Source organism: Ursus americanus, chromosome 11 (assembly GCF_024610735.1).
Source record: "Ursus americanus isolate L20-20 chromosome 11, mUrsAme1.1.p, whole genome shotgun sequence".
Taxonomy (NCBI): Eukaryota; Metazoa; Chordata; class Mammalia; order Carnivora; family Ursidae; genus Ursus; species Ursus americanus.
This window is the reverse complement of record NC_142137.1, coordinates 17,480,175-17,624,353: the sequence shown is the minus strand read 5'-3', so window position 1 is coordinate 17,624,353 and position 144,179 is coordinate 17,480,175. Positions and strand designations below refer to the sequence as shown.

Below are 144,179 nucleotides of genomic sequence, written 5' to 3'. Positions count from 1 at the left end.
AGGCGTCCCCAAAACCTAGTAGTCTTATCAGCAATCATTTAGTCTTTCTTTCTCTTCTTTCCTACACACAACTCTGGGCTCAGTGGCGTTAGGTTCGCCTTCCCACATCTTCTGGGACTCCACCAAATGGATCTTAGAGAGGCCAGGAAAGCCAACGCCCACTCAGTGTAGCCACCACCTCTTTGCCGACAGGGTCCCTTGCCGTTTGCTCAGGCTCCAGGTTCCTTCCTTTCTCTTCGTCTCTTCATCCATTCAGTAAAAATGTACAGACCGTGTGTCAGGCTGGGCTCAGTGCTGAAGACACAGTGATGAGCGGCGTAGGCTTGGTCACTACCCCCCAGAGTCAATGGTCTCGGCAGAGGCGGCTGCGCGAGCAGTTACAGCCCAGTCCAAGAGAGGCCGGAACAGAGCCGAAAGGGGAGCCCAACCCAAAGGCCTGGAGAGACTTCCTGGAGGCAGTGGCATTTCAGCAGATACCTGAAGACAAAAGGGAATGAGCCAGCGAAGGGGAGGAAGGTGTCCCTGGCAGAGAGTGCAGCATATGCCAACGCCCAGATGCAAGAGAATGTGAAGGACGTTCAGGATGGCTGGAATGTAGCGTACCTGGGAGGGGACGGCGGAGATGCCCGCGAAGCTGCACAGCTGGGCAGGGGTGAGGTCCTGTGGGGCCTTATAAACCCTGCCAAGCTAAGATTTCATCCTTAGAGGCTGGGGGGGGCATTGCAGGAGCATCTATTTGAACCCCATGTATGTTATCCATACTCCCCTTGTTATCAAGGGCAACGGAGGGAAAGAGGCCGTAATTCCTTTCTTTGACAAATACCCTATTGTCCTTTTTGGCTTATTATGCTCTTCCTCCTCCTCTGTCTCCTCTCTCTCTCCCCTCTTCCCCTTTCCTCCCCCCTCCTTTCTCTCTCTCCTCTGTCTGTATCCATGGGAAGAAAAGAGCTTTCCATCTTTTGGGAGTTCTCTCTCCTTGAAATGGCCTTCTAAAAATCTCTGTCTTCTTTAGTCCTCCAACACTCTTTTCTAAAGTGTGTCTTCCCTGACTCAAAAAAATTTTAAAGCACCTGCTATCGTCATTGGGCTTACTATGGGGGATATAATGGTGAGCAAAAAGAGACACACGGCTTGCTCTGTTAGAATTTACATCTTTGTTATAAATTCCTAAAGAAGATCCTAAATAAGTAAAAAATAGGGATTTTCCCAGTGATAAAGGAATAAAAGTTTGGAAGCACTGAGCAACTTTTTCCCCCAAGAACACTTCAGAGAATACAGATCCGGATTGAAATGAATTATTGGCTCATATTTAAGTGCGGTTGACACGGTGACAAATATTTAGGCAAGTTATAAACTGATGTGTGAAGGCCACAGCAGTATCTTAACTTCCCCATCTCCTCTCCCTGCTTCACTCAGAAGTGTTTTGGGAGAATGTTTCCAACTGCTGTGGTAGATTGTCACACCAAAGGCAGGTTTCCAGAAAAAAAAAGAAAAAGAAAAAGAAAAAGAAAAAGTGGCAGCAGCTTCTCTGCCACCACAGAGATGAATGTTGGCCTGTTATTTATACGCTAGAGCTCATGACTCTGTGGCGTGCCTGGGGGTGCGGCAGGGCAGGAAGGACGGGGAGGGCATGTGACAGGGGACGAGGGCACGTGGTTGGAGCAAGGAGGCCTGTAGGTGGGAGAAATAAAATGTATGCAGTTCTTCCTAGGATTCAGTGGGGAGGCAGATTCATTAAATCAGCTTTGCTGACTAAACTCACATCCCATAGGTGAGATGTATTGAGGGCTGCTGGAATGGGAGGCGGACGCCAAGACGACAATAATTAATTCGTGAGTATTTATTGACCACCTTTGTAATAGATGGCACAGAGAGAGACAGAAGAGCAGAAACCCACTGAGGAGGTAAGGGTGTGGGTTTTCTTTTAGCTGCTTGCCGCTTGTTTCTTCTCTGGGTGGGAGGAGCCGCTGTTGTCTGGCTTGGGGGCACTGACGTCTTGGAAAATGCTCCGGGTCAGGTCCCCTTCCCTGTGGTTTCTCTCATGCCACTCTGGGACTTCCTCTCATTGGCCGTACCTTTAGAGAGTTGAAAAAGTCATTTCTGGAATGAGGCTGCAGATGCCGTGATGTGGATATTTAACTAGAAAACCGTTGGGATCTGGTTTCCATTTATTGGGGGTTCAGCCTGCCAATGGAAGTACTGGGGATATTTTTTTTTTATTGAATTGAAGGTGTATTTGAGGCAATGGACCCCACCCTGACCACTGGAATCCCCGTAAGCGCTTTTAAAAATATGCATTTGTGGCCTAATATCACGCCTTCTGACTGAGTCTGAATTTTCAGTTACCAGAATCCAAAATTTTAAAAGCTTTTAGGGTGAGTCCTCTACAACCAGTCCTTGAACGTATCGAAAAAACTAAATAGCAACTCGCACTAAGACTACGTAGTTTGCCTCTAAACAGCTCACCTTCTGAATCTCAATTCAATTCCACGATAACTTGAACATGTACCAGGTGCTATGTGGGAGTCACTGATGGACTTGGCTGGAAGTTATTTTTCTACATGTAGGTTGACACTGTTCGGCCTCTCACAACCACAGTAGTCCCACCTCACACACAGCTTTAGCTGAGTAAGATCGGTGGCAGATGTCCCTTTTGAGGTATTCGGACAAGGTCAATCGTAGTCTAATGCTAAGTCACGATGCCTACGTCATTCTTTTTACTTCATCTCATCACGTAGGCATTGTATCATCTCACGTCATCACAGGAAGAAGGGCGGCTTAGTACGATGAGTTATTTAGAGCGAGAGAGCACATACACGCAACTCTTATTACAATATATTGTTATAATTGTTCTGTTTTTATTATTAGCCATTGCTGTTAATCTCATACTGTGCCTTAATTTATAAATTCAGCTTTATCATAGGAATGCATGTATAGGAAAAAGCAGAACATTTATAGGGTTCCATACTGTCTGCAATTTCAGGAATCCACTAGGGGCCCTGGAATGTATCCCCATGGATAAGGGGGACTGCTGTATTATCTTCTTTAAATATATTGTTTTAAGATTTATTTATTTGAGAGAGAGAGCACGTGCACAAGTGGGAGGGGCAGAGGGAAAGGGAAAGGAAGAAGCAGACTCCCTGTGGAGCAGGGAGCCCTATGCAACACGGGGCTCGATCCCAGGACACTAGGATCATGACCTGAGCAGAAGGCAGATGCTTAACCGCCTGAGCCACCCAGGTGCTCCGTATTATCTTCTTTAATGATTATAACAGCACTAGGGAGTAAATACTATTATTATCCCGTTTTGCAGATGGAAGTGCTAAGGATTATGCCACTTAAATATCTTGACTAAGTCATGTCAGGATTTAAATCCAGGTCAGCAGAACCCAGGAGCTCAGGCGCATCATCTAAACAACTAGAAAAAATCATTAGCTTTCTGGGTAAAATGCTTTAAGCGAACTACTTTCTAAAGTTTTTTGTTGTTGTTGTTTTTAAGTTAACTTAATCAGTGAGCAATGTGTGAGCTCCATTCAAAGGTAAGAGTGCAAAGATAAAATACTGCTGAATTCAATATCTGTGGGTATAGAATAGAAAGTTACTTATTTACATAGGTAGATGTAAACATAGCCAAATATAGACATCTACGATTTTTTTCCACAGTCAAGCTTTCTTAGAATTCCTACTCTGATATATATATATTTTTAAAGATTTATTTATTTATTTACTTGACAGAGATAGAGACAGCCAGCGAGAGAGGGAACACAAGCAGGGGGAGTGGGTGAGGAAGAAGCAGGCTCCCAGTGGAAGAGCCTGATGTGGGGCTCGATCCCATAACGCCGGGATCACGCCCTGAGCCGAAGGCAGACGCTTAACCGCTGTGCCACCCAGGTGCCCCCTTACTCTGATATATTTTAAGTGATTTACATTTACATCAATGCTGTGGTGATTATGCACTTCAAGGTTCGCAGATTTTAAGGTATCTTCTAAATTTGCATGTGTCCAATAAAACCAAATAACAAAATGACCTTGATGTAAATGACATATTTTATTGAATTATAAGAAATAAGAGATGTGACCACAGAGGAAGTTTCCTTGACTATTTGGCTTTTAAAAATGGTCTACTTTCAGGACCAAGCCATATCAAATAAACATTTTCATATAAGATGAGCTGTTTGCTAACAATATTGCTTTTCAGCCAGAGAAGAGGGTGCTAAAGAGAAAGAAACATTTACACCAAACCTGTCAGGAACCGATAATAGGTGTCATGATCCAAGATGCTCCTGAAACTGTTTTCACCAATTTAATCACAGTGCGACTCTGAGCAAGTCACTTAACCTCTTTGTACTTCAGCTTCCTTATGAGAAAAATAAGGTGGAGAGTAGTGCCCTTTTCTTAGGAGGGTTCGAAGGATGGAAAGACATGGTCAATGTAAAGCATTTCAATGGTACTTGGAAGTACCCAGTACTGTTGGCTCTTGTTAATTCAATTCAGCAAATACTACTGACTGTCCATCTTGCGGATAATAACTGTGTCAGGTACTAAGCCACACACTTTCTATGTATTCTCCCATTTTACCCTCACAGTAACCGATAGAGTCAAGATGCTTTTTAGCCCATTTTATAGATGAGGAGACTGAGGCCTAGAGAGGCAGCATGGGTAGAAGAGCTCCCAAGCCCAGAGCCGGCTCCCCTGGCCAGCAGGCCTGAGCTGGGCACTGGAAGGCCACAGTGAGCCGAAGCCCCAGGGTCCATCGCCCTTGGAAAGGTTACAATATAGAAGAGAAGACAACCATGAATCAAAAATGTCCAAGATAATTACGGTCTGGCACTTCTCTGAGGAATGGACATTCTACCTGATGGAAGAGTCCAGAGGAGTTAGCCAGACGAAGGAAGCGTGGTAGTCACTGGGAGAGCGTTCCAGGCCAGGAGTCATTCCAGGTCTTCTCCATGAGGGGAGGCCACCCTTCTCTACTGCACAGTGCCCTGACCTGGGCGGTCCACTCAGCTCAATCCCTTCCAACCCTTCCGTGTTCATCTCTAGCAATGGGGCCCCACTACCTCTTGCTTCCAGTGTCCTCTCGCTCCAGACCTCAGCCTAGCTACCTCTGCTGTATTTATTGATCCATGGGGAATTAGGCCATTTTGCCACAGCACATGGTGAAAAGTCCGGTGCTGTGCCTTCAGCGTTCTCTCCTCCCGCTGCCGTCTTACTAGGTCCACCCAGAGGGCTTCATTGCACGGGACACATTCAACCAGAGAGCGAGCACCCAGTCTCTTCTTACAGACTTCAGGCTCTGCAAGTCATTCTCTTCAAGCCTTCCTCCTAACTGGGCACAAGTGTTGAGGACGGGTAGGGAGGAGGGAAGATAAAGAAAACCCACATGCAGCACTCCCCGACGAGCTGATGACCTCTGACTCGGGCGTTCCCTCTGATCCCCATCCCTGCAGTAGTAGAACCAAATGGCCTAACTCTTAACAAGCTCTGAAGACGGCGCTTGTTCCTACTTGCTTTCTGTTTTCTTTATAATGGGGTGTCATCGATTCATCTTTACGTCAGTCTTGGGTCCTGGATGCCCGTCCAGGGCAATAAAAAACAATTCTAATCAATATCTTGCTATAGCCTACACATCTCTAGCAGTTTTCTGTTCACAGATTTATGCTACCACCTGATAATGGTGTGGGGGGTGTATTTCCTCAAACCCCAGCTTCTGGAATGCAGGCCTCCCTTGTGGTTCTACAAGTCATCTATCACATATGTTCATATATTCTTTCTGCTGATATTTTTATGTGCTTATTAGTGTCATGCTCTTTGGGGAGCAATTAACAAAACAGACAAATTGGCTGTCTCCTTGAAGCTTGCACTCTAGCAACGGAGCAAACATTCTACAGACAGGTAGATTATTACAGATAAGAATATGAGAGAAGTGAAGTCTCCCTAGATGGCTTGGGCTGTTCCAGATTCTGGTTCTTTTACAATGAGACTTCTGCCATTTTCTGTGTGTGTGTGTGTGTGTGTGTGTCTGTCTGTCTGTCTGTCTTTGTCTTTCTCTCTCTCATTGATTAATCCTTAGTCTGTTGAAGCTGTGTTTCTTTGGCCACCTACAAGACCTCTTTCTTTCTCAAACTATTCATTCCTCTTGACCTACTTCATGGAGTTCAATTTTGATCCCTTGTACCCTGATGCTAGAACCACTGGGCTCCTCTGTGTGATTCATACCTGTTCCCTATCTTCTAGAATACGTATCTCCCATCTCTTTGCTCCCACAGCCCTTAGCTTGCTTCCATCATAGCATTTCCGCACTGGCCGGCAGAGGCTAGGTCATTCCTCTTTGTAACTCTCTCCGCCTCACAGACACACACCCCCCCCACCTCCACCTCCGTCACCATCACTACCACCACCACTGTCCATGTCACAGCTGCCAACACTATTATCTTTGTGCCTTGTACAAAGTAAGAATTCAACAGAAATGGTTTGAGTTGAACTGTTTATCCATCAGCAATTAACCTTTTACAACGCCAGTGCAGTCTTTTAATAACTCTGGTGGGCAATATAAGGGCTCCTCCACTCCCAAGCTGGCAACAGGGACGATTCATCACAGATGATTCTACAGGAAGTGACCGACCCTTGCTGCCCAGCTGTCCATTAGCTGTGGCTATTGTAAGAATAACCAGAGGCCTTCAAATTCCATGTCCTCTCATGATCCATGAACTCCCAGAAAGACAGATACATAAAGGAGAGGTCTGTTTCAAAAAGCTTTGCAGTGTTAGCCAGACTTTAAAACCTTATTTATTGTGTTCATAATACGTCAATTTAGGACTCATGTTTGGTCAACTCTGCTGAAAAATGTTAGAACTGCAATCTGAGCTTTCTTTGTTGGTTTGAATTTTCCATAAAAGAATTTCTCCTATAATGAAAATAACCAAAAGGGCTTTCATTCATGAAAATATTTGAGGCATCTGAAATCCTAGTACAAGTAGGAGGACTTTTGTACTGGTCTTTTTGAAGAAAATGTCTTTTAACTCTTTTTTAACTGTGTCAAAAATGTTATGACAGATCTCTCAGCAAATGCCTCTTCACAAACGACTGTAAAATAGACACTAATTTTTAGAAAAGATATTTTCACTGGGTGTGGACAAAAGTGGAGGGTAGATCAAGGTTAGTCTTAGTAAAAGAAAATAAAGATAAAAAACCCTCCTGGGATAATGGGCTAAAAAAAATAAACAATGAATTTTCCAAGGCCAATTTGGGGCAAATTTTCTATGGTAAATTCTGACTAAACAAAGGAATAAAGAGGGAATTTGACATGTCATTTTTTCTCCATGTGACTTGGAGAAACTGTGACTCATGTTTTCCGTAATTTTATCCCTGTTACTTTGAAACTCAGCAGAAGGCTTGGTTATGGAGTTAGAACATTAGAAGCACAATCCCTTGACTCTGTGCTCAATAGTTTCTAGAAAGATGGTCTTTCAGGAGACGGCGCAAGAAAAGAAGTAGAATTTATCATAACAGAGAAGACTGTAAAGGAGGATTGCATTGGGGTTAGAAATAGGTAGAATTATAGTCATTAATTTGAATGGTTTAGAATAGACAGGATTTTCTTCAATTTAAAATGAGAAAACAGTAGATGATTCCCTCATTATTCCATTCAATCATCTAACAGATATTTATTTTGTATCTGCTAGGTGTCAAATATCCATAGTGAATGAGGGCATATGGAAAAATATAGCCAGGTATTAAAATTAAACTCACCTATTTTGAAGATCCCATTGTCCTATTACCAGCATATCATTTACCTGGAAGCATGCCATTATCCTCTGTATTAAGGATTCCTAGAAATGTCTCTAGGGCTAATTTAGACTTAAATTCCAGTTTCCATAAAACCTATAAAAATCCATGTTTCTTCAAAGAATCAAAAAATGTAAAGCAGTGAAGTTGTGTTAGAAGCTGCAGGACTGGTGACATCCTTGTGGTCTGCAAGTGGTAAAGGGTAGGTCATAAAACAAATGTCATATTGAAACATTAAGATTTTAGTAATAAAGTTGCTAATAATTATATTTAAGAGTGACATTCTTTCCTTGCTATCCTTAAAGAATAAATCCAAAATAAGTATAATTCATTAATTTAGGAATTAAGAATACAAATTAAAATAGCAGTGAGATACCTCTTTGGCTTCCAATCAACAAACACCATTTTCGATGATAGTGCCTCTTGTTGGCAGGAGTTCTTGATAATAGGAAACCTCAGATAACCGTCAGCAGGAGTATAAATTGATAACAATCTTTCTGGAGGACATTTTAATACATATATCAAAAACTTTTAAAATATTCATTCTTTTTGATTCAGCAGCTCTACTGCGAGGAATGAGAACTATGTAAAAAAGATAAATATCCAAGGATATTCATTACAACATTATTTATAATAACCAAAAATTGAAAATCATTAAAATGTCCAATAGGGATTATTAAAAATTAAGGTTGCATCTATATTTTGTCACATTTTAAAGCCATTAAAAATCACAGTGTAGAATAGTTAATGCACAGAGAAATGTTCATCATCTGCTGCTAAGCGAAAGAAACAAATGATAGAGCAGTGTATGATACTCATGCTTCAGTCTGCTCAGGCTATTATAACAGAACACCAGGGACGGGGGTGCTTAAGCAACAGAAATTTATTTCCCACAGTTCTGGAGGCTGGAAGTCCAAGATCAAGACACCTGGCAATTTGGTATCTGGTGAAAACTGTCCTCCTGGCTTGCAGAGGACCACTGCCTCCTTGCTGTGTCCTCACATGGTGGGGAGAGAGAAAGAGAAGGAGAGAGAGGAGAGGGGAGTGGGTGTGGAGGGAGGGGAGAGTCTCTCTGGTGCCTGTTTTTATCAGGATACTAATCCAGTTGGACGGGGGCTCCAACTTCAGGACACCATTTAACTTCAGTTACCTTCTAAAGGCCCTATTGCCAAATACAGTCCCATTGGGACTTCAGGCTGCAACGTAAGAGCGGGGAGAGGGGGAACATCTGGCCCATAACAACATGTATACTTCCAAATACACAACGTGTATTACATATATATGGAAAGAGGCCTGAAAGCTATACTTGATATGTATCAAAATATTAACAATGCTTATGTTTACGTAGTAGGATTGAAGGATTGATGTTTAGGTAGTAGGTAATTTGCATTCTTTCTTTCTTTGTGTGTTTCTGTCAATTCAAAATGTTCTATTAAAAATTTGTAAATATCTTCTCCCATTCCATAGCTTGTCTTTTTGTTTTGTTGGTGGTTTCTTTTGCCATGCAAAAGCTCTTTATTTTTATTTTGATGTAGTCCCCATCGTATATTTTTGCTTGTGTGTCCCTTGCCTTAAAACACTTATCTAGAAAAACATTGCCATGTCTGATGTCAGAGAAATTACTGCCTCTATTCTCTTCTGGGATTTTTATGGTTTTAGGTCTCACATTCAGGTCTTTAATCCATTTGGAGTTTATTTTAGTGTATGGTGTAGAAGGGTGGTCCAGTTTCATTCTTTTGCATGCAGCTGTCCAGTTTTCCCAATACCATTTGTTGAAGACACTCTTCCCCATTGCATAGTCTTGCCTCCTTTGTTGTAGATTGATTGATCATATAAGGGTATGCTTCTTTCTGGGCTCTTTATTCTGTTCTATCAACTTATGTGTCTATTCTGTGCCAGTGCCATACTGTTTTGATTACTGCAGCTTTGTGGTGTATCTTGAAATCTGGGATTGTGGTACCTTCAAGGCTGCTCTTCTTTCTCAAGACCCACACTACTTGCCCCAGCACATTTCTTGCAGAACCCCTGGGATATGGTAAAGTTGTGGAAAAATAGACCTCTGTAGTTAAGGATTTTAAGGGAACAAAAGAACATAAAAAACAAACAGCCACTACCAGGCCAGGAGATAGCCTAACCATATAAGAGACAGTAAATCAGTGGTAAAACTCCCAGGGCTGTTTCAGAAGTAAAGATTGACCTAACACAGATTCTCGAATCCTGTTGGTGGGACTGAAACCTCTTTGAGTACTTGAACACCAGACTAACTAGAGCCCGAGAACTGTTGATACCAACCTTTGAGGGCCCTCGAGACTTTAATCAACTAGGACCCTGGACTCTTAGGATGACTTAGGATGACTGTTGTCCCCATTCTGTACTGAATCGTCCTTTCCCGAGCCCCTTCATGAATGTGTGTTTCCTCAGCTTAAGACTTCCCCAATGCTGTTGTTCAAGGAGACGTTACCTTGGCCTGTTGTTCAAGGAGACGTTACCTTGGCCATTGTCCCTGGTTCTCCATGCTTGTTGCAAGTAAAATAAACCTTTCCTCCCCCCCGACACAAAAGTATGACTTTTGTAATCAGAAAAACACAATAAATAGCATATGTATTTTGAATCCCATCACCATAGCACTGATCCTCAATGAGCTGACCATGCGCAGAGCAGGCTGCCCGTTGTGGAGGCCGGCCCTGGAAGCGCTTTGGGCAATGTATGCACAGCACAGTAGGGAACAGCCAGACTTGCTGAACTTCCAAAGGAACCCGTAAGAGATAATACAAAGACAAAGCTTTCATGGGATTTCAAGAAACAGCTACTTCTCCAGGAGGGCCTTATTATAAATGGGGTTTCCGAAGAATATGAAAGCCAAATAAGAATAACTAATGCTTGAGTGGCACTTTTAACTTTTCCAAAGCACTCTCACATTTATTAATTCATTTGATCCTCAGAACAACTATGCAGGCAGGGCAGCTATTAGTATTCCTATTTTAACAATGAAGACATAAAGGTAGAGGGCGATTAAGAGACGAACCCAACGCACACATTTGCAGAGCAGGCTCGCGCTTGGGACCCAGGTCTCTGGCTCTCCTTCCAGAACACCTGCCCATGCGCCCTCATGCACAGGATCTCTTCCACAACAGAGCCTTGTGGAAACCCGAGGATCTTTTTTGCTCTTATTAAAAGAAAAAAGTCCCCTAGCTTTCTTGTGAAAAGAATGAAGGCAAGTAGGGCTGCAAGAAATAGATAATATAATTCAAAAGGCCAGCTACAGCCTGCTTTCACCAGGGCCAAAGGCTCTGCACCTCTGATGTAGTATAGGGTTGTTCTGGGCTGACAATGGTGTCACTTTTTCTACGGAGTCTATACTGTTGCTCATTTGCCCTGAGACCTAGACAGGTCACAGCTCTTTCCAAGTTACGTGCCGCAAATACTACCGTGGGGAAGTGCTTAGGGACCATACTTATTGAATCCTGGGTTGAGTGACTAGATGTGTAATATGAAATCACACTGTCCTAACCTCTATCCTAATTAAGAAAGGATTTCCTAAGTAAGGACGTTATTTTGAATCCTAGACAACTTCGCAGTTCTACCCAAATGCAGTGTAAGAATATGATTTAATCATTTTGTTTTAAATACGCAAATATGGCAGTTTGAGAGATAGTTTACAACTCTATTTTTAATGAACTGATTTAACTATAGATATTATAACTGCAAATAAAACACATTTACAAAAAGCTGTTGTCTTTAGAATTGTAAATCTGGCAAGGTTTTTAGCAGTAGAGTCTTAGATAAATAAAAAGTTGCATCTTTTTAAACTGCGGGTGTTAATTGGGCTTTTCTTATCGTCAAGAGAAGTAAAAGCAGATGTGGATGTGAAACAACCGCTGATCACGCGCAGTGGTCCCAAGAGATGGCGTTTGCTCTGATGCCCTCATTCGTTCTGATTTATTACCGACCAGATTTACCTGCTGGTCGCATACTTACTCGGACTTGGAAATATCATCCGACGATAAGTAATTCAGGAGGTAGCTATTACTAGAAAGGAAGTAGCCAACAAGAATGTCACAAATGTGTTTGTCAGTGGACTACAGCCGTGTCAAGGTGAGATAAACTAATCGCTTCACCTTGACGTGCTAAATTAAGTAGTGTGAAGAAATCAGAAGACAATGGTGAATAAAATGCGCTGAGTGAATAACTCGCTATTTCCTTGCATAAATAAATGTTTTGTGATGATTAAAGCCTAGTGAATAAGTTCAGGGGTGGGGGTGGGGGAGACAATTATTCCACATAACAGGAGAGAGCATCTATGATAACTATCATGATGACTATTTAGAGTCAAATGGGAAAAGTTATCGGAAGGCTCGTGGTGGTGTATTTATCTAGAAGCCAGGAAGGGCACAAGTTGTCATTCTAACTCTGAAAACTTGGATTTATCCCTTTCGAAGTGAAAAAAAGTGTTATGTACATGGTCATTTAGGAGAGTTCAGGTACAAACAGAGTGAATAAATGCAAACACCGGAGGCTTTTGGGTTGGAAGCAAGTCGTTGAGGAATGAACCAGAGCAAGAAAGCTTCCTCTCCGTTTCCTCTCGCTCTTGACTTTACTCTTTCTCTCTCCCTCACTCCGTTCATTCCACTTCAAGAACAATATTTACTGGGGACCCTGAGTGCCAGGCCCTGTGCCCATGGGCAGTGACGATGCCATGGACACAGTCCCTGTGCTCAGGGAACTTCAGGGTAAGGAGGTAGTTCTAGTAGTTGAATTTCTTGCTTGAGTGAAGTGCAATCAGAAGACTTTCCACATCAGATTGGAGATGAAAAGCAGTCCCAAAGCAGCTAAGGAAGGCTGAACAGGAAAAACACACGTTATTAGGTAAAGTGTTAATGAGAGACAGCTGCCTTCTGGGACTGTCCAGTTTGCTTCTCCTTTAAATGCATGTACGTGTGTGTGTATGTGTACATGCATGTGTATGTACAGGTGTGTAAGCAAGAGCATGTGAGTGTGCACAAATGCGTACACGTCCCTCTAGTAGACCAGCAGTCAGCACACATGGCATTTTGCAAGTCTGAGGGCCGAAATCCAGGACTTTAACCATCTTACTTTTACACTACTATTTATTCTATTTCTCAAGTTGGTGATTTTCCGTTGCATATGCCTTCTAACAACAGAACTTCCCCACATTTCTCTTTAACTTCTATTGTTCCCACTTATGGGTTGACATATGTCTTGCTTTACAAAACCTTTCGGTTGCAACTTTTCTTGCCTACCCTGACTCATTTTGCTTTTTACTTTTTAAACCAGTCCTCGTTAAGAAAATGTTTCATCAAAGCGAGTACAGGGCACAGATACTTGGAACTTTCTTGCTTTCCTTACAGAGACACAAGCCAACCATGCCACTGGGAGCTTTAACATAACACGCTTTTCTATTAAAACTGAGCAAGGCAGGGTCCTTGGCTCTTGCCCCCCAGAATCAACTCAGGTTTACTGCTTAGTGCCATGTGGTAAGTGTTGGGACAGCAACTGAACCCAAAGGAGGAACCCTGGACCAGGGCAGCACAGTGAAGGAAGTCTTCCTGGAGGAGATGTTAACCGAGCTTAGAACTGAAGGATAAGGAAGGAGTTAGCCAGGGAAAAGATGCGGAGGAAATGACTCAGGTAGAGGACTCCATTTTGGAAGTAAGAGAAAGTGATACATTCAAGGAGCTGGTATTCCTTTGTGAGAGCTGCCGTTCCAAAATACCAAGGACTGGGTAGCTTGAACAACGGTAACCGATTTTCAAGGTTCTGGAGGCTGGAAGTCCACGATCAAGGTGCTGGCAGGGTTGGCTCTGGAGCACGTGACCGTGTCAGCTTGTAATGAGAGAGGTCCTCACAAGCAAGGTTTGAGCCTCGGGGGCCTATCACTGTGGTCTAACTCCGAGAAGGACCTCCGCCTTCGCCGTCCAGAGACCTGGATTCAAGTACGAGTTCTGCTGCCCACTGTCATCTTGACGTCGCTCCTGGCACTAACATTCTGTGATTCTGTATCCCTCGTGTATCATGTCACGTTGCAGCTAAGGAGTGAAGGCTGCACGTATTTGTTGCCCACATCTCCAATCATAAACAAGGAGTCGATGTCAGAAAGCTCTCCTCACATGCCCTCAGCCCTGAGGACGGCACTATTAATGGTGGGACGCCCGCTTTTCTTCTCTGGGCCTCTGGGCACTAGGCAGTTGAAACCGTGCAAAACTTGGAAAGCTCTTGCCTGCATGATTTATGGGTAGAGCCAGTTCTTTATTCCCTCACTTTCATAAGCACCAAATTCCGCTAGAAAACTTAGGGGAAAATCTGCCAATCCTGGGCTATTTCGGGGTTTCTTCATCATCTCTTGACCTTTGATTTGACAAGCCAAATAACAAAATGAAAAATGGGCTCCATAGGCTTGACCATGATTACCAACCAGAGCAGGCAGCACGAGGAATGGGAAACAAAAAAAGCCACACCGTTTGGAGGCAAAGGTTCCGAGCTAGCGGCAAAGGAGAAACTCGAGGATTTGGACACAAAGTCCCGATAAAGTAAAGTAAATTATTTTAAGTATGACAAATTATGTTTCTAGTTTGCATCTCTCTTTGTGGGATAGAAATGGAAGCGTCAGGACTGGTATGCCATTTTAAGTGGCCGCCTATATCAAGCACATCTTGAAAGGGTAATTTTGATATCCTTGACTTCGAGGAGAGAGTGGCTATAGAGCCTATATAATCTACTTGGTATTATTAATATCCTTAAGCTACTCCTCAAAGTTAACATTTAAAAATTTTGCGTTCCAATGATCACGATTTTCTTGCATCGTGTGGTAATTTTGTAGGAACATCAAGGTATTTCAGTATTGTTGACGGTTTTCCATTCTTACTATATATAACATGTCTAAATTTGAAAGTGAAAGCAAAGTAATGAGGAAATTTGCAAAGCACAGAAATATATTCCATTCGTTCCCTTCCTGAATTTTTCCTTGCAGGTAAGGAAGAAGGTGCAATGTGCAAGTTAATCTATTTAAATGAAACCATAGCTTTTTAAGCTTCGAGGGAAAATATTTTTCAGACATTTACATGCATAAACAATTGCACTATGAAAGCTAAACTTAGTCATACAATCTACCTAGATCTTTAGAACATGCGCATACATTAAGCCAGCTCAAAATTAATAAAACTCTCTAAATTATGCATGGCGCAGAGGGTGAAAAAAGTTGATAACAGGAACTGCTGCCTGCCTGGTGCTATGAATTTGGTAATGCACTGAGAGCAACCCTATGGCTATGCACTAGAGAAGATCATAATAAGGTGTAATTGCTGCTTGCTCATTTGTTTGAACTCCAAAACTATATCAAATAACACTTAATTATACACATAGAATACCATTACGACGAAGAACTCGCACTTGAATAGCTTAGTATAAGTGAGGACATTTAATATTATTTGGCTCCACTAGGTGCAAAAAGATACAAAGTAGCAGCTGCTAATTAATCTGGAGTTCTAGGTTTGCAACTTCAAAAGAAAATCTAAAGAAAATTTCCTGGAGTTTGAATATGTAAAGTTTTAACAGCTCCATCTGGTACATGCCCTCTGATTACCCAGAATGTTGGCTGGCTGTTTGAGGGACGCATTTGATAGCTGGCCAAGTTTAAAGGTCTATTGGAGGTAAAACAATGCCCACCCTTTAACAAGAGAGCCATTGTTCTTTAACAATGAAGCTCTCTGGCTTATTTGAATGTCAACAATTCAGAAAAGTTGATGTTTGGAGCCATCAAATAAAATGTTTTTGTGAAACAGTTTATTATTTCAGTGGTAATTATTTGAATCATTCATGGTAAAGGATGTTTGCTAATGAGAGCTTGGCTGCTGTAAATTCCAGAGAGACTGAATGCTCTTTGTGCTGACAAAAAGACCCAAATCACTGGAGAGCGACTGACTGGACAAATCATTCATCTATGCAAATGCCAGCCGAAATGGTCAGATGCATTTATTACCCTCCTCATTATAGTAAACAAGGCAGGAATCGTGACTGGCAGTTATCAACTTGCCCTGAAGTATGATTTGTTCTCCTACTACTATTTAAATGAGAGGAAAAAAGGCATGCCACCAGGGACTTTGTTGGTTTATAAAAGAGTAAATGTCACATAGCCCAGTGCTTAAAGACTTTTGATTGACAAATGTTTTATTTGACATATCAAACAATGATGGTTTTCATATCAAATAGTCCATATTTGTTAGCAAAAATCTTAACCCCTTGAAGTTTGGCCAATGCTTTTAGCTCACTTCTGCCAATGCTTAGAAACTAGAACACAGATGGCAAGTTACATTAAAGGCAATACCAAATATCTCTACACATAATGTGCAAAGACCTAAAAATACTCCGCATCGGGTGACAGAAATGACACAGTGTTTTATCACAACACATATAGTGTAAAATGTTCTTCTGAACTGATAATGCAAATTAAAGTGATGTTGACCTACTTGCACTTACTAAGTATTCTTCTGCTGTTTAGTGCAAGATAAGCTAAACATTAAAGAATTTATACAGCATATGTCACAGTGAAATCTAAATTGTCTGGTGTAACTCTTCTTAAATGTCACAACAGTGTCACAACACGCTCAGGGTTTCAGGGCTTACAGTTAAAGCCACAGTACCCTCATATAACCTCTCGTTCTCATGGGCTCAAAACTTTTCCGTCCTTACTTCCTGTCACCGAAGTTCTGTATACTTCATTTCCGCCAGATTACTATTTACAAGCATGCCTCAAAACACAGAAGCGTGCCAGGCAGATATGTGAGCCTATGGAATTTGTCATCAAGGTTGTGACTTGCTAAACATCGGACGACAACCTGCCTTGCAGACACTTAGGATGATGTGTTCCCACACACGCTTTCCTTTCCCGTATTTTAGGCTGTCACCACTGCTGGGGTTTAAAGCCTCTTCTTCTTTCTTAGAACCAAGATGGAACTGTTCATTGTGAAAAGCCAGAAAGTAATCACTACAAGAGGTTCTAAACCAACCCCAAACTATGGTATGTTTTCCTAGCAAGGACAATGCGGAAGTTTCATAACCCTAAACCAGGGGTCCTCAGTCAGTGACCCCCTAGTTACATAGCCCATCGCTTAAAGACTTTTGATTAACTTTTGACCTGTTAGTTAAGCTGACATATTTTTAGGCATGTATGTTGTTACCCTAAACATAAAGATAAACGTAGTCCTTTTCATTGATGGAACTTGAGCATTCGAAGGAGCGGTTTTATCAGAAGAAATAGTGGTATTCCTCCTTTAAATGTAGGACTGTAAAAGTGGTAGTTCTCAAGTAAAACCATATCATCTGGGATCTAAACTCGCTCCGCAGCAACATTTCCACTTTTATAGTTGCCGTGACAGAAGAGAATGTGCTACTGGAGAACACCAACTCCCCACCCTGCTGTTTCTTTCTACGCAGAGGGCCATCCGTTAGGAAGCTCTTAGCCTCTCTCTGTCTGGTCGCTTGGTGGCTTCTCTGGCTGGGGCACCTGAGAAAAGCCCGAGCTCTATCCTCTGCCTATCACTTTAACATGCACCTGCCCGGCTGCCTGGACAAACTGCGAGCTCAGATCTGCCTCTGGAGTGGGGACGGTAGATCTCCAGCCCCTCCTGGGACCGAATGACCAAATGTGCCTAATTCTGGGCGCAGCGTGGGGGAGCCCGTTGTTGCCATGCACCAGTGCCTTAGGCTTCATACTTTTTTTCAGAAGCTTGATCACCTTCCTCTTGACTCCTTTGTCTGTATATTAATATGAATACACAGCGAAGTTTGTTTCATTGATAAGATTTGGGGAATACATTGCTTCTGAACAAAATAGCTCAAATGCATGAAGAGAGGCTGGACTCAGCTGGCTCTGGTAAGTTCAGAGATGCCAGGGTTGAACAAGTAGAGACAGGACCACAGTCACACCCAACCAGCTTTTCTGGGGAGTGCTTAGACAGGATGGCATGGCAGGGGAAGCCCCTTCCGGCAAGAGACCTTCCAGAAACAGCACCACGAGGCCACCACCCAAAAGAGGAATAGGGCTGAGGAAGTCCTAGAGAGGTAGGGGGAAATCAGAGTGGGGGCTCTGTGTTTAGGTGCTGTGGTTCGGCAGTAAGGGGGGGGGGGAGGTTCTGCGTCAGAGAACTCTGAAGGGCAAGAGGGGCTTGGTTTCTTTTATGGCCATGGGCTTTGTCTTATCTATGCTTAGCAGATATGGGGTCAGTTTCCCGGGGTATGTAAAACAGGTAGGCTCCAAATGGCTAAACATATGTTTGTTTGGATTCTATTTAAAGCAATTCGGTGTGTGAACATTTGAGGTTGGCACTGGCAGGCTTTGGGCTAAAGGTCTTAGCCTGTTGTGGAAGTAAATAGCAGTGGGGCCATTTTCGGCTAACAGGGGCTGTCTCCGGCTCATTTACATAACTCTAGCTCGTACATTTTGTTTCTTTTACATGTAAAAAAATCTCTCTGTAGGACTAAGGCACAAGCTTTGTTCTCTTACTGCACAGAAACGTCTCTGGGAGTGCGAGCTTCGGCCTTGAGGAGTAGGGCACATTAAAGGCCTGCAGTGAAGGCACTGCTCCTGTCAAATGAGGACGGAGTTCTGAAATGACTCTAAGCACTTCGCTGCTCATGTCCCTTCCCACCTGGGTCTCTAAAGCGCATTTCTCCATGGAAAGCTTCCTGAGGGCAGGGAAGCCTTAGGGATTAGAACAGGTCTTTCCTCTTCAAAGCGATGCCTTTTGCCTCAGCTGCAGCTAGAGACTTTGCAGGGTTTTGTTGTTGTTGTTTTGACGCTGAGATTTTCTGTGTGAACTTGTCAAATCAGACCTGGGTTGGACCAACCATGTTTCTGACGCTGCTTGTTGGTTCATGGCTTAGCTGCTCTCTCCTTGCAAGAAATAACCATCTCTGCTGCAGGGCTTTTGCCAAAAAACACTGTCCCATCTTGCATGGCAATTGCAGTCTACTGCTATTGATGATAAATATATGTGTTGCTGTTCTGGTTTGTTCCCCAAATATATCCCCCAGTTTCCAGCTACAAGCTTGTCTTCATGCAGGTGCCCGTCTACTGGAAGTCTGCCCTCTGGACATGTTTGCGAGGTCAGCTCTAGATGATAGGATTATGGGCAGTGGGTTATTTACTCCTTTAGCCTTGTTTATGTTACCTTTATGCTTCTCTATGTTCATTTTCTAACTGGGAAAAGGCTATACAGTTATAATTAGGAAAATACATTGAAACAATACCACCAGTTACTCTCTGGTTTCTCTCTCTTTACTGCTTGTGAGGTAACAGAAGTACATGTATTGGTCTCTATTCCCAGGTCCCGACACGAGCTCCTAAAACCCTCATAAATTCCTAAGTGATATGGACACTGGGAGGACATTTTGTCCTACTGAGGCGACTGTGGGTGGGCTCCTGGGTAAGGGCTCGTTCCTGGAAAGACCAAGCCTTGATTAGAAGCTGGGAAAAAGCCATGATTTTCAGCCCTGCCCCTCATTCTCCAAAGAGAGGGGTTGGGAATGGAGTTAATGAGTGATCATGCCTACAGGCGAAGCCTCCACAAAAGCCCAGTAATAGTGGGTTCAGAGAGCTTCCAGGCTGGCACACAGATTCATATCCAAGAAGGTGATGCACCCGCAACTCCACAGGGACCGAAGCCCCTGAGCTCCAGAGCCCCCCAGACCTCGCTCTCTGTATCTCTCCATCTGGCTGTCCATCTGTATCTTTTATCATATCTTTCAATAAACTGGTGATGGTAAGAAGTGCCTTCCCGAGTTTTGTTACCTGCTCAAATTAATTGACCCCAAGGAGGGGGATGTTGGACCCTACAACCTATAACCAGTTGGTCAGAAGCATGGGGATGGCCTGGACTTGCAAGTGGCATCTGAAGGGGCAGGGGTGGGGTTGGGGGTGGGGGAGGGGAGGAGAGGAGAGGACTGTCTTATGGGACTAAACCTTTAACCTGTGGGATCTGGGATCAGATACTAACTCCAGGTAGATAGTGTTGGCATTGAGTTAAATTGTAGGATGTCTAGCTGGTGTCACAGAGAATTGCTTGCTATTGTGGGGAGAAAATTCTATATATTTGATGACCAGAAGTGTCGGAAGTAAAGTGTCCTGTGTGAGTAGTAAAGGAGACTCACAAGGGAAGAAACTCACAGCAGGAAAGAGCTGGGTTTTTCTCTGCTTAAGAAGGTAGGATACCAAGTTTCTCCAGTGTACCGCTGAACTGTGTTTCATCTTTGTTGATCCTATTTCCTGGACTTGCTCTCTTCTTGTGGTTGCAAGCTGGCTGCCCGTTGCCCTTGGGGAGTAGTCTTTGTGGCTCACGCTGACCAGGAAGTAGGAGAATATTTGTTCAGCATTCTCATTAAAAGTCTTGACATTCACTCTGATTGGACGAGGCGAGGTCATGAGCCCCCCCTTTGAACCAATCACTGGAGTCATGAAATTTGACATATTGATTAGCTGAGGCTTGGGTTTACCCCCTAGGGCTAGGAGAGGTCTCATCTGACCTCTGATAATGAGAACTAAGAGTAGAGGAGAGATGCTTCATTAATCAAAAATTATCCAAGCAAGCAGTGGACAAATGTCTACTCTGTCTTTCTGGCTACCTTCATTTGAAATGACCAAGAGAATACTTACGGAAGCCGCAATGTTGACAGCAGTCTTATGACTCTCTCAGCATATGCCTGAATTACTTTTCCTGCGTTGGCTACTACGGTTTTTGTCATGGAGAGTTTTAAGTGTGATTTTATCTTCTAGAAATTTCCTATTGTTTAGTGTGTAGCACCTTGAATCTCAGTTGTAGATTTGTGGGTTTATTTATTTGTTTGTTTGTTTTCCTATAAGCCTTCAAAGAATAGAACACATATATGGTCAATCTAACTTTTTTGGAGGACTAATTAACAACGGTGACAATGGTAATTAACAATAGTAATAAACTCCTTACAATCTAACAGTGACTTTTCTATCCTACATATATCTTCTAATAAATCATGATAGAAATTTTAGGTCACATTTGGAATATTTAGCTCAAAGTTTTGACAAGAGAAGGAAATGCCCAAATTATTAATATATCAAATTTAATGACGTTAATGCTTAGAAAAATTAGCACATGTACTCTAGATACTTCTAGAACTAAGTTTTTAAAAACAGCAATTCATTAAAGTGCATAGAGAGTCCTACAAAACACAGAGACCTGCTAGATCAACTTTCGATAGACCTACACTGAGAGACTGAATGTACAAACAGGCAAAGGCCAAGCCATGTGCAGAAATAGAACTCTGACCCACAGTGTGCAGCAACCAGCCCAGGAAATGCATCCATTACCTACAGTAACTAGCCTAGGAAGTCAACCTGCTGTAAGTCAGACTTGTGGAAAGTCAGACCACTAACCCTAGCAACTAATCCAGGAAGCCAGACAATAACGTCCATAACAAAATGGCCAGGACTTGATCGATAACTGACAGCTTCCCTAATTCTTATCTCTGTTCCCAACTAAGGGCCAACCAGAAAAACCAGATATGTACTCTAAACCACTCCCTTAGGATGCCCCACTTCTAGTTAGCCCGTCTACAGCTTCGCCATGCCAACAGCCTCCAATTAGAGCACACCTAAAAGTTCCCTTCTTTCTACTATAAAATTTCCCCACTCCTCTGCTTGCCTTCAGGTCTCTGCCACAATGCAAGTGATGGTGGCTGACTCCCTTGTGATAGCAGGTTCTGAATATATAGCCCCTGTTTGTTCTCATTTGGGTGGTCTTAGTTTCTTTCCTTAACAGTTACTTGAGAAGTCACCTAATTGTCTAATACGCTAATGCGTGTATCCTGTAACATTTTCTATGAATGCAATGAAGGCTCTAAGTGTGCTTACTTCACTAGTATTTTTCAGTTGCATAGTATCAGATGTTCTTAAAATATTAATTAATTGCACCAGGATCCTCGCACTGATATCTCTATTTTACAAATGGAGCGACCTAAAACCACTGGATTGAGTAACCTGTGATAAATGAACGGCAGAGTTAGAACTCAAACTTGACATTTTCGTTTCACAACTGATCTTTAAACAAACATATAATAGGAATTGTAAGAGAAAAATATAGCTAGAACTGGATTTCATTTTTCTTAAATCAAAGTCTGAGGAGAGACAAGATTGAAGTTTATAAAATAAAGAAAAGTATGTTTACCATGGGCATCCTCTGATATTTGAAAAGCAACATAAGGACAAATGAAAGAAATTGCTATTTTATTTGACTGATATAAAACATATTTCTTAGTTGCTGTGTTCTTTGGACTGGTAAAGGATAATAGGTGAGTGGAAGAATTGTGTAGTTAAATGGAAATCAAAGGCCTAAATCCTGTCCCAGGACCAATCATATCTACCCGAGTAACCATGGTCAAGAAACTTCACCTCTCTGGGCCTCGTTTTCCTTATTTTCTAACATGAAGCTTCTAACCTCGATCTGCCAGACTATTGTAGCAATTAAATGAGATAATGTGTGGCATCTAATGCATGTTGGTTCCTCTTTTCCTCTCTGTTCAGGGTGCTCTGTCATTCTCAGAATCATGGCTGTATGTAGATCTTAGACTATCACTGTTACTGCTAGGCCAGCCGTTTTCTCTCCACATTGAACTCCTCCAGGATAGGGATAGAGTCTTACATCTGTATACCCAGTTATTTGTAACTGCAAAGGCTAGTTAAGTATAGATGAATGATTTCAGACTTCAGGAAGCACATACTCTACAAGAAAAGTGTAACATGCATGACGTAATAAAGGCATGACCCAGAGAGCAAATACTCAGTTATCAAATGTGTGGCACTGAGCGAACAAAAGAAAACGAGTGAGTGAATTTAAGGAAAACCTCACCGAGGGTGGAGGAACCATGAGGTAGACCTTAGCAAAGGAGAGGATTTGGCTACCAGGATAAAGGTCCAAAATGTGGTGCCGTGAGGAAAGTACAAAGGCATAGAGGTAGAAGTAGACAGGAACGGCTTGGAAGGATGGTAAAAATGTGAGCTTAAGAAGCAGAAAATTCATCTGGGGAATGGGGGAATAATGAAAGGGTTGCGTAGTTATGGCCAGATCAAAAGCCAGTTATGGTCTTGCGATTGTCAGGTATTGAGGAGTACCTATTCATGCCTATACTTGCAACAGATCTATGTCCTCTGCTAACCCCCCTAAAACCTGCCTACTTGCTGCTTCTGGAACATTCTAGGCAGCATCCTGCCTTAGGGTCTTTGCTTTTCCTATTCCCTCTGCCTGGAATGCTCTTTTCCCAGATATCTTTCTGGTTATTTCCCTCACCTCCTTCAGGCTTATGCTCCTATCTCACCTCTTCCACAAAGTCCCCCTTAATCTCTGTATTTAACATAGCAACTTCTCCACCCCACCATCTCTCCTAATTCCTCCCAAGCCTGCTCTACACTTTTCTTATTCTCAGAGAACTAATCACCTCCTCACATACTATAGATATACTTATTTATTAGGCTTATAATTTTATAGCCCCACTCAAGTATAAGCTTTATGAGCGGAAGGTCTTAGTTCTATTCACTGATGCACCCCAAGTACCCGGCACACAGCATGCCCTAAAAAGGAGTTACCGAATGAATACATGAAGCGGTGGAAAATAATTCGGTTTTACCCAAATGAGAACAATACTGAGGTCTCAAATTTAAGCAAACTTTTGCCAGCCCGTGTTCGGGTTATTGACATTTTAGCTTTCCAGTTTAAGACTCTGACCATTTTGGCAATACCTACTAAAATCTAAACACAATCTGGACTTGTATTTATTCACCTGAAAGTCAGTTTAACTTTACAGAGGTCAGAGGAAAAAAGAGAAAGTAATGGATAAAGAGTGACAGATTTCACACTGACACTGGGGGAAGCCAAGGAGCCAATTGCAGAACAGAAAGCTCCCAATCAATGAGCTTCGTTTCAAATGTGTATTAAGAAAGCCTGAAGTCTTAATTCCTTTTCTCAGAGATGTAGAAAGGTCAGGAAACTTGGTGACAGAATTTTGTTTGATCTCCCAGCTGAAGTTTCCAAATGTTTTTCAGATATTTAAATGTGGATAAAAGGTCAAACATCTCGGACCAGAAGTTACAATCAGGCTTTAAAACTTGGTGCATTAGGGGTGCCCGGGTGGCACAGCGGTTAAGCGTCTGCCTTCGGCTCCGGGCGTGATCCCGGCGTTATGGGATCGAGCCCCACATCAGGCTCCTCCGCTATGAGCCTGCTTCTTCCTCTCCCACTCCCCCTGCTGTGTTCCCTCTCTCTCTGGCTGTCGCTATCTCTGTCGAATAAATAAATAAAATCTTTAAAAAAAAACAAAACTTGGTGCATTAAATGGTTACACAAACTAAATCCCCGTTCATCAGGGAGCAAGAGTAACCTAGAGTCAAAACCTATGGCACTTAAACATCATCAGCACAAACAGGCATTTGGCAATCAGCTCAATTCTGGGCAAGAAAACTTCTTTTCCCAATGGGGGTAATGGTTGTAAGTATAATGAGACTTTTGTGCCAAATGAAGAGAAATAATTTAGCCATACAATAAAATTCAAATTGAAGTTTCTTATTGGAATTAATAATATTATTTATCCATGGGACTCCAGTCATGTAACTTTGGTACTTTGCCAGGAATTAAAAAGTTGGAAGTGTGACTTGTTTTTTCCCTCCTTCATACATTGTATTCTGCTAATCAAACATCACAACTTAGGGATCTTTCTTTTGAAAGTTCACTAGTGCTTATGCCTTTTCTGTTCTGTCACACCCTAATTAGGGTCTCTCAGGTTTTGGTCTCCCCTCTCTCTGGGGCCTATGACTTATTACTTTCAGAATAATCTTCCTAAAATTCCTCCTCCAGGGGCGCCTGGGTGGCTCAGTCGTTAAGCGTCTGCCTTCGGCTCAGGGCGTGATCCCAGAGTCCTGGGATCGAGCCCCACATCAAGTTCTTCCGCTAGGAGCCTGCTTCTTCCTCTCCCACTCCCCCTGCTTGTGTTCCCTCTCTCGCTGGCTGTCTCTCTCTCTGTCAAATAAATAAAATCTTAAAAAAAAAAAATTCCTCCTCCAACAGTCAACTTAATAAAGATGTTATTAACCCCTCCTATGTGTTGTCCACCATGCAGATGTTCACCTTCCCATGTATTCCCTGCTGGAAACCTGGGACTCATGCATTCTCTGTCTTTCTCTTATCTAACCCAGAATGTGGCCATCGTGCTAGATGCTTTCCTGCACATCAGTTTTACTCCCTGAGTATCTCTCATCCAAACTCCTCTCCACTCCTACGGTTACTGTCGTCGTTCAGTCCTCAGTGTTGGCATTAATTAATGCAGCAACCTCCAAAATCAGCATCCATTCCTGTCTCCCTCCATCCTCATTGTGTTCAGTGCAATATTTTAAAAATATAAACCTTCGTCTGCGGTGGCCCATGTAAATTGCTCCGATAACTTCTCATTAACTCCAGGATAAATCCAACTTCCTTAAAATGGTGTGCACTATTTTTCTTGGTCTGGCCTTGTCTAACCTGAAACACGGAGAGTGGGCCTTTAGGTGTCATGAAGAGTGGCATCATTATCAGCTTCACCCTCTGTGTCCCAAACTCAAATATGCTGGTTATGAGAGAGATGGGGCATTGCCAATCGAGAATCCACACTTCGTTCTGTAGGGTCGAATCCCAGCCTTGCGAAGGATTGTGTCTAAAGTAGTTTAGTTAAAGATTAGTACTTGGCCTAGTTCCAAAAAGGAATCAAGAGCAGGTTCGCTTTTTCTAACCAAATGATCTCTTCACAAGAGCTCCAACTCGCCAATTGCTGACCAAACCCAGGAAAGCTTCCCTCCAGCTTCCCCGGACCAAGCGGATGAGGAACGGTTGCATTTCTCGCCCAAAGGATAGTAGAGGGCTTCACTTCTCATCTCTCCAGGCAGGGTACAGTGCTAGGTAGAAGTGAGGGTGAGAAGTGGGAGTTGGAGTGATGTTACCCCAGGAAGGACGCAAACACCTAGTCTGAGCAGAGAAGGGTCAGCATTTCAGCCACTAGGTGTTTCCTGTTACTTCAGACTGCCCGGGAGAAAGTCAGCGTGCTCTTTTCTTTCTCAGACTAATGCATGGTGGATGTAGGCGTAGACCGGTACTTACGGAGAGCAGCTGGGTGGTCAGGGCTTGGGCTTGGGGGCAGAAAAGGGTTAACTCAGCAGACCTTTGTTGTTCAAACTCATCACATTCCAGAGAAAGGCCCATCTTCAGGGCTGGCCCTTGGCTAACTGCTAGGAGATAACCTCTGACACCTTGGAATATTCTGCCTGCTCAGAGTGTTTTTGTGTGCCCGAGGCCTGTTTGACCAAATGAGCTTACTCTAAAAGTGTGGTTCATACCTGGACCTACAGAAACTCTCATTCATTGCTGGTGAGAATGCCAAACAAAACAGCCATTTTGAAGACAAGCTTGGCAATTTCCTAGAAAACGAACGTCTTCTTACCATGCAATCCATCAGTTGTGCTCCTTGGTATTTACCCAAAGGAGTGGAACACATTTCCACAGAAGAACTTGTACGTGGATGTTTATAACTGCTTTGTTCATTATTGACACAACTTTGAAGTAACCAAGATGTCTATCAGTAGGTGATTGGGTAAATACGCTGTCACATATCCAGACGATGGAGTAGTATTCAGTGCTAAAAAGAAATGAACAAGCCATGAACAGGTATGGGGGAAAGTTAAATGCATATTATCAAGTGAAAGAAGCCAGTCTGGAAAGGATAAATCCAATTGATTCCAACTATATGACATTCTGGAAAAGGCAGAACTATGGACACAGTATAAAGATCAACAGTTTCTAGGGGTTAGGGGGACAGAGGGATGAATAGGCTGGATACAGAAAATATTTAAGGCAGTGAAACCATTCTGTACGATATTATAATGGTGAGCACTTGTTATTACAAATTTCTCCAAACCCATAGAATGTGCAACACCAAGAACACACCCTAGTGTAAACTATGGGCTCCTGGTGATAATGACACATCAATGGAGATGCGTCCATTGTCACAAAGGTACCAGGCTGCTAGGGGATGCAATGTACGTGTGGGGCAGGGGTATATGGGAACTATTTGTACCTTCTACTCAGTACTGCTGTGATTCTAAAATAGCTCTAAAAAAGCCTATTTAAAAAAATAAAATGTGATTTGTGGTGAACACCTGTTTTTTGTCTGGGCAGGTAGGTGGTTTCTGAGGAGCTGTAATCATGCAGCCCGCACGCCTACCTGCCTGACCTCCAGTAAAAACCCTGGACACCGAAACTCACGGAGTTGCTTCCTTGGGAACACTGTGTGTGTGCTGTCAAACATTGCTGCTGAGAGTAGTGTGTGTCCCTGTGCAGTTCGACCGGAAGGGGACGCTTGCAAGCTTGTGCCTGGTGTTTCTCAGACTTTACCCTATGCTGGTCTTCATCTGTATCTTCTCACGGTATAAACCACAGCCGCGAGTACGAAAGCTTTCTAGAGTCCTGTGTGTCCTTTCAACAAATTCTTCAGCCTGATGGTGGTCTTGGGACTCTTGAAATAGCCGCCTGTGCACGCAAACCACCAAAATATGTGTGTGTGTGTGTGTGTGTGTGTGTGTATGATTTATTTATTTATTTGAGAGAGAGAGTAGGGAGAGCAGCAGAGGGAGAGGGAGAAGCAGACTCCCTCCCCACTGAGCAGGGAGCCCACCGCAGGGCTGGATCCCAGGACGCTGAGATCATGACCTGAGCCAAAATCAAGAGTCGACCACTTAATTGACTGAGCCACCCAGGAGCCCTCTCAAAGTATATTTTTAAAAGGTAATCATGTGCTTAGATTTCAAACATCATCTTTTCACTTAAATTTCAATTTATTGCTTTATAAACAATTTTCATTATCTATTATTCGTTTAATGCCTGCAGGCTCCATGATCAGGCTGCTTTTGCTTCAAATACCAACCTCTTCCCCTATCAGCACGGGCTAGAGTGGCAGGTGGTTTTCACCTGAAGCTGGAGGTCCATCTCATCCCAGTGCTCAAAGAAAGACAAAAACCAAGCCAAACAAAGCAGCTCAGGAGACTGTCCTTAGAAAGCGGGAGTGTGCCTGCAGGCCCTGAGGTCTTCACGGCCTTGTGTAACACAGTCAGCACAGCCCTCTCTCTTTACCTTACAATTTGCAGGATGAACTTAATCCCAAACTACAGCACATACCCAGTGCGGTTCCAGGTGTGGCTAAGGTCATCGTTTTGGTCCTGCCCCAGTTTGGATGCTCCTCTTCTATTGAGCTGAATCAATGACTTTTTCTCCACTGTTCAAGTCCTCTCTCGCCTATGTGAGAGGGTCACCTTTCCACACCGGAGCTGTAATGTCTGTTCCAGAGAATGAACAGCTTTTGCATTGGCATTCGCTCTATCCGTTGTATTTCTCCCTGACAGCATGCTCATTAAAATGCCTGCCGTGGCTTCCTGCGCTGTCCCCCTGTCCTCTGTCTATACCCACTCTTCTTCCGGCAGTGCTGTGCGAGGGACTTGGCCTTTCAGTGCCCCTTTCTGGGAGGAGGGAGTAGATAGAATTGGACTGAAGCAGGCTCTTCCGCTGCACAGAATACGTGGAGTGTGTGATATCTTGTGACATCTCAGGATGTCTCGTTTAACTATTTCATACCCATCTTAAGAGCAGGTGATAATTATGCCAACCATGGAGTATCTGTGCATTTTTCTAGTTCAAGTTTGTAAAAAAATGCCGCCTCCTCCTCCACCTTTTTTTTTTTTGCAGGACAGAATAATAATATTATTTTCCTTTTGATCTATTAATACATTTCCCACTATTGAACTATCCTTGCATTTTTGAAATTAACTTTGCTGGGTCATTCTTTAACGTTTAAAAATATTTCAAGTAAATGGGTTTATCTTTTACTTGGGAGTTTCGTGTCAGTTCTTTCAAGGGCGATTGGTCTGAAGTTTGTGCTCTCCTTGCTAAATGGATGCTAACTTCATATAAGGAAGAGAAACAGTTTCTTTCTTTATCTGTGTTCTGGACCAGTTTATATAACATAGAAACAATTTGTTCCTGGAAAGTTTGAAATAATTCATCTGTAAAACCATCTGGGTCCTGCACATTTTTAAGTAGTAGTTCTGTGACAACTTTATTTTTTTCCATGAAAATTGATTTATTTAGATTTACTACCTCTTCAAGGGCCAATTTTGGAAATTTATATTTTCTTAGACTACTGTTCATTTCTTTTAGGTTTTATTATTATAGAGCTGTGCAAAGTATTTTCTTGGTGTTCTTTTAATAACTTCTTTGTTCTCTTTTTCATTTCTAACTTTGTGTATAGGGCACTTCTGACAGCATAATTGGTTCTTATGTGATTGTTAGAAGTCGAGTCATTCTTAGACAAATTCTTTTCATCTTATAGATATAATGTTACAAATCAGAATTCTGGTCCTATTCATACTATAAAAATACCAATGTTAATCATAGAAGTAAATGCCAGGGAAATACAAAATATAGTTGTTAACTAGAAGTGAATATTTATAAATTTAAAAAACAAATATTTAGAATAAAATATAGGTTGAAAACATACCCTTTGGAGGATTTTTTTTCCCTGTGGAATTATACTAGGTAAATTTTCTTTTTGTTCTGGAGCCCAATGCAAGGCTTGAACTCATGACCCTGAGATCAAGACATTAGCTGAGATCAAGAGTCGGATGCTTAATACTAGGTCAACTTTCTTAAAAAGAATTCAGAAAATGTTAATCGGGATAGCTTCTTTTCTGATTCTTGAAGCCAGTAGAGATGGTCTTTGTTGATCAGGTTAAAATCTTCTGTCTTTAAATTCCATCGTGCCATGTTTTTGAAGGGTAAATTCTGGGAGGAGGGGTTATTTTCATGATAAATCTGTATGACTGATCATGGCGTACAAGGGGTAAAGATGAATCTGGAGGAAGAAGCAGAGAACAGATCACAATATGACATATATGCTGTGTACCATCTATAGAATTTTGGGCTAGATCCTATAGACCACGAAAAGCCACTGAAGAGTCCTAACCATTTGTGCAATACGATCATATTGCATTTTATAAATATAACTGTGGTAGGAATAGGTTATACGGGAGGAAGCATGAAGGCAGAGAAACCAGTTCTGAAGGCAAGGAAATGAGTTAGGAGGCAGAAGGGACAGATTAAAATAATATTTACAAGGTAAAATGGCAAGTAAGACTTGTAAGGGTAAGGTAAGAGGAGACATTTGTATTGGTTTCTTCATCACCCATGGCCTGAATGATTGGGTAAATGATGGTATCATTAGTTAAGGTAATTTGGAAAAGGAACAGGTGTTAGTGGGAAGATGATAAATTATTTGGCACACATTGAATGTTCAATGAGTGTTCCGTGGAACATTTGAGAAGAAGTGTATTTGGGACCCAGCTGTATATACTAAAGTTCAGTAGAGAGATTTGAGCTGGATTATGAATTTTGACATGATTAGAATATGCTAACCAAAGCAATGAGATGAGTTTACATAGAGAGAGGGTTTGGGAAAGAAATGTTCAGGGCCCAGGACCAAATCCTGGGAAATACCAAAGTTTAAAAACCAATATATTTAAATAAAGCATTTTCATTATTCCCTTTCCAAATCAAGTTCTCTCATCCGATGAACTTATTTTAAATACTCAAGCTCAAACTTTGGGATCAGAGTCCTTGCTCTCCTTTTGTGTGCAAGCAATTTTCAGGTACCATAGAGTCTCCTTTTACCGAGTCTCTTAGCTCCCCTTTACTCTCCATTCTCCCTGCTCCTGCCATAGACTCCTAGCATCACCCACCTGGCAAGAGCCCTCCAGACAGAGAAAGATCTCTTATCTCAGATCATTGGAACCAATGGCTTGTCAGTGTTGTTTATAAGTCTATTTCAGCAGGGATTTATAAAAATAATGATACACATATACCTTGTGAACATATGAATGTATATTCACGCACTCATCTTTTAATGTAGCCACAGCATTTTCCTGAATTGATCCATTTATTGGTGTTCTGCATTGTCCTTTTATTTTTTAAATAGATTTTATTTATTTATGAGAGAGAGAGAGATAGAGAGAGCAGGAGCAGGGAGAGGGACAGAGGGAGAAGCAGACTCCCCAGTGAGCAGGGAGTCAGACACAGGGCTCAATCCAGGCTCCTGGGACCATGACCTGAGCTGAAGGCAGACACTTACTGACTAAACCAACCAGGAGCCCCTGCATTGTCCTTCTTTTAAAAACCATATCCACGGTGCATAATAATAATGAATAACTAATAATAGCTTTCTTTAATACTTTCTATGTAGCAGATACTCTTTTATGCACTTTATTAATTTTGACTCTATTAATCCTCATACAAACTATGAGGTAGGTACTATTAGTAACTCTATTTACAGATAAGGAAACTGAGGCACATAAAGGTTAAGTAAATTACACAAAGTCACATAGATAGCAAATGACAGAATTGGAACTGGTTTCATTAAATTTAGCTCTATGGGCTCTTAACCACCGTGCTACACTGTATTATCTACTCTGAAAGTACAAGACTGACTACAGAATCTTTCCAGATTTTCATTTTTTCCCCTAATCTTTTACCTTTGCTCCACCCACCCTTAATCCTACAGCAATTATTAGACCCCTTTTTAGTCTTTCCCAAAGCAGGTAGTTTGGTTTTCACAGAAACAAAAACCCTTTTTCCTTTTACGCTTATCATTACTTTTGTCTTAAAATATTTATTTTAATTGCGTAATTGCGACTAAGGCTCATAAGCAGATTTGGAAACAAACATCTTGCCTCTTGGTAAGCAAGCAACCCATCTGGAAGGAGTAGGAGTACAAGGGAGGGTTAGGATGTGTCTTACTGGCTCAGCATCCAGGGTGTCCTGCAAATCAGTCCATAGATTTTGGAGACGACATTGAGAGCTAGGATTAATGAAGCATTTCTGTTAAGAGGAAGTCAGTTAAGAAAATTTCTGTTTTATTTTGTGGTAGTCCCGACAGTTTAATTTTGCTTTTGTTTCACTTGCCAGAGGACACATATCTAGAAAAATGTTTCTACGGCCAATATCAAAGAAATTATTGCTTATGTTTTCTTCTAAGAATTTTATGGTTTCAGGTCTCACATTTAGATCTTTAATCCATTTTGAGGCATTTTTTTGTGTATGGTGTATGTAAGAAAGTGGTCCAGTTTTATTCTTTTGCATGTAGCTGTCCAGTTTTTCCAAAGAAGACATTCAGATGGCCAACAGACACATGAAAAGATGTTCAACATCACACATCACCAGGAAAGTGCAAATCAAAACCACAATGAGGTATCATCTCACACCTGTCAGAATGGCTAAAATCAACAACACAAGAAAGAACAGGTGTTGGTAAGGATGTGGAGAAAAAAGAACCTTTATGAACTGGTGGTGGAAAGACAAGCCAGTGCAGCCAGCATGGAAAACAGTATGGACGTTCCTCAGAAAATCAAAAATAGAATTACCATATATTCCAGTAATTCCACAACTGGGTATTTACCCAAAGGAAACAAAAACACAAATTTGAAAAGATATATGCACCCCTATGTTTATTGTAGCATTATTTAGCCAAAATATGGAAGCAAACCAAGTGTCCATCCACAGATGACCGGATAAAGAAGATGTAGTATATATACAATGGAATATTACTCAGCCATAAAAAAGAATGAAATCTTGCCATTTGCAACAACATGGATGGAGCTAGAGAGTATAACGCTAAGTGAAATAAGACAGTCAGAGGAAGACAAATACCATATGATCTCACTCATATGTGGAATTTAAGAAATAAAACAAATGGATAAAGAAAAAAAGAGACAAAAAGCCAGACTCTTAAATATAGAGAACAAATTGGTGGTTGCCAGAGGGGAGGTCGGGGGGGGGGGTGAAATAGGTGAAGAGGATTAAGAGTACACTTATTATGAAAAGCACTGAGTAATGTATAGAATTGTTGAATCACCATGTTGTGCAACTGAAACTAATATAACACTGTATATTAATTATACTTGAATAAAAAAAAAGATAGAACTGTTTTCTCTCAGTTTCTAATGTCTTGCTATCATGCCCAGGGCTTTAAGACTGTTTCATTTTCCTAAATTATTATGTCACTCACCTGATCAAAACTGCGCAGCCATTTCTGCACTGCCACAAAACAAAGTCCCAAGTCCAGCATAAAACCTAATTCTCAGCATGGCATTTAAAGTCCTCAGTGATTTATCCCAAGCCACCACTTTAAATACTTGTATCCTTCCCATGCTCCAGGTATATTAATCTATATTGAATTTGAATTCTGAAAACCTGCAATAAAGTTTACTAATAATTCTCCTAAGCAGAGTCCAGACTTTGTGTTAATCCTCTGCCTCCCTCTTCATTTAAGAAACCACAACAGTTACAAAAGGTATAGGAGAGGGAAAGACAGGGGGGCAACAGTGTTTGTTCTATGAGCTCTCTAGGGCACTGGGCAGATTATACTTTCCAACTATGAACTCTGCCGCCATATTGTGATGAAGTCAAACAAGCTTTTTTGCAGAGAGACCACAATGAGAAGCGCAGGTGGAGAGGAACGCTCCAGCCAACAGCCAGTGTTAACCGCAAGGTGTGTGAGAGAATGAGCCTTCAGATGACCCAGTCCTCTGCTTTCAAGCCTTCCAGCTGAGGCCCGGACAGTATAGAGCAGAGGCAAGCTGAGGCCACTGTGTTGTCAAAAACCTGACCCACAGAATCTGTGAACGTAATAGCTATTTTTCTCCATGAGGGTTTAGAGTCACTTGCTCTATAGTTATAGTAAGTGGAATAGGCCCTTTGGGTAAATAAGTAAATAAACAGTATGTTTGGGGGTTCCCTTCCAGAATTTTGAGTTAGAATGGTTGAAGAAACCAGCCCTTCCATTTCAGGGTTATTTGCTCAATGCCATCCCAAACTCCCCTTTACCACGGGGCTTCAACTGGAGTATGAAGTGATTCTTGGCGCCTGGACCTGCACCTCAGCTGACAGATGCTCACCCAGTGGCCTCTTAGGCTTTGCCGGCCATCCTGTCTGTGCACCGGGCCTGCCACATGGTTGCCAGCATTGTATTATCAGATGATTCTCCCTAGGCCCCCGTGAATGTTTACGGTGGTCGTTAATGCCATCCTCGGTCGTCTTTGGCAATTCCAAGCAGTGGAATTATTGTGTATGTTTTCCCTGGGAAATCACTTTCTGCTTTAGAATTTCTTTACATATCAATCTGTATTCAAAAACAGTTTTTCACAACATTGATGAAAAAGAGGTAAGATTGTCACAAAGTGTGTTGGGTAGAAACAAGTAGGAGATACTTTGATACTCTTTGCAACTCTCTCTCATCACCAATCCCAAAACACTTTCTGCCTTTTTTTTTCCCCCTGCAGGCTTTTTTCCATGTTGTTGCCTTTGCCTGGAAATCCCTCGAATTGTTATCTTTTTAGCTCAGTAAAACATGCCAACTCCTTCAAGCAGCCGTGCGTAGTGACAGTTTTATCCAACTTCATGCTCACACAGAATTTTGTTTATAATGCTTTTGAGCTCTCCTCTTGTGATTAAGGTATTTGTACACATGGGTATTTGTATGCCTAGATAGTGAGGTCCTTGTTCGTTTTTATTTCCTCCACGACATTTAGCAAAGTGCCTTTCATCTGATAGATCCTCAGTATGAGATTATTGGTTAATTTCTAAATGAACAGGAACAGCAAAATATTAGAATAAAGCTATATTATAATAGTGAAAAGCTTCAGAAAGTTAAAACTGATTAAAGGTCTCAACTTGAGTCCAGGGTGTATGCGTGTGTGTACATTTATACGTAAATATATATATACACACATGTGTGATATACATTTGTATCTCATTTCCTTCAGCATTTCTATAAATTATTGTTGGCATTACTTGGGTTTACTTTTGTACGTAAACTCGGAAAATGCACTGAGAGAACTAAGGGATTTTATTGATGGCAAACTATCACATACACCTAGTATTTTATCTGTATAGTTAGTGGAAGTGTACCTTAATTATCCAGTTCTGATTAAGAATTAATAAACCCTACAGTGACTGATGTGAAAATTTGAACATGGGAAGTGATAGAAAATACGAGAAGAAGGAGCAAAGAAGACATTTCAGTGTTTCAACATAGCTTTTACTTTAAGTTAAAAATGTGGTAGCATATTTCCATTTCAAAATATTTCCTCAATACATTGAATAGCTTGTATTTTAGAAGTGAGATAAACTACATAAAATAATTGTTTAGATGACAAGTACACATGAATGAATTATTTCTTACTGATAATACGATATACATCTTCCATTCAAAGATATTAATATTAATCCTTTCATTATGCAAGATTTTTTTCCAGCTACAGCATTCCATTTAACATACCCATCTATTTCCATATGAACAGGGATCTGTGCTAATTTTACACTAATTCTTAAGATGAATAATTGAGATATTGGATGCAATGCCTCAAAAAATTGAATCTTGTTTGGTGTTTGAAGTAACAAGTCCTGAGCCATGAGTTAATCAAGAAAACTATACATAGGTCTTCATTAACATACTAAGAATCAGGCTACCAATAAAGAAATCATTGAACATGCACATTTAATGGTGTAAAATTCAATCACACTTAACTTAGCCTGAAAATACCAGTATCTTAATAATTCCTTGTATTTATATAGACTAGAACCTTTCCTGTGGAGAGAGCAAAGTTCTTTTGCATATCTTCTTTGATTAACCACATTTAAGAGGAGATGCCATTATCCACACTTGACAAAATATCAAAAAGGTGAAGTAACTCAGCCAAGGTCATGCTGCCAGAGAGAAATCTAAATCAGCTCTAGACGTCTTGGCTGCAATTAGCACTCTCCTGAAGCTAGAAATAAACAGGACAAAATATATTTCTATACTTGGACACTTCCAAGATATTATAAGGTCTCCGTTGGTCTCACCAAACTCTGCCTCCCTCCCAGAGCTGTACATAGTGAATGAGGAAGTAGGAAAAGAGATAAAGACGGTACCTGATGGGAGTTTTTGATTCTGGAAAAGGAATTAACTGGAAACCAGAGCTTTATCTATGTGTCCAACTATTGTGAGCTGTGGCTTGGTCATAAACATTTTATGGTATGGTTCAAGGGTTGCTGTAACATGATCCTTCAGGCACAAAGCACCCATAGTAACATGGACTGCTCTGAAAATGCTAAAGGACAAAGGCTGCCGCGGAAGTGGTTCTGGGGAGCCCCAGGTTAATAATGGAATGAGTAGTAGAAGAAGTTTGAAGGGGAGGTGAAATTGATAGAGTCATCTTAGTCTCTTGATATGACCCTAATCCTTCCTCGGATCTAATTTTGAGGTTTGGTTGGTACTCGTATCGAGGTAGAGATTGCCAGATAATGAAGAAAGAAAGACAGAAAAGGGGGAAAAAAAAAGACCAAAGACGCAAGCATGGACTAGAAGTTAGGGTTGATACTAATTCTGAATCAGAAAATAAAAGGCGTATCTGCCCTCATTCCTCTGTCCTATGACACTGGTAGTGAAATCCAGTTGTTATACGGGACTAGATGTTCTTTAGAAATCCTTCTAGTTATAACATTATCTTATCCTGCTTAAGTAAAGAGCTTTAAAAAATTATAGAATGATAAAATTTATTTCCCACATGCTATATTCTATTAATTGCCCTCCCTGAATGCAAGGAAGTGTGGATTTTTTTAAGAGATAACTTAAAGCAAGTAAAGTCCTACAAAGTCATCTCAACAGCAACAGGTAAAAGGGCAAGATGTCCTCTATTTAGATATGTCAACAGCAAAGCTCACAGAGAACGTGAACTGACTGATTTAACGCGTTTCCAGAAGACGAAGGTATATTAGAGTACTGAAGAAAACAAGGCTGAGAAAACTTTGCCCATAAATCAGCAATTACTGGTAGTTAGTCAATATCACAGGTTTGATAAAGTGCCAGAGCCCACTAATGGTATGAGAACATTAAGTCTTTGGTCACAAAGTCACAGCAAGACCTTGCTCAGATTTACTTTGGAGCTGTCTGGGCTTGGAGCTGTTGCTGTGAATAACAAATCTGATGTTTTTCGTATGCCCTCATTTCCCTGCTGCACTTGAGCTGGGTGGAAACAAAGGCAGGATGGAGCAGAGCAGCGGCTGGAGATGTGACGTTACTGGTGGAGAACTTTGACGTATAGAAAGTTAAACTGGTCAAGCTCATGCCGTGTTGGCATATGCCAGAATTGTATCCCCCAAACTGTTCTAATATTGGCTACTGGCTTTCTCAATTACTTTGCAAGATGGGCTCGCCACAGTCTTCTGAGACTGAAGAGATGCCCACTTATGCCAACACTTCATAGATTTTTCTCTTGTACCTGCCTTTGCAGTAAAACAGAAAGAGAATATGGATTACCTGTTCCTATTCCCGAGGAAATCTAAAACCATCTAAAGGGATCAACACAAACGTTTAACAAGATTCTATCCATTTTCTGTATTTGAGTCTCCGGTTGAAGTTGAGGTCTTGCTTTGTAACATTAGTACCTGGTCATGGTAAGTCTTCACAGTTCAGATATAATACTCTGCAGGCGAAGTGGCCTAAAGGTTTCTACTGAAAGTGGGGTGCAGGGTTCAGGAACATCTGGATCATCTAGGAGCCTGTTATAAGTTCAGAACTCGGGTTCCACCCACAATGAGAATCATATTTGAACATGATTCCTAGGAGATTCATGTGCCCATTAAAGTTTTTTTTTTTTAACTGGATACATTGGACATGTAGCATTGTGTGAGTTTAAGGCGTACAACATGTTGCTTTGACACATTTATATATTGTAATATGATGGCGAATGTAGCGATCATAATTATGGCATAACATTATTATCTATATTCATGATACTGAGCATTAGATCTCTATGGTTTCTTTACTACCTATTACAAGTTTGCACCCTTAAACACCAGCATTTTAATCCTTCCCACCCCATCCCCTGGTAACCAATATTTTACTCTTTTTTTTTTGCAGGTTTAACTTTTTAAAATTTCACATATAAGTGAGATCATACAGTACTTGTCTTTCTCTGTCTGACTTATCTCACTAAGCATAATGTGCTTGAGGTCCTTTCATGTTGTCACAAATGAAAGAATACCTTCCTTTCTCAGGGCTGAATAATATTCCATTGAACATTAAAGTTTTCAAAGTATTGGCCTACAGGACTTCTACCATCTTAACCTAAATTGTATTTGTCAGGTATTCCACGTAAAAGAATGCCTGCCTGGATTCCTGTCTGTAGTTGGGGGCACAGACAACACTGGAATAGAAAAAAACACCAAACACAATTTGTATGTGAACTCCAACTCTCAGTCTAAACGAACATCAATTATTAGTGGAAGAATAAAATACTAACATTGCCCATAGAAATATTAAGGTGGCTCCTCCTATCCTCGAAATATGACCTTTAAAGAAAGGAGCTCAAAGACCCACTCTCTTGAATCTCAACTACTTGTGTTGGTTCTCTGAAGAGGTACTTTTGAGTGATTGCATTAAGTTTGTTTTCCAGCTACACTAAAGGCTATGGAAAAATATTCACTATTAGGGAAATAGGACATACAAATATGACATTAGCTCAAGACGTTTTATCCTATAAAATAGTCCAACACTGTATGAATAGCAATCTACTTAGTAAATAGTAAATAAAGTGCCCAGTTCCATAACAGATCAATCCTAGCTGACCATCGTTAAATCTTTTCTGGCCCATCTCCAAGTTGTTTGGGCTGTGCTGGCAGCCAGAGGCGTTCTCAGGGGGCAGGAGGCCAGGAGGCGGGCGGAAGGGGGAACGCTGCCAGCAGGCCATCCTGGTTTCTCACCCTCTTCTCTTAGTGATTTGCTTTATAAGTCTTTGATTTGGAGGAAAAGACCCCTACTCGAAAGCAATCAAATCTCTCACCATTAAAGGCTGAAATGATAAGCAGGAAAAAAAATAGCTAGAGAATAGTATATAATAGGGAGCTTTATCTTCAGTAACATTCTGAGAAATGTATTAAAGAAAAGTCAATTTCCCCTCAAAATTCTGGAAACTTTCTACCAGTTTATAACTGGGGGGTGGGGGAGGGACAAGTCTATTAGTAAATTTCTTTTCTGTGTTTCTTCTTAAATGACTTTGAAATAGAGGGATTTTCCCCAATAAGGCACTGAGGAATTGATCCAAGAAACAGAGTATCTCAAAGAATGATATTTATTTTTTTTAAAGATTCTATTTATTTATTCGAGAGAGAGACAGAGTGAGACAAATAGAGCAGGAATGCGGGTTGGGGGGGGAGAGGAAGAGGAAAAGGAGACTCCCCACTGAGCAGGGAGCCTAACATGGGACTGGAACCCAGGACCCTGGGATCATGACTTGAGCCGAAGGCAGCCACTTAACCGACTGAGCCACCCAGGCGCTCCTCAAAGAAGGATATGTAAAGCTGCGCTTTTATGGAGCTTTCTGCCAGATTACCTTTGTTCTTTCACATAATATCCATGAGAGATGCAGGATGGCTGGTTGAAAGAAGTGCATCAGCAAAGGGTACTGGGTTTGGGGGATGCTTTACAATAAAGTTTCAGCAATTGTAAAGATTTCATTTTAAATTATGCTTAATATATTATTCTTGAGTCATTGTCTTCACTGTTTACATTTCATTACTCATATTAACTAGATGGGGAACATATTTATGGCTCAATAGCAAAAATAGGATGTACTTGTTTGTATTCCAAAGGATTTGGGTTACCCAGAAAATGGTATTTTCAATTTTTTGTTTTAAATACACTGATTATATTATAATAGGGAAGGGACACTCACAGTTGTGCCAGGGCACAAATAAATAGGTGAATGATGAGTGTTTATCTGGATAATCCAGTCCCTTCGAATCTTCCATTGAAGACTGAATTATATGGAACATCCATATTGAAACTCTCAGGTATTTGTTTTACCTGTATGGACAGAAAACCTTTGCTTTTTTTCTGTTGATTGCCATGTCACTCTGTGAATAGACCACAGCGTTCTGTCTAACGCAAATACACAGGAACTCTTTCAAAAGCATCTTCGCTTAAAAAAAGAAAAAGTAGGAAGAAGAGAGATTGTAGTCTCAATTGGCCTTACCTGAGACCCTGCCCACGAGCGTCATTTTCGTGGCTGCGTTTTCCATCCTCATAGAACCATAGGCAGGAGGTTACTTCAGGAAGAGCTCTGTTTTATCCTCTGTATCTAGGCGGTCTTTCTCCTACATTATTCTCAACCATCCACAATGTTGTTGTTGTCATTTTAAGGTTTATTTATTTATTTGAGAGAGAGAGAGAGAGAGAGAGAAAATGAGTGCACAAGCAGGGAGAGGGGCAGAGAGAGAGGGAGAAGCAGACTCCCCAGTGAGTGGGGAGCCTATCTCAGGGCTTGATCCCAGGACCCTGGGATAATGACCTAAGTCAAAGGCAGCCGCTTAACTGACTGAGCCACTCAGGCTCCAACCACCAACAATGTTTCATTAATGCTTAGTTATGATCCAAGCTACAGGAAAAGGAATAATACAAGGCAAAAGAGCAAAGACAGTATGAGTTAGACAAGTTTTTACTTTTAAAATATATTTTAAAAATACTTTTGAAAGTATTTCAAGATATCCCTTCTAGGCCTGTGTAAATTGAGTCTAAAATTTTTTTCAGATTATTTTAAACCATCTTGCTGATTTGTAGTTAGTGTTCACTCATCAAACATATTAGAAGTTCATTGAAACTGCAAATTGGGAGATCTAACTCAAGTTCTGGTTTGCCAGCAACTTGCCATAAGTCTTTGGATAAATTACTTAGCTTTCAGGCTTTTCTCTCTCCTCCGGTGACAATTGAAAGGATGAGACTAGAATGGATGTGAAAGTTCTATTGTGACATTTGTGTTGGAAAAGATTCAATTTCTTATCTTTCACATGTTTTAATAAATATTAATAATATTCATGCATTTGCATATTACTTTATAGCTCACAAAGTGCTTTCACATATATGATCTCTTTTAAATCCCTCCAGTGCCTGCGAGTTAGGCACATTTCATAGAAGTGGGAACAAGTTCAGAGAAGTTGTAACTTATCCAAGATCACAGAGTTACTTGCACAGCAGAGCTGGATAGACGGGGCTTCGTACTCCCAAGTTCGATTTTCTTCTACTCTATTCAGGGTACTTCAAGGTTATGGTAATAGGACTAGTTAAGTTTCATAAAGTAACGTGGTATTGTTAAAAAAGGATCCTCTGGATATAAAGTCAGAGAACCAGGTGTCATTGAGAGTCTGACCATACGATTTGGAGAAGTCAATCTCTCTGAGCCTTAGCTTCCTCATCAGTAATGCAGGGGTTTGGACTACATGACTTTTGGGCGGACTTCTTGCTTAAAATTCTTCTTTTTTTATAGGGCTGTGACTGTTTCTAGATGAATATTGTGATAGATTAATATTAAAATAAAACTTGTCATAGACTCTAAGAGGCTAAAAAACGTACGCCAAGAGATCACTCCTATTGGCTATTATTCATGCTCTTTGGCTACTAGCATATTAAAAACCTTGGACTAATATTATTGACAGAAAGCCACTTTTCAACAAACTAGTTAAGTGAAAATTTCACAAGGAGGTAAATTATTTTGGCTGAGTTATGCAGAAAATGGATAGCATTGCATTTTCTGAGAGATCTTGACTTGACAGAAGACTTTACTTGGTAACCAATGATAGCAAACCTAAGGGAACTCATGGTGAAGACATTTTTGGTCCTCTCTGCAGTGTGCGGAATGATGCTGTCTGCGCTTCTCTGATATAGTGTCTTATTGTCATGCGTACTCCTCACCCTGAAAGTTTATAATTGGTACGCATTTCATTTTAAGATAAAGACGAATCACTTGAAAACAGTGGAGGGTATGATTGTGAGTGTTTTAAGAGTTAGAGACAAAGAAGAGTTTTGAATCTGCTGCTTCTTTGCCCGCCTCCCCATCTGAGTAGAACATTGTAACTTTTGAAGCGAACATAGAATGGATCACAACCAGCTTGCTGAGCTGGTTCTTTATGCACAATTAAGCTTTGTTGGGACTTTCTTTATTTGTAATAGTGCTGTTACGGCGTGGGATGCTATTCAGCTCCAAACAACATTCCATTTAATAACTAGGCATTAGTTCACCCATTAAATCAGCGCCACCACTAACTGATAAGTATCGCCCTTTTCCTTGGCCCCACTTGGCTCTTCTGCTCAGCAAATGAAGCATGGCAATGTTATGGCGCTTGAGAAGGATGGAGGGAGGGTAGATTGAGCAATGATGACCAAAATTCCTTCTAGTCACAGAAATGTAACTTTGCCCTAGTCTTTCCCTTTCCTTAAATATAAACTTAACATACTTTCCAAGCAGTGCTTTAAGTGCCCTTAAAAACAAAACTAAACCAAAACACAAAACAAAACAAATAATAGCACCAACTACTATATCTCTTATACACAAGAAGATGAAAATTTATGGGGGGGGGGCATGCAAAAGATATGCAACAAAAGATATGAATAAGAATGTTCATAACAGCATTGCTTGTAATAATAAAAAGAAAAAACAGCTCAATGTCCATCAGGAGTAGAATAAATCAGTGATGGTATATTTATACAGTAGAAACTCAAGAAACTACCACTCTACTCAACAACATGAATAGCTCTCATAGACCTAATGTTGAGAGAAGGAAGCCAGACCATAATGTATGAATCCAACTACATAAAGGTAAGAACCATTCTGATATTAGAAGTCAGGAAAATGGTTACCTTTGGGGAGGAGTGAAGGATAGAGTTTTAAGAAAACAGTGGGGGGCTTCCGAGTGCTAGTAATTGTCTATTTTTTGATCTGAGTGGTGAATACATGGGTGTGTTCACTTTTCATCAAACTCTACATTCATATTTTGTGTCCTTTTCTGGGTATATTTTATACCTTAATGAAAATTTTATTTCAAAAATTAGAAATGAGAAACTGTTTTAGTTAGACTGGGTCTGAGTGCCCTAAAGGCATCAACTCAATTAAGTCTCACTGGCAATCACAAAAGAGCAGGTTTTATTTACTCGTTAATAAATTAATTTATTTGTAGTTCAGTTTTGATTTTTGAATAGACTTGAGATTTGCAGAAAAGTTGCAATGCTGGTACAGAAGGTTCTACATACCACTCATCCATTTGCCCTTCATCTGTTAACATCATATATTATAATAGTACACTTGCTACGACTAAGAAACCAACATTAGTACATTACTGTGAACTAAATTCCATTCCTATGTCACTAGTTTCCCCACTAACATCCATTTCATGTTTTAGGATCCCACTTAAAATACCATGTTACATTTAGTGGTCCTATCACCCAAGTCCCCATCTGGTCTGTGACAATTTCTCAGTTTTTCCTTGTTTGTTTTGTTATATTTTTTTCCATTAACTAGACAGTTCTCAGGTATTTTGTAGGTTTTTCTGGGTTTTCTAATGTTGTCTCAAGGTCAGACTGGGTTTATGGGTTTTAAGGAAACCCATAATTACAGAGATGAAGAGCCTTTCTCATCACACCATATCAGGGTACATGCTATCAACTTGGTTTATCACCGATGGTGTTAACTTTCATCTGGCCAAGGTAGTGTTCACCAGGTTTCTCCGCAATAAAGCTACTTTTTCCTCCCTTCCGTATTCTTTGGAAACAAGTCACTAAGCTGCCCACACTCAAGGGAGATTGGGGATTAAAATTCAAGTCCTTTTTAAAATGTCCAGTTTTGCATACAATTTATACTGCACATCATGTTCTTTTTAAAAATGTCCAGTTTTTCATACAACTTTTATCGCACATCATATATCAGTTCAGTTCATATATATACTTTATAAATAAATACCTTCATTATTTTGCCTCTTTAGGGACAAATATATAGCAAGTAACGTGTTAACATCTCTTCATGATTCTGTTTTTTCATCTTAATGGAAATCTTGTAACGAGATCAGTATAATGCAAACTTTAAAAAGTTGATATTGTATCTACTGAAAATAAAAGTAACTGAGTAAGAGAGACGTGAGACCATCTTGTTCATGAGAGGTCATGATCAAGGTTTCCAAATGTGAGGGAAATGAGCTTGTAGGATGGATTTGTATCTGGGGCAGAAGAGGTTTGCAAACTTGGTGAATTATGCCTCTAGAGCACCTATAATTTATTTTCCACTTTTGCTCTGAGGACCTTACCACCCATAATCCCTACGCATTACCTGACCCACAAACTCTGGACTGCAAAAGCTCTAGCAGGACTACGCTACAGATGGCAGGCTGGTGCGAGGAACAGATTACCTTCGCAGTGGATTTCAACCACTGCCTGCTGGGTAGTAACTCGGCAATTTATAGGTACGACTGGGGCCAGGAAGTCAGTAGGAAGCTCCTCCCTCGGCCTAGGAGAGGGCGGTCCAGATGCCGCGCAGGGCGCCGGCGGGAACGGCGCCCCGCCTCCCCTCTGGCCCCGCCCCTCCCCTGGCTCGGCCCCGCCCCTCCTCGCGGTCTTTGCGTCTTCCTTCCGGGTCGCGCTGGGCCGGCCTGGCCGCTGCCGCGCCGGAGCGCGGGACTCTAGGAGCCGCCCCCCGCGGCCGCGTCTCCCGGTGCCGCCTGGGTCGCTGGTGAACCCCACGGCGTGCACCTCTCCCGGACCCTGCAGGGTACGGCCCTTCCTTTACTTTTTCCTCCTGCGGGTCTCCGTCTTCCTCTTCCAGCGCTGGGGCGGGGCCGGGCCACTGCGGAGCGCCGTGCTTGGGGAGCCTGGGCGCTGGGCAGAGGTCCCCACCGGTCGCCCCTCCCCCGAAGCCCGCGCCGCGCTTGCGGAGCTTGCTGGGCACCTGTGAGAGGTTTACGTGCCTTGGGTGCTGCTTCTCTGCCCCACCCTGTCTGCACGGCGTGAGACGTATCTGTCTGCCCCACCCTGCCCAGGGTTGTTTACACCGCGGTGTCAGCGGGCCGTGCTGACCCTGCAGTCCTGCGTAGGCCACCTGCCCGCCTGTGTACTTGTTGCTCCTGTGCGTGTTGCCTTGGTTTCCCTCTGGCATCGATGGTTTTTGACTAACAAGGCCCATGTCTTCAGGACTGCCACAAGATACCCGCAGCAACCTTGTTGCAATGTTTAGGGGTGTCCTTAGAGTGTAGTGCTGATGGTGACCATCCACTTGGCCTCCTTGTCAGCATGCTTACAGTGGGAGTGGTTTTGGATTGACTTGATGGTTCCCAAATGCTTATTGCCACATAGCCTCGGGATGCAGTCACTAATTGAAATATACGAATAAATAGAAAGTCAAAGTGATATAAACCCGTGGGCAGAGTCAGGTCGCGGCGTTGACGAGATCCCGTGTTTGGCGTTCTGCCCTGGAGGATTCACACCAGGTGTGGTGATCTTGTTTGTTCCAATTTGTTTGAGTCCACAAACTGCCTTTACTGCTTCCTGGAGTGCAGTCCTTGGTTTCAGGCACATTTTATCCTGAAAAAGCTCACTTATTGCCTCTCTAGTTCTGTACTACATGTTATACCTGTTGGTTAAGTAAAGGGAGATTTTCTTAATACATCAGCTATCCTAGTGTTCTTTATTAGATACTAAGTTACTGGAGAAAAGAGACAGCGTACTTGTCTTCCTAGTGGCCATGTGCATCACCCTATGGTAGGCACTCTCTAATTACTCATTGAATTGGATTCTTTTCATACCTCTTTTTTGAGTGTCAGCTTTTTTAACTGTCTCAGATTTTGGCTTTTCTGAACCCTGCGATTTCCTGCGCTTCTCTTCTGTTACTGACTTGAAAATCAGAGAGGTCATCTCAATGTAAAATGGTTAATTTCTTCTTTATAATGCTGTGATCAAGTAATGCAATTATAGTACTCTGTACACGGCATCTTAAAATATTGTTAACTGCTGTCTTTTATTTTCAGATATGGTCAGTTAGCAAAAACTGCCCCTTTGTTCTTTGCTGTCTTAGTCTCTGCCTCATCATCATAATTTTCCTTGATCAACATTCTGTCTTAACTTCATGGAGCTAACTTTGGTGTCCTCCTAGACTTTTTGCCACATGAACTGTAAATATATATATTTATATATTTATATATATATATATATCTCACCTGTTTTCTTCTAGTACTTTTAATGATCTTAGTCTTCATCCAAAAATCTTTAACCTATCTCAAATGTATTTTTAGTATGAGAAAGGAAGTAAGGCGCTTCCCCCCACCCAAAATTATTAGCCATTGATCCCATCATCATTTCTTGGATTCTGTTTTTCCCTACTGATAACAAATACTCTATTTATCCAAGGTCCTAATTCTTGTGTGTTCTGAGGACGTTTTCTGAACTGCTGTTCAGTGATCTCTGGCTTCTTGTGCTGGTACCATGCTGCTTTTCTTACTCTAGCTTTGTAATGTGTTTAATGTCTAGTGATTCAAACAGTGTCTGGCATATTGTAGACCACTAAATATTTTTGTAATGACAACACTTAATGGGGTTAAATTGATTTCCTTCCCCCATTCTATTTTTTATTTATTTTTAAAGATTTTATTTATTTATTTATTTATTTATTTATTTATTTATTTATAGAGAGAGTTTGAGCAGCGGGAAGGGGCAGAGGGAGAGGGAAAGAGAAGATTCAAACAGACTTGCAGTGAGCGCAGAGCCCAACCCACAGAGCAGGGGCTCCATCCCAAGACGCTGAGATCATGACCTGAGCTGAAATCAAGAGTTAGATGCTCAACCGACTAAGCCACCCAGGCGTCCTTACCACCACAACCCCTCCCCACCCCTTTAAAATTACTTGTCTATTCTTGAAATTATTATTTTTTTAAGCTAACCTATTTCATGGGTCATTGAATCATTAACCATTGCTAAATAAATCCCTTCTCTTGGTACCTCAGAACTTGCCATATAGAGTTGTACGTAGAAAAGCAGCTGTTCAACATCTGCATGTCTTTTAACTTTGGATTGTATTATTAGTAAGTGTAGTGTGTCACTCTTCAGCTATGACTCAGGACTTTCTTTTTTTTTTTTTTTTAAAGATTTTATTTATTTATTTGACAGAGATAGAGACAGCCAGCGAGAGAGGGAACACAAGCAGGGGGAGTGGGAGAGGAAGAAGCAGGCTCACAGTGGAGGAGCCTGACGTGGGGCTCGATCCCGTAACGCCGGGATCACGCCCTGAGCCGAAGGCAGACGCTTAACCGCTGTGCCACCCAGGCACACCATGACTCAGGACTTTCTGTACCTGGTTTCAGCAGCTCTGAGGGTAAGTGCCTATAGAAGTGACACCCAGAACAGCCCCTTGTCCATTTATACTTTACCATCCCAACTGGATGTCTTAAATGTAATGAATTTTCAAGTGCTGCCATAACAGATGCTTAGGAACTTTATTAGATTATAAAATAAATATATACGTTCTTCAAAAGAAAGTCAAGTAATATAGAAGTAGCCAGAGGAGAAAGTAAAAGTGTTGTGTGCCCTACTCCATAAACCCATTTCTCAGAGATCATCATTAATCATTTGTTCTCCGTCCAGACACCAAAAGTACATGCGTATAAGTCTACATTTGTTTCATAAATGGCAGTGTATAATATATAATTTTCTATAACTTCCAGTTAGTAATAATTGATGAACATCTTTCTATGTCAGTGCATATAACATTATCTTTTTAAAGTCTTTTTGGTATTTCAGTGTAGAAATAAACTAAAATTTGTTTAACTGATTCCCTGTTGATATTTAAGCTATTTCAAATTTATTTCTGTAATAGAAATAAATTTGGGATCATTTTTTGTATATATTAGCACATTTGTTTATTTCCTTGGTGTAAATGCTTAGACAAGCAATTGCTGGGTCAAAGGCTATATACATTTTAAAAAGACTGTGCCATATTGCTTTCCAAAGGTGTTGAAAGAGTAAATTTATACACTTTATAAGAATGCTGCTGCTGCCGTATCATTGCCATGGATTGTCACATATCTTAAGATTTTACCCTACTTGCAAGTCAACAGTTTCGTGGATACTGGCCAAAGACATGAGACTCCAGGGCCAGAGACCAAGCACAGCAACAGCAGCAGCCAGAGTATCATCATTTTCTTGTGCTGCTTCCTCGAACCTCAGTTTGTGCCTGGTGATGTGATAAGGACGAGATGACTCTAGCACACACGGTAGATTACATTACAGGACAGGAACCCTGAGTTTAGGGAACCTGAATCTCTCATAATGGGCTGTGAGTAAACTTGCTTAACCTTTGCCCTAGAGAGAGGCATTATATTTATTATGCTGGATAATCAATAAACCTGCCCTCTACTCCAAAGGGAAACTCTTTATCTGCCATGGATGTTTCCTATTTAGACATCCTTGAAAAGATAGTCTGGAACAAAGGGCACATGCAGAAACAAGAGAGACCTGTGAAGAGTTGTATCAAGGTGATAAATCACTTTTTACATTATAGTAATTCTATGGATGAAAAATGCTATGTTTTTACTGTTTTAATTTTGCATTTCTTTGTTATTGATGGAGTTAAATATCTGTAAATTATTGGTCATTTGCATTCTTTTGTAACATATGTTCATCCTCTAGTTTTCTGTTGAAGTGTTTCTTTTTCTTACTGGTTTGTAATAGCTTTTTACATGTTGTGGCTACTAGTGACTTTGTACACCATTTGATAGTATTTTTTTTTTTTCATAGTCTATTCTTTTAATGCTGTTTCTGGGAACTTTTGTTTTACAGAAATTTTTATAATATTTATGTTGTCAATTCTATTATTGTCTTCCTTTATGACCTCTAAGTTTTCACCCCAAGATTATTAAAATACTTTGTACAAATTCCCTTAATTGGATATTTTGTATCATAAATTTAGATTAAAAATGGTTGCTATGATAATATTCCAAATTTATTTTTCTAAATATCTGGACATTTTTCTAAAACATTTTTTTGGATAAGCCATCCTTTTCCTGTTGTTTTTCCTGACACATTTATTATACTATGTTATTTTTTCCCTCAAAATTGACAAATCAGTAAGCAGAATATGGTGATTTCCTACTCTGACTCTGAATTTGATTGAATTCATCCTATGTGTAATTGTTTGGATTTCAGTCTTACAAAATGTAAAATACCCTTTTTGCCTTGTTTAATCCGTTTTGCCTTGGAGTCTACACTGTCTGATATTACTGTTGCCATCTCTGTCAGTTTTGCGTGTACCAGATCTTTATTGCCCATATGTTTAATTTCAGTCATTTCCCCATCATTTTGCTTTACTTGCCTCTTTTAAACATCAAACGTCATATAGCTGGACTTTTATTTCTCTCTCTAGTCTTCTCTCCTCCTAATTCAAAAGTTTGTCTTTGTTTATTTTTTTGCATTTTTAAACTTTTTTTAGAAAGATAATTATAGAGGGGCACCTGGATGGCTCAGTTGGTTAAGCGTCCGACTCTTGATTTTGGGATTTTGGCTCCGGTCCTGATCTCAGGGTCATGAGATAAAACCCCACATTGGGCTCTGCCCTGAGTGTGGAGCCTGCTTAAGATTCTGTCTCTCCCATCTCTCCCTCTGGAAAAAAAAAAAAAAAAGATAATTATAGATTCATATGCAATTATAAGAAATAATACAGAGAAATCCTATGTACACTTCACCTCATTTCCTCCTGTGGTAACATTTTGCATGACGATAGTACAGTATTACACCCAGGAAATTGACATTGGTACGACCTACAGATCTTATCCAGATTTTATGACTTTTACATGCGCTTGTGTGTGTTTGCATTTAATTTTCTGCAATTTTATGTATATCTTGTGGCCACCACCATAGTCAAAATACAGAAGAGTTACAAACATCCCTTGTGCAAAACGCTTTGTTTTAATAGGAAAATTTAACCTATTCATATATTTACCTTTTTTTTTCTCTCCCTTGCAGTGCAGTTCAGAAAATCTCAAATCATCTCTGTTTCCCTTATATCTCCATTCAATAATGTGAGGCTGTGACTCCTTGACTTCCCTACATTCTTAGTTTTGTTGATTTGATATCTTTTTTACATTACTTGTGGTTTTTTCCCCCCCAACCATCCTTTTCATCTGCACCAGTACTGTATCTGTAAAGATTTAAATTTGACTGTAAGGTCACTAATTACTTGAATATTCCATCTTTCCCTTTTAAAAATATTTACTTTTCTTTTTTCTTTTTTTTTTTTTTTTTGAGTGGAATACTTTCCTGAAGATTTTTTTAAGAAGAGTTATAGGAAGTATATTTGCATGTCCAGAAATATTTTTCATTGTGTTGTTTGTTTTTCTATGTGAATAAGAGTTTGAGTCAGTTTTTTTCTTTAGAAATCCTGAAATATTACACTATCTTCTAGCATTTCCTTGAATTTCCACCAGCTTTGGTCTCTTGCATTCACTTTATATAGGCATTAGGTTTCTTACCTCTGTGTTCTAAGTTACTTATCATTTTTTCATTTAAATTTTTAATTTGGCCACCATGTTTTTAATTTCAAAGACCTTAAAATTTTTAAAAATTAGTTTCTCCTTGTTTTGTGAATCCTATACTCCATTAATTCACACTAAAGATAACAATTATAATTTTAAAACTACTCTCTCATTGTTTACTTTTATGGGAGACCACTCGCTCTTGTTGCCCAGCTTGTTTCCTTGTCTTTAAGATGGGTAATTCTACTCCTACATATAAATGCAGATCTATGTTGGCTGATTTGTTCCTGGTTGGGAATCTCTGTAAAGTCATGAAGGTCACTCTTCTCTCTTCCAGACAGGTAGTTCCCTAAAGCCAGGTAAGTGGAAAGGCCTCTGTGATCAGGCTTTGTCCTACACACAGTGAATAGGCTGGACATGTCAACTAATAGATATCTTTCAGAGTGTGCTGGTCAAGAACAGACTAATAAAGTAGGACCCCCAGAAATAAGCTAATATGAGGCTATCAGATCTCCAACTTGATTTTGTTTTGGTCCAAAACAAAGACTGAAATCAAAAGCATGCAGAACCGTTCTATCACCCAAGGAATTCCTTTGTGTGGGCCCTTTGTAGTCATTGGAGTCAACCCCTCTTTTCCTCTAACTCCCTGGCAATCAGCTGTTTGCTTTCCCTGTAGTTTTGCCTTTTCCAGAATATCCTATAAATGAAGTTCTACAGTATGTAGCCTTTGGGTGTAGCCTTTTTCACTTACAAAATCATCTTAAGGTTCATCTGTGCTATTTGCTGAATCAGTGGTTCATTCTGTATTATTACTGAGTAATATTTCATTGTACGGATATATGGTTGTTTATCCTTTCACCTGTTGAAGGACATCTTTCATGTTTCCAGGTTGGAGTCATTATGAATAAATATACAAATATTTGTGTACAGGTTTTTGTTTGAATATAAGTTTTCAGTGCACTTGAATGAATAATGTAGGAGTGGGATTGCTAGATGGTTTGGAAGGGTATGTTGTGCTTTATAATAAACTGCCAGAGTTTTCCAGGGGTTGTACCATTTTGCATTCCCACTGGAAGTGTTTGCAGCATCCAGTTTGGTATCCTCTTAAAATTTCATTAATCTGTAATTAACTGTTCCCAGGTTTAAGGTATTAAATATTATCTGTCCCAGAGTTTACCCTTCTGAAATTATGCTTGAAATTGCTCTTAAGTAAAATGTTTGCTAGGATACACAAAAATATGGCATAAAAAGAAAAAAAATGATACATTGGACTTAATAAAAATTGAAAAGTTTTCTCTTTAAAAGATATTATCAGATAGATGAAAAGCCAGGCACAGACTGAGAGGAAATGTTTGCAAAACATATATCTGATAAAAAGCTTGTATCTAGAAGGTACAAAGAACTCTTACAGCTCAATAATACAAAAACAAAAAAACCTGATTCTAAAAAATGGGCAAAATAGACATTTCACTAAAGAAGATACAAATGGCAAATAAAGACGTGAAAAATTGCTCCACATCATTACTAGTCAATTGAGAAACGCAAATTAAAACAAGATAGTTACCACCCACCCCCCGGAATGGCTCAAGACTGACAACATTGGCTATTGATTAGGATGTGGAACAGCTAGAAGTCTCAGATATTGCTGGTGGAAATGTAAGATGCTGGCAGCCATTTTAGAAACACTTTGGCACAAGAAACAACCCAAATGTTTATCAACAGGTGAGTGGATATGTCTCTATAATGGATACGATTCAGCAATAAAAAGGAACAAACTACTGATACACATACCAATAGGGATAAATCTAAAGATAGGCTGTGCAGAATAACCTAGACGCAAAGGAATACGTACATATTATTTCATTTGTATGTAACTAGAATAAAGGACAATCTGATTTATAGTGATAGGAAGCAGGTTATTTTTTATCTGGTGCAGGAAGTGGATGGGTGATTGGGACGGAGCAGCAGTGAGCCTTTTGGGCTGATGGAAACATTCTACATTTAGATTCTGGAGGTGGTTACATTAAATTTCATACCAAAGTTAATTTAACAGTATTATACCATTTTAGTTAATTGCTCTTTTAGCATGAATGGTTAGCAGTGACATACCTATGATCTTGTAGTTAGATTTTTGTTAGGAAGGCTAAGTGTAAATTCAATATATTTCTATTAGGTAAAATCTCTTTATTTTACTGTACAAAAATATATAGTATTTGAATAAAGTAAATTCAATATACTTTATGGTTTTAGTAGCTAGAGAGATTTTTTTTTTCTCTCCAGCGAGTCTACTAAAATTGCCCTTAGCCAGTTATCCCTAACATTTTAGATTTTAGTTAAATGTATATTGTGTATCTGCCAAAGGTTTAGAGTTATTCTAAATTCGCCGTTCTTCCCATTCAAATGGTTTGTTCTTACCCATCATTAACAAGGGAAGAAAAGGTGAGCTATAGAGAATATGGCATGGGGGCATCTTATCTAAGGTACTTTATATATCATACCTGTGTTATTAGAAACATGTCCTTCCTGTCACTTTGTGAGATAGCACTTTGGGCAGGAAGAGGGTTTTCAGGTCCATTGTATTAAATCACCAAACATCTATCCCTACAGCTCTGCTTTTTAAAACAAAAAGAGAACATTGACTCCTCGATTCCTTTCTCTCTCTACTAAAGAACGGTCATGAAATAGTTCATAAGTTGAGATATGCTTGTTAAAGAAAGTTTAGGAAAGAAAGAGGAGAGAGAACTAACCATTATCAATTTCTAGGTTAAATTTATTCTAAATCTTCTCCCTTGTTTTCTGGCAAATTTATTCCTGATTTGACTTCTTATGCACTTCTTATGTGGTCCTCACCATTTGTTCATTAACTAGCAAAAGTTTTGAAATGCCCGTTGTTGCCATATTTTTTGTATTTTTTTTTAAAGATTTTATTTATTTATTTGACAGAGATAGAGACAGCCAGCGAGAGAGGGAACACAAGCAGGGGGAGTGGGAGAGGAAGAAGCAGGCTCATAGCAGAGGAGCCTGATGTGGGGCTCGATCCCACAATGCCGGGATCACGCCCTGAGCCGAAGGCAGACGCTTAACCACTGTGCCACCCAGGCGCCCCCATACTTTTTGTATTTTTAAGTCCTACGTTGATTCCTGGAAGAGAAAGAGGTATGGTTTGTCTTTTTGGTTTTCAGGATTTTTCCTTGGCTTTAGGATTTTTTCTTCCTGAGTGGTTCCTCTGCTTTCTTTTGTTCTGTTTGCCTGGATTTTCAAGAAGCTTTGAAGCTGGCTAGGAAGCTGTATTTTCCCTGTCCATAACACTTGGCTCAGTTAAGAACTCTACATGTTTATTCTATATTGGGGCCTTGTTGAATAAAAACTGTAATCAGAATAAAAGTGTTTTAACTGGAGGAGAATTTACGTAGAAGAAGAGAGAGGCATGTAAAGTTGTAATATTCCATTCCAATAGTCTCCTTACTGACACTGGTACATTATTTTAATATAGTACGTTGAAATGTAAATAATTACAGTGCTCCTCCCTAGCTCATCTAATACCAGAACAGTGTCAACCTGGCTCTTTTATTATTGCCTTCCTTGACTTGTCTCTGCCCTCTTGTTCCTAGGTTATAAGTTTTTCTAAGAACTTCTTTTCCACTCATAGTTTTTCCAGTTCTTCTTAATCATTCTATGGTCTTAACGCAGATTTGGGGTGTTAAAAAAAAACTCATTGTATTTGAGGAAATAGTTCCCTTTTACCTCTCCAATCATCTCTTTCATGAATCTTTCTTTAATTTCAATCAGAGTTTCTTTGTAGCCAAGGTCAAGTCTCTTTTATGTGTTCAGGGGCTGCTTTTGTACTAACAGAGGTTACTACTTTTTTACATTCTCTTTGAACAGTAAAATTTCAATATGTATACTATTCCTTATTGGATGGCTTCAAAGAAGTTCATACATTTGATTTTTACCTATTGTGTTTCGGTTTTTATTATCCATTTTTCCCCTCTTTTGCTCTGTGTCAGGATATGGAACTCTTTTTGCTTAATTTTTCAGTCCTCTTGTTCTTATCTTGAAGAGTCCTTGGTTTCATTTCTGTGTTTATTTTAATTCTGTCCCGCCATCTTCTCTGCCCATCTTCAGAAAACAGAACAAATGCTTATTGAACATATATTGGCATTTGCTAAGCCCTAAGGATGTAGTTATGATTAAGTCATATTCCCCGAACTTGAGGAATTCATAGTCTATTAGCGTAGAGAAAGATCTCTCACTGTGTAAGAAATGGCACACAAAAATGTAAGAGCAGAGAAAAAGTGAGTGGTAGACCAAGTCTGTACGTGACCTTAAAGGATGACTAGGAGGGTGCCAAGGGCGTTCCCGAGTAGCCCAGCCTCAGTGGAAGACTTGAAGATTCTGAGCTGTGCAAGCACGAGTGTGGTTGGGGGTAGGCAGTTGCTCTACAGCAAAAGTGGTGAGTGTGGAAATGGAAGGGAGGGGAGAAGACATGCCAAGGTAAGTGGAACATTCTTGGGTGTTATTTTATTAAAAGACAGCCTTCTCTTACTGGTACCTCTATCTACTGGAGAATGAAGAGGAAGAGGGCTCAGGGAGGAGAGGTTATCAGGCAGAAGGAGATAGAGGAGCACACGGTGCCCTAGAAGCGTAGCGGGGGCAGGCCAGGAAAGAGGGCCGGTTGTGAGTGGCAGCTGCTGCACTGAATTGAAATATAATTCCCCTCTTTTTGATTGATATTTTCCTCTATTCACTGATGTCTGGATTTCTAGACTTGTCCAGAAAAGCCCTTTCCTCAAAATAGTGTCTCTCGATCAGTTTCGGTAGGCTTCAGAAATGATGACATTACCAGGTTTGGCCTTTTTATCTTGATTTCTTACCACATTATGGACTCTATTACATTTTGGTGTGATGCTGCGGAGCTGCCTAGACCCTCGTCTTTCCCTGTCACTTCATCGGCTGGTGTCTTTGGGCCATTCTGCAGCAGGACTGTGTTGTGACTTCGGTATCTGGCTGTGCCTCGTTGCCTGTCCTTTTTTCTTTTCCTCTATCTTGTCACTTTAGGTTGAGAATCCTTTTGGAGTTTTAAGCTTGTTTCTAGGTTCTTTCATCCCACTGTGAACCTGGCCTTGGTGTGGTCCTGGTTCGAGTTCATTCTGATCACCTCCTTTTGTTTATTTTATGAAAAGTCCTTTTCCTTCCTGTCTCTCCTGTGCCGGAGCCGGAGCAGGAGCCGACTTCTCTGCAGTTCCTGCCATCCTGCTTCTCTCCGCCTCATCGACTCCCCATCTCACTTCAAATCTCAGTAGAAAACATATGTTCTCCCTTGTCTATACCTCTTAATTTCTCTTTTCCACTGTTATTGCTTTCTCTGTAATTGTATTATTTAACTTTGTTAAGCATTTTATAATATGAAAGATGTAGTTGAAAATAAAGTTGTATTATAATAAAATCATGTTGTGTAAAGCAAGTTGTTTCCCAAGGAGTATGAAAGTCTCAGGATAGAAGTTAAAATGGCTGTTCTGTATTCCTTGATTGTGCTAGTATAAAAGTTCGTGTGTTGTGGAGAATTTCTCCCCTCATAGCCATTATTGATAAGTAATTGGGTTAAACAACTAATAAAATAAGGATCACCCTATTTCTAATTGTGACTTTTTGTTAAATGGAAAATAATATTTGTATATGTTGTGAGAGTTTTAAAAATTAAAGTAGCATTTTGAATGAACTGGAAAAGAAAATGTCTCTCAAAAGGTATATTTTATAATCACCCTTTTGGACTACTTTAGTGTACCAGACTAATATTTATTTATTTGCACCAGGTGGGAAAAGTAATTTTGTCTTTGAATCCCACTTTCCTCATAAAATAGAGTTATTGTATCTTTTGCATTTGGTTCATTGCCCGTTGGGATATTCATTGGTTATCTCAAATTGCCTCCATGCCTTGGCAAAAGTCCAGACAGTACACGGACGATTTGGACTTCAGCATTGGCCATTGCTGCCCACATGAGTTCTGAGACTATGCCTCTGTTCCCTTTTTCAGCTTCATTTCCCAGGGAAAAGTAGAGTGAGCTATCCTTTCTTCTCCATATGTTCTTCCCCACCCCCCCCAAACACTTTTATAGCCTCATCTTAGTTGATTAGAAAGGAGTTTAGAATCAATGAAGGGTTTTAACAATGGGATTGCACACTTCCTTTTTTATTTCTATGTCTTGTTTATTTTCAAAAACAGGGTTTAATTTTATTACATTTTTCTGAATAGGATGGCTGGAAAAGAATAAATATATTTGCTTTTTCAGTGTACTGTACACTGCTTTTCCTTCTTTCAAAAATGTCATTTTTAGCTTTATCTTACAAAAAATAACGATTATTGTTACTCATAGTTGGAAAAATAAAGCATCCATTTACATTTCTCTTCTACTCTGCAGAAACTTGAATATATAATACATATATTTACAGTTTATAACTCACTTTTACATATGTTGCTTCAGCGTAAAATTTTACTTAACTTTAACGCGGCTTAAAGATGGTATTGCTCATATGGCATTCTTGCTGCTTTTGATATTATCCCATAATCTATAGTAGTAGCAGCTAGCTGGGAAACAGAAAGTTTGTGGCTTGGTGTGTCAAATAGAATTTGACTTTCACAATTTTTCTCAATCTTTATGCCAAGAATGGTTGTGAAAGTTCACATGAATGATGATATCTTATTTTGCAGATATTTCTTTGGTTTTATAAAATTTTTACTTTCCAATAAATGCAGTTTTATAAAGAAAGTGAAAGAAGCTTATTTGAAGCAGTTTATATAGACTGTGGAGTGAATGAGAAGTGATGTCCAAAGATTATATAGCTGGGGTACCCGGATGGCGCAGTCGGTTGAGCTTCCAACTCTTGGTTTCTGTTCTGGTTGTTTTTGGTTGTGGTCTCAGGGTGGTGGGATTGAGGCTCGTTTCTGATTCTGTGCTCTCCTTGAAGTTGGCTTGGGACTTTCTCCCTCTGCCCCTCCCCCGCACGTTCTCTCTCTGTCTCTGTCTCTCTCAAATAAATAAATAAATCTTTAAAAAAAAGATTTTATAGCCAAACTCATCCGTCCACTTTGGCAGTTGGAATTCTGTCCTTTTTTTAAATTTCATTTTTGCAATTTATTTTATTCTTTTAAGAAAGAGAAGGACCAAGTCAATTCTTTGGACAGTTACCCTTGTTAATATACTTGGGGGCCTATTTTGAAATAAAGTGTATATGGTAAAGGAGCTGTATCATTTTAAATTTTTGCATTAAAGATTTGAGATTTGTGCAGTTGTAATTTTTTTTGTGAGAGATTTATGCTTGTGGTAGGTGAAAGATTTGAATAAAGAAGTGATATACTAGATAATTATTTTTTCCCACGTTTATAACATGACCTATACTTTAGCACTTGGTGTTATATTTCCTGAGGTGAATCTGATTTGTTGATTCATGGTACATCAGCACTAGGAACGTGTGCTGCAGAAACACCTTGTTTATTTTAATACATGTGTTATTATTCTTCTCCAGAAAAATGTCTTGTTCAGGTTGTTCTATTTCTTGCTCTTGGGGTGCAAGTTTGTCCATTTCGTGAGCCTGCCTACTGACTGTCCTTCATTGTGGTTCACTTTCCCCTGGCGTAAGTTTTTACTGTGATGTACCTTAGTGTTTAGTCTGTCCTGTATTGTGTGTCATGGAAGTGTCCCTGCAAAGAGGTTTCACATCTGCCCCTACGAGCTTCTAAAGTTTTACCAGTTCAAGGCTACTTTATCTTTTTAAATGTTTTTGGCTTGGAGTTGGGGTAGAGATTCTTTTTTTTTTTTTTTTTTTAAAGATTTTATTTATTCGACAGAGAGAGAGACAGCCAGCGAGAGAGGGAACACAAGCAGGGGGAGTGGGAGAGGAAGAAGCAGGCTCATAGCGGAGGAGCCTGATGTGGGGCTCGATCCCACAACACCGGGATCACGCCCTGAGCCGAAGGCAGACGCTTAACCGCTGTGCCACCCAGGCGCCCCTGGGGTAGAGATTCTAACTCATGAAGGTAGTATGAATTTAGGCCCATGCTTGGTGCGTGATGTACACCTAATAGGGTTGTGATTTCCCTCTGGCGCCTTTTCCCCATTACCCGAATTAAGGTTATGTCTCCTTAGGCTTCCTGGCCACTGAGTTTTCATATTTCTGGTTTTAACAGGGTGATCTTTCCTGATTTTCGGCTTTATGAAGATCTTTCTACATGTGACCTGTGGCTTGAGATCACTTCTCTGTATGAGTGTTAGAAAGCCCCTTATAACCAGTAAGGCCTGTACCTGGTTCCAGGAGCTGTATTAGCTTCAAGCTCCTGCTCTCTTTCCTCTGTTTCTCACAACTGTGGATTTTCCTCACTTGTTTCAAGCTCAGTTCTTTATATATTGTTTTACTGGTTACATTTTATCAAGGCTTTCAGTGTGTTTGGATCTGGCTGGGATTAAGAGGCATAAGAATACTGTTATGTAATCTTACGTTATTTTAGACTTTTATAGCATTGTTTGTTCATCACCTTTCTGTCAACATGTCAAATATTTTGTGCCTACCATGTACTGAGTACTTTGAGAAATGAAGATCTTTGGCTAGATCCTACCTTCAAGAAACAGTCTGATTAAAAAGTGGGCAGAGGACCTGAATAGACATTTTTCTGAAGAAGACATACAGATGGCCAATAGACACATGAAAAGATGCTCAACATCACTAATCATCAGGGAAATGCAAATCAAAACCACAATGAGATATCACCTGACACCTGTCAGAATGGCTAAAATCAAAAAGACAAGAAATAACAAGTGTTGGCGAGGATGTGGAGAAAAAGAAACCCTTGTGTACTGGTGGTGGGAATCTAATTGGTGCAGCCACTGTGGGAAACAGTATGGAGGTTCTTCAAAAAATTAAAAATAGAATTACCATATGATCCAATAATTCCACTGCTGGGTATTTATCCAAAGAAAACAGAAACACTAACACAAAAAGATATGCTCCCCTATTTTTTTGCAGCATTATTTACAATAACCAAGGTATGGAAGCAACTTAAGTGTCCATTGATAGATGAATAGATAAAGAAGATGTAAACACACACACACACACACACACACACACGCATCTACAGAGGAATATTATATGGCCATAAAAAAGGATGAGCTCTTGCCATGTGTGGCGGCAATACAGATGGACCTAGAGGCCATTATGCTAATTGAAATTAGTCAAAGAAAGACAAATACTTTATGATTTCACTTATATGTGGAATCTAAAAAACAAAACAAGTGAATAAACAAAAAGAATCAGACCTATAAATGTAGAGAACACTGATGGTTGCCAGAGGAAAGGGGGGTGGGGAATAGGCAAAATGGGTGAGGAGTGAGGGAGACAGGCTTCTAGTTATGGAATGAATAAGTCGTGGGAATAAAAGGTACAGCATAGGGAATATAGTCAATGATATTGTAATAGCGTCTGGTGACAGATGGTAACTACACTTGTGGTGAGCATAGCATAACGTGTAGAGATGTTAAATCACAATGTTGTACACTTGAACCTAATGTAACATTGTGTGTCAACTACACTCAGAAATTTTTTTTAAATAAAAATAAAACAATGAGATAAAAAATACTGTTTGGTCCCCATAATATATGTCTACCCACATACTTGGACTCATAAGCTATAGGTTTGTGTTGTTTATATAAAAAGGGGTCGTTATTACATCTTTATTACATTCTGTCATGAAATTTTAAAATTATATTATTCAGAATTGTCCTCAAAATTCAGAAATATGTGACCTGTTCGGTTTAAAAGTTCTACTTAATAAGTAGCTGTTTATCTGTGTTTGTCTATTTATCTAAAAGATGATCTATAGTCTTTTTGGGATATTTGACTTCCGAAGTTGGAAATAAAAAGATCTTCTAAAACTGTTGTCTTATAGGTAAAAGAATGTGACATTTCAACATTTGAACCTGAAATCAGCATGCAATTTTCAGGCCACATGGATGAATGCCAACTTTTGCATTTCCTGTGTGTATCCTGTGACCATTCTCTCTGGGGTGAGTGATTTCTAAGAGTATCTGGCAGCAAACCAGATGCCAGCCAGCCATGGACTGCCCTAACAAATACTGCTAAGAGTTATAAATTAAACACTGTCTGGTGATCTGTGATGTGGAAGGCAGTTAATTTAGTTGGTCTGCATTAACTGTCAGCTCCAGAAAACTATATTCCCATAATGTGAAATCTGTACTTAGCATGTTTGGAGGTGAGTAATAATTAACAATAGGGAATCGTTTGTTAAAATGTGAAATTATAAAATGCCTTAAGGTTCTTTTGGATTTAAAGCAATGTTTTAGTGGTTTGCCATATATTTTAAATGATTTTCATTTTAGAAGTTCAGGGACTTTGGTATTTTTTGAAAGATAGTTATAATTCTGTATAAAATAGGGTTTTTTGGATCATATACTTTCCATTGCCATATAATATCAGTTTTGCTTCCCATATAGCATAGAATTGTATACATTATCAATTTTTAGGTTTCTTAAAAATTCATTCGATTAATTATGCCAGAGATTTACATTTACAGTGAATTTTGCTTTTTCAGTTTCGTTCTGGGAAATTACATTGGGGAAAAAGCCTGATTATTACCTTATCCATGCATTTTTCTGTATATTTGAGTTGTTTTTACTTTACCAAGCCATTCATTTTTTTTAGAACATCCTTCAAAGAGTTCATGCGTCTTACTGAGGACACCTGACCTTTTGAAGCTTCATTATTCACACCTAGATGTCACCAGTCTTTCCCATGTTAACAGTTCTGACTATGTTTTATTATATATGCCTTCGGCGCCGAGCCAGGACAGCTACAAGAGGAGAAATGATGAACAGCCATAGAACTATAGAATCAAACAGCCGGACTTCCCCTCTCAACGCAGAGGTAGTCCAGTATGCCAAAGAAGTAGTGGATTTCAGTTCCCATTATGGAAGTGAGAATAGTATGTCCTATACCATGTGGAATTTGGCAGGTGTACCAAATGTATTTCCAAGTTCTGGTGACTTCACTCAGACAGCTGTATTTCGAACTTACGGAACATGGTGGGATCAGTGTCCGAGCGCTTCCTTGCCATTCAAGAGGACACCGCCTAATTTTCAAAGCCAAGACTATGTGGAACTTAGTTTTGAACAACAGGTGTATCCGACAGCTGTTCATGTTCTGGAAACCTATCATCCTGGAGCAGTCATTAGAATTCTGGCTTGTTCTGCAAATCCCTATTCCCCAATTCCACCAGCTGAAGTAAGGTAAGACTCATTTTTTAATGACCAAGTTATATGGCTGAAAGGCTTTGGTTGTTTTAATAGTGGAGGTCTTTTTTTATTCTTTTAAGTAATTTGAACAAATTGGATTTTTAAAACTTTCTTTTGTTTTCTGATAGGGAGAGAAAGATCACATATTTCAAGATGTAACGCTTTCTTTGTACCTGTAACATCTTCTACTGTAATATTCATAGATCGTGAGATTTGTGCGTCACAAGTTACTATAAACAAAAAGCGTGATTTCAACTAATTGGGATGTGGGCCAACCTGAGAAGTTAGTAGGAAATATGACCTGTAACATATTTTCAAACAAGCGTCATGTTATTGCTTTTACACACAGTGAGTAACTCAAAGTAGATCTATAGAGTGATACTTTAGGAGGGGGACTTAGGGAATTAGCTTTAATGTTAGGGGAATGTCTTTGTAACAAGCATATTCATTTAAAAACAAATGTCGCTTTGAGAAATTCATGCATTCTTTCTAAAAGCCTATTTATTTACATCAATTTGCATAGCAGTGCCTCTCTCTCTCTTTTTGTAGTTCAGCCTCCTCTTTTTAAAAAAATACAATTATTGACCTGGTAATATATTCACATGGTTCAATAATCTAAAAAATACAAAATGCAGTCTTGCATGTACTCTGATCTCCATGTGCCTAAGGCCCACCCAGGTTGAAAGAAACCACTTTTATCCACTTATTTATTTCTTTTCAGAGTTTCTTTATGCAGATAAAAGCAAATACAAATATATTTTTATTTTCTTTATACACAAAAAATAAGCATACTATTCACATCGTCCTATACCTTGTTTCATTTAGTAGTGTATATACTGTATCTTTCCACATATGTGCAAAGAGAGGTTCCTCAATCTTTTCTATAGTTGCAAGTAATGCACAGTGTATACGTATCCCAACTTATTTCTTAACCAATCACCTTTTGATGGGTACTTAGTTTTTCCATACTTTTGCTATTATGAACATTAATGCAATGAATAACTTTGTCATTAATCAGTTTACATAGATGCAGGTATGTCTGTGGGTTAAGATCCCAAAAGAATTGCCAGGCCAAGGGGTCTGTGCATTCAATTTTGATACGTATAGTGCCAAATTTCTCTTCAAAGAGGCTCTGCCTATTTATATTCCTGTGTATATGCATACATGTTTTGTCCAAGCCTCACCTACAGGGTGTGTTAATAAATTTTAACATTTTTGTCATTTTGGTAGGTGAAAATATTATCTTATGTAAACCTTAAGTTAAAATACTTTCATTATCTCTGAGGTTGAATATGCTTTTATGTTTAAGAGCCATTTATGTTTCCTTCTCCTTGAACTATCTGATCATATTATTTGCTCATTTTTCTATTACTTGTTGATACCAGTGATCTTTCTATCACTTTGCTGATTAATTCATTCATTAAATATATGTGTGTCTTCAATGTACTAAGCATGGATTTGGGTATTGGGGATACAGCAGTGAACAGTGAACAAACCAGACAAAAAGCCCTGCCCTTTTGAGCTTATTCTCACCCCAGAGCAGTTTGTGGGCACCTGTTAAACTGTCAGTCCCCAGCTGCCACTGGAGGAGGAGTGGGGACAAGGATCAATTACCACCTGACACACTGCTTCCTTGAAGGCCCTTGTCCCCTCAACTCTAAGGGAACACCTCCCCGCCGTCAGGAAACAAGTGTAGAGTACAGCTCAACTCAGGCTGGAGACTGCTGGAATAGTCTTTATTTGTTCTTTTCAGAATGACCTTGATAAATCATCGTGAATAATATTATTAATGAATCTATTTTTAAAAAAACAAAAAGCCAGCATCCTTTAATGTACAGATTTGTTTTGTTTTCTGAGAGAAAAAGTACTTTAGGCAGGATCCTTTCTTATGTGAGAATTGTTTTTATTGGATTTGTCATTCTTTGTCTCTTTCCTACAAAGTTATGCACTTTTTTCCCCTAAAAAGCTAGACAAATTTGGGAATGAGATCTATGAAACATGTAATATCTTTAATCTAAACCATAATGTCTGCGTAACTGACTTCGAATATAAATCATGCTCTTGGGTTCCTAGCCGAGAGTTATAGTGTATGGTTGTGATTAAAGTGACAACTTTATTTACAAATGTATCTCTAATTTGCTTAACTGATTTTTAGCTTTATTCCACAGAAAATACCATTAAATTTTAAGAGAAAAAGAATGTAGCCAATATATATTATTGCAGGATAAAAAAGGACCTTTTAAATTTTACTGATTATGAAATCAGTAGATGTTTCATTGTTTTAAAAAACTCCTCATAAGGAGATAATGCTAAGTGAAATAAGTCAAGCAGAGAAAGACAACTATCATATGATTTCTCTCATCTATGGAACATAAGAACTAGAATGATCAGTAGGGGAAGAAAGGGATAAAGAAAGGGGGGGTAATCAGAAGGGGGAATCAAACATGAGAGACTATGGACTATGAGAAACAAACTGAGGGCTACAGAGGGGAGGGGGGTGGGGGAATGGGATAGACCGGTGATGGGTAGTAAGGAGGGCACATATTGCATGGTGCACTGGGTGTTATACACAACTAATGAATCATCGAGCCTTACATCGAAAACCGGGGATGTACTGTATGGTGACTAACATAATATAATAAAAAATCATTATTAAAAAAAAAAAACAAAAAACAAAACTCATAAAATATCAAGAAAGAAAATACACAGAAAAAACAAAACCCCACTACTCTCCCCAGATTCAGTAACTGTTAGCATTTTGGTGAATTTCTTTAAATGGTCGGAAACATTGAACACCTTCTCCGCCAGTTCACTGCTGGGAACAAAACAAAGAACCAGACAAACATAGCTCTTGTTCTTTGAGTGTCACAGGCTAGCCTAGAAGAAGACCATGAGATCATAGGGAACATGTGCTGGTAGAGGGCAAATCTAGTCTGTGGGGCTCAGAGAGGTCTTCCCAGAGGGAGTGACTTAACTGAGACCCAAAAGTTGAGTGAAGCTTTAGTTTGTATAGGAAAGGTGGAGCGAGAACAGCACATTGCAAAGGTGAAGTCATGAGGTGAGGTCTTGGTGTTTAAAGAAGTGAAAAAGGTTCAAGTGTAGAGAACAAGCTAACAAAGGGCCACAAGCATGGAAGTGCCATTCTTAAGGTCTAGACTAGTGGTTTCCAGACTTTGGGAATCACGGGGCCCTTGGATCCAGTGTCCCAGAAGCAGACCTTGAGAAGACTGTTGTTATGCAAATGATCTGCCATGGAAGGGCTCCTGGGGGAACCAGTATGAGAGTGGGGAGAGCACCGTAGGAAGGGAAATCAGGCAAGGATGCACTTTCCTAAGAAGTCCCAGTCAGCCTGGAGGAAAAGTTGCTAGGGAGCTGGGCTCTTACTTTCCTGCAGCCGTCTGTCTTGGACTGTAGACTAGGGGAGTGGGAAGGGAATGGAAATCTTCCAGGCACATGCCACCCTCTGGGTGAAGAGGCTCTAGGAGGCCAAGTAGTTCTCCGAAGAAGGCTACAGGGAGAAGCCCTTAGCAGTAAAGCAAGGAGGTGTGGAGACTGGGCCCACAGAACTGACCAGGAGGTCTAAGTGGAGTACAGGTAGGGAACGTTGGCTACCATAAAATAGTAAACATAATAATAATGATAATAAACATTAGAGAACTGATTTAGGTTGTCAAATTATTTACTTTGCTAAATGAGTACACCTAAAAAAGATAAACCCATGAAATACTAACATCATTTATCATCACCATCGCTTCATAAAAGAAACCTCAGTTTATACTAGAAAATTGGCATGATCAGAATCTTAAAGAATGGTTGGCAATTTTACATGTATGTGTGTGCATATTTTTATATATACCAGTACATTCCTTATTTTTTACATTTAGTCATGGAAATCTCCATCACGTGCTTTTGTTTGGGAACCCTGGGCTGTGCTGCCTATTATTTTAATTGAGCACAGGTTTTATGACCACCTTAAGAGTTAGCAAGCAAGAGAGTGTTTGGAGCGGCTCAGGAATTTGTTTGCAGGAAATGGACTTGTAGTCCCAGAACATTCAAAATTTAAAAACAATCTTTCCCCATTTTGTCTGGTTACATTTTTTTGTTCAGTAAGTGAAGTAAGCAAGTTACGGGTAGTTCTATAAGATCTCAGAGTCTTCTGACTTCTTGCCTAGTGCCCAATTCAGAGAAAAGAAAACAGGTAGTATCCAGTGTCCTGGCCCCGAGGATAAGATCTCAATGGATGCTTGTGTAGGAGTCAGAAAATAGGCTGCACAGGGTTATACATTGGAAGAAAGAGACAGGAAAAGAGGAGAAAGAAATGAACAAATTGAGACCATATTAAAGAAACTGATTGGAATAGAGTTATTTGGGGATAAAATTTAGTGGTATGGATTTTTCTGAGCATTAAAAGCACTTATATAATACTGAACTTAAGCAGGGAGAAAGACAGTGGCTGTCGCAGAGAGAATTTGCTGCCAAAGGAAGTTGCTTAAGTACCAGTTTCACAAATTGGTCATAGCCTGGTCCTGACTTTGTAGGACAAGAAGCATGATTTTGTTAAAGCAGATGCTAGGTAGTTCCAATTAGAGATGGGCTGGGAGGCAGGGAGTAGGTGTACTGTCAAAATGCTTGCCTTTTATTCTTGTTAGTGTTCCTCTTCTAGCCCTTTACTTTCAGCTGATGTAATGGAACAGTGTTGGCAAGAGAACTTTCTTTGTGCTGGCTACTAGATATGGTTACTAACCAGGAGAAATTTGGGTTATAGGGAAGTTTTTTGCATCCATGAGCCAGGTTTCCAACCTAAATATGCCGGAAAACTTGCTTTCTCAGGTTTCCATTGGTGAACATCTCTCTCTGTTTACCAGTTGCTACTGGGGAGCCCTGGAGAGACTTTCTCAATGGGGAAGCAGCAGATCAATATCACAGAGAGGGAGTGGTTTGTTTCTCTAAGAACTGCACACATAGTAGGCATTCAGTGCAGTCAACAGAAAGGGAAATAAGGGGGCTGATGTAGAGAGTGCTGTTGGTTACCATACCAAAATTCCAAGCTGCATTTTGCATATGTGATACTGTAGATTTAAAATGCTTACATAGGACATTGGAGCTTGTCAGATTTGTCCTATACATATATACAGTGTGTGAGCACATACAGTAAACAGGTAAATGTACAGACTACAGAGGGCATGACTTAAAGCAGTTTAATCTCCTTAACACTGTCCTGGGTCAAGAAGATTAAGAGTTGGGGCTGTCTCACAGAAAGGAATGTGTATGTGTGTGTGTGTATGTGTGTGTGTGTGTGTGTGTACACCCACATGTGTGCATATGTACATTTGTTTGTATTTACTTGCTTGTTTTCACTGACTAGGCTTTAAGATTCTGGCTTTAGCTTTCCAGAGTAAAATAATATTGACATATTCTGTTGTTGGATAAAATAGATACCTTTCTCTTTCTAACTTTGAAATAATATATTCTAGTTCTATTAGGAAATTTTAAATAAAAGTTCACTTTAAAGCAGACACCTCGGGATCAATTTGTATTGATTTTACAGTTAATGTTTAATTCAGGTGGCCACAGACCTATAAAATAACTTTTCTTTTTTAAATTTTTTTACTTTTTAGGTCATCAAGAAAAAGTAAAATATAAATAACTAATTTAGGTACATGAAAGTTTTATATATTTAGACATATTTTTAAATATTTCTAAAAACTGATAATATTGATGTTCTTTAAGTATACCATCATATTTACAACTTAAGATATATGCGTAAGTGAATATAGAATATTCATGCTGCATAGAAGAAGCAAAAATGTTGCTAAAATAGCATTAATCCTGATATGTTTAAATATACCAGAAAGGTTAAGGAAATCAGTTTAAAGCATCATCTAACTTAATTAACTGGATTAATACCTTACTAAAATAGAATACTTCCGCCCTAGCCAATGCTTTTCTTTAAGCTTATGCTTGTAAATGTATAATGGAATTTGCATTATAATGCAGTTCAAGCCATACATGAAGAACATGTGTTGTGTATTTATTTATTACAAAGGATCCGGCAGAGGTGATTTCTATGTCACATTTTCAGTGTTTCTGTTAAGCCTCATAAAAACTCCTCACTGAAACTAAATTATAAAATAGACGGGGTTAGACCACATGTGTTGCGACTCAGTACGGGCCGTTATTTCACAGGGTCCTGCGAGGTCCTTGTTTCCTAGACACGAGACAATCTTCTAACACTATCTGATGGCATTTTACTGTGGCAACAAACAGTAAGAGTTTACTATTTACAAATAGTAAAACCATTTGCCTCATGATTCTTGGAAATATACTGTCCAAAATTAGGAATGCATTTTCTCACCAACATGATTCATATTTTTATGATTTTTTCATCATAAATTTTAAATGATTCATACTTCAGTTCCTTGTACTTGTATGGCTAGCTCTGTTTAACTGCATAGGTTTACATTAGAGTGTTCAAATCAATTCTGTTGTTAGGAACCCTCAAGATTTTTGCAGTTAAGCCCTAAGGGTACTTAGGTCTAGCCTGGCACTCCAGGTGGGCTTTACTGCCTTGTCACTGGAAAAGCAAGATGCCCAGCCTGCTTTCCTTTACTCTTTGAACCTGCCACAACTTGCTCTACTCGTTAGAACTCTTCCCTAGTCTCCCAAGGTTGATCAGAGAGTGGTACTGATCTCTCCATTCTAACTTTTGCGTTATCTCCAGATATATTATTCACAGGCTCTTTATATTTGCTGGTTTTATTCCTAGTTTTCAGGAGAGAATCAGCAAAAGTAGCAAATATGAGGTGATTATAAAGGTTCTAGTAACTGCAAAAGTTCCTACTATAATGATTAGCGATACGTTTACTGTAATCCCCGTGAACTTCTGCTGTATGCTTCCAAGTTGGTGCTCTATGCCCTTCTTTCTGCCATCTTGGCCTAAAAACCATTAGGGTGCCTGCATGTTGATGACTTCTGTAGTTTTGACTCACACTCTTCTGTCTATTTCAGTTTCCTAAATGCCTTGCTGTAATCAGTTTTTACTTAATAGGTCACTGGGCCAAGAAAATGAACTGACAGTATATTAGGAAAAAACCTCATATGATTTGTACATTTATGAAAACATTTTAAATGTGATTAGTAATCAGTAAATTATGAATTATGCCCTACAGAGCTATGGCTTACCATGAAATTACAGATTATTTTTAAAAATAAATCAAACTTTTGGTAGTCATTCTTTTTTTAAAAAAATTATGTATTGTTTTAGAGAGAGAGCATGTGCACATGCTGCAGGTGGTGGGGAAGGAGCAGAGGGAGAGGGAGAGAGAATATCTCAGGCAGACTCCATGCTGAGTGTGGAGCTGAACACGGGGCTCAATCTCATGACCCTAAGAGCATGACCTGAGCCGAAATCAAGAGTCAGAGGCTTAACTGACTGCGCCACACGCAGGCGACCCTCAGTAGTCATTCTTATATGCTGTTGGCATAAGCGTCTTTGAAAGCAGTTTGTAGTATGTATTACGAGGCTTAAAAATACTTAGTCTTTGACATAAAACCTGTATTTAAAAAGTTCTGCTAACTAGGGGCACCTGGGTGGCGCAGTCGTTAAACATCTGCCTTCGGCTCAGGGCTTGATCCCGGCGTTCTGGGATCGAGCCCCCCATCAGGCTCCTCCGCTATGAGCCTGCTTCTTCCTCTCCCACTCCCCTTGCTTGTGTTCCCTCTCTCGCTGGCTGTCTCTCTCTCTCTGTCAAATAAATAAATAAAATCTTTAAAAAAAAAATTCTGCTAACTAAAGTAATTAGAAATGGGAAGGTGTTTATTGAAGTATTTTTTGTGTGTGCCTCTAATTTTCTCTGATATATTTGGAAACAATATTAGAAATGGTTACTTATAATACATATGTGAGAATATTGTGTATCTAATGATGCTATATTGTGGAGAATCTTTAAATAATTTTGGAAAATAGTTTTATCAGGAGATCTATATGAAGAGATGGCATGTGAGTTGGACCTTGAAGAATAGATGGGCAGATAATTGCAGGTTGGGCATTTTGTTGTGGGGAGACATCATAAGCAAAGCCACAAAGGTGGAAATAAGTTTATTATCTGGAAGGTAGTGACTAATCTGGCTGGAAAGTGGGGTTCATTTTGGAGGAATAAGAGAAAATGATATTTTCCTGGTATGTGTTAGGTACTTGCTAGATACGGAACATACACAGATGACTAAAAGAGGAGAACAATGGGAATTTAGAGGAAGAGCATATAAAAGCGACAATTTCATGAAAAATTTGATGAAACTTAATGACTGGGTAAAAGAAAATCAGAGATAACTAAAGTTTTGAGTTTGTGTGACGCCAGTAACAGAAATGGAAAGGCTGGAAAAGGAGATGCTGGTGCGACAGGATGCACAGTGTGGTTTCCGCAGCTGGTTTAGGACACGCGCACCGCAGAACTTTATTCCTCTGTGCGCCTTAATCTGACTTTGGGTTTCCTTTTTCTGTACAACTGAATGGTGCTCCTCGTAGCTCTAGCTATGCCAGTTTCTAACTGACCAACGTGAAGTTTGCCAGAAAGGACTTTCTAGGAAATTATAAAAATAATGTAAGTAGTACAAATATTTCAAGGTAAAAGACATTTAGTATATTTATTTATTTTTTTATGTACTGGCAACAATACTCGTGTTTGATTCTGTTCGCCTTATTTAATACCTTTGTGTGTCACACTGTAACATATTGGGCGTGGGGCCATAACCTTAAGGTAACAGTAAATCTCATTCTGAAGTGTATTATAGGTAAGTTTCTTTCTTTGGCAGATGGGAGATTCTTTGGTCAGAGAGACCGACGAAGGTGAATGCTTCCCAGGCTCGCCAATTTAAACCTTGTATTAAGCAGATAAATTTTCCCACAAACCTCATACGGCTGGAAGTAAATAGTTCTCTTCTGGATTATTACACTGAATTAGATGCAGTCGTGTTACATGGTACAAAGGACAAGCCAGTGCTTTCGCTCAAGACTTCACTTATTGACATGAATGATCTAGAAGATGATGGCTATGAAGAAAAGGATGGTTGTGGAATGGACAGTCTTAACAAAAAGTTTAGCAGTACTGCCCTCAGGGAAGGGCCAAATAATGGATATTTTGATAAACTGCCTTATGAGGTAAGCCAAAGATAACCAGTAGCAGTATTGGACATAACACTATACTTTTTAAATGTTTAGTTATTAATGTTTATTTCGCTAGGTATCAGAGAAAAAGAAGCATCAGTGAAGTGTACATAATCTCATGTATTATATATAGTTAACCTTTGAACAACATGGGTTTAAACTGTGCGCGTCCACTTACATAGATTTTTTTTTACAGTGTAGTACTGTAAATGCATTTTCCGTAGGATTTTCTTAACATTTTCTCTTCTCTAGCTTATGTCATCATAAGAATATAGTACATAATACATAAAATATACAAAATGTGTTACTCGACTATGTTAGCTGTAAGGCTTAAGTCAGCAGGCTCTTAGTAGTTGACTTTTGGGGAGTCAGAAGTTATACATGGATTTTCAACTGTGGGGAGGGATGATTCACTTAACCCTTGCTGTTATTCAAGGGTCACCTGTATTTCGATTTTGAAGAAACTAGACAAAATTATGTGAAGTAATCTTACCACTTTTTTCTTGCATTAGAGTATTAATAAGACTGTGAGAGGGATGCTTACCTACTTGATAAGCCCACAGTTTCTCCAAGTGGCATTTATGCTTCTCCACTAACTCTCTTTTATATTCTGCTGACTAGTTATAATTTTTGGTCTAGGCAGGGGGAGGGTGCCTTTGCCGAAAGCTGTGTTTCCGGTGTGTCTCTGCAGGGGCGTTTCTGCAGTCTGTTCAGCATCCCTGGCTTCCGGGCAGCAGATGCCAGAAGCACACCACCAGGCATCAGCCCCTCGCTGACAACTGCTGTGTGTGGTTAAAAATAATAGAACCAGATCTTTCTAAGAAAAATCTATAAACACAAATTTTGGGCAGTTTAGACTATCCCCTTCCAAACTGGTAGGTATTTCAGGTTTCATTGTCATAACACAAGTAGCTTACCTTGCATAGAACAGTAGCGTGGCCTCTTGAAAGCCTAACAGTCACCACAATGCCTGTACAACATTTTACAGTTAAAATGCTGTTATACATCCTTGCGAAGTAGCTAAAGTTGCCACAAAAAAATGAAGTTAAGGATCCACGGTAATTTAGTTAGTAAGCCATGAGACCAGGATTCTACCCAGGTCATCCGGGCCACATCTGGTGTTATAGAAAGAAAGCTTCACAGACTGGACGAGACCCTCTGGCTCTTAGTCGGGAGGACTGAGGGAAGATGAAGGAAGAGTTGGGTTGGGGAAAGAGGAGCATAGGATCCTGCCAGGGTTGATCCCCAGGGCTTCAAGGAGCATCTGTCCTCGCAACAGTGGGAGCAGTTCATCAGGAGGAAACGAAATCACTTCTTTGATTCCTACCCATATCCTGAAACTACAAAATAGAGATTTAAATTCAGAGCGTTCAGATGAATAACTGAGGGGAACTTCAGGCAGAGGGAAGAGAATGTACAGAGGTGAGAGCTAATGAAACCAAGTGACCTGTTTGGGAACTCTAGTCTTTTGGGGTGCCTGGAAGAGGATTTGATGGCAGAGGCTGTAAGAGATGAAACTGGATGGGGGCTCAGACCTGCCTCTGTGCCTAACTCCACAGCACGCTATTCGTGTAGACGACAGTGATTGGGATGTCCGAGCATTGGCAGTGCACGGCCTGCCTCAGAGAGGGCTTGTGGGTTTTACTGAGAGATCTGCATTTTCTCCCTTCAGCCGGTGTTCCTCAGGGTGCTGTGTTTCTTCAGTACACAGCAAAATTAATTGGGAAGTCCTAGATACTTGAAACTTTATATAAATAACTTTTGATAAAAAAATTAGAGCAGATCCAAGATTATATACCTATAATAGTTTCACACTCACTTTCTTGTATTCTCTTGTAGTCTTCCTAATGCTTTTTTGAGTGGGAGAGAAAGGTGTGGAATAGCTAACATTCCAGGAATTACCCATACTAGGCAGGGATTTTTGCACATGTGTTGGCCCACAATTAGAATAATTGCCTAGGTTTTTGGCCTTCATGTAAATTTTGTCTTTCATATGTGTCATGGTATAAAAAAAAGACGGTGGACCTTTTCTGTAGTCGGTAGGGAAACACTGAAGGTTTTATTTAATTTATTTTAAAAATGAGAATAGGAAAATGAGATTTCTGTGTTAGGTTATTCTTCTGGCAAATGAAGAGTAGACCAAGAGGAGGTCAGGGTGGGAGGCAGGGACACCAGTTAGGAAACTACTGCTGTAATTGAGGCAAGAAATGATGAAGCCTGGCCATTGGAAGATTTGGAAAGATGAATAGGAGAAATATTCCAGAGCTCAGGCGGTCGAAATTGAAAGTAACTAATGTTCATCTCTAGATGAAGCAGAACATCAGCGAGACTTTCAGGTTTCTGGTTGGAATGACTAGGTGGATGGACATGCCATTAATCATAAAACAGTGGGGGAAGGTAGGAAGGACATACTGACTTTGAGGTCCCTGTGATTCATCAAAGCATCTCAACTGGTTGAGGACAGTAGGCAGTATTTCAGTTTGAAATGCAGGAGGAAGGTCTGAATTTATATTTGAGTGAGTCTACTTAAAAGAGGTGAGGGGCACCATGGTAGATAGAATGAACTGGTGAATGTCTGTAGAGTATGAATCAAGGGCCAAGAGCAGAATCCTGGGAATACTAACATCTAGGAGCCTCATAGAGGAAGACCCGTCCGAAAAGGCGCTTGAGGTGAGGATGAGAGAGTCTTCAAAGCAATGGGAAGCTAAAGAGATATGGAAAACATAGAAAGGACACAGTCAGCCACATTGCTGCAGGGAGCTAGATTACAAGTGCCCACAGGCAGTTTGGTTGCTGGCAGATCTTTGATAATCCTTTACGATTATCAGTTTAGTGGAGCCATGAACATAAGGCGAAGAATGTGAACACCTTGCCGTATTTGGTTAAGGCATGAAGGAGGGTGAGAGAAGCAGAGACAAAAACCATTTACTTTGAGTATAAGCAGGAAAATATTTCTGTTAACATACTCTATTTGTGGGCTGTAACATGGAGAAGACTGTCCACCAATAATGAATACTGCTTTGTCATCTTGCCTAGCACTTCGCCCCTTTGTGTGGCCCTCAAAAAAGGCATATCAAAATGAGGGAGAGTATGAATTATAGGAATTACCTGTTCTAACTTCTAAAAGGAGAAAAGACAAGTGAATGGGGGAGGAAGCAGCAGAGTAGGAAGGTTTCTGTCTGTGATGCAGGTTGGGAGAGATTTCAGCGTGTTTCTATGCTGAAGGGAAGGGGGTGGCAGAGAGGGAAGTCTTCCACTACAGATAAGGGGTTTGATCAGTACCACAGAGGCGTGGGGAAGAAACCAGGAGACAGAATCCGTAGTCTGAGGACGTTACCCAGCCCTGAGGAAAGCCGAGCACCATGCGGAGAGAGCACCACGCGTAGAGAGAGAACACTGAATGATCTCTCGGTGACTAAAAAGAGAAACAAAAAATAAAAAAAAGTTACCCAAATTATTTTAAGATAATCCAAATTATTTAAAGTGAAAAAAAAAAACAACCACCCACTTTTAAATATATCAAGTGACAGTGTTTCCATAGTTGTAAATAATTGTATTATGAGTAGAGCGGGTTTTGAGGGCAGATATATCAGCTCTGTTTTGGGAGTCCTCCCCACCATCACATCCTACATTCACTGTAGTATCGAATGGTACTTCATGCTAGGCTTCCCTCATATAAAAACACATTGTAATAGACACTGGATATGTAATGATTAATGGGTATAGTCTTGTAGGCCTGAAACAAGTCATCTCTTATCAAAATTCAAAAGTGCTTTTTCACATGTCAATGTCATGGTCTCAGTGACTTTTTGCTATTCTTTTTCTATTTCGATATTTGCTTAAAATTTAATATTAAGTATCATAGAATGTTTTCACACAAAATACACATCTTTTAACATTGGTGTCTTTTGTTTGGAACAATGCCAGAAATTGCTGGGTGTTTTTTAAATTACAAATCATCTGGAAAAAGTGAATTATTGATCCTCTGATACAAGGATATATTTAATTTTTAATGCCTTCTTGCACTAACTGCTTAAAAATTCTCCTGATATAACTTTTAATATTGTAGTTAAAGCAACAGATTTTTAATTCATTCTACAAATATTTAAGGTCCTACTGTTGTCAAGCCCAGATGGCTTTCATAGGTTCTTTCAAACGTTGAAGAAACAGATAAATCCTATATTATTTAAACTCTTCCATGGCATAAAGAAAAAGGAAAGTTTTCAACATTTTTATGAAGCCAGTGCCCATAAAAAGACTACAGACCAAAATTACTTCTGCAAACAAATACAATAGAGTAAATAGAATTATTTTAAAATATAATACAACAAAATCATTCAGGACATATTCCTGGAATTCGAGGGTGTCTTGGTATTAGAGAATTGTTTTTGGTATTAAAGAATTATAATACCATAGTACTAGGTCAAAAGGAGAAAAATCCTATCTCATCTCAGTAGATAAATAAAATTGGTTGACAAATGGCAGCTGGATAGATATCAACATTTGTTATCCATCTCCGTTAAAAAATTATATACCTTGTTAAGCTTCTTGTTAGTAATTATCTACAACCAAATATTATTAACTAAAAGATAACATCATATTCAGTTATCAAACACTAGAAATGCATTGTCCAATGTGGTAACCACTAGTCACAAGTACTATTGAACACTTGAAATATGGCTTGTCTGAACTGAGATGTGCCGAAAGTATCAAATACAGGATTTCAGACTTCATACAAAAAAAGAAAAGAATAAAATATCTCAGTAATTTTATATTGATTACATGTTGAAATGATCATTTTTAATATAAATAAAGTATGTTAAAATTAATATCACTGTTCTTTTACCTTTATTTTTAACTTCATTAAGGAATAATTAAAAAATATAATTGTGTATTTAAAGTGTACAGCAGATTATTTCATTTACATATACATTGTAGAATAATTACCAAGATCGAGATAAGTGACACATATATCACCTCATATCGCTAACTCTTTTTTCTTTATGTTTGTGTTGAAAATGCTGAAGATCTACTCTCAGCAACTTTCAAGTATACTATTATAAACTACAGTCTTTTGACTTTTTAAAAAATGTATTTACTTTAAAAATTATATATGTGCATCACATTTGTAGCTCACATTTAAATTAAAGCCAGGAACAAGACAGCAGCGTTACTTAACATTGTTCTAGAAGCATTAGTTGATGCTGGAAATATGAGAAGGAAAAAGCATAATTTTTGGAAAGGAGGCTATAAAATCATCATCATTTGCAGACGGTATGATTATGTACTAGAATTCTTAGGAGAATAGACTAAAATTATTAGGAACAATAAGTAAGTTAGCAGGTCACAAAGTTAATAGATAAAAATCAATAGCTTTAGGAACTCTAGGAACATGAAAGATCATTAAACGATAAATCGTACCATGCCCTTGCCTAAGAAGACACAATAAAGTAAAGGTGTCAGTTTTCCTTAATCTGTGTATGCAGTGAAGTCCCAGTTAAAATACAGAATTTTTTATTGTTTTTTAATTGAAAAGTTTACCTGAAAAAACATGAAAATAGGAAAATTCTGGAAAAGAAGAGTGATGGAGGGGGCACTAGTCCCACCAGATAATAAAGCATATTCTGAAGCTATGGGAATGATATTTGTAGGTCAACAATGAAGATAGATTCTCATTTGCAACCAAACAGTCCAGTTCATTCCAATGCATAAACTCTAAAAAAATTAGAACAAAACTCATCTGACTCAGAGGTCAATTGATATGAGAGAAATAATGGATAAATGAACAGAATAGAGTCCAGAAACAGACCAACAGAAAGGAAACATTGACAACTCCCTTGTTACGTTTCTGTAGTTAAAAAACAAACAGCAATAAAAAACAACAGTTTCATACTGTTTTTATTTTTGTTTCTTCTTTTTCTGCTTTCAGAATGATGAAATTTATTGATACCAGTCCTGTCTACGACATAAGTGAATAGGTACTTAAAAAAAAAAAAAAGATTTATTTATTTGAGAGAGAGAGTGTGTGTGTGTGAGGGGAAGGGCAGAGGGAAAGAATCTCAAGCAGACTCCCTGCTGAGCACGGAGCCTGATGCAGGGCTCCATCCCACAACCCATGAGATCATGACCTAAGCCCAAGCCAAGAGCAGGTCGCCCAACCAACTGGGCCACCCAGGTGCCCCTGAATGGGTACTTTTTTACACCGTTTGTAGTAAATCGATGTAAACACTCTGAAGGACAATTTTGTGCTTATGTCAAAACTTAAAAGCGTGAAATTTACCCTAAAGTATATTTGCAAAGTTTGCCAAGATATACATACCTACACACACACACACAAGATGTTGCAGTATGAAAACAGGAACTACCTCAGTGAGAAATCAGTTGAATAGTATGCCACATTTATTAAAAGGAAAGGGGTGTATTTCTATGTGCAGATAAAGAGGTATCTATAAGATACATCATTAGATGAGAAAAGCAAGGTATAGAACAGTGTATATAGTATCATTCTTTCAGTGCAAATCCAAAATGGGATTTCGTACATATTTGTTGGAAGAGATCAGAAAAATATAAGGGCTTACCAGTGGGGAGAGGGTTCGTTAGATTTGATAATAGAAACTTCTCATTTTTTGCCTTTCTTCAGTGTTGGGGTTTTCTAATGTTTTACCCCAATTTTCTTTTGTTGTTTATATAATATTTTACATGTCAGCAATTTACATGTTACCAGGGTGATGAGATTTTAGACTAATTTTTTATTTCTTTATAGGTCCCTGTTTTTTATATCACACACTTTAACATTTTTAAAGTCCAGTTCAGTCTTAAAAATGAAGAGCAAAAACACCCCAAGCGTTACTGAACACAATCCGTGTATTAGTCAGCAATGCTCATATTTTATGTATCCTTTAAGATTATTTTAAATATCATGTTGTTGTCACTATTTGGTAATTGTTTGGTCTAAAACAGCGAAATTCTAACCTGAAATGAATATTGGGCTTACGTAGTCAAGTAAATTGAAGAACACCATTTACGCTACAGGGCATATTTGCAAAACAAAAAGTGTAGCTAGACAAATATACTGCATTAAGCAAGAAACTCAATATTCTCTCTCATCTAAAGATTTTTACCATTTAGCAAATATTTGATCTTTTTTTTCTTTGTTTCTTGGTCCAGAACAGGCTATTTAGCAGTAGTTCTAGAAAAATTAGTTTAGAAGCCCCAAACTGCTCACTGCCAAGAAAAAAACAAATCTTGGATTAGTTCAAGGAAACTATTTTAATTAGAGATAAAAATCTTTTGGATTCCTCCTCTTTAATCCTTTTTGTATCTGTTTGCTACATCATCACTGCAGGCAGGCCCCTGTTTTCTCTTTCCTCCGGGAATTCTGTAGTGGCTGCTTGGCTGGTTTCCCTCCCCGCCTCCCGGCCTCCAGCAGTATCCCCTGCCACGAGCTTTCCCAACACAGCTCTGACCATGGCATTCTGCAGTGTAAATCCCTTCAAGACTCCTTACTGCTTTCGGAATAAACTCAGGCTCCTCTGGGAGGCTCTGTGTAACCCAGTCCTCAACCACTAACTAGTCTTCACCTAGTTTGCCTCTTACCCTTTAAAGGTGAGCCTTCCTGGTACGAATCCACTCTCCTTTTGAGGTTAGGCCTGTATCTTCGGAGCAGCCTCTGCTCCTGTCTTTCAAAGCTATTAAAACATGTCATTGTACTTACTCTGCAAAACTCTGACAATGGGAACTCTCATCTCTCACCGTGTTTGAGGTGTAGCAGATGTTCAGTAAATGTTGAGTCTATGGAAAACTGTATTATTCAACAGATTACCAAAATAGATGTTTGTCCTGTAAAAAAAATGAGTAGTCAATATGTTCTGAGTATACTTGAAACAATTTTGAAATGTAGTATATATTATGTAAGTATGGTTTCTTCTGACTCGGGTAATGCTGCGGAATCTTGATGTCGTCTGTGAAAATATTGTTATGAAATACGTGATGCTGTTGTTCTTTCTTGGACCACACAATATACTTAAGTGACACTGTTTTTCACTGTGTCTGATGTAGCTCATTCAGCTGATTCTGAATCATCTTACACTACCAGACCTGTGCAGGTTAGCACAGACTTGCAAACTGCTGAACCAGCATTGCTGTGACCCTCTACAATACATCCATCTCAATCTGCAACCGTACTGGGCAAAATTAAGTGACACCTCTCTGCAGTTTCTGCAGCCTCGCTGCACCCTCGTTCAGTGGCTGAATTTATCTTGGACTGGCAACAGGGGCTTCATCTCTGTGGCAGGATTTAGCAGGTTAGTGCCAAGCCTCGCTGCGCTCATTTTACCAGCAGGAAACGTTTGAAAGGATCCAGCGTAGACTTGAAAGAACTAAAGAACAAATCCATTTTGTGTATCATCATGTTCAGAATGCTTCTGCTTAGCAAAGCGAGTGAGTTTCACCATCCTTTTCAGCCAGACTTCACAATAATAGGAAGGAAGACTCTGCCCTTTACCTTCTGTTTTGTAAATCCCGAGTAACTTGCAGCAGAGCTCCTTTTTTTCTTTCTCGTCTTTTCAGCACAGATGATTAACACATTTTAAAACTATTTCCAAATCAAAATCCACCTCTCTAATGTGATTTGTCAGAAATGGAAAACAATTTATTATAGAACATTTTTAATTAAATCTTAATTACATGTGCAATACATCACCCAAATTTAGAAGCTCATTTAAACTAATTATGTTGAAAATGCGATTGCATGCTAAGTAGGCGACCACACTTGCAGACCTGCCCAGGTGTTTCTGCTCCTTTCTATTTAAGCATTTCGGTTTCTTACTATTAAATGTCACCTGTTAAACATTTGAAAGCTTGCACAAGTGCATATTCATTTAGTAATGCCATATTAATTTTGCTTATGATACAAACAGGTGTTTTTCTCTTAACCTTGATGAGGGTTATTCTCATTGTACGTTACAGTATAATCCCATCATTTCATTAAGTTAAATAATGAAGGAGTAGAAACTTTGGGGAAATTACCTGTTATCTCTGATTAATGAATAATCTTCTATCCTGTTTTTAGAAGTTAAAAATGAACAACAGCTCTCCCTTCACACATCCTCAGTGGATACGTTCTTGAACAGTGGTTTATGAATTAGAAATTTGTACATTGAGCCTTGTTTTCCCTTGACTAGGCTATAAAAATAAAGATGCAGTTCCAGAAATAAATATTTGATGCTGTAAGATTCGGATGAAGTAATAATGTTTGGGATAGTAACAGTGTGTTCAAAGTGCTAATATTGATAGTTTATGCAACAAAGTAAAAAGTAAACACAAGCAGTAATGGCTTATAGCACATGTTGAAACCCTGGATGCCCTGAGTTCCTTTCTTTCCCACCAAAAATAGAGCCAGGGAAAGAAGTTCTTAGATAAAACATTACAGTATTGTGGGTCAGAGAGTATAAAGATTTTTTTTTTATAACATGCTTTGTATACAAAATGTTTTCTATTATGTAAATTTGCTTAGGAGAGATCTACGGTAAAAAAAATAGGCATTTCTTTTTTGGCAGTATGATTTTGGTGAATTTTTATAGAATCCACATTTTAAAAATTGCTGGACATTTGACGGCTATCCAGTGAAACACAGCTGAATCCTTTCTACTTCCCTTTGCTCCCCAGCCCACCCCCACACTTCATTTGAAAATTTTCCGCCGTGCTAATAGGACCACGAAGGACGGAAGCTAATGATGACTGCGGGTGCTTAGAGCATGCACTGTGGTTCATAAATCAAGGCTAACTGGTGTCAGTAAAAATTATTTTACGTTATAAGGATCTTTCAGATATTTTCATTCCTCTCAGAGCTCTTTCTTCAGTGTTTCCCACTACTAGGAATTTGTTTGTTTTCACCCTTTGTGTGTAAGAAATTATAGTGAGTGTTGACCGTGTAAAGAGATGTTTAACATAGTTCCTATGTCAGGCCCAAAGGAAAGATAAAGATATGAACATGTAAGCATCCTTGCTATATTTTTATTAATAAAATAGCAGGATGATAACTAATGAGTGTAGACTTTAAAGAAAACATTGATAGTGAACAGCTGATAGTTGCCAGCTTGTTTGGCAAAACGTTGCATATGACCATGATATAATGAGTAAAATGGAACAGTAATAATTGAGTCACTGTTTTAAAACTCCCTTTGTTTAGCTTATCCTGGTGCATGAGCAGAGGCATAAGTTGTGAGAAGAAAGTTTAGACTACTTTTTAAATTTTAGACTCATAATGGATAAAGATCTTTTGCAAGATTAAAGCTCCAGTCTACTTTCTCACCAGCAATTTCTCTTCCATTTTCAATTCAGCCATGTTAGTTGCTGTGGGGCTGTTTGAAAAATCACAAAGGTACATACATAAATTTAAGTTTTCCATATATTACTTTAGTATTTCAGTCAGTGAAACTATAAATCTTGATAGCATTCCTTTTAAGCATAGTCCTTGTTCCCATTAAGAAAATAAAAAAGTTTAAATACTGAAGAGAGAATTATTTTTTCTGGGTGGGAGATACTGGAGTTTTGCCTACTGATTGCTGTTGGCCCCCTTGACTTGACTGCCGAATTACTAGTCATTATGGCTTGTAGGCAGCATTCCCAGAATAAACAATAAATATTCATGGCTTGATTATTAATGAATAATCTATGAATAAGTATGGTCTATTTATGCTCATTACTGTGAAGAAGACTTATTTATAATACTTTAAAGAAAAAAAGTACATTTTTAAACTAGAGACCAGTGATGAGGAGCTGCTTCTGAGCAAGTCTTTGGGAAAAGTTTGATATTTATTTTTGTTGCCGAAAAACCTTTCCTCACAAGTTGGAACTGTTTAACTGGATTTCAAAGAACTTTTTAGGAATGTATGTTATTCAAAATAGTAGGAAAATAGGTCGAATTGGAATAACAAGAACTTAAAAGTCTTCATCAGTTATTAAAATCCTATTCTATCTCCAGATTTGTGATTTGCAACTTCAAGTACTGCTCATGCATATCATTACTCATTAGAATCACATCTTTTATAATTCCACTTTTCTTTTACAATACAGTTCCCTAAAGTCTTCGATATTTCTTTGCCGCCCCCCCCCCCCCGCCTGTTTGTGCTTTGAGGCTTAATCATATCACTCTCATGCTCAAAAAGCCTTAGGTTTATTTTTCCACTACCATTTTTCTTCGGATAGTTGCCCAAATTAATCACCTTGATCCCCACCTCAGTTACGTAGAGATGTTTACCCCTGACTCCTCTAATTGTTTCCTTCAGAAAACATTCTAGAGGTTGCTTTTTAGATTCAAGAACTTCATTAGGTGTTTTGACACAGAGCTACAATTTTATGGGATAAAGACTTATTGCTTATTTATTTATTTGTTTATTCAATTGCCTACCTATGCTTTATACACTGTCTCTTTTAGAATGTCAATTCCCGGAGATCTGAGGCAATGTAAAGACATTCTTTTCCCTGCCAACAAGGAGTTTTGTTTTTCATGGCTTTATTTTGGATCAGATGTATTTAAAATGTTCGAAATTATAAAGGATTAAAGATTTATCTTAAATATGCTGTTTTATAAAACTCAGAGTCAGCTAACAAAATGTACCATTAGGAATCAAAAGGCATAGATATTTATGTCTAATTCTCCCCTTACCTTTTTTCCCCCCTTACCGTTATACGTCAGGCAAGTTGTGAGGATTGATGCCTTTTATTTCAATGAGTAAACTCAGATTAAATCATTTATTCATATGATTTTATTATTTTAGGGTGCAAGCTACCGTGTAGTACATTACTTCTTATGGACCTGGACAAATTAATTTGTCCAAATTCGTCCAAAATCACCTAAGGATAAGCCGTTTCTCTCTTTTTCCATAGCAAGAGACCTAGTTTGGGATTGTTCATCTGAACTTAGGTCTTCCCATAATACCCTCAATATCAAGAAATACTTCATGAGAATTTATATCATGGAATAAAGAGGCTGTAGAAAATAAAGAAGCTATAGTTCTCCTTTGAGGTGACCAGTATCACAATTGAGACGAATAAATAGACGACCAAGACAAAAACATGTATGTAATCACGCAGTAACGTAAAACTTACATGAGGGGCGTTAAGGAAAGAAACACGAGTTGTGTTTGGCTGATTAATTGAGTCTGCTGCTACTTCTGCCTTCTTGAACTGCAGAGGTCATGAGGAAGTAGGTAGTGTAGAGCCTGTAAGTTTAGGAAGACACAGTATGGGGATATTAACTAAATAATCTGCTCAGAGTAAAAATATGCACTATAGAAAAAGAGAGAGAGGGAAAGTCAGAAAGGTAGTATAGGCATGATCATTATTGTGCTTTCAAATTCTGTCATTCATTAAATCAATTTGGGAAGTTTTCTAGTCTCTTAACAGCTGGCTTTCTGCTGATTGGCTTGACATCACTCTATAAATTCTTTAGAGGAGAAAAGTTCAATCATGAGGGTAAGGAGGAAAGATGTCAAAATATTGCAAGTCCAGTATGAGAAAAAATTATACAACAAAGTGTTTAGCCAAAAAATGAAGACCTTTAAGAGATAAGATGCCTAAAGATTTTAAGAGTTAATATACTCATTTAGATTTTGTAATCGGCCAATACTTGCAGAAGTACCAAATCAAAATAGAATAGTCTTCAGTTCTTTGAAACCCTACATCCATTTCTAGGTTGCTAGCTTACAAAAACATGAAGAACTACCTATAACTACTATTTATACTCAAAAGTAGATAAAGTGGTTAATTTCATCGTATTTCTTGGGAACAGTTTAACCCTAGTAAGGGAAAAATACCCTGAGTCCATAGAACTTAGTGTGTTCTGGAGTAGAGGAAACTTAAATTCTTCAAGTGAATTTTCATAATTAGAGGAGACACTCAATAAACTCTCATCAAATGTTTTTTCTATGCCTGACATTGTGCTAAGTATTGGGTATGCCAAAAATCTGTTTCAGTTGCCAAAGGATTCAAGGAAGCTGATAAAACTCAATCTAAACAAATTAGTAAGAAGGAAATTGTAGTTAAGAGGGGAAAAAAATGTAGTGGTTGAGGAATAGATGAGCCTGAGTTCAGTTGAGTGTAGAGAAGGTGTGTCATAATTTAGTATACATTGCTCACCTTTGAAATAGATCCAGAATCTGAATATTGAGCACCACATTCAATGCTACCACCTGGATCCAGTGCACCATGTTCTCTTTCCTCTGTCCTGACTGTCCCCCTGGTTTTACTCCTCTTCCCCTTCAGTGTATTCTCCACACAGAAACCAGAGTGATCCTGCTAAAACAGAAGGAGGTTGTATCACTAGTCTCAAAACCCTCTGATGATTGACAATGCCATCTCCCTCAAAGCCAAAGTATTTATGGGATACACACTATATGAACTGCCTCTTACCTCTCTGACCTGCTTCTCATCTCCCCCTCACTTCGTATCTCCTGCATCAGTCTCTTTATATTTCCTTATTCTATGTGGTATCCTGCCCTAGAGCCGTTGGGCTTGCCCTTCCCTCAGCCTGGAATGTTCTTCCCCAGATACCTGCTTTGCTTACCCCCATACTTCCTTTGGGTTTTGACTCATCATCTCAGTGAGGCATCTCTGACCACCCTGTCTACCTTGATAACTTCCTGTTGCCCTTCCCTCCTTTTATTTCCTCCTTGACACTTTGCACTTTCTAATATACTATTTGTTTTACTCTTTTACTTGTTTATAGCCTGCCTCTCCTACCAAAATGTAAGTAAGCTCCATGAGAGCAGGGACTTTGTTTTGTCCATTGCTAACTCCCCGGTGCCTAGAGTAATGCCTGGATCGTCATAGGAGCCCAATAAATATTCGTTGAATTAATGAATGAACATGCTTGGTGCAAACCGCAGTTTAGCTAATTCAACTTAGCAAAGGTAACAGTAGTGAGACAGGTTGAAAGAAATGTGGGAGAAGGAGTAGTTTGAGGAGTGTCAGGGAATTTTAAGGAAGGGTGGGCAGTTGTGTGAAATGCCACGATAAGTCAAGTAATTCAAGCACTGAAAAGAAAAGGCATTGAATTTGGCATTTAAAAGGAAAGGGCAGATTTAGGGAGAGCAAAACACATATTGCAGTGGATTAAGAATAAATGGGTGTTCAGGTGTAAATAAGATGTGGGCAATAGTTATTTTCAACATTTAAAATAAATTTATAGCAATTGAATTTTTTATGGTTGTTTGAATATGAGTTGGCCAAGATTCAATTTTTATTTTAATGTTTGTGGGGTGCTTTGACCTTTACCAACTGCTTTCACATATTGTTTGATGTTCAAAGCCATGAGGCAGTGTGGTGAGTGCTGTTATGTAATTCTAGTCTGCCTTTTACAGCTGAGAAAGTGCTGAGACTGGGGTAAATGCCTTTTCCAAGGTCACATGCCAGGAAGTGGAACAGGGCAAAAAATTAATCTTTTGACTTAGAAGTCCAGTGTTACTTCTCTTATTTTCATAAGTGATTGATTTAGTTAATTTTACATTATATGTGTATTTGGAAGCTAATTAATCTGTTCAGGAAAAAAGATGTAGCATAAATAAACTAACAGTATGTTACTGATGTGACCCTGTGATGGGCAAGAAAATGTCAGGAGACGTGAACAGGGATGATTGGTGCACTTAAGAGTTCAATTTGCTTAGCTGGTAAAGTTTTATGGATTCAAATATTGCTAGACTCACATTTACTTTTATTATTTTCAGATGATGATTATGGACAGCACTGTCTCCCTGCCCACAGATATGTAACACAACTAAGGTGTTGTTACTACCACTCTGACAGAGAGTTTTGTGTCCGCCATGTTGAGTTATTTCTGTGTATTTTATGTGAAGCTGCAGTTGAATATCTTGTAATGATTTCAACATCGGTCTAGTAAATAGTAACAGTTATAAGGAACATTACAATAGGACAGTTAAACCAGTTCAGACATTTCCTTAGTTGAGAGGAGGCGAGTCTGATTTGAGGTCATTTAATTAAAGCTTTCACCTTGTGTGCCACATTCAAAATAAATTATCCAGTACTGTATGGATATTGTTTAGGGGGAAATATCTTCTAAGGGTTTTGTTATGTTTTTGGTTTTTTTGGCTCTACCAACTCAGATGTGAGTTTTAGATAGGAGAAAAACATTCTCTGCTTTCTTAATTTTTCACTTGGTGTTAGCTTACTTTATATATGATTTGAATACATCTTACTGTATCAGCTTGATTTATTTTAGCCCAACCATGCCTATTTTGGTAAGTAGTAAATATGAGTTTAAGTGAAACAAGTTTTACATTTCCCCTAATAGAAATCCATTCTTCTGAGGGTGACTGTTAAGAGTTGAGATAATTCCAGTGTACTTGTAAAAAAGTATCTTTTTGTTTTACAAAATTCACATGGAACGTTGTTTTTACAGGTTTCTGAAGGTTTGTGGATCTGAATTAGTGCGCCTTGAATTATCTTGCAGCCACTTTCTTAATGAAACTTGCTTGGAGATTATTTCTGAGATGTGTCCAAATTTACAGGACTTGAATCTCTCATCCTGCGATAAACTACCACCTCAAGCTTTCAACCACATTGCCAAATTATGCAGTCTTAGACGACTTGTTCTTTATAGAACAAAGGTAGAGGTAAGAATAATCATCGTTTACATCTTTGCTAGTGTGATAGCCAACTGAATATTTAGTTGCCTGTAATTGCTCATGATAATGTGATTTCTGATTTTTAAATAGATTTTGATGCCACTTGACTGTTCTAAAATTAATAGAGCTGATTCAGTCATTTCAGAATTATTTAGTCTATTGTGTTGTTTTTATAATTACAGGAAAATGTTCTTCTCTGTGTTCTTAAAATTTTTGTATGTTGTTCATGTTTCCAGGTAAAGAAATAAGCAATGGGTTAGGTGAGCTGAAATGCTGGCAGGGAATGAATTAGAGAAGGAGGTAGAGTGATAGTGTGCAGGAGGGGGAGGAAGCAAAGTGGAATTTATCCAGGACTAGACTTAGGAGTTAAAATTCAATACCATGGGGTGCCTAGGTGGCTCAGTTGGTTAAGCATCTGCCTTGGGCTCAGGTCATGATCCCAGTGTCCTGAGATCAAGCCCTGAGTCAGGCTTCCTGCTCAGCGGCTGTCTGCTTTCCTCTACCCCTGCTGTTGCGCTCTCTCTCTCTCTCTCTCTCCTCTCTCTCCCTCTCAAATAAATAAATAAAATCTTAAAATTTTTTTTTCAATACCATAGGTCAGGAGTCTCATTAACAAAAAATGGAATCTTGTCATTTATATTGATCTCCTTGCTTTTTTTCACTTAGCGTCTCTAGGACTTCTTTCCAGATCACCACATACATAGCATTTGACTCTTTTCATTAACTGTGTGGTATAGGTTAGACCATAATCTATTCAACCATTCCCCAAGTGATCAACTTTCAGGCTTTTCCAGTTGTTTTTCTTTTACAAATTATCTAGCAATAACATTCTTTTGTGCAGAGTTTTGCATATACATGCTATTATTGCTGTAGGATAGAGTCCTTTAAATTGTGTTGCTGGATCAAAGAGGATGTGCCTGGGCCCCTGTAGTAAACACCCACTTACTGTCATATACTTGTTTCCTCTACTCAGTCATGTTGACCTTCTTTCTATTACGTGAACATATTCTGATGTGGTCTCAGCTTATGGCTCTTGCTTTTCTGGCTGTCTAGAATATTCTTCCAGCTTATTACATGGCTGCCCTTGTCTTAGCTCAGTGTTCAAGTATTTTTTTTTTTCAGAGATCACTTTTTGACATTGATTAAAAGTTAGTCACCCACTTCTAGTTTGTTTCTTCCATATCATCCAGTTTTATTTCCTTCTTAGCGTCTGTATCACTCTGAAGTGATTTGATTTGTTTTCTTGCTAATATCTATCTCCTTACACTGGGATATAAATGTCATGAAGGTAGGAGCCTTGTACATCTTTCTCATTGCTGTATTTCTAACGTCTAGAATGGTACTTGGTAAGATCGGTCATTTAATAAATATTTATTAAATGAATGCATAAGATAACCAAATTACTTTTCTAAAATGGTATAGCAGATGCTTTCCCGCTGTAGCGAACCCTGGACTGTTTTGAATGTTACTTTTTCAGTTTTTCCTGGTATTTAACCTCTGGTATTTCAGTTTTCTTTTCTCTAAAATGGAGAGAATAAAAATACAGATCTCAGGGTCATTGTGAGAACTAAATTACATGTAAAGTGCAAATTACATGTAAAGTGCCTAGAGGGTGCCTAGAACATAGTAAACTCTCAGTAAGCTCTCAATAAATAAATATTAGTACTAATAGTGTCATCGTGGCAGTTTTGTAGTACGTTTTACTCTATGGTAGGGAAAGTCTCATCTCTATTCTTTTTAAACATTTCTGTTAATCCTTGTATATTCATCTTCCAGTAGTATCTTTCAGCAAGGATTTTATTAGAAGTACATTCATTTTATTTCATTTTGCTCTTTAATAAGGCTTTCTATTGTTCATGTAAGCCTCGTTTTACATCCAAGAGCATATTATAGTTTTCTTCACTTAGGTCTTATATCTTTCTGGTTAAAAGATTTATCTCTTGCATTTTATAGTCTCAGATACTGTTTCCTCTTCTACTTAATTTCGATTGGTTATTGTTAAAGTTTATTGTTTTTTGTATATTTATCTTGTATCTGCTCACCTTACTGAATGCTCATATGTTCTAATAACTTTTTACTTATGTCTTTTGGATTTTCTAATGATGCGATTATATAATCTCAAAATTAATACACTTTTTCTTTCTTTTTCAATATTTAAAGTGTTGCTTCATTAGATAGAATGTAATAAGTAATGTGGAATAAATAGAGTCATAATAGGTATACTAGTCTTATTTTTATATGGTGGGGATGTCTTATTGTTTCATCTTAAAAATATCTATACAACAAATATTTGACTACCTGTTATGTGCCGGGCACCATTTTAGGCATCGGAACTTTAGTATCAAACTAAGCAGACAGGTCCTCATTCAGCTTACTAATTTTATATGTTTGATGTTGCTAACTGCTAAGTAGTTTTTATCATATCTAAGTAGTTTTGGCATTTTATCATTCTTGTTTAAGAATAGTTTATCAAAAATGTATATTAGTTTTTAAGCCTCCATTAATGAGTGCATTCATCTTTTTTGTTCTTTTATTTATCAGTATAATGACTTATGTTGAATAGTCCTTGCATCCCTGCATGTTTTTAATTTAATACAAAACGAGGTTAGTTTCCTAATATTTGGGAGCCAAATTGCCTGAATTTGAATTCTGGCTTTATCCCTTAAGAATTTTTACCTTGAGGAAGTTTCTTGACCCCTGTGCTTCAGCTTTCCCTTCTATAAAATGGAGGTAATAATAGTATGCATCACAAAGACTTTTTATGAGGGTTAAATGATTTCATATACATGAAGTATCTATAACAGTGCCTGGTTCATAATAAATATTCTTTAAGGATTTATATTATAACTAACTTACATCTGCTTTCTTAAGTGAGATTGAGCTGTGGTTTTCCTTTTCATGCTATTTATCAGGTTTGGGGCTAGCATTATGACAGCATAGCAAAATGATTTGGGAAACTCCCATTTTTCTCTTTGCTCTGGCATAACTGGAATAGATGGAAATTACCTGTTATAGAATTTACCTATAAAACCATTTGGGTAGATAGCCTTTTTTATTGGTAGATCAGAGTATATACCCTTTTGTAGATATGGTGTTTGTTCTAATCTATGGAAGCCTGAGTATGTGAGTAGAAGAGCTTCTATTTAATACAGTATTTTCAATGTGGGGCAAAATGTTTAGCTTGAGTTTCCCTGGTGACCTGGTATGGTAGAAAGAAGACTGGTTCTAATTCTGGCCCAGTGACAAGCTTAATGATCTAGGTTGAGTCACATAGTCTCTCAAATTCCCAGATTCTTTTTTTGTAAAATGAAAGGGCTGTTGTCCCTGAATGTCAGCTTAAAGGTAATATTAGCCCATATTTTCATTTGTCTGTCGTGAAATGACTTAGCATTTGTGAGTATAAAATTGTCAGCTGTCTTTTTTTTGGGTAGGTCTGTCCATTCTTAAATCATACCCTACCTTATTTTTGTTGGTATTTTACTATTTTATATAATACTATGTATTATAAACTCTGAGATCCTTTGAGCAAGATAATGCCTCATTTAAAAATTTTCTGGTTAAATTTAGCTTTAAGAAGAAGTATAGCACAATTATTAAACAAATCTTCAAGAAGGAAAATAAGGTAAGAACTAAGAAATTATATTAACTTGCTGGTTACCTTATATCTATGGTGATTTAAAAAAAAAAAAATCCCATGGGATGCTTTTGAAATGTTCTGTATTAACATGATCTAGGTGTTAGGAAATCATTAAGTGGTCTAGTTTTCTTTAATTAACCTTAAGAAGCTGATAGAATATGACTAAATCATTTTCTTTTATTTTTATTAATTTCAGGTATACAATATAATGATTCAGCAATTCTGTACATTAGTTCTCATAGTGTTAAATGTCTTCTTGATCCCCTTTCTCTGTTTTATCCATCCTCCCATTCACCATCCCTCTGGCAACCACCCAGTTGTTCTTTGTATTTAAGACTGTTTGCTTGTCTCTTTTTTCCTTTGTTCATTGTTTCTTAAATTCCGCATACGAGTATATTTTTTTAAAAGTGTGATTTATAAAGGACTGAGAAGATTTCCTCTTTCAAGAATGGAGATCTAAGCATATGTATCTAAGTCTAGATAGCTCATCTCCAGCTTCTCTCAGTTACTTCAGTATAGATGTAAAATCATTATATGAATCCATTAAATAAAATTTGTGTTGTACCCTACGTTACTACCTCTTAAAGTTTATTTTTATTAGTCCATCTGCTAAAATATTATAAAAATAATTCATAAATTTATACAATTTTTCTGACACTGAATATGTAAAAAATTCATAAAATTAAATTTTAGTGATTTATAGTTGACTTACAATAAAATAAAAAATAATGCTATTTCAGTGATATAAATGGGAAAATCCAAAATTGGGAAAAACCCAGGCAATGTGTACTGCTTCTCAAGTCTGTATTCAATGCTCTCCACCTATACTCTACTCACTTCTATTGTCTTCTCATCCTTGGGCTCTATATCAGACACCGACGTGGATACTAAGGAGCTCACAGGAATAAAGGGAGAAGGCAGCAAAATCAGCTGGCCTCTTTTAACAAGCAGAAGCTGTAACACTGGTATTTGTATCAATCTGCAAACACTTCCCTCTTCACTTAAGCAAAGCATTACATCACCCTTTCTTTCTTCCATGCGTGTACATTTCCTCCCTGCACTCAGTGGTGCTGGATAAAGAGCAAGCAGGGAATAAGAAGACACGATGCAGGGGCCTGGCTTCTCTCTAAGCCTTCCTTGTGATCATTGGCAGTACATTCAGATGTTATAAACTGTTTTTAAAAAAAAGGAACAGCAATTAATCTTAAATGCCTCTGTTTGCTCTAAGGAAATATGTGAGAAGAAAAAGAAGATACAAATTCGAACTTCTTGAGAAAAATTTTTTTAAACAAGGATACAAATTATCCAGTGCCACTTTTATACCCATTTTTCTAAATTCTACAAAGTTCTAAAATAAGCAAAAATTAATATTATAAAATGTTGTCTGTTACAGCATTTAACTTCAGAGAGGTCAGATTTATGATTTAGTAGAGTTACTCTTTATGTGCCTGTATATAATTTACACTAATAAACACAATACATCCATGCCATTTTATAAGACTTTTGTCTGTGTGCATAGTGGACAAAGCCTTAGTCGATATTGGGGCCTGGGTTTTAATCCCAAAGTTTGAGAAAGCTTCCTTAATATATTCTGTTTGCTCCTAGACATTTTGCGTATAATTTAATCCTTTACAGTAGTCAAATGAAAGTAGGTGTCACTCTCATCTTATAGATGATCAAATGAAGGTTCCAAAAGATTAGTGACTTTCCTAGTGGCACAGAGCAATAAGTTAGAGTCAGGCTTTGAACCCAGCTTTGGTGGTTTTAGTGTTATAGTTAAAATTGTAAGATATATAAAAGCTTATAGAATGGTGGTTATTCCAATAATTTGGCTGCCTCTATTTAAACCAGAGATTTTTCCTTACTACCTATTCCTTTTCTAGTTTGCAATTGGTAAGTAAGTATAACATTGTAACTAACATACACAACACCGTGATCCAGTGGAAAATAGAAACTACTAAGTTATATTCTATAAATATCTTCTGGTTGAAACTACCATAGGGAAGTGGAATTTTTGTCTTTTATTTTTATTATGAGCAAACTTTGAGTCTTAGTTCTGCATTTATAAGTAAGTTATTCAAATTATATATATATATATATATATATATATATATATATATATATATATATTCAAATTACATTTAAGTAATAGTTTGTGGAATCAGTACGTAATAAACTGCTTTAAGCAAATAGTTTATATAGGCCAATTCTCAATATTATACCATAGTGGAGAGTAGCATTGGGACAGATAATCCCACAGATAATTCTGGCATGTGAAATGATGTGTTGTTGATGTCTAGTGGTATGTTCTTAAGTGGCTAGCCATAGCCAGGCGTGTTGCAGGTCTGATTAGTCAATAAGACTGAGAACCCAGGAAAATGAAAGTATAATAGGGTCAGAATTGCCTTGTATGCTGGTAGGTAGATCCTGGCATACTGATGGGGCCCCTTCCTGAGTGAGTGGTGAAACAGGCAGTGAGCACAGGGCAGTGGGCTTCTCTCTCCCTGACAGATTTCACCGTCAGGGCTGCTGCATTGACCACTGAGCCTCATGCGTAGCCTTGTCAGGAACTGGGGTCGTATCCCGGTGCATATCCTTTGTGCTGCTTGATTGCTGCTTTGGTGGTAAACTAAAATGAGAGCAACTTTAAAATAAGCCCTAGGTGTCATTGTCACCAATTTTTGAGCCCAGCTTTTATTTGGCCTGGTTCATTTAAAAAGTCAAACCTATAAAAAGAAAAAACAGAGTAAAATGGTGGTTTCCAGGGGGATAAGGAGTGGGGGGAGGATAAGATGGATGGTGTTTAATGGTACAAACGTGTAAGTGTAATAAAAAAGCCAAAGAGATCTGATGGGCAGTATAATGAATATGGACAATAATATTATACTGTAATGATATACAAATATTGATTGCTTCCATCGCAATCATATTACAATATATAAAGGTATTAAAGTAACACACTGTACACATTAAATTTACGGAGTGCAGCACATCAAATTTATAAAAAAAAAAAAAAGAAAGAAAGAAAAGATTTTCCTGCCCAGCTCCACTGCTTTGGCTGATACTGTAGCTTGTACCCTACAGTGAGAGAAAGCAGCAGTAGGATCTTGTTGAGACTTTAGCTGTGATTAAAACTTTTGCTTAGTAGTAGGGTTCAGGTATCTGATTCCCATGCTATTTGATAATTTAAAAACTGGGAAGATATTTGTTATTTAGTCTGTATCATGGACCTAAGTCATCCAACTCAGTTCTTATTTTGGTTTTTCCACTTAAAAGATTTTTGTGCTTGGGTAAGTCACTGGTACTAAGCTAAATGTTTATTTGTCTATTTAAAAAACCAAGCTTACCCTATCACATAGGCTATTGAGAAGACCAAACTAGGTTATATGTTACGTTTAAAAGAACCACACACTTTATAAATTAGATGCACTTGTGTAAATGTGAAAATGATAGTATAGATTTATTCAACATGACCCTACACAAATATTTCCATCTCCATGAAGTATTATAGATCTTCCTAAATGGGAGTATCTTTCCCATCCTGTGCAAAGGGAGATTTAGGTTGAATTATCTCTTTCACCCTTTTGATTTATTTCTGGTGAAAGGAATATTCATTCCTAACTTGCAAACTCCATAATTGGAAGAACCATGTTTGACGGTATACTTCTTCACGACTAGTACATAGAACAGTGTCTGGTGTTCATTATAATGAATTTATGTAGTAGGTATTCAGTAAACGTGTATTGAATGAATAATAGCTAGCTCTTATCAATTCATTTTTTTCATTATTAGATAAGCACATGTATTAAGCAGATGGATGGTTAGATCTGAAGTTGAAAAACTTGTAAGAAAATATTTGAACTGTATCTGTTCAGAATTCTTAGCCCTAAAAGATAGTGAAATATGGTTCAACTTTTTTTTTCATTTCATGAGATCTCTTTCATTTTTTAGATGTTTAGGATTGAGATGAGAATTTGTTTCCTCAGAGAAATAACAAATGTCTTCTTAAAACTCAACCAAAAAAAAAAAAAAAACCACTAAATAAGCTATTTGGAGAGTTAGTGGTCTCCATTTGTTGAATTTCACTGGACGCGGAGCAGTAAACATATGCCTTGTAAGAAACAAGATAATATTGTGATAAAGAGAGACTAAGTGGACCGGTGTGCAGTCAGCCCAAATGCATACTAAAAATGTCACTGGCTTGTGCTTAGTCGAGGAGTGGTCCACGTTGGGCAACCTTTTTAGAAGAAATGACCCTTGAGCCAAGACTTGGGCCTTGTTTACTGCATGTTCCCAGAGTAACTAGTGAAATGGGTTGGTAAACAGGGTAACTTTCTTTTTAATGAATTTGGTGGATCTTTTAGGTTGTATAGACACCATTTTAGCCAAAAGATGGGAACTTAGGGGCACCTGGGTGGCACAGCGGTTAAGTGTCTGCCTTCGGCTCAGGGCGTGATCCCGGCGTTATGGGATCGAGCCCCACATCAGGCTCCTCCGCTATGAGCCTGCTTCTTCCTCTCCCACTCCCCCTGCTTGTGTTCCCTCTCTCGCTGGCTGTCTCTATCTCTGTCAAATAAATAAGTAAAATCTTTAAAAAAAAAAAGAAGATGGGAACTTAGAGCAGAAAGGAAAGAAACTTTTGTTGAACTTTGGATCTTTTGCTATTCGTGACGAAGAGGTAATTGTAATAGAGTTAGACATATGGTGATAGGAAGGATTTGCTTCAGTCCCATTGGTCCTTTTCTTCTCTGTTGACAAGATTCTTACTATGTATAATAAGAATTGATTACAGTCACTTCTTCTGCCATACATGATGATGTATTTTCATGAGAGGAGGGCTGTAAAAATTTAACTCATTAAATAGACTTTTAAATACTTAAAAGGAAACCTTTTATTTCAAAATAATTTTAGACTTAAAGAAAAGTGGCATAAAAAGTAGATTCCCCTACCATGTGCATAACTTTTTCCTGAACCATTTGGAAATAAGTGGAAGATACAGTTTTTTGCTGTAAAGGGGCATGTATCTGCAACCTACTCTTAAATGCTTGTTATGAGCTGAATTGTGTCTCTCCCAAATTCATGTGTAGCTCATAATGTGACTGTATGTGGAGAAAGGGTCTTTCGAGAGGTAATTAAGGTTAAATGAGGTCATCAGAGTGGGCCCTAATCCAGTATGACTGGTGTCCTTATAAGAAGAGATCAGGACACAGACACACGCAGAGGGAAGAGCCTGTGAAGACAGGGGAAGAATACGGCCAGTGTCAAGCCAAGAAGAGAGGCTTCAGAAAAAACTAACCCTGCTGCCACCTTAATTTCAGACCTCTAGCCTCCAGAATTGTGCAAAAATAAATTTCTGTTGTTTAACCTCCTAGTCTATGGTACATTGTTACAGCAGCCCTAATCAACTAATACAACTTGTAGAGGATGGCATAACAATAACTTTTTAACACATTGCATAAGAAGTGTCTTTAAGAACAATCCTGTGCCTTGCATAAACAATCTGGATTAGTGTTAGAAGTTTGAGCCTGTTTACTTTTTCTTTGTTTGTAAAATATATATATATATATAAACCTGGAATGGGTGTGAGATGGGGCATGATAGTAACTCAGTAAGAATGCCATTCTGTTGCTTAGCAGCAGACAAGAAAACCAAGTGTGTTTTTTAAAAGTTGGAGTTATAAATGGAACACCTGCATCCAGTTTTGATTGCCTCACTTCAAGAATGATAGAGCATAAATTGAAAGAATCTGAAGAAGTGAAAAAACTGATTATAGGTATTGTGGGGGACTAGTGTATGACAGTAATCCGCAAGTATGGTTCGGCAGCTGTTTACTTGGCCTACCAGGGCAGGGACGACAGTTTCAAGGACCCCGCTGCCTTCATCTTCACCAACCAGAAGACAACAGAAGCAGTCGATCTTTACTTCTGTTGAATATCAGCACTCTCCTCATATTTTCTTTTTTCTGTGCCGGTTTATTTGGCAGAGAGGAGATACACAAGTAAAAATGCATCCCACCCTGCGCCTCAGCTGTCCCGCAAAAGATACATGAACTGTCTTTTGAAAACAGAATGATTTGATTTAATGCCATGAATTTGCTTTCTGACACAGAGATAATGGTGGTCTCCGTACTGCATTCTTACTTGATTTAAAGAACACATTATTTTATACTGCTAAGTAGAAGCAGGGATGGCCTTTCCTTTAATGGAGTCAGTGCAGCTAACAGACTCAAATGAACGGGATGGCCATTCGCTTAACAGAGCCAGTGTGGATAACTGAGACCAAGAGGAGAAACGGATACAGGAAGAACCTACATTGGTCACCTAAATTGACTAATGCAGGCGGTCATTGGCTAACTGCCACTTAAATACAGTCCACTTCAGACAGATTAATTTGGTTAGATAACATGTAAAGCGAAGGATATTAGTAGTTACTTTGTTCTTAAACAAAATTTTTTAAAGATTTTATTTATTTGAGAGAACGAGCGAGTGAGAAAGAGAGAGCCTGAGTGAAGGTGCAGGGCAGAGGAAGAGGGACAAGCAGACTCCCCGCTGAGCAGGGAGCCCGACACAGGGCTGGATCCCAGGACCCCAAGGTCACAACCCAAGCCAAAGGCAGATGCTTAACCAACTGAGCCACCCAGGTACCCCTATTCTTAAACAGAATTAAGAGTTTTAATAACTTTTAATATATATAACTTACTATCATATACTAAAAGTTAACAACTTTTAAAGTCTTCAATATATGTCTCCAGGCAAGAATATACTTCTTTTTATCCTGACAGGCTTTATAGAAGTTCCAGTGGGGGGGCGCCTGGGGGGTGCAGTCGTTAAGCATCTGCCTTCAGCTCAGGGCATGATCCCGGCGTTCTGGGATCGAGCCCCACATCAGGCTCCTCGGCTGGGAGCCTGCTTCTTCCTCTCCCACTCCCCCTGCTTGTGTTCCCTCTCTCGCTGGCTGTCTCTGTCAAATAAATAAATAAAATCTTTAAAAAAAAAAAAAGTTCCAGTGGGAATATGAGGCTTTTGGTCTGGTTGAGTATATATGGCTGTGGTTCGTTCAGGGTCAAGGTTCATTTAGGGCCAAGAAGCCTGACTTGTCAGTGCAGTGAGGCAGGATGTGGCGCAGTGTCATCTCTTGGGGATCAGACTCGTTACCGTCCACCAGTAAGTCAGGTGTAAGAAGTCTACCTGGCTAGGACATCATTCGCTGGACGTAGCTGACGAGCACATTCTCTCACTGTTGACATATCACAAGGGAAACCAAATTATAGTTATAAGACTTATTTGGTGAGAGCCATTCTCTTAGACTGAGAACACTGAGAGTTAGTTATGTGACTTAAATGATGAAAGGCACCAGCACAGAACAGGTGGACACTTCCAGCTTAGCAGGAAAGAAGATAGATAAAGTCTTTGGACTAATGCACTCTCTTTAAATGAACAATGTCAACCAGCATATGCCTCAGGCTCCTCTTACGTGCTTCTTTGACAGTCCAACCCTCACCCCTCTGATTGAAACATTCTTTTTTTGTATAATCAGTAAGGTTACTGTCAAGTCCAGCTTGTGTGGAAACTGCCGTGACTTTGTGACTACAGATCTCTGCCGTCATCCGTTATGGGTTGATATGGAAATTGGTCAGTTTAGTGATCAGTGAGCAAGGCTGTATTCAACTGTATGATTATAGAAGAGATCCACTACAGTGGTACAGATAGCTTCCGAATGAGGCTCCAGGGCGGGGCCAGCGTGTGTGATGTAGTCTGATTCTGTTCTGTCACACACTTGGGCTTTGGGAATTTAACAAATTATTTGAACCGTATTCTGATATTCAGTTGGGATTATGTATCATTGTATAACCTATACCATATTGTATATTTAAACTGTATAAAAGAGAACAATTTGTAGTAGACGGTTCATAGCAAATCTCTGTAAAGTAATTGAATTTAAATATTCTAGAATGATGGTTGTTTCTACATATAGTTAGTTGCAAGTGCTTTAAACAGGTCTCAAAATAACTTTTTTTTTTTAAAGATTTTATTTATTTATTTATTTATTTACTTACTTACTTACTTACTTATTTATTTATCAGAGAGAAAGAGAGCATAGGCAGGGTGAGCGGCAGGTAGAGGGAGGAGCAGGCTCCCCACTGAGCTAGAAGCCTAATGTAGAACTTGATCTTAGGACCCTGGGATTATGACCTGAGCTGAAAAAGACACTTAACGACTGAGCCACCCAGGCGTCCCACAAAATACTTCTTTTGTTCTATATTCCCCTTCCTCAAATTTATTGAGATTGGAACACTGGGACAAAAAAAAAAAAAAATTAGAGGAAGATTCATACATATATGTGTATTTTTTTTTTCTTAAGTAATCTCAATGCCCAGTGTGGGGCTTGAACTCATTACCCAGAGATTAAGGGTCACATGCTCTTCCAACTGAACCAGTCAGGTGCCCCCATACATATATGTGTATTTTAAATTCTGCTAATTGATTGTGTTCTTTGGTGATATTTGTTACGCAAATTTATGAATTTTCACATAGTGAATATACTTCTATAAAATCCCATCTCTTTAGTTGTAGCTATTATTCTGATGTGTTTGAAATATAATGATCAGTGAAAGTACATTTGTTTGTGATCAGGTGATGTCAATAGTCTCTATATTTCTATATTTTAGCTGATATATGTCTGTAATATATAAACTTATAATGTTCCTTTAGAATGTTTTCTAGGAATCATTTTTTAAAGTAGAGAATACTGATTTGGAATCCTACCGTCCTGTATTAAGAATGTTATATTTAAGGGTTGCATTCTTTATTAAAGATAAGCAACAATTAATTTTAAGTGAGCAATAAAGTTTATGAACTAGTTATAACAACTATAAACCTGTATTAATATAAAATGGTGAACATGGTACTGCACGCATTGGCTAAACAATGTCTCACTGTATTATAAAATGTATATGGTATGCATAACTATAACTCTAAACCATAAATCTGGACTGTCTAAAACTTATATGTGAGTATAATAAACATCAGTTATCATCTTACTAAGTATTTTTGCTTAGCACTTTAGAAGTCTGGAGACTGGAAGGTTATGTAGTTTATGGGTAGCATTTCTTAAAAAAACTGTGAATGTGAAAATTTGAATTTCCTTCTTTGACCTCTTAATAAATTTCCTTATAACAGGCAGAGGCATTAATAGTAATTCTCCGTAACGTATAGTTATCCACTGGATTTTGAAGCTGTTGAACAGGGTTAGTAGGTAGATTTTAGGTAGAATGCAAAAGGATTCTTTCTTTAGGAGCATATATTCTACTACCAGATGCCAGCATTCACCTACGGGAGTATTTTGATAATTCTATAGGAGAAATTAACATGGATCCAGTCACTCCTTAGTGAATTCCTTTCCATGGTGATTTAAATAGGGTTGGGCCTTTGTTTAAAAGTTACAGACTCAATTGAAAATGAATCTGCTGTCTTGCATTATTAAAGCTGATAACTATTTAAATTGTATTTTAATTTTATAGAGCTACTCTTGTGCTTCTATTGAATTTTACTAACTAACCAGCAGAATTTGTGGACTTGGGGATTTAATAGCTATCTTAATTCTTAAATAAGAGGTTCATACAATTTTTTACTTTTTATTTCTGAGTTTCTTTTTCATCGCACATTTGATAATGTAGCTTTAATCTGTCCATTTGTGTGTTCTAGACGTTTAGAAGTGCTGCAAGTACTCATTATGGTAGAATTGTTTTCTTAAGTAGGGGTGGTCAAACTTTTTCGTGAAGGCCCAGATAGTAAATACCTTAGGCCTTGTAGGCCGCATGATCTCTGTCACAACTACTTAGCTCCGCTGTTGTAGTGTAAAAACAGCCATAGACAATACATAAACAATTGGGTGTGCCTTTGTTCCAATAAAACATTATTTACAAAAGTAGGCAGTAGGCTAGATTTGGCCTGTGGGCAGTAGTTTATCAACTCCTGCTCTGAATCATGGAGTCTGTGGTCTCCCCCAAATCAGGCCCTTTTTTATCTGGAAACGAAGAGTTCATTTCTCTTTAGTTTCTCCTCTTTCAGCATCACTAGCAGTACTTTAATTCTGAATACTAACAGTATAGAGAAAGAATATCCTAAAGATATTCTAGGAGGAAATTGGTTAATTGCACTTAGATTGCAAACTATTATTGTCTTCTCTAAACCTGGGTATTCCCAGAGTATCTGGCTTCTCATGAGCTCTGCTTGAGAAAGTCATGAAACTGCAAACTTGCACTTGTTCACCTCAGTGCTACCTGTCAGCCGTTTTGTATATCTCTATTTGACTCCTAGTTGCATTCCTCACAGCATCTTTCCCAAGGTCATCCTTGTTTCCCATAGCCATCACCTCCAACCCCTTGTATGGCAGTCTTAGCATTTCATCTCCCATCTCTTATTTAGCAAAGTTGTGTGATAGCATTCAACATGAATCTCTTTTTTTATTATTATTATGTTAGTCACCATACAGTACATCACTAGTTTTTGATGTAGTGTTCCACGATTCATTATTTGCATTTAATACCCAGTGCTCATTACAACATGTGCCCTCCTTAATACCCATCACTGGGCTACCCCATTTTCCCAACCCCCTCCCCTCTGAAACCCTCAGATTGTTTCCCAGAGTCCATAGTCTCTCTTGGTTTGTCTTCCCCTCTGATTTCCCCCCTTCAGTTTTCCCTAATGTCCTCCATGCTATTCCTTGTGTTCCACATATGAGTGAAACCATATGATAATTGTCTTTCTCTGTTTGATTTGTTTCACTTAGCATAATCCCCTCCAGTTCCATCCATGTCAATGCAAATGATGGGTGTTCATCCTTTCTGATGGCTGTATGTATGAACACATCTTCTTTATCCATTCATCTGTTGAAGGGCATCTCGGCTCCTTCCACAGTTTGGCTATTGTGGACATTGCTGCTATGAACATTGGGGTGCGTATGCCCCTTCTTTTCACTACATCTGTATCTTTGGGGTAAATACCCAGTAGTGCAATTGCTGGGTCATGGGGTAATTCTATTTTTAACTTTTTGAGAATCCTCCATACTATTTTCCAAAGTGGCTGTACCAACTTGCATTCCCACCAACAGTGTAAGAGCGTTCTCATTTCTCCACATCCTTTCCAACATTTGTTGTTTCCTGCCTTGTCAATTTTTGCCATTCTAACTGGTGTAAGGTGGTATCTCAATGTGGTTTTGATTTGAATTTCTGCGATGGCTAAGATTTTGAACATTTTGCATGTGTCTGTTAGCCATTCGTATGTCTTCTTTGGAGAAGTGTCTGTTCATGTCTTCTGCCTATTTTTTGACTTACTTGTTTTTCGGGTGTTGAGTTTGAGAAGTTCTTTACAGATTTTGTATACCAGCCCTTTATCTGTAATGTCATTTGCAAATATCTTCTTCCATTCTGTGGGTTGCCTCTTAGATTTGTTGACTGTTTCCTTTGCTGTACAGAAGCTTTTTGTCTTGATGAAGTCCCAGAAGTTCACTTTTGCTTTTGTTTCCCTTGCCTTTGGAGATGTGTCCTGAAAGAAGTTTCTGTGGCCTATGTCAAAGAGGTTACTGCCTATGTTCTCCTCTAGGATTTTTGTGGATTCCTATCTCACATTGAGGTCTTCCATCCATTTAGAGTTTATCTTTGTGTTTGGTGTAAGAGAATGGTCGAGTTTCATTCTTCTGTATATACTGTCCAATTTTCCCAGCACCATTTATTGAAAAGGCTGTCTTTTTTCCATTGGATATTTTTTCCTGATTTTTCGAAGATTAGTTGACCATAGAGTTGAGGGTCCATTTCTGGAGACTCTGTTCTATTCCATTGATCTATGTAAGTGTTCTATAGTTTCTAGAGTATAGATCCTTTACCTCTTTGATTAGGTTTATTCCTAGGTATCTTATAGCTTTTAGTGCTATTGTGAATGGAATCGATTGCCTAATTTCTCATTCTACAGTTACATTGTTAGTGTATAGAAAAGCAACCAATTCCTGTGCATCGAGTTTGTATCCTGCCACATTGCTGAATCGCTGTATGAGTTCTGGTAATTTGGTGGTGGAGTCTTTTGGGTTTTCCACATAAAGTATCATGTCATCTGCGAAGAGAGAGAGTTTGACTACTTCTTTGCCAATTTGAATACCTTTTATTTCTTTTTGTTGTCTGATTGCCGATGCTAGGACTTCCAGTAGTATGTTGAACAGTAGTGGCAAGAGTGGGCATCCTTGTCGTGTTCCTGATCTTTTTCCCCATTGAGAATGATATTCACTTTGGGCTTTTCATAAATGGTTTTATGAAATTGAGGAATGTTCTCTCTATCCCTACACTCTGAAGAATTTCAATCAGGAAACAGTGCTGTATTTTGTCAAATACTTTTTCTGCATCAGTTGAGAGGATCATATGGTTCTTGTTTTTTCTTTTATTAATGTGTTCTATCACATTGATTGATGTGCGAATGTTGAACCACCCTTGCATCCCAGGAATAAATCCCACCTAGTCTGTGATGGATAATCCTTTTAATGTACTTTTGGATCCTCTTGGCTAGGATTTTGGTGAGTATTTTGGCATCCATATTCATCAGGGATATTGGTCTGTAATTCTTCTTTTTGGTGGGATCTTTGCCTTTGGGATTAAGGTAATACTGGCCTCTTAGAATGAGTTTGGAAGTTTTCCTTCCATTTCTATTTTTTGAAACAGCTTCAGAAAAATAGGTATTATTTCTTCTTTAAATGTTTGGTAGAATTCCCCTGGGAATCCATCAGGCCCTGGCTTTATTTACTGGCATATAGTTGCTGATAATAATTTCTAATAATTATTTCTATTTCCTTGGTGTTAGTCGTGACCTATTCCCTTTCATTCACAATTTTATTAATTTGGGCCCTTTCTCTTCTCTTTTGGATAAGTCTGGCCAGTGGTTTATTGATCTTATTAATTCTTTCAAAGAACCAGCTTCTAGTTTCATTGATATGCTGTACTGTTTTTCTGATTTCTATTTCATTGATCTCTGCTCTAATCTTTATTATTTCTCTTCTCCTACTTGGTTTAGGTTTTATTTGCTGTTCTTTTTCATTTCCTTTAGGTGTAAGGTTAGCTTGTGTGTTTGGAATTTTTCTACTTTTTTGAGTGAGGCTTAGATGGCTATGTATTTTCCCCTTAACGACTGCCTCTGCAGTATCCCATAGGTTTTGAACTGATGTGTTTTCGTTCTCATTGGTTTCCATGAATTGTTTAAGTTCTTCTTTAATTTCCTGGTTGACCCAAACATTCTTTAGCAGGATGGTCTTTAGCTTTCAAGTGTTTGAATTCTTTCCAAATTTTTCCTTGTGATTGAGTTCCAGTTTCAAAGTGCTGTGGTCTGAAAATATGCAGGGAATACTCTCAGTCTTTTGGTATCAGTTGAGACCTCATTTGTGACTCAGTATATGGTCTATTCTTGAGAAATTTCCTTGTGCATTGAGAAGAATGAGTATTCTGTTGTTTTAGGGTGGAATGTTGTGTATATATCTATGAAGTCCATCTGGTCCAATGTATCATTCAAAGCTCTTGTTTCTTTGTTGATCTTCTGCTTAGATGATCTGTCTATTGCTGAGAGTGGAATGTTGAAGTCTCCTACTAGTAAAATATTATTATCAATATGATTCTTTATTTTGGTTAACAGTGGGCTTATGTAGTTGGCTGGTTCCATGTTGGGGGCATAGATATTTACAATTGTTAGATCTTTTTGTTGGATAGGCCCTTTAAGAATGATATAATGTCCCTTTGTATCTCTTATTACAGTCTTTAGCTTAAAATCTGATTTGTCTGATATGAGAATTGCTATCCCAGCTTTCTTTTGCGGTCCGTTGGTATGAAAAATGGTTCTCCATCCCCTCACTTTCAGTCTGGATGTATCTTCAGGTTCAAAATGAATCTCTTGTAGACAGCATATGGATGTGTCATGTCTTTTTATCCGACCTGCAGCCCTGTGCTGTATCATGGGAGCATTTAGGCCGTTCACGTTGAGACTGACTGTTGAAAGATATGATTTTAGTGCCACCATGTTGCCTTGAAGTCCCTGTTTCTATAGATTGTCTCTGTAAATTCCTAGTCTATATTACTCTTGGGGTCTTTCTTTTTTTATAGAAACCCCCCTTGATATTTTTTGCAGGGCTGCCTTGGTTGGTCACATATTCTTTCAGTTTCTGCCAGTCCTGGAAGCTCCTTGTCTCTCCATCCATTCTGAATGACAGCCTTGCTGGGTAAAGTATCCTTGGCTGCATGTTCTTCTCATTTAGTACCCTGAATATGTCTTGCCAGCCCTTTCTGGCTTGCCAGGTCTCTGTGGACAGATCTGACGGTATTCTGATGTTCCTCCCTCTGTATGTAAGAAATCTCTTCCCCTTGCCGTTTTCTAGATTGTTTCCTTAGATCTACGATTTGTGAGTTGTACAGTTATATGTCTTGGTGTCTGTCTGTTCTCATTGATCTTGGGAACAGTCCTCTCTGCCTCTTGGACATGAATGCTTGTTTCCTTCCCCAGATTAGAGAAGTTCTCAGCCACGATTTGCTCAAATATATCTTCTAGTCCTCTCTCTCTCTCTCTCCACTCCCTCAGAGATCCCAGTAATTCAGACACTGGAACATTTCATGGCATCATTAATCTCAGTCTGATCTCTTGGGCTTTTAGGTGTTTATCCCAGGCCTCCTCGGCTTCCTTCTTTTCTATCATCTTATCTTCTAGCTCACTGATTCGTTCTTCTGCCTCATTTATCCTGGTTGTCAGAGTATCCAGTTTAGACTGCATCTCATTCATAGCATTTTTAAGTTTGGCCTGATTAGATCTCATTTCTTCCCTTAGAGATTCTATATTGTTGCTAATATTTTTCTCAAGCCTAGATATCGACTTCATAATTGCTACTCTGAAGTCCGTCTCTGACATCTTGCTTATATCCATATCCATTAGGTCTGTGGTAGAGGCCATAGTCTCTGATTTTTTTTCTTTGTTGGGGGTTCCTCCTCTTGAGGGGTGTTTGAGGGAATGTACAGAGTCCAAAGTATTAACCATGACCCAAGCAAGATGCACCCATTGTATAGGGACCCTAGGGTTGCCGTCCTCTTGTTCTTCCAGCCTGTCTTCTGGGGAAGGGCCTGAAGCACTATTACTCATGCAACCCTGCTTGGGTGGAGTCGCCCTGCCCCCTGTTGGGGCGGGGGGTGCTCAGTGGAAACCGGTTTTTTGAGCTTTTGCTCTCTGGCAACTTTCCACATCTATTCTGCTCTTCACTGAGCTCTCCAGGACACAGTCTCCGTTTCTGTCTCCACTGCTAAAAACCCACAGCCTCCCCAGCGGTGTGCCCCACAGCAACTCTCCCAGAGGTTGATCCCAGGTCCAGGGCGTGTCTCTGCTCTTTGCACTTCTAAAACCAAGAGCTGCCCTGATTTGCGTGCGTGCACTCGCAGCTCCTGGATCCTGTCTAGGGGCTGCACTAAAGTCCTTTACCCGCTGTTACTGGTCTGCAAGTCTGTGCCGGTCCCCAGCGCCGGACACTTTTGTGCTCCCGTGTTGTATCACCTTCGCAGCACCAGATTATGTTGGCTCTCTCCCCCTTCTGTTTATCTTCTGAAATCTACCTGTAGAATCACGGCTCTGTCCTTCATACCTAACTACCGCCAGAGATTTTCTGCTTGTAGAGATATATGTTCTTACATCTCAGGCTGATTTCGTGGGTGTTCAGAATGGTTTGGTAGATACCCAGCTAAATTCAGAGGACTGGTTGAAATTGGGTCCCCTACTCCTCCGCCATCTTGCCTCTCCCTCTGAAAGACTGACATGAATCTCTTTTATTCTTGTTCCTTCTTTAAGGCAGGAATGAAAATAATAGTTCTCTCTACTATTAAATGAATTTTTAATTGGCAATTTAATGTGCAGACTGTGTAAGTTATTGTAGAATATTTGCATGAATGTACAGTATGCCATGAATTCCTCTTCTGTGGCTTGAAATTCCTCCAGAATGCATCTACCATTACATAAAATGTTTTCTAGATATATAATTATGAGAATTTTAATTCAAAAGTGTGTTGTCTGTGCCTCAAAGTTACAATCTTTAAGCTGGATGGTAAGCAATAGGTACAGCTCCTCTGAGGAGCAGTCCAGACAGGTTAATATGGTGTTCTTGGCAATAAATTTTTTGTCTTACTCTTAATTAGAAGAACTGCTTTAACAGGAATTCATCTCAGACTTTACCAAGAGAATCTTATTGTCCCAACGTGGGAGTAGTCAGAGCTAGGTGACTGGTAGATGGCTATCTAAGCCACCCCAGGGATTGGATGGAAATCTTAGAGAAAGGAGGAATTTGGGCCTGGGCACATATACCAAAAAGTATATAGTGACCCAGTATCAGCTGGACCTCATGGAAAGAACTGAGCCAAGCCTCTCCTGGTTCTGCAGTATCCCCAGGACTGCTGCAGAGCAAGCCTGCCGTACTTTCAGTAGAAGTCCTGGTTCTCGATGGGGGCAGTCTGCAAGACCATTGGCCAGGGAAGAATAAAAATAGTGAGGTCAGGGAATGGGAGTTCAAAGAAGTAAATGAAAGCATCTTTTAAAATAGAACAAGAAATTATGGAACACACACTGAAACAGCAAGGACAAGTAGTTGTGGAAAAGAACTAGTTAGAAATCTAGGAAATAAACGGTAGTTACTGTAATAAAAAATTGGTTAAAATCTACATTGGACACAATTGCTAAATTAGAAGAAGAGTTTTGAGGAATGCACTTAAACTTGTAAAAACTTTGAATATCAGGCACCGTGCATCACACACACACACACACACACACACACACATACACGTACATACCCCTCAGTTAATCCTCACAGTAATCCTATTCATTGATGTAATAAATACATATTGTGTCTACTCCATGTGCCAGTTACTATATTATTTATTTATTGCTGTACATAGATTACCTCCAAACTGAGTGATTTAAAATAGCTGACATTCATAATGTCACATAGCTTCTGTAGATCAGGAATCTGGGAGCTGTTTGGCTGGATAGTTTTGGCCCAGGGTCTAAATAAGGTTGCAGTCATCTCAGAGCTTGACTGCAGCTGGAGGACCAGCTTCCAAGCTTACACACATGGCCATCAGCAGAATTCTTTGTTAGCCATTGGCCAAAGGCCTCTGTTACTCTCTGCGGGGGCTTCTCCGTAGGCTTTCTGAGTGTCCTTATGACATGGGAGCTGGCTTTTCCTGAGTGAACAGCAGGGGAGGGTGGAACCAAGGGGAACCATAGCCCTTTTATAACTATGTTAGAGTTCTCCAAAGAAACAGAAATTAGAGAGTGAGAGAGAGAGAGAATGTGTGTGTTGTGTATGTAGCTTTATTCTAAGGAACTAGCTCACATAATTATGCAGGCTGGCAAGTCAGAAGGCCCGCTGGGTGGGTCAGCAAGCTGGAGACCCAGGAGAGTCAGTGGCATAGTTCATTCCAGATCCAATGGCCTGAAAACCAGGAGAGCTGATGTGCCAGTCTGAAGGGTAGCAAATTTGAGACCCAGGAAGAGTTGATGTTTCAGTGTTGTTTTGAAGTCAGGAATAAGCTGATGCCCCAGGCTGAAGACCACCAGGCAGGAAGAATTCTCGTAACTTGGAGGAGAGTCAGCCTTTTGTTTTATTAAGATCTTTGATGATGGATGAGGCCCATCCACGTTAGGGAGTTAACTGCTTTCAGTCTACTGATTTGAATATTAATCTCATCCAAAACCATCCTGTCAGAAACACCCAGAATAATGTTTGACCAAACATCTGGGTACCCTGTGGCGCAGTCAAGTTGACACGTAAATTAACCATCACAATAACGTAACATACCATCACTTCTGCTATGTTCTTTTTTTGGAAGTAAGTCAGGAAGTCCAGCCCCCTCTTAAAGGAGAAGAACTGTCTCTGGAAGGAAGAAGTATAGAATAGTTTATGGACATATTTTTTAACTACTGTAGGCACTGGTCTTGGGAGATTCCAATGTTCATTAGTAGGAGTTCTAGAAGAAAAAAAGGGGGGGACAAATGATAGAGAAATAATACTTGAAGAGAAAATTGTTAAGAATCTTTGTCTTTCATAATGAAAGATGCAAGTCTTTGAATCAGATGTTCACTCAGGAAACCAAACAGTTAAATGAAAGTAAATCTTTATATACATCGTGATGAAACTGCAGAATATGAGATGAAGGGATAAGAGCTACTAGAGAGAAAAGACATATTACCTACAGAGGAAGACAATTAGACTGCCAGTAGACTTTTTATCAAAATAATGGTGGTTAATAGGTAATGGAGTAACGCTTTCAAAGTGATGAAAGAAAGTAACCGTCATCCTAAAATTTTAAGCCTGGCTAAATTTTCATTCAAGATTAAGGGAAAATATAAAGACTAAATAAGGTATTTAACTTTCTGTGACTCACGTTCCTTATCTATAAATAAATGGGAATAGGAGTGCCTGGGTGGCTCAGTCCCTTAAGCATCTGACTTTGGCTCAGGTCATGATCTCAGGGTCCTGGGATCAAGCCCTGCATTGGGATCCCTGCTCAGCGGGGAGTCTGCTTGTCCCTCTTCCTCTGCCCCTTCCCCGCTTGTGCTTGCTCTCTCTCTCTCTTTTTCTCACAAATAAATGAAATCTTTATAAGTAAATAGGAATAACAATATCTTAAATAGGAATAATAATATCTACCTTATAGGTTATTATCCGATGTGTTTACTGTTATATCCCAAGTGTCTATAAAGTGCCTAACACAGAGTAGACATTCAATAAATATTTATTAAATGAGTAAATGAGTGTGTAGGGCTGTTGTGAGGACTAAATGTATAAACAATAGGCTTGTTGTGAGGATTAATATGTAATTTATAGCAGTACCTGACATGTTAATAACTACTGTATAAATGTGTGTTAAGATTTTACCGCTCACACTCACTATAAGAACTATTAAAAATATTCAACAAGAAGAAAAATTCAGTGAGAAGGTATCAGATATAATCAACAGTTATGACACAGGAATTGATAAAATGCCAATAAAACCAGTCGACCTATGGGGTCGACTATGGGCAGTTATTTTTCAAAAATATAGTTCTATATGTTTTTCAATGAGTATAGTACTATATTTTTCAATAAATATGGTACTCTACATGCATTTTCTCTTCCTTGTGGTTTTCTTAATAACATTTTCTTATATCTAGCTTGCTTTATTGTAAAAACACAGTATGTAGTACAGCATACAAAGTATGTGTTTAACTGACTATTTATGTTTTTGGTAAGGCTTCTAGTTAACTGTAGGCTAGTAGTAGTTAAGTATTGAGGGAGTCAAAAATTATATTCATGGAATTTTGACTGTGCAGAAGTCAGCACCCCTAACTCTGATATTCTTCAAGGATCAGCTATAATGACCATGGGGGAAGAAAGAAAGAAAAACTAATCTTTCTGTATTACTTTTAAAAAGGTAAACTAAAATCTTTAAGGTGATTCAAAAATTGATATGAAAGAGCAAAGGACCAGGAGTTAAGAGTTTTGAAGAATGAGGAAAAGGTGTTTGCCTTATCCCCTTTGTAAACTTATTGTAAAGTATAATAATTAAGACTGAAGTGTTGGTGCAGGGAGAGGCAAGTAGACAAGAGGAACAAAGTGATCCAGAAATAGACTCATGTATGTATGTATATATACATGGAAACTTGAAACAAAGCAGAAGGCACCACAAGTGGGTAAATAAGGTAGAATCTTCAATAAGTTGAACCAGGAAAAGTGGTTATTCTTTTTTTTTTTTTTTAAAGATTTTATTTATTTATTTGACAGAGATAGAGACAGCCAGCGAGAGAGAGAACACAAGCAGGGGAAGTGGGAGAGGAAGAAGCAGGCTCATAGCATAGGAGCCTGATGTGGGGCTCGATCCCATAATGCCGGGATCACGCCCTGAGCCGAAGGCAGACGCTTAACCGCTGTGCCACCCAGGCGCCCCGGAAAAGTGTTTATTCTTAAGGAAAAAAATGAAATTTGATATCCTGCCATGTGTGAAAATCCATTACAGTTGGGTTAAAAACCTAAGTGTAAAGAAAAACTTTAATGCGGTCATTTAAAAAGAAAAGAATATTCTTCCTTGGATAAAGAGGGACTTTTTAGAAAAGACAACAGAATACAAACCTAAACGAAAAAGATCGATATGACTGTATTAAAATTACAAATTTCATGTCTCAGAAGCTTCTATAAACAAAGCAGAAGACAAGTCTCACATTTAGAGACGATATTTGTAATGGATATAGCTGACAAAGATGGTATCCAGCATAGAAAAAATTCCTGCAAGTCAAAAAGGAAAAAACAACCTAATGAAAAAAAGCAGCAAAGGATATGATTAAATAACTTATGGAGCAGGAAATATGAGTAGCCCATAAACATATAAAAAGATTTTCAACCTCACTAGTAATCATAGTACACCATTCCATGCTCATCAGAGAGCAGAAGTTAGAAAGGATGAAAACACTATATGTTGGCAAAGATGTGGGGACCCAGCACTCGGCATTGCTAGTGGAAGTGTTAATTGATGCAGGTATTCAGGAAAGCTGTTTTGCAAAATCTAATATAGTCAAAGCATACTAAAAATCTAGAAATTCTTCCTCTGGTATGTGCTCTAAAGAAATACTATAATATGTACAAGGAAGCACATATAAGAATGGTTATTTTAACATTCTTTGTTATGGTAAAACTTATAAACAAACTACTCATCAAGTGAGAGTGTATGCTATAATGTATTTGCATAAGGAACAGTATACAACAGTTAAAAAGTCAGTGAACTAAAGCTGCATCAACATGAACAAATTCCTCGCAAACACTTTTGAGGAAGATGCAAAAGTAAATGCGTATTTATGTAACATCCTTTATATAGAAACCATGTAGAACAGTATTCTGTTTATGGATCCATAATGTATAATAAAATTATGTAATTTTCAAGCCTGTTTTTAAACACCAAGTCATGATAAACGTTACCTCTAAGGGCGTATGTGAATGGTTGGAGGGATTCAAAATAGAGAAGAGGAAACAAAGAAAGCAAAATGCTAAGATCTGATAAATCCGAGTTGCAGCTACGTGGGTATTCATTATACTGGATTCTATACTTGTCTGTATACTCGATATTTACCATTGTACATAGTTTAAAAATAAGTTACCAGCAGGTTACTTAAATGAAGTGTGTGTATTTCTTTTTATGACTTCTAATCCACAAAAATATGTGGACTTCTCTCTAAAAATTCTTCATTATGTTCTGGATCTTGCTCATGGGAAAATCTTATCAAACAACCTTGTCATAAGGAACTGCTATTTTAATAAAACAAACCTAATGTCATTTCCCCATCTTGTTAGTAGGTTAAATAGCTAAGTTTTATAGAGAATCTGAAAATTAACTAATCTTCATAGATCTCTTCTAATGCCAACATTCTTAGAGCTACATGGGGTTGTCTTATAATTGTGATAAGTGGTGTTGAAACTTAAACATAAAATCATAAAATCAATGTAAACTCTTTTTTTTTTTTGCTTGAATTTAAAGAAATACCCAACAATGAAACAATTAGTCTTAAGTCTAGTTTTGTTCTGGGCCTATTATTTTATTTTTGCCTTATCTAAGTTTATCTTACCTGAAATAGTTAATTATTTTCTCAATGAGAATCTTATGCGGGTTTGAACTCATGTTTTGTATTGTCATTGACACATTCTTCATCCTTTCCCCGATTGACCCTTTTCAGTTTCTGAACACTTGGAACAGATTAAACAGAGGTGGTCTGGTCTCATTGTCATTTCATTAGATAGGATTGCGTTAAAATGTTTAGAAAGAAATTTTGCCGCATACGTTTGAGTGGTTTTTTTCCCTTAATTTATGGAATTAAAAAAAATTAATTTCTAGTGAAATTTGAATGCTTTGCATTATTCGTTGCTTATAATGTTTCGTGGCAGACATTTCATCAAAGGGAGTCAGGACTAAGTCCCGTGATTATGTAGCAGTCCAGCATACCTTTGGGTTTCTTTAGTGGTGAGACCGTTATTGCTCAGAATAGATGGGCTTAAATGGCAGGAACATGACTAGAAAGTGCATATTATATATGTTCCAGTCAGCATGTTGCTAGTGACAGGTGCTCAATGGTTGTTGGTATCGTTGTCAGCACAGAGAATCCTTTGACATTAAAGTCACCAGCTCGATCCTGATTTGGGGTGACTCTATTGGCAGCTCCATCAGGCGGCAGCTGATCAGTGAATGTCAGAGCTGCCGCTGTTCTTTAGAGTGTCACCAGCCTTCTCTGGGTTTTGGCTTTTTTTTTTTTTTTCCTTTTTTTTTTTTTTTTTTTTTTGTGGGAGGGGCTGTTTAGCTTGTCTTACTGTTCAGTCTTAACCAGCCTTTCAAACTCCTTACCTTTGGGAGATGAGCTGAGAGGTCACAGGGCACATAGGTATCGGTAGGGCAGGCCAAACCGCATACGAGGGGGCGACTCACGTGGAAGCTAGTACTGATTACCTTGACTTCAAGCCAATCAATGGTGGGAGCACCTGGGGACTCATTATATGGCATTTGTGGTGTCTGGAACCTGCGTTTTGAGCTCTATTTCAGGGAAAGCAGTGACAGCCTCTAATGTCTAATTGACCTCTTCTCTTTGTTTCACTTTCTTTCACTTTCCATATTTGCCGCCAATGTGATCCCCGATGGCAGCAAACAGCGCTGCTCAGCATTTTGAACTTCTGTTCAGAGCTTCAGCACCTCAGTTTGGGCAGTTGTGTAATGGTAAGTGTTCGAACATTCTTTCTACTGGATTGCTTGTTCTCTTTTTCTTCCCGTGGGCGAATTTTATCCTGACCCGCCCACTCCACACTCACCTGCAGCTTTTGAGATTTATGGTGAACTAGTGTGTCGCCCTCTTTCAAACATTTTTCTTAAATTGGAGAGTATGTCTTTGAAACGTCGACATTATTTATCTATGAGAGCAAGGAAAGAAGTGTGTGTGGTAAAAAGAGTTTGGTTCTGCGTCAAGCCAGATGTAATTTCAGACAAGCTATTTACCTCTCTGGAGTCTTTTACAAAATAAGATCAGTCATACACAAATGCCAGTAGTGCAGTAAGTGTGTCACAAAGCTAATTTTAGTTTTTAAGTTCTGCAGTTATTTCCTGGAAATGTTGATGGTTTAGGTAGGTTTGTCTTGTTTTTTTGTTTGTTTTTGTTGTTTTTGGTGTGTGTTTGTTTTATTGTCCTTACTGATTAAGGAAAAAAAGAGATGAGGCTTCAGAGGGGAGGGGGGTGGGGGATTGGGATAGGCTGGTGATGGGTATTAAGGAGGGCACGTATTTCATGGTTCACTGGGTGTTATACGCAACTAATGAATCATGGAACTTTACATCAAAAACTAGGGATGTACTGTATGGTGACTAACATAACATAATAAAAATTATTATTAAAAAAAAGATAGAAAAAGATGGGCACCCTATGGTAGAACTCAAATTTTTTTGAAATGTTACTGATCCATTAAATCCAAAAGCATAAGGACCGTTGGACTAGATAATCTTTAAAGTCCTTCCAGATTTAAAATTATGATTTTATGTGCCGCTGAAAGATTTCATGAAATGAGTTAAATTTTTTCCATGTGAGTTAAGTGGCTTATGAATAATACCGAGACTCAAGGGACAATCCAAGTCTTGGTATTTGTATGCGCACTCATAGGAAGTGCATCTCCCAGGACAACTGACTGTGGAGCAATCCATCCCTCTTCACTTTCTTACCTTCTCCTTGCAAAACAGATTCAGGAGATTCCAAACCATTCCAATTTTGTGTCCATCCACTTACTAGGAAGACCTGAGTTAGCAAGATGGTTGCAAGATCAGAGGAGTTCTCCTGGGGTCCTAGGCTTGGATTCAACCCAAAAGAAGTCCCCTGTGAAAACCTTTTAGAGTTCAGTGATGGCTTCAGAGATGCCCCAAGATTTGGCCTTGTAGGCTGGAGAGGCCTGTTATGGCCACTTGTTTATCTCCATATCCCCATGTGAAAGCATCATGGTGATTAGGCCTGATTAAACCCCAACTATGGGCTCAGGCTGACGCCGGTCTCTGGAAACAAATCTTGGGAGCCCACTAACTGAGCATTAGGCTTTCCTTACTTTCGGTTAAATTCCTTCCTTAGTAAGCCATTTCATGGGCTTCTGTTGGGTCCCTCTGATGACTCTTCTAGATGTACCCGATGACGTTTGATGGCACTGTGTCAACAGATGAGCCACTTACTGCCACTTGGATCTTTGCTTATTGCTAGCCCACCTCTTTAGATTGGTAAGCAGCCTGTTTAATCTTGGCTACAGGTACTTTTTCTGCCTGCTATTTACCTCCCCTAACTGGAGCAACACGCTCTAGAAAAGCAGGCCTCTGACCACAGACACATTAGATTTGGAATTACGTATGCTTGTCGGTAGAATGAGGTGTATTTTAAGTTAGCATTGTCAAGTTGGCCCTTGGAATATTAGTCCTAAAAGATATTCAGTTACGGAAAGATGTGTATTGGAGGACAGTGACATAGGGATTCCTGGTCAAAATTAGGAAATGATGCTACTCTGTCTTCTTCCTGCAGTTTTCAGTCGTACGTCCTGCAGCAAAGAAACTGTGTGCCTTTGCATAAGCCAGTGTTTTCCAACTTTACCTGACTCCCGAACCCATTGTTCCCCAACCCATATTACTTCTATTAGTATATGATATACTGTAGAAAATGCTACTTAAGCATGACTTTTCTTAAGTATTAAGATAAATAGGCTATTTTTATTTATTTATTTATTTATTTATTTAGAGATTTATTTATTTATTTGAGGGAGAGAGAGAGAGAGAGAGTGCAAGGCTGGGAAAGGCAGAGAGAGAGGGAAAGACAACTTTAGCAGACTCCATGCTTAGCGTGGAGCCCGACATAGGGCTCGATCCCACGACCCTGAGATCACGACCTGAGGCGAAACCAAGAGTCGGATGCTTAATCAACTGTGCCACCGAGGGACCCCAATAGGCTATTTTTAAATTAAAGTATGTAGTTATCAGTAAAATATGTTTGCTATTGATATTTGTTTGCCAGGAGATTAAGTTTTAAGGACTTGACATTGAAGTTCAGAAATACTACTAATATCGCTGATCCTGTTACTAACGTTGTGGCTGAGACATTCCGCACCTGTCATAGAAATACTGTTCGCATTTCACTGCAGGTCCAGGGTTCACCAGCACAGTAACATGGACAGATCTTTGTTGACACTTTAATAATACCATGTTTACTTCAGTTTCTTTTCTGTCAGTTGACCACAGGGCAGGAGGATTCATTTGATTTTAGTTTTGACTACCAAAATAATAGCTGTCAGAATCATGGGTTTTGGAAAGTTTTAAAATTACTTCTTTGTAAAGAAGTTGATTGGCGGCACTAATTTTCAAAGCTACAGGTTTGTATAGTTTGGGTACACTCACTTAAGTAGTTATATTTCCCCCGAATCTGTTTCTCGTGGTCTCCTGCATGGTTCTCCCACACACAGTTCCTGAAGACCAGAACCTTAGAAATCATCACAACTACATCCAAGCCATCAGGCCTTAGTTCTGACTCAAGATACAGCCCAAATCTGTCCATTTCTCCAGTTCCACTGCTGCAGGCTTAATCCATGCCTTTGTCTCTCTACACCAAGCTCGTGCAGGCCTTTTTGCTGGACTTCCTCTCTCTAGTCTTACCCACCATAGACGATCCTCCAGACAGAAACCAGAGGGGTTTTTGTTTTAATGTAGATCATATTTGTTTCAAACCCTCCATTGATTTCATGGCCTGATGGCCTGGCCCCTGCATAATTTCTGCCCTCACCACCTCTCTCCTTACTCCCCTTGGGTCTCCTCACTCCCCTGGAGCCATACCCCGTCCTATTTCTGTTCCTTGAATGCACCAGGTTCATTCCTAGAAATCCCAGCAATCACCACTCCCTCCCTTCTTCCACCGCACCTGACACTCTGAGCACCTGACAGGCTGATCACCCTGTTTTATTATTTTCACGCCACTTATCACTCTCTGAATTTATTTTGCTCATTTGTCTGGACATCTTTCCCCAAAATGTGAACAAAGTCTTTGTGTTTTGTTTCACTGGAGAGGTGCTGGCACATAGTAGCTGAAAATACAAATAAACAAAGGAACCAAAGGAAATAATAATTGGAGGTGTTAGCTATTTCGTTTCCTTTTGACTTCTGGGATCATTTTGATACCCGATTATAAACAAGTGAAACTCTGAAGAGAAACCTGTTCAAAGAAACGCTATTAAAGCATATAAAGCCCATGAACTGAAATGTTTAATCCTTGTCTAGTAGGGGATTATCCTGTGATCAGGAAGTAAACTAGTGGACACGTGCAGTAACTGACACTAACATATCGTGATCTAAGTTATTTTTATGTTGTGTATTCGGTCCCCACATGCCTCCTTTAACTCCAAACCAGTATCATTATCAGTACTATCCGCATATTCACACAGTATTTTAGAGCCTGGTGGAGTGCACATCTTTGTCAGGGAGATCTTCTATACCTACCATAGTTGATGAATTATATATAAAATAGAAGAAACTAGGCGCGTCAACGAGCAGCAGCAGCAAGGTCAAAACGGAGGGCATACAAGAACAACTGAAAACCCTCGCATTCTTTACGAGGGACTGAGGATTTCATACTGCTTTGGGATTTAATTCGTGAAGTCCTCTGTCTGGAGTTCTGTTAGCTGGATTTTTAAGTCAGTGATTCTTCCTGCTGTTTCATGAAACAGACCTGTGAGACGAGTACGTAGATCTGTATGAACGAGAACGTGGGTCTGTTTACATGGTGGTTAGGAATGTTTTAACCTAAATAAAAAGAATGTTCTAACTTGCTCTATACAGTTTGTGTTTCTGAGCGTACACGTAAGAGACTGGACTGATTTGATTTCCAGATTGAAGACTATGATATGATAGCCAGCATGATAGGGGCCAAGTGTAAAAAACTCCGAACTCTGGATCTGTGGCGATGTAAGAATATTACGGAGAACGGGATCGCAGAGCTGGCTTCTGGCTGTCCCCTTCTGGAGGAGCTCGACCTTGGCTGGTGCCCTACTCTGCAGAGCAGTACCGGCTGTTTCGCCAGACTGGCCCGCCGGCTCCCAAACTTGCAAAAACTCTTTCTGACAGCGAACAGGTCTGTGTGTGACACAGACATTGAAGAACTGGCGTGTAATTGTACCAGATTACGGCAGCTGGACATACTAGGTAAGGGTATAGTATATACATTTATCTTAAAGCCTGGACATGAAAGCAAATTTCAGACTTTTTGCAAGGAAAAAAAACCCTTCTTGGATGCCATAAAATTTTGTCCTGATAAGACTGCTTGGTTTGAGGAAGTGCAAGATAGGCCAGTTGATACAGAGAATAATAAGTAAAAGAGTAAGGAAAATAACAGACTTGTGTAGTTGAACCTATCAGAAAGCTCTAAATAAACACTAATTCTTGGTCTAGTAAGAAGAGTGAGAATTTATATGAGCTGTGTTCTCCATTTTTATTAAAGACAGAGAAGAAATTAATCCATTTGTATAGTGAATTATACACACAGACACACAAACACACATACATCCGTGAAGCTTCTTGATGTTAAACTTGCGATTAAGGAATATTGCCAAATCTTCATTCCTGATAATTCTAGGTTTTAGGAATAGTTCTACCCCAGGGCAGATCCACTGAAAATCCTTTCCAGTTCTGGGATTCCTTGTGTCCTTAGTGCAGTCCAGCAACTGGGAGCCCTGTGAGTATTACTTCTCACTTTAGCCAGAGGTGCTGGCAACACCAGAGTTATAATTGCCCGTACAGTTGGTACTTTGTGAACTCACACAGCACTTGCACTGTGTTCTCTGGTAATCTATGAGTCTCAGTACATTAGCGCATGAAGTGCTAGTTATAGCCTTTCCTGTTTATTAAACATTCAACAACAGGAAAACCTGAAGATTTTCAGCATCTGAGTTTGTGGTTTCCTTGAAAATGCACAGTCCAGGTTTGTGATACCCTTGTGGATGTTGCTTATGTGGTTGCATATTACTTAAGCTGCTTTAAGGCAGAAATTCTTGCCTAAACCTTTAGGGAGAAATTCTTGCCTGTGGCACGTACACTTTGGGCTAGCTACTTCATCTAGGTTATATTTTCTTTATTCTTCATAGCTCAGGGAAGTGGATATCATTGTCTTTTCATAGAAGGGGGACTGGAGCCCAGCAATTAGTATGTGGCAGAACAGCAGTTCAAATGCCAGGTTTGGGCCCCAGCATAGTGAGTACTGTGTTTCCATCCCACCACAACTGCTTTTCTTGCTTATTTCTTTTCCTTCCCACCCACCTTCCATCTTGAATTAATCTAGACCTTTTATAAGAAAAATATATTTGGGGAAGTTCAAGAAAATGGGAGAGAAAGAGGAAAGGTGGCCAGGGCCTTTAAAATGGAATCACTAATTGCATCAAACTTCCGGGGTTGGTGGTATTGTTGGTTAATGTCTGTCTCACAGCTCTCCCCCTCAAAACCTCATACAATGGAGATGAAGAGTAGTCAGCGTCTGAAAGAGCTGCTAGAGAACCGCAAAAAGAGTCGGTAACACTGGCCGAAAACAAAAGCACAGTTGTGGTGAACAATGGGTTGGTGGTTAGGTGGCCTAACCTTGGCCAATAAATGTATGAATTACTTGACAGAGACGTAAAAGAAAAATAGGTAAGAAGTATAATGGCTTCTTTTTGAAAACATTTGTAACTTTCCTAAACATAAGAGCAAGGAAATATGGAAGGTTCCAGTCTAAGATGGCAACATAGGAAGACCCTGAACTTACCTCCACGGAACACACGTTTATACCTATTTATAGAACAGTTCCTCCTGAGGGAGAACTGAGGGCTGACTGAACAGCTTCTGCACGACCAAAGATAGAGCAGCAAGAAAAACTGAAACAGTAACAAAAGGACCCCCCACCCCTGACAGTGCCAGCAGCAGTGGGGAGGGGGTTACTGAAGGGTGGGGAACGGATCTCTCTGTCCTTGGGCGGAGAAAGAAAGCCTCAGGTAGAAGAGCGACTAGCATATAAAAGAGACAATGCTGGAACTCTGCCAAACTGCACTGGCGCTGGGGGGCTTACTCTCTGGGTCGGAGAGACTAGAGAACAACACGGCTTACGTTCCCACCCCACCTTAAAAGCCTAGACCCCAGCAGGATCTGGACACCAGCGGTTCCGGTCATCACAGTGAACCGGCGACCTCAGTGAGATGAGGGTCCACAAGCCCACACCTTGGGGGTAGTGTTGCTGGAGCATAGAAAATAAGCTGTGGGTTTGTTTTTGTTTTTTGGGATTTTTTTGTCTTGTTTCTGGTTTTGTTTTCATTTTTATCTCTTTTTTTCTTTTCTCATTTTTTCTTTTATTTTTATTATTACTATTATTTTCTTTCTCTAAAAGCCATCATCTAAAAGAGCAATTAGTATATAAAAGAGTTGACGCTTGAACTCCACCACACAGTGGGGGCAGCTGCTAGAATGCTCTTGGAGTGGGCGGGGCTATGGACATGGCCTGCACTCCCCCTCCACCTTGAAAGCACAGACCAGTGTACAGTCTGGGCACCTTAATTGACTTGGTGCCTCAGTGGTCCCTGGGCCCTTAGCCCATACCAGCCCCAGCTGTCCTACCAAGGCGGTCACAAAGTGGTACACACCAGGACACCCCTGGTTAGTTCTCACTACAGCCCCAGCCTTCACACCAACGTGACACAGGCGCAAAACACCCCAAAACAATCCAGGCCCACCCTGCTTTGGCTTCAGATGACTTGCTAGGACACGCACAGTGCAGAGTGCTTCAGACCGTCTTGGCTGACGTCTGCTTCAGATCCAACCACGCTGCTGGGGTGCCTCCTGTGTGGAGCACCCCAGGTACCCAAGGCCCATGCCTGCAGTGATTTCAGCCCAGAACACCCCCTTTATGGAGCACCCCAGAACATTTCCACCCTTGCCGGCCCCAGCTCCAACTGCCCAGCCAGGGCACCTACTCCATGGAACGCCATGGGACAACCCAACTTGCACCCAATTCAGTTTCAGCTGTCCTGCCAGGACATGTTTTGTGAAGAGCCCAGGGACCACATTTTAGCTTTAGTTTTCCTGCCAAGATGCCCCCTGCATGGAATGCCACAGGACCTCCCAGCCTGTCCTCCATCTCAACTACAGCTGCCATTCAGGGCACCCTCTGTGTGGAGAATCCAGGAACACCCCCAGTTTATATCCATTTTTGCTTCAGCCATCCTTCCAAGGTATCCTCTGTGTGTGGAGCCCCGCGTCCCCCTTGCATGCACCCACTTTAGTTTCAACCATCCTGCTAGGGTACCCTCTGTGTAGAGAGCTCAGGAACCTCCTGGCCTGCACACTGCATGAGTTCCAGCCACTCAGCCAGAGCACCCCAGGACACCCTGGCTTGCACCCAGTTCAGCTTCAGCTGTTCTGCTAGGGTGCCCTCAGTGCATAGGACCCTGGGACACCCTGGCCTGCATCCACTTCAGTTTTAGCTATCCTGACAGGGCACTCACTATGTGGAAAGTACCAGGACCCCCCCAGCCCATGCCAGCCACAGCTCCAGCCAGCCAGCAAAAGTTATCAAGCACACAGTCTACATAGAGAATGACCAAATACAAGACCATTCCTTCAAATTTGGGAGAAGTAGCTATTCAGCCTAATCCATAGAAACATAGAAGGTCAAGCAAAATGGGGAGACAAAGGAATATGCTCCAGAAGAAAGAATAAGAAAACAAACAAACAAACCTCAGAAGTAAATGAAACAGGAATAAACAATATGCCTGAGAAAGAATGTGAAGTAATGTTCGTAAAGATCACCAGGCTGGAGAGAAGAGTGGAAGAGGCCTGTGAGACCTTCAGAAGAGATACCGAGCATAAACAAGAACGAGTCGGGGTCGAAGAATACAATAACTGAAGTAGAAAACACACTGGAGGGAATCAGTAGGTTAGCACTCACAGAAGAATTTATCAGAGATCTGGAAGACAGGGTAATGGAAAGCACCCAAAATGAACACTGAAAAGAGAAAAGAATTTTTTAAAATGAGGATGGATGGAGAGATCTCTTGGACAACATCAAGCGCACAAACATTTGCTGTACAGGGGTCCCAGAGGAAGAGAGAGAAAGGGGTAAAAACTTATATGAAGAAGTGATCGCCGAAAACTTCCCTAACCTAGGGAAGGAAATAGACATCCACATCGAAGAGAGTTCCAAACAAGATGAACCCAAGGAGGTCCACACTACAACACATAATAATTAAAATGCCAAAAGTTAATGATAGAGAGAGAATCTTAAAAGCAACAGAGACAAAAAGTTGCTTACAAAGGAGAACCTACAAGACTACCAGCTGATTATTCAGCAGAAACTTTGCAGGCCAGAAGAGAATGACATGATATCTTCAAAGCGCTGCAAGGAAAACACCTATAACCCAGAATACTCTACTCAGAAGGGTTGTCATTCAAATTTGAGGGAGAGATAGAGTTTCCCAGACAAACAAAAAATAAAGGAGTTCATCACCACTAAGCCAGACTTAAAAGAAACGTTAAACGGACTTCTTTAATGGAAAACAAAAGGCCATAATTAGACATAAGAAAATTATGAATAAAAAGATGTAAACTAGGATAACATATTCATAAAACATGACAAAAAAGAAAAGGTTTTTTTTCTTTTTCTGTTTTGTTTTTAGAGTGTGTTTGAACTTGAAGATCATGAAATTAATATAGACTGCTGTATACTTAGGATGCTATTTCTGAACCTCATGGTAACCACAAACCCAAACCTGTAATAGATACACAAAAAGTAAAAGGAAAGAAAATCAAACATAACACTATTGACACTCATCAATCATAAGGAAAGAGAGCAAAAGAAGGAAGGAGCAGATGAGAACCACAAAAACAACCAGAAAACAAATAAAATGACAATAAGTACATGCCTATCAATAATTACTTTAAATGTAAATGGCCAGAATGCTCCAATCAAAAGACATAGGTTGGCAGAATGGATGAAAAAACAACAACAACAAAAAAAAAACAATAACAGACTCATCTTTATGCTGACTACAAGAGACTCACCTCAGACCTAAAGACACATACACTGAAAGTGATGGGATGGAGAAACATTCACCATGCAAATGGAAGTGAAAAAAAAAAAAAAAAGGAGAGGGTAGCAATACTTATATCAGACAAAATAGACTTTAAAACAATGACTGTAACAAGAGACAAGGGCATCACAATGAGAAAGGGATCAGCCCAACAAGAAGTTGTAATACTTGTAAATACCTCTGCACCCAACACTCGAGCACCTAAATACAGAGAGCAAATATTAGTGGACATAAAGAGAGAAATTGATGGTAATAAAGCAATAGTAGCAGACTTTAACGTTCCACTTACATCATTGTATAGATCGTCCAGGCAGAAAGTCAACAAGGAAACAATGTCTTTGAATGACACGTTGGGCTAGATAGATATATAGAGAACATTCCATCTGAAAACAACAGAATACAATTTTTTTTTTTGATTGCACATGGAACATTCTTCAGAACAGATCACATATTAGGCCACAAAACAAGCCTCAATAAATTTGAGAAGATTAAAGTCATACCATGCATCTTTTCCAATCACAATGGTATGAAGCTAGAAATAAATCACAAGGGAGAAAAAAAGCTAGAAAAGACAAAGACACCTGAAGACTAAACAGCATGATGCTGAACAACCAATGAATGGGTCAATGAAGCAATCAAAAGAATTTTTAAAAAATGGAGGTAAAGGAAAATGAAAATGTAATGATCCAAAATCTTTGGGACACAAATGCAATTTTAAGGGAAATATAGAGTGATACAGGCCTACCTCAAGAAACAAGAGAAATCTCAAATAATCTAACCTTACACCTAAAGGAACTAGCAAAAGAAGAACAAACAAAACCCAAAGTGAGTAGAAGAAATAGAAGAAAGATCAGAGCAGAAATAAATGATATAGAGACCAAAAAAAAAAAAAATCAATGAAACCAAGAGCTGATCTTTGAAAAGATAAATCAATAAACCCATAGCCAGACTGATCAAATATGAACAAGAAAGAACTCAAATAAAATCAGAAATAAAAGAGAAGTAACAACTGACACAACAGAAATACAAAGAATTATAAGAGAGTACTGTGAAAACTTATATGCCAACAAACTGGACAACCGAGAAGAAATGGATAAATTCCTAGAAGCACATAGTCTTCCAAAACTGAACCAGGACAAAATAGAAAATCTGAACGCACCAATTACAAATAACAAAATCGAATTGGTAATAAAAAAATTTTTAAAAACTACCAAAAAGTCCAGGATCAGAGACCACAAAGAAGACTATGGGCCAGTGTCCCTGATGAACGTAGTTGCAAAAATCCTTAACAGAATATTAGCAAACCGCCTGCAACAGTACATTAAAAAGTTCATTCACCATGACCAAGTGGGATATACTCCAGGGATGTAAGGATGGCTCAGTTATTTGCAGATCAATCAATGTGTGATACATCACATCAACAAAACAAAGGATAAAAATCATATTATCTCAATAGATGCAGAAAAAGCATTTGACAAAATTCAACATTCATTCATGATAAAAACTCTCAACAAAGTGGAATGAACTTACCTCAGCGTAATAGTAATAGTTAAATGGGGAACATCTCTCAATGTAATAAAGGCCAATATGAAAAACCCACAGCTAACATCATATGCAATGGTGAAAAACTGAGAGATTTTCCTCTGAGATCAGGAAGAAGACAAGGGTGTCCACTCTCACCACATTTATTCAGCATAGTACTGGAAGTCCTGGCCATAGCAATCAGATAAGAAATAACAGGCATCCATATTGGTAAAGAAGTTTATTTGGACTATTTGCAGATGACATGATCCTATACATAGAAAATCCTAAAGATTACACAAAAAAACTACTAAAAGTAATACATGAATTCAGTAAAGCTGCAGGATATGAAATTAGTACCCAGAAATGAGTAACAAGTCTATACACCAATTATGAAGTAGCAGAAAAAAAATTAAGAAACAACACCATTGACAATTGCACCATAAAGAATAAAACACCTAGGAATAAACTTAACAAAAATGGTGAAAGAACTGCACGTGAAAACTATAAAACACTGATGGAAGAAATTGAAGGTGACACAAATAAATGGAAAGATATTCCATGCTCGTGAATTGGAAGACTTAATATTATTAAAATGTCCATATTTCCGAAGTCAATCTAGATTCAGTGCAATCCCTTTCAAAATACAAAGAGCATTTTTCACAAAACTAGAACAAATAATATGTTTTTTAAAGATTTTATTTATTTATTTATTTATTTATTTATTTATTTATTTATTTATTTATTTGACAGAGAGACAGCCAGCGAGAGAGGGAACACAAGCAGGGGGAGTGGGAGAGGAAGAAGCAGGCTTCCAACGGAGGAGCCTGATGTGGGGCTCAATCCCAGGACCTTGGGATCACGCCCTGGGCCGAAGGCAGACGCGTAACAACTGAGCCACCCAGGCGCCCCTAGAACAAATAATATTAAAATTTGTATGGAACCACAAAAACCCTCAAATAGCTAAAGCAATCTTGAGAAAGAGCAAAGCTGAAGGTATCACAATTCCAGATTTCAAGATACACTACAAAGCCGTAATAATCAAAACAGTATGGTACTGGCACAAAAATAGACACATAGATCAATGAAACAGAATAGAGAGCCCAGAAATAAACCCACGATTATATAGTCGATTAATTTACAACAAAAGAGACAAGATTATACTATGGGAAGAAGTCTCTTCAACAAACGGTGCTGGGAAAACTGGATGGTTACATGTAAAAGAATAAAACTGGACCACCTTTTAACACCCTACAGAAAAATAAACCCAAGTGGATTAAAGACCCAAATGTGAAACCTGAAATCACAAAAATCCTAGAAGAGACCACAGGCAGTAATTTCTCTAACATCAGCTGTCGCAATATTTTTCTAAATATGCCTCCTAAAGCAAGGGAAACAAAAAAATAAACTGTTGGAACTCCATCAAAATAAAAAGCTTTTGCACAGCAGAATAACCCATCAACAAACCAAAAAGATAACCTACTGAATGGGAGAAGATATTTGTAAATGATATATCCCATAAGGGGTTAATATCCAAAATATATAAAGAACTTAGTATCAAAAAATACAATGAAAAAATGGGTAGAGGACCTGAATAGACATTTTTCCAAAGAAGACATACAGATAGCCAATAGACACATGGGAAGTGTTCAGCATCAGTAATCGTCAGGGAAATGCAAATGAAAACCACAATGAGATACCACCTTCCACTTACTAGAATGACTAAAATCAAAAACACAAGAAATAAATGTTGGCGAGGATGTGGAGATAAAGGAACCCTCGTGCACTGTTGGTGGGAATGTAAACTGTGTGCAGCCACTGTGGGAAACAGTATGGAGGTGCCTCAGAAAATGAAAAATAGAATTACCATGTATGTTCCAGTAATTCCACTGCTGGGTGTTTACTCAAAGAAAACAAAACCACAAATTCAAAAAGATAATATGCACCCCTATGTTTATGTGGCATTATTTACTGTAGCCAAGATATGGAAGCAACCTATGTGTCTATCAATAAAAAATGGATGAGGAAAATGTGGTATATAGATATACAGTGGAATATCACGCAGCCCTTAAAAAGGATGAGATTGTGCCATTATGACAACATGGAAGGTATTATGCTAAGTGACATGTCACACTAAGAAAGAGAAATAACATTATTTCTCTCATAAATGGAATCTTAAAAAAAAAGCAGTAACAAATGAATAAACAAACAAAAAGCAGAATCAGACCTGTAGAGAACAAACTGATGGTTGCCGGAGGAGAGTGGTAGAGGGAATGGGCAAATGGGTGAAGGGGAGTGGGAGGTACAGGGTTCTAGTTATGCAGTGAATAAGTCACGGGAATAAAAGGCACAGCACAGGCAATATAGTCAGTGCTGTTTAGCGCTGCATGGTGACAGATGGTAGCCACAGTAGTGGTGAGCATAGCATAATGTTCAGACTTGTTGAATCACTGCTACTGTACCTGCAGTTACTGTAACATTGTGTGTCGACTACACTCAGAAAAGAAGAGCAAGGAAGTATCCTTATTAGGCCAAAACAAATTATAGGTGGAAGAGGGCCAACATGCAGATGATAGAACATCTTATTTCGAATACAAAGAACACAGAAAAAGTATCAATAATAATAATTAATGTTAACAGCAATGTTACTGTATGCTTTATACTGTTGTGAGCATATATTAGCTGATTTAACCCTCCCAACAACTGTATGAGGTAGATTATAGCCACAGAAGTGGAAATGGGCTGAAACAAGTTACGTGATTTGCCCAGGGTCTCATGGCTAGTAAGGAAATTTGAATTTGAATCAGAGGCTATGCTCCTAAACCACCATGCTGTATTTTCATTTTTATTGTTGTTTTATGGTTTCCTTTTATCCTTAAGTGTTTGAATCCACTAAAAAAAAAAAAAAGTTTCTTAGTTAAACCCCAAGCTAACAGTGATTATTTTGTCATTTTGTGATTGGCACATGTGAACATTAAGTGGCATACCTTCTTCAAAAGCTAAGTAAGATACAGTCCCTACCTTCAGAGAGTTTATAACCTGGCAAAAAAAAAAAGGGGGGGTGGGGTAAAACAATATATAAATAACTTAAATGCAAGCCAGAAGCAAGTCCATTTTGTAGCTCAAAGTAAAGAGAGTACATATGATTAGACAAATAAGAAAAAGTTTAATTAAAAAGGTTAATAGGTATTTGAAAGGTATCCTTGAAAAGTGAATAGGAAATAGGGGGAAGAGAGCATTTTAAGCAGAATGAATAGCATGAAACAAAAGCATCAGAGTTAAAAATACAGAGTATCTTCAGAGAATAGACAATCTAATTTGACTTAGAACGTTAGTATAATGGAGGCTTTCACAGAGAGTTTTGAACACCGGCATGAGGAATCTGCACAGAATTAAATAAGGAAGAGCTATTACCAGGTTTTAATTCAGGGCATAAGTGATATATTTAGAGCTTTTTAGGGATATTAATCTAGAAACAGGTGGTAGGTGAATTGGAGAGGGAGGAGATCAAAATCAGGGAGATTAGCTGCAGTAAACCATCTAATAAGGGTCTAAACGGGGGTGATGGTATTGGGAAATTAAACACCAGCCTTCATTCTTTCATGTATTACGTACTTAGTGAGCGTATACTGTGTCAGGCATTGTTGCCAACACTGGAGACGGGTCGGTGAGCAAGATAGACGCGGCCCAGCCCGGAAGGAGCGAGCCGACTGGGAACATAGCTGTGTCAGGAGTGGGTAAGAAAACAAAAGCACATGGTGTCTCCAAGCATAACACAGGGCGCCCTAGCCAAGGTCAATTTTCAGTCTCCCAACTGCCTGCCCTGACATTCTCTTAGGCTTTTAGGAACTTCTAATTTATCAGGAAACTCAGATTCTAATGACCAAATAGAAAATGGGTGTGTGAAAAACACTACATGGCCAGGTGTCTCAGCTGAGGTTCTCGGAGCTTGTATAACGGAAACCACGCACTAGCATATGCAGAAGGGAAAGAAAAGGGTGATGGAGATAGAGGTGGCTCTCTGAGGTCCACAGGTAGGAGCTCTATGATCAGACCCCAGGAGAGACGAGAAAACCATCAAAAAGCAAGAAAGCTGTTTTTTCTTTTTTCTTTCTTTTCCCATCCTTCGTGCTCAGGCACCGGCCCCCTGCCCCCTCGGCCCCTGTACACTCAGAGATACTCATGTCTGCTTCTCCCTTTGGCTGTGCCTTGTTCTTTTCTTGTCATGCTGGCCATCTCTGTCTTTCTAGGTACACATGGCTAAATAGGACAGCCCCAGCCAGTTTTTCGTGTCTTTAGTTTGAGAGATCTGTGGACACTGAAGGCTTTACTGAGTTCCCATTCTAAATTCCCAGGAGAATCTGGGGGCCGGCCACAGTCAAGATAACAGTATAGTTGCCACTTCTGGAGCCCATGGCAGGGAGGAGAGTCGAAAGGATTTCTCAGGGAAAAAGGCATAGGTTAACTTTATAGTCCCCATCACAATAGGTTTGTATATGTGATGGGATTGTGATTATTTTTTCTCCCTAGAAAACCTGCAGTTAAAGCAAGGTTTGTTTTACAACAGATGATATCTTAAAGCCTAATGATCTTTGGTATTTAGTGAGTACCTGCTACATAGCAGGTGCTTTTCGTAATGTATGTAATTGAGCCTCTATCTGAATGTCCCGTAGTGTCTTCACATTGAATGTGGGCTACGCAGTACTCAGCGTCCATCATCCGAATTCAAGTAATGCCGTTTTATACCCACCACTTACTGTAAACTTACCAAATTGTACTTTAGTTATTTGTTTTCAACTTCGGTGAGTGAGTTCCTTCCGGCAGATGCGGGTCTTACCCGTCTTTGCATCTCCGGTGCCTGACACAGAAGGTTCTGCAGGGTGATTGCTCAGTACTTGTACTGCATGGAGTATGAGGTGGAATTACTGTACACATCGCTGTCTGATTTGACCCATGGGTTGAGGAAAACTTGGGTGACGAAAACAGGAAAGTCTGGAGGAGCTGACTGGAAGGGGTAGGAGGTAGGAATGAAGACAGTGGGTAGAGTATTGACAAAATCCAGGTCCTAGATACCAAAGTGGCTCAGAGAATTCAGCTTGTATTATTTACGGGATTATTGCAGTATGTCTTTTGTTTAAAGAAATACTTTTACTTTTTAAAAGGCAATTTATTTTAAGTGCATTTTAAATAATAAATAGGAAAGGGGCTCTTTGTCAGGACATTATATAAATATTATATTTATGGTGTTTTGTTTTGTTTTAACAGGAACAAGAATGGTAAGTCCAGCATCCTTAAGAAAACTTCTGGAATCTTGTAAAGATCTTTCCTTGCTTGATGTGTCCTTCTGTTCACAGATTGATAATAGAGCTGTGCTAGAACTCACTGTGAGCTTTCCGAAAGTGTTCATAAAAAAGAGCTTCACGCAGTGACTTAATATGTGTTCTATAATAAAGTCAATGCGCTTTTGTAGGGTTTTATTTTAGGGTTGGTTTTGTTTAGTTCTTATAATGGTGGGAATGTCTTAATGTTCCATTAAGGCATTTGTAGATTTTGAAGAAAAATATGAAATTGTCCATTCAATCAAGTAAAAATGTAAACAAGTGTTTTCATAAAATATTGCAAGCACTTTTCTTGAAGAGTATGTGAGTGGCTCACATTATTTTTACCTTATGTTAATCAGTAATATTATTCTTTAGTCAGTAATTACATGTGTAATAAAAGAGTAATATGGACACCTTTTAACTTATTTTTAAAGGAACATGTTGAGCCAGAAAGTGTCATGATATTTAAAAATAAAATTAATTTTTCACACCTCCATGTCAGGATGTCTTATTAATAAGCCTTATGACCTGGCCAGTGTTTTGTTTGGGTATATACAGAATTTCCAGAGTTAGTTGGAGAAACTCGTCATGCTGTGGTTATTTTTTAAGCTGATACATTAACTCTTCGACCTGAAAATTTTAGTTTTTCCATGTTTCTTCCGACATATTTATCTGTTTTACTAGTGGGTAATACCAGTATAAAAATATGAGCATAATCAAGAACGGAGGTAAACCACTAAAGAAAGTAGCTTTCCAACTGTTAAGCAGGTGCCTTAAAATTTTGCCAGAGGAAAAGGTTTAAGACTTCTGAAATATCTGCAGATTTCATTCATATATTTTTTTCCTGTGGCCTAGCACCTTAAACAACTAGAAATCTGTTACAGTGGAGGAAAAACAAACAACATTGTTTGTTAAATAGTGAATTGATTTAATTCTGCTGCTAAGAAAGTAAACAAAATATTCGGCGGCATGAAAAGACAAGGCTGTTTTGAGTAGCAAACTAATCCGTAAGTGTATGGGGTAACAAAATTTATTTTCCCACATAGAGCAAAATGTTAAATTCCAACTTCTGCACATCCTAGAATAATCCTGTAGAACTCTGCTGTCCAGTATGGCAGCCACTAGCCATGTGTGGCTATTTATTTCATCGTAGTTAACTGAAATGTAATTAAAAATTCCATACCTCAGTTGTGTGGGCCACATCTCCAGTGTTCGGTAGTCACCTGAGGCTAGTGGTTATCACATCGGACAGCATTACTCTAGATTTTCTTGTAGTCATTTAAGCAAAAGCACATTCAGCTAAAAAATTAGCGTGATTAATGTATGTCTCTAGGCAATTTTTGAGGGTATTCTCAACAGTACATATATGAAAGCACTTTTCCCCCCAAAGTAGTTTAGTGAATTTATGCATGTGACAAATATTAGGCATTCAATAAATATTTTTTGAATAAGAATATATTATTGAGGCCATATAATACGTCAAACTTTAAAAAGTAAAGGTTATAAATTATTACTAGTGGTAGTACTGTGCTTATTCTTTTATAGAATATAAAGAATGTAATATTGTGACATGTGAAATATTAAAATAGTAATACAGTCTCCTCCACATAAACCATCTGTATGAGGAGTGCTGTCATGCGTATGACCCATTCTCTCTTCCTTTTCATGGCGGAGGCAAGGGGAGTTGGGAAAGGGCTGGGTTGACCTATATTTTTACCTTCACGCACTTGGATTTTCTTTTCACTCACTTGGATTTTCTTTTCACTCACAAGTGGATGTAAACATTTTAAATGTTTTATCCGGTGGAACTTTTAGGAGGATGAGATTTATAAATTGACTACCAACTGGGTGAAGTGGTACTTTTATCTTAAATTAGCAGCTGGCATGGAGTCAGTGCTTACTTCGTGCCAGACACTGTCTGTGTGCTCTGCGCTTCCTAAGTCACTGGATCTTCACAACAGCGCTCGAACATAGATACCATTACTTACTCCCACTTACAGTGGAGGAAACTGAGGCAAAGAAAGACTAAAGAACTTACGTCCACATCGCTGCTAGTGGCAGAGCCATTATACACGCCTCGGACATCTGGCTTTAGAGGCACTGCCTTCAACCTACGTTTTAAGTGTCTGTGGTGGCTTCTGATTCTAGAGCACTGGTCAGCATGCGTTTTCTGTGACGGACTACGAGGCAAAATTGAGATTCTTGTATGGGTATTATATAATGATAGATTGAATTTTTATTGACACAATTAAAAACATAGTAATTGAGAACAATTTTTTTGTGATACGGTTTTCTACTAACAAGAAGAATGACATACTCTGGGGAGGATAATATTTCACTTAGTTGGGATTTCAAAGTTACTGTTTCCTGTCATCAAAATTGATTATAAGTATTCATCTGTTAATGCGGATCTCTACTATGATTTTACATATTTTGTCTTTGGAAATATCTTTGCATGCAGGTAAGTATTGCCAAGTACATACGTTAATCCATGAGAACATTGTCACTGGGCGTATTTATCGCTTGGAAGGCATTGATCGAATTCTGTTGGATTCTTTCTTCTCTTGGTGGTTTCCTTGTAGCATGCTACCACCCTGCAGACGAATCACTTCCGGTTGAAGGTTGTGTGGAGTCCGCAACCGCACAATCTTGAACGGATTTGAAGAAATGGAAATGTCCTTTACGTTTGCATCAGGGTCCCAAAAAAACTGCTGGACCTACGGCAGCAGCCCAATGTGTGCTGCCGATCCGTGTGAGAATGGAGGAGCCGCTTCTTGTCTTACCTTTCGATAGCACAGGAAATCAGGAAAGCTGCTCGGTGTAACGTTGTGATTCCGATGACGCTCGCTGTCGTCAGAATTACGTCAGTGTATGTTTCGCATAGGAACACCGTTTTGCCGGCTCCACCTCCAGAGCTTCTGATTCAGCAGAATTTGACGCTGCTTCTCTGAGGGCCACCCTTTGAAAAGCACTACTCCAGAATGCTCTTGGAGTCCGGAGAAGCCTGTTCCTGAATCCCACATACAGTGGGGATAACTGTTCCCATTGTTTTGCAGGGTTTCAGTTGGGGGTGGAATCATTACAGAAAAGGATCAAGTCTGCACCAAGAGCTACAGTCCAAAGCCATTCGGTGTTCTGTCATAGCGCTTGAGGGTATTTCTTCTGGTCCAGAAAGATGGCAATAACCGTTCTGAACTCAAAAGCTCAGGATGAAAGTAGCACTGGCAAGCCGACAGACTGCAGTGTGGGGGGACAGATCGGGACATTCAGCTTCTGTACCTGGCAGGTGACAGCTGCGGATGGTTCAGTGACGTTCCCTGCTGAGAGCACTAGCTCAGGAACGCAAGGTCGGGTCCCGCGTACTCCACAAAGAGCTGCCGTAAATAATACAGTAAATAACCATAGTCATTTGTATGTGTTTTCGACCCTTGACATTTTAAAACAAGTTTTCTGAATTTGACCAACTAAGCCTTTTTTTGCTCCCACATATTTGGACCATCAAATGTAACACATCTTAGCGGATTCTACTTCAGTTTGCCCCAAAGTCCTATTTCCTTAACTTCTGAGGAAAGACTCGTGCCTGTAGCTGCTCCACACAGGCTATGTGGAGAAACTCACTCTCTCTCAGTCACTTCCTCCGCAGCACGGACTTAGCCGATAAACGAGAATGAGGCAGTCGCAGTACATTTGTTGACTCGGCGAGAGCCAGGGAAACCGACTCGGAATCACATGACTTGTTTTTTTTATTGACTGTTGATGTTGTTCCCAACGTTCTCAATTCTTTGAGCCACTGTTCTTGCCAAAAGCCTAATTAAATAGTCTAAGCAAGTTTACTTTGGACACTTTTCTGTAGCTGATGAATCAAAAACAATTTAATTAACTCACCATTGATAAAAGGCTTTTCTTGCAAGGCTAACAAATGAACCACTCAGATGCTTACTTTGGCTGCAGCTTTATTTTCAATTTTTTTTTCATTTTTAAAAAGAAATTCTGTAATGAGTAATGCGTTACTTGTTTCAAGCTTCCTAATTTTTCTGGCCACTGTGATGAGTACTTCATCTGATAATTCCATTGTATGTATAGTCTTCTTCCAGCACAGCTCCAGTGTCATTGCGTGGTAAACACAACGCTCTGTCATCGACTGTGGTAACAAAATTGTCTATACTGCACTGTGCCTTACACACAGGAAACTTGGAGTCCATATTTCTTTTTTTCCTTTTCCTTTTTGTTCTGGCATCATGGGTATCCACTGGTAATAAAACATCGTGGTATGGCAATATGTGTGGCATTCAGAATGCGGAGAGTTACAATTGCATCTCTGACATTCGTAATATGTATGCTGAGAGCACCGGAGGTCTCTGCCGCGGCCACTCACCACTTCCACCGGGGTGCGGAAGCAACCATAGACAGCGCATAAATGAATATGGCCACATTCCAATAAAATTCTATTTGCTTATGGACACTGGAAGTTTAATTTCATATAATTTTCATGTGTCAAAAAATGCTCTTTTTCCTTTGATTTTTTTTTTTTTTTTTTTTTTTTTTTTACCATTAGAAAAATGTTAAAGCCATTTTCAAGTGGAGGTCTGAATTTGGCTGGTGGACCAAATCTTTGACCCTTTTTCTAGGATATTCCCAAATCATTGCTAAGCTCAGGTTTGCTCATTCCCAATTTTATACACCACCCTCAAACCTGTTCTCAGCCTTTATCTTTCTCATTTTACCATTTAGATGTTAATATGATGAATTGTTTTTATTGACTTAGAAAAAACAAAATTTTTTACCATAAGAGAGAATTTTGGGTTTTTTCTTTTTTATTAAGGTATATTTGGCAACTAAGAATTGTTTAAATTTAAGGTATACAATCTGATTATTTGATATACATATACATTGTGAAATCATTACCACCTTCAAGCTAAGTAATGTATCTCTCTTTAGATAGTTACCACCTTTTTTTTTTTTTTTGGTGGTGACAATTGAGCACATTTCAAAGTACACAATAAGTATTGTCAACTATAGTCACATTGTTGTACATTAGATCTCCAAAACCTAGTCATCTTGCATAACCAAAAACCTCGTACCTTTTAACCAACATCATTTCCTCTTCCCCTAGTCCCTGGTAACCATTATACTCTACTTCTATGAATTTGTCTATTTTAGATTCCTCACATAAGTGAGATCACGCAGTGTTTCTCTTTCTGTGTCTGGTTTATTTTACTCAGCACAGTGTTCTCCAGGTGCCTCCAAGTTGTTGCAAATTGCAGTATTTCCTTCTTTTCAAGGCTGAATACTATTCCATATTATATGTGTGTGTTAATATATGTTATGATATAAATCATATATATATAAAAATCATACACACACACACACACACACACCCTACATTTTCTTTATTCATCTACATTCAACTTAGGTTGTTTCCATATCTTGCCTATTGTGAAAATGTGGAAATGATTGTGGGAGTGCAGATCTCTCTTCGAGATCCTGATTTCATTTTCTTGGGATATATACCCAGAAGTGGGTTTGCTGGGTCATACGGTAGTTCTATTTTTAATTTTTTGAGAAACCACAATACTGTTTTTCATAATGGCTGTACCAATTTACATTCCCACCAGCAGTGTGTAAAGGTTCCCTTAATGAGAGAAAATATGCAGACTATCCATTAAAATTTGAAGCCACATGACCCATCGTTATTAGTATTGTCAACTGACTTAAGTTTGTTAATATTTATTAGCATTTTGGTAAGATAAATTATCTTCCCAGTGGCTAGTAATAGATTAAAATACATCCCTAACTCTGTGAGCATAAGCAAAGGAACCTCTTAATTTAAACTGCCCTGAAATAAGACCCTAAAAATACACAAAATATAGAAAAACATTTAGACAGTTAATATTTTTCCTTTTTTGGGGGGTGATTAATTTTGAGCCAATATGTAGCAAAGAAAAAGTGATTTTTTTAAAGAAGTGTTTTTATTCTTGGTGTTTCCCAGGAATTAACTAAAGACTGGAAACTCATAAGTATAGTAATACTAACAAGGAGATATAAAACCAAATAAAAATTTCATTTGGTTGCCATGTAAATTAATAATGAATGTTTGACTTTTCATTTTTTACTTTATGGTTTTAAAGGACACCTATTTCTGACACAGTAATTTTCATTTTCAAAGCCATTTATCACACATTTTTCAGTGCTATATCTAGTTTCCTCCTCTCTTAGCACATTTAATACTAAATTAATACTTCAGAAGAACTTTTCTTTTTAGCCATTCTGAAAATTTTGTCAGTGACCCTTAACAGAATGTTAGCTCTTGCTAAAAAACTATTCTAGCCGCTGTGATTTTATCCTTGCAGCCTAGTTCTCTAGCAGTACACTAATGTCAATAACCAAATGAGATGATGATTGACAATAGCTACAAGTCAAAAGGGAAAAGATAAATTACTTTAATCAGAGACCATGATTTATTATCTATATTTTATAAATGTGGATAGAGGCCAAGATTTTTCCTTTGGCACAGCAGAAAGTGTATTTAAGATTTTTGCCTATAAGTCTGAATTTTGGGCTTAAATTTTTGTACATAGGAATACTATTAATGGTTTATTACGTTTTGAAAGGAAAAGGTAATTATGTTGAAATTGACATTTTCAGAGGAAGGAAGATTTTTATCAGTGTATTTGGCAACGTAAATTGGTGCGGTCTCAACTATAAATGTTTAAGGAAACATGTAGAAGCACAGCAGTCACAGGATCAGATAAATTGAGTAGATTACACCAAAGATACAACAGCTCTTTCTGTTACAAATGAGAATCTGTACAGACGACTAACTGAGATGTTTTAAATGTTATTTGTATAAAAATGCTGTTCAATGTCTAACGATTTTTATTGTTTGTATTATTCTGTACTTCAGAATAATAAGATAAGCTTGAGTATCTCATTAGCTCACTTTCAAAACTGATCATTTCAGGACACTGCTGGAAGGTTTGGGTAAATAGGTTTGTGTCACAGCCTCTATGAAATTAGACGAGGGTAAGCCTGGTAGATGAACCATCATCTATGTGCTAAACACTCACACTCCATCCTCGTGTTATGAAATGACATCAGCTCATTTTAAACTCTAAAATTACACGAGTCTGCAATTCAACTGCAGACTGCATTCACACTGTTATTTACTTCTCTCTCCTTTCTCAGTAATTCCCCCAAATAAGATTTAGTTACTTAAAGTTTGTTACTTAAACCAGAGTTTGACACAGGGTTTTCCTGCATTTACGTATAAGGTATCATGTACTGTGGCATTTGCTTTTGTAAAAGCCAATCTCTTCATTACTAATTAGCCCCCAGGTTTTGTGGTTCTCGTTGCACCCGGACTGTTTTTGGTGAGAGCTATCATGGAAAGAACAGCACAAGATAAGACACATTCATCCATCCACGTAGTCAACGATATATATGGACAACAAATATATGTGCAGATCTCTGTGTTAGGCACATATTAGGGTGGGGTGGACCAGGTTTACAGAACGCATAGAAATAATCACAGAGTACTTTTCACAAGTGGTTATGTGCCAAGAGACAAACCTATGGTGAAATAAGCATGGGATACCATGGATTCAGCACAGTTAGGCAGATTTCTTTACTACTGAGCTTCAGAACCTGCAATAAATACCTAATGGACGCTGTGAAGGTGAGATGAGGTAAGGTTTGTAACGTTTCCCAAGTTTCTGTGGACTATTTGTGAACATTTCTTGGAAACTATAGTTTCTCAGGGCACAGGTTAGAAAGTGCTGCTAAGCAGTACTTTTATAAGGTGTCTTATAAAAGTAATTCAGTACAGGGGTGCCTTGGTGACCCAGTTGGTTAAGCTCCCAACTCTTGATTTCGGCTCACGTCATGATCTCATGGTTGTGGGATGGAGCCCAGCGTGAGGCTCTGTGCTCAGGGGGGAGTCTGCTTGAGATTCTCTCTCCCTCTGCCCCTCCCCCCACTCGCATGCTTTCTCTCTCTCAAAATAAATAAAATCTTTTTTAAGATAAGTATTCGCTACAGTAACTTTTAATATACTTCCTCAAGATCATGCATTATAATTTATTTCTAATAAAAATGTTTTAAATTTATTATTTAAGAGAACGATTTAGGAAGTTGACAAATACTTTGGTGATGTAATTAAAAAAAAATTCTGAGCATGATTACTTTTAATTTTGGCCCATGATTTCTAAGTCCTTTTTTCTTCCTATATTAGATTTTTAGAATATGTTTTGGTATCCTAAAATTTTGTGAACATGAATGTTGGTCTAGTCACTAGGAATGCCTAAAGGAACTGCTGCTGTACCATCTGAGGAATTTCAATATTTGTATGTAGGATTTCACTGTTATGTTCCTTTACTTAATATTTATGTGTTGTACTAGTCCACAAACTATTCTAATCATCAACTGTGGAGTAATAGAAAAAGAAATTTGAGATTAACTTCTGATCAGTGACCACTTAAAAATGTTGAATGTGTAGTATTTTTTTTAAAGTTACAGTAACAATTCAGAACTAGCACCTGTTTTGCTGAAGGCTATGAATGAAAGAAGTTGGTAATTTATTACAAGACCATTTCTTCCCAAAGAGATACTTTCTGTGAACCCTACTGTATGTGTAGTTATATATACATATGTATATGTGTATATACATTTACAAATGTGTATATACATATACATTTCAGTCTCAGGTGTTTAATTGATTTTGTTAATTTTTTTTTAGTGGGAACTTATGCTTCTGCAATGCCTTCTATAGAATATTTATAAATTGCTACGATTACAAAAGCAGAAGATCGAAAATTATTAATACCAACACAGACCGGGGCATACCGTTGTTCTTCTTTGAGATGTTTTTGCTCACAGATACCCCAAATAAAGAATTGGTAGTGTTGATGCCCTGTTTCCTTTACTTAAAAGTCCTAAAAACAATGCCACCCAGTAAGACCTAAAATAAATATCCATATGTCATTATAATCAGAAATATTTGTAAAATTGAGAGATCTTAAAATGTGTTTCTAGCCTATGTTTCCCTAGCATCTGTCCACAGTGTGCCTGACCACGTGTAGCTACACAGAAAAGAGAGAAAATATTAGACTATTCGACAACTGTTCTGCTTCTGTCCTCCAAAACATCTTCTGATTCCCCATCTAGAGACCCTCCTTATGGAAGTCAGGGGTCTCACGTCCTGCTCTCGGTTCGTCAGTTTGACGGTGGCCCAGAGTCTGCGCGGAAGGGCGTTCCCGGAGCATCACGAGGCCCGACTGCTCGGCGCCTGCGGTCCTAACCCTCTGCAACCAGCCGCTAGCTTCGGTTTTAACTCGGTAGCCGCCAATCCTCCCTCAGAAATCAAATGAGGCCATCTATTTTTTGATGTTTTGAACATTAAAGGACCAAATGTAAAAGAAGGTGACTTTTTAAGCCTTTTGCTAAATGTTTAACCACCCACTCTCTGGTGGGGGGGGGGAGCCCTGATTTGTCGTGCTTTCCAATTTTTGTCATGTAAATACTCCCAGGGTGACTGATTCCAAGCTTTCAGTGTGAAGTCACTCAATGCTGAGCTGGGATGAGATACACACTGTCCTTTTAAGTTGATGTGAACGGCCCCAGCTCACTGCCGCCGGATGAAAAACAGGCATCAGAAGCTATGGCTACTTTTCCCGCAGCGGTGGTATCAGCTGTGGTCAAGTAGTCCGTCCAAATCAATGAAATTCTTCCTTGCCACTGACTACCTTGAAAGAATAAAGTTCAAATAAATTTTCCTAAGCTATTATCAAATCATCCCTAGGAGAATTAAGAATACTAAGAAGAGGGGCACCTGGGTGGCACAGCGGTTAAGCGTCTGCCTTCAGCTCAGGGCGTGATCTGGACGTTATGGGATCGAGCCCCACATCAGGCTCCTCTGCTATGAGCCTGCTTCTTCCTCTCCCACTCCCCTGCTTGTGTTCCCTCTCTCGCTGGCTGTCTCTATCTCTGTCGAATAAATAATAAAATCTTAAAAAACAAAAAGAAAAAAAGAATACTAAGAAGAAAAACTTTGCAAAATCTTACAAGGAGAAGCAAAATATTTTTGCTGATGTAAATCTGACATCAGTCATGTAAATTGATAGAGCATTGTGTGTTTGTGGGATAATAATTTAAAAAAATATTCCCCCATATTTCCTTGGCTTTGAAAATTATATCCCCAGATATATTGTGACATTTCCTTTCTGCATGTTGGTGCAATTTTACATTATGAAATTGTCATGGAGATTCATTACACCTATTTTCCAAACACAAATGACCATAACTCAAATATGTACCTATCATATACTGAACTCTAAACTGCACAAAAACCTTCTATCACTATTGTATATGCAGGCACACTGATAAGATATGTACACATTTTTATCACAGAGATGCTTGGACCCTCCGAATTTTTCCTTTTGATATCTTTCTATCTCAGGTACCAGATTTTTGGTCCAGATTTGGAAGCATTTATGTATTAGCCTTTACCAGGCTACAGTGAATAACAACTTCAAAAGTATAAGTGGCTTCCAAAAACATCTATTTCTCACTCATGTGGCACGTTAGCTACTGTGGGTTGGTTGTCATAGCTGTCCTCCAGGACGTGGTTCAGGGTCATGTCTGCTCCATCCAGGACCCAGGCTGAAAGAGAAGACCCTAACTGGGATATGCCCTTCTAGTGGCAAAGGGCATTGATGGAAGAGAACTGGCAACAATGTGAAATGCATCTCAGAGTGTCCAAGTGGATATACTGCACATTACGTCTGCTCACATTCTGTTGGCCAAAGCAAGGCATGTGGCCAAGCCCAGGCATCGGGCAACAAGACTACGCTCCTTCCAGGGAACCATGATTAAGTCATAGCCAAAGGTATTGGGACCAACTAATTCTGAACAATAATACCCCAGGTACCACAATTTCCCACAAAATTGAGTTCCCTATAAGTAACCAAAGTATGTCAAAATAATATAAAAGGAAGTACCATCTTAATTTTTTAAAAAGGAACGTATGATACATTGGTTTAGGTTCAGAATTTTTAGAAGGATCCCCACTCTTTGTATTTCATCCTGTGGAAAATAAAAAGACTACCCCATATATCACTATCACCTAATTCGGTAGGAAATACAAAAGACGGTGAACTCATTGAAGTGACCCTAGCTAACTGCTGGTGTAGTCGTGGAAACATTGGAAGGGAAGCAGGAGTCCTGAGGAATCCACAGTCCGGGGTGTGCTTCTTGTGGCTGTTACTTAGCTCTTCGGCCTCTCAATTTCCTCATGTGTAAAATAAGAAAGTTGTTTCACAAGCTTCCTAAGGTCATTCTTACTATAACGCTCTCATTCTAATGCTTTTTTATTGTCATCTAATTAACAAAGCATATCCTTCTGCAATTTTTATTATAGTTTAACTCGTTGTTTTTCCTAGAATTATGGCAGAGCAATGGAATCTTAATTTTCTTTTATTCATATCCCACCCTATTGAAAAAGGGATTTGAGATAAAGTAATAGAGTACAACTCTCCCTGTTTTTAATCCTAATATTCAAACTGATATTCTTCCATTACTCGGAGATTTGCAGGTTTAAACATCATTATATGTAAGAATTATCTGGGAGCTTGTTTAAATGTAAATTTCCAGCCCCCCAAACCCTGGAGATTCGAAGCCTAGACAGAACCCAGAAAACTACATTTCTACAAACACCCCAGGTGTCCAACCTAGTTTAAGCAGTACAGACTCCATAAATTATATTGATGACAATAATAATAATAATAATAATGATAATCACCCCATATACTGGGATACTACATACTATAATAACTTAAAATTAGTTAATACCATGCTTCTCAATTATATATTCCTTATTTGGTTGTATTTTGTCTTCGTGAATTTAACTTTTTAAATTTTTATTTATTTATTTTTAAAGATTTTATCTATTTGGCAGAGAGAGAGAGTGAGAGAGGGAACACAAGCAGGGGGAGCGGGAGAGGGAGAAGCAGGCTGCCCGCTGAACAGGGAACCCAATGCAGGACTGGGATCATGACCTGAGCCGAAGGCAGATGCTTAATGACTGAGCCACCCAGACGCCCCTTAACTTTCTTTTTAAAAAACCATATTTAGTATATTAGACCTCAGTAAGTGATGGAATTATGTTCATATATAAATTTTAGAAACATGGAAACCAAATATCTGAATATTCTTTTGAAGTGAATGTGCTTTGATTAGTATTAGATTCTCCAAATCCATAGGGTAGAGCCAGCTCAGACCGAAATACTACAGAATTACATCGACTGTTAGATGATGACTTCCAGTCTCCCTGCTTCCCCCCTTGTTTCCTCACAGTCTATATCCACAAACTGCTTTTGAAGCATACCCACATCATGTCATTTCTCTGCTGAAAACCCTCTAGAATAAAAACCAAAACCCTTATCCTTTAGGGTCTTATCTCCCCAACTGCCGCCCTCGCCTCTGCACCTGCTCCTTGCTGCAATGCTCTTCCCCGAGTATCTTCACCGTTCCAGGGCTCACTTTCCCTCGGGGCTCCACCCAAATACCGCCTGCGCGAAGAGGCCCTTATTGACAACCTGATAAAGTAGGATGTTCTCTCCCACCCATCAATCACGGGCCTTTGTACCTACGTTTTTGTTTAGAGCACTTATGACTATTTGACATACTCTGTGTTGGTTTATAGCCTCCCCTCTATAATGCGTATCTCAGTAAGAACAAGGGCTTTGTTCTGTTCACTGCTCGGTCTCCTGGGAGTGAGAATAATACCTGGCACCGAGTACATACTCAGTAAGTATTTGCATCGTTGAACACATTTGGGAGATGATACACAGTGTGGCCCGTCTCCGGTCTAAGGCAAGACCATTAAGATCCAAGTTTTATAAAACAGGCAATGTTGTTAAAAGCGGTTTTATTTTCTCTTAATTTCCCATCTATTTTGGAAGTCATTTTAATTCATTACTTTTAGATTTATCATCCCTTTTGCAAACTCTCTTCTTTCCATCTTTTTCTAGTCTATTTTTTAATTATCTGGGATACTTTATTTTGAATTATGGCAATTTAAAGAGGATATTTCACTTCAACAAGTTTTAATTACTTAATTGAAATAGGAAACTCCAACTATGAATTCAATGCTGGTGAAAGGCACCAGATTTACACCCCCATAAAACTGAGCACTTATCTTCATGGGATACATATATGGGTTAGGTGTATGAATGTGTAATAGCGTTCACGATGTCCTCGGAAAACTCGAAATCGTCTTGATCAAAAAACAAACCAAAGGGATAATTTATTTCCCAGCATCCTCTGATACATGCCCTCTAAAGCCAACATATGTATTATTGGTAGAAGTTTTAATGCCAGGAAAATATGCCTGACTGGGGTGCCTGGCTGGCTCAGTCCATACAGCGTGTGACTCTTGATCTCAGGGTTGTGAGTTTCAGCCCTACCTTGAGCATAGAGCTACCTTAAAATAAATAAAATAAATAAAAATAAAAATAAATGCTGACTGGAATAAAACTGAGATTGTTGCAACAACAGGTCCAACGCACTTTGAAAACTGAAGAAAAAAATAACTGTTGCAATGTTTGCGACATTTTTAGTAAAATAAGGTTAGACCAGTGGCACGTGGGTGGCTCAGTGGGCTAAGTGTCCAGCTTGATTTCAGCTCAGGTCATGATCTCAGGGTCATGAGCTCCAGCTCTGCATCGGGCTCCATATTCAGTGTGGAGTCTGCTGAGAGATTCTCTCTCCCTCTCCCTCCCCCTTTTGCCCCTCCCCCCACTTGTGTGTGTGTGCTCTCTCTCAAATAAATAAAATCTTTTAAAAAAAGAAAAGATTAGACCACATTAAAACAGTCCACTTATTAAGACATTTTCCCCTCCCTGGACTAGATTTCCCTAATTGTTACTTACTGCCTGGTCTGGTGCCTAGAAATGCCCTATATGCCAGAAGACTGGCAGGAATGAAGATTTGGGTCACTGCACCACCTAAATAACCAAGACCAGCAGAGGTGTTTGCTAAAAAGAAATGCCAATGGGTAGTGGAAGGAGGCAGTCATGAATACCAGCTACGATCACATGACCAGGTACAGAAATAAGGACTGTGATTGTCATGAGTACTTCTTCATTTCATTATGAATACGTGTGCATATTTATATAGCAAATAACTTTGTTTAGTCTCTCTCTTATCTCCTTATCATGTAATATAAGATGTATTGACTTTATATCATAGTATTTAAGTATTGATAATTTTACATTATAGGATATCAAGGAAAGTAAACATCCAAGGACTGTGTGTTTTCTTCTGGAGAAAAGGTTAGTGGGTTTTTGGTTGTATGCAAGATAATTGTATCATGTTAGGTGGAATTGTGACCTTCTTATTTTCTTTATTTGGAGATTAAGTACAGTTTCAGAACATGTGTATGGATGCCAAGTTTATAAGGGGTACACGTGTGATGGCTAATTTTATATGTCAGTTTGGCACCACCAGGTGCCCAGATACTTGATCAAACGTTCTGGGTGTATTTTTTGTGTTTGGATGAGATTAACACTTAAATCAGTGGATTTTGAGTAAAACAAAATGCCCTCTGTAATGTAAGTGGGTCTTGTCTAATCAGTTGAAGGCCTGAATAGAACAAAAAGCTTGGCCTCCCCCAAGCAAGAGAGAACTTCTCTAGCATGCTGCCCTTGGGCTTTATCTGCAACTTTAGCTTTTCCTGGTTCTACAGTAAACTGTCTTTAGACTCAAACTAGAACAGGGTTTCTCTTGGGTCTCTACCCTGTCAGTATTCCCTGCAGATTTTGGATTTGCCAACCTCAATAATCCCATGACCCAACTCCTTTTACTATTGTAAAAATATTTATACATCTATACATACATTTATACATATCCTGTTGGTTCCATTTCTCTGGAGAACCCTGACTAACACTTTTCCCAACAAGGCCACAAAAGTTTGTAACTTACAAATTATATATGAGAGAATAAAGACATTTTATTAACTGGATTCAAAACACTGTATATGTATGAATGACCATGTCATACGATCATGTAAAGCTAGCAGGAGTTTGCAATATACATACTGTACTGGAGAGATCTAGTCATTCGCTAAGCTTTAAATGTACAGGCTTTTCTATCACCATGTACTTGC

The 144,179-nt window shown here is 39.0% G+C and overlaps 1 protein-coding gene across 3 annotated transcripts; it reads left to right on the top strand.

Annotated features, from left to right (window-relative positions):
* Positions 1-44,361: 44,361 nt before the first annotated feature.
* FBXL4 (F-box and leucine rich repeat protein 4) lies at positions 44,362-129,509 on the top strand. Of its 3 annotated transcripts, XM_087865333.1 has the most exons (10): positions 44,367-44,515; positions 46,903-47,107; positions 60,199-60,316; positions 60,972-61,555; positions 70,373-70,718; positions 78,783-79,027; positions 86,143-86,356; positions 112,717-112,788; positions 116,961-117,273; positions 128,964-129,509. In XM_087865333.1, exons 4-10 carry the CDS (start codon positions 61,044-61,046, stop codon positions 129,125-129,127), a joined length of 1,866 nt encoding a protein of 621 aa, XP_087721459.1. In that variant the 5' UTR covers positions 44,367-44,515; positions 46,903-47,107; positions 60,199-60,316; positions 60,972-61,043; the 3' UTR covers positions 129,128-129,509. The 3 variants fall into 3 exon arrangements, with proteins under 3 accessions (XP_045662979.1, XP_045662981.1, XP_087721459.1); XM_045807023.2 differs by lacking the exon at positions 46,903-47,107 and having other exon boundaries at positions 44,362-44,515; XM_045807025.2 differs by lacking the exons at positions 46,903-47,107; positions 112,717-112,788 and having other exon boundaries at positions 44,362-44,515.
* The last annotated feature ends 14,670 nt before the right edge of the window (positions 129,510-144,179 follow it).

What these genes read in the sequence shown, in the direction of transcription:
- FBXL4 (XM_045807023.2), top strand. Translation starts at nt 61,044, where the DNA reads ATGTCACCAGTCTTTCCCATGTTAACAGTTCTGACTATGTTTTATTAT. An exon ending in ATTCCACCAGCTGAAGTAAG is followed by an intron (nt 61,556 to 70,372) that starts GTAAGACTCATT and finishes TTTCTTTGGCAG; the next exon opens with ATGGGAGATTCTTTGGTCAG. An exon ending in TTTATAGAACAAAGGTAGAG is followed by an intron (nt 86,357 to 112,716) that starts GTAAGAATAATC and finishes CCCCGATGGCAG; the next exon opens with CAAACAGCGCTGCTCAGCAT.